Source organism: Hyperoodon ampullatus (assembly GCF_949752795.1).
Source record: "Hyperoodon ampullatus genome assembly, chromosome: 17".
Lineage (NCBI taxonomy): Eukaryota > Metazoa > Chordata > Mammalia > Artiodactyla > Ziphiidae > Hyperoodon > Hyperoodon ampullatus.
The window spans coordinates 32118057-32260221 of record NC_136930.1 but is presented as its reverse complement, the minus strand read 5'-3'; positions in this window follow the sequence as shown (position 1 = coordinate 32260221).

The following is a 142165-nucleotide window of genomic DNA, read 5'->3' as shown; positions in this document are numbered from 1 at the left end:
AGCAACGCACTGCACACCTCCTTGGGGAGAGCTAGATTTCCTCGGCACGGCAACAGCTCCAGGGAAACTGTTCTCTCACGTGCCACTTGTCAAGGAACTCTGCCTCATTGCCCTTGTCTGAGCTGCACTTAGGGAAACCAGCTGCTTCGCAGGCCTTCCAGGAACCTTTCGCCGAGGGCACCATACCTGCAGGAGAAAGTGGGCTTGCGTTCCCACTGCCACTGAAGTACAGTGCTTAGTCACTGTACTGCTTTATTTGAACGGTACTGCCCTTCTCAGGACTCCTAGGCGCTTCGGGTGTGCACCCTTTTCCCTGCGAAATCCCCCTCCCCCTGTGCTTATGCTGTGCCACACCCAGGCCCCTAGGCCCTTGAGAGAGGGGCCTACTGTGTCTGCCGAGGGAAGGACTCCAACCAGCGCTTTTAAAGGGGACGGCTACGATTCCTCGCCACTCCAACAGCATCAGGAACGCCTTTCTAGCCGGTCCACCGTGCCCTGGAAGTTTTCGCCATTGACCTTCTCTCAGCTGCACTGAGGAAAAGTCTGCTTAGAACGCCTTCTGGCACCTCGGTTGGAAAGTCGCTCTACTCTCGGAGAAAGTCAGCTTGCATTGCAGCGGCAACTAAAGCAGAGTTCTTCAGGCAACACAGCGGTCGTTTGGAAGAGGCAGACGCTTACATGCCTAAAGGGAGCCTGCCTTGCTTGAGGCCGTTTGCTCCTCTCAGAACACCCTGCGTAAACACGCTGATCCAGGGAAGGGCCCGTTGTGTACCTTGTGTGGTTTGTGCCTTGTTGAAGCCCCAGGGGACGTTTACCGCCTGTCGGGATTGAAGTGCGGGCCTGAAGGCACAGTTGGAAAGTTCCCTCCGTCGGGCCTTGAAGTACACGGAGAGACACCCTTTGTGATGGGCCTCTCGTCACGGTAGGCATTGCTCTGGGAAGAAAATGAGTGCTCTCTCGTAAAACACCGTGCGTCCAGGGCCTGGTTGGGAGCTCATGCCGCTATGCTCTAGACTTACCTGGAGACCGAACATTAGCCCCTACCTCGAGGAAAGTCGCTTTATTGCCCCGCTGAAGTGGAGGCATGCAGCACCTTCCAAGAGGCTTTCCTCGCCGTTCAGCTTTCTCTTCTTGGTAGTGCGCGCCGTTCAGGACACCCAGGTCCCTCGCGTTTGCACCCGATTCCCTGCAAGACCACTGAATACTGGCTGCCTCCCCTGGCCTGCTCGGCGGCCTCCAAGCCCGGCAGCCCTTCCCAGCCACTCTGTGTAGGCCTAGTGTGGAGCAACGCACTGCACACCTCCTTGGGGAGAGCTAGATTTCCTCGGCACGGCAACAGCTCCAGGGAAACTGTTCTCTCACGTGCCACTTGTCAAGGAACTCTGCCTCATTGCCCTTGTCTGAGCTGCACTTAGGGAAACCATCTGCTTCACTGGCCTTCCAGAAACCTTTAGCCGAGGGCACCTTACGTGCAGGAGAAAGTGGGCTTGCGTTCCCACTGCCACTGAAGTACAGTGCTTAGTCAGTGTACTGCTTTATTTGAACGGTGCTGCCCTTCTCAGGACTCCTAGGCGCTTCGGGTGTGCACCCTTTTCCCTGCGAAATCCCCCTGCCCCTGTGCGTATGCTGTGCCACACCCTGGCCCCTAGGCCCTTGAGAGAGGGGCCTACTGTGTCTGCCGAGGGAAGGACTCCAACCAGCGCTTTTAAAGGGGACGGCTACGATTCCTCGCCACTCCAACAGCATCAGGAACGCCTTTCTAGCCGGTCCACCGTGCCCTGGAAGTTTTCGCCATTGACCTTCTCTCAGCTGCACTGAGGAAAAGTCTGCTTAGAACGCCTTCTGGCACCTCGGTTGGAAAGTCGCTCTACTCTCGGAGAAAGTCAGCTTGCATTGCAGCGGCAACTAAAGCAGAGTTCTTCAGGCAACACAGCGGTCGTTTGGAAGAGGCAGACGCTTACATGCCTAAAGGGAGCCTGCCTTGCTTGAGGCAGTTTGCTCCTCTCAGAACACCCTGCGTAAACACGCTGATCCAGGGAAGGGCCCGTTGTGTACCTTGTGTGGTTTGTGCCTTGTTGAAGCCCCAGGGGACGTTTACCGCCTGTCGGGCTTGAAGTGCGGGCCTGAAGGCACAGTTGGAAAGTTCCCTCCGTCGGGCCTTGAAGTACACGGAGAGACACCCTTTGTGATGGGCCTCTCGTCACGGTAGGCATTGCTCTGGGAAGAAAATGAGTGCTCTCTCGTAAAACACCGTGCGTCCAGGGCCTGGTTGGGAGCTCATGCCGCTATGCTCTAGACTTACCTGGAGACCGAACATTAGCCCCTGCCTCGAGGAAAGTCGCTTTATTGCCCCGCTGAAGCGGAGGCATGCAGCAGCTTCCAAGAGGTCTTCGTCGCGGTTCAGCTTTCTCTTCTTGGTAGTGCGTGCCGTTCAGGACACCCAGGTCCCTCGCGATTGCACCCGATTCCCTGCAAGACCACTGAATACTGGCTGCCTCCCCTGGCCTGCTCGGCGGCCTCCAAGCCCGGCAGCCCTTCCCAGCCACTCTGTGTAGGCCTAGTGTGGAGCAACGCACTGCACACCTCCTTGGGGAGAGCTAGATTTCCTCGGCACGGCAACAGCTCCAGGGAAACTGTTCTCTCACGTGCCACTTGTCAAGGAACTCTGCCTCATTGCCCTTGTCTGAGCTGCACTTAGGGAAACCATCTGCTTCGCAGGCCTTCCAGGAACCTTTAGCCGAGGGCACCATACCTGCAGGAGAAAGTGGGCTTGCGTTCCCACTGCCACTGAAGTACAGTGCTTAGTCACTGTACTGCTTTATTTGAACGGTACTGCCCTTCTCAGGACTCCTAGGCGCTTCGGGTGTGCACCCTTTTCCCTGCGAAATCCCCCTGCCCCTGTGCGTATGCTGTGCCACACCCAGGCCCCTAGGCCCTTGAGAGAGGGGCCTACTGTGTCTGCCGAGGGAAGGACTCCAACCAGCGCTTTGAAAGGGGACGGCTACGATTCCTCGCCACTCCAACAGCATCAGGAACGCCTTTCTAGCCGGTCCACCGTGCCCTGGAAGTTTTCGCCATTGACCTTCTCTCAGCTGCACTGAGGAAATAGTCTGCTTAGAACGCCTTCTGGCACCTCGGTTGGAAAGTCGCTCTACTCTCGGAGAAAGTCAGCTTGCATTGCAGCGGCAACTAAAGCAGAGTTCTTCAGGCAACACAGCGGTCGTTTGGAAGAGGCAGACGCTTACATGCCTAAAGGGAGCCTGCCTTGCTTGAGGCCGTTTGCTCCTCTCAGAACACCCTGCGTAAACACGCTGATCCAGGGAAGGGCCCGTTGTGTACCTTGTGTGGTTTGTGCCTTGCTGAAGCCCCAGGGGACGTTTACCGCCTGTCGGGCTTGAAGTGCGGGCCTGAAGGCACAGTTGGAAAGTTCCCTCCGTCGGGCCTTGAAGTACACGGAGAGACACCCTTTGTGATGGGCCTCTCGTCACGGTAGGCATTGCTCTGGGAAGAAAATGAGTGCTCTCTCGTAAAACACCGTGCGTCCAGGGCCTGGTTGGGAGCTCATGCCGTTATGCTCTAGACTTACCTGGAGACCGAACATTAGCCGCTACCTCGAGGAAAGTCGCTTTATTGCCCCGCTGAAGCGGAGGCATGCAGCAGCTTCCAAGAGGTCTTCGTCGCGGTTCAGCTTTCTCTTCTTGGTAGTGCGTGCCGTTCGGGACACCCAGGTCCCTCGCGTTTGCACCCGATTCCCTGCAAGACCACTCAATACTGGCTGCCTCCTCTGGCCTGCTCAGCGGCCTCCAAGCCCGGCAGCCCTTCCCAGCCACTCTGTGTAGGCCTAGTGTGGAGCAACGCACTGCACACCTCCTTGGGGAGAGCTAGATTTCCTCGGCACGGCAACAGCTCCAGGGAAACTGTTCTCTCACGTGCCACTTGTCAAGGAACTCTGCCTCATTGCCCTTGTCTGAGCTGCACTTAGGGAAACCATCTGCTTCGCAGGCCTTCCAGGAACCTTTAGCCGAGGGCACCATACCTGCAGGAGAAAGTGGGCTTGCGTTCCCACTGCCACTGAAGTACAGTGCTTAGTCACTGTACTGCTTTATTTGAACGGTACTGCCCTTCTCAGGACTCCTCGGCGCTTCGGGTGTGCACCCTTTTCCCTGCGAAATCCCCCTGCCCCTGTGCGTATGCTGTGCCACACCCAGGCCCCTAGGCCCTTGAGAGAGGGGCCTACTGTGTCTGCCGAGGGAAGGACTCCAACCAGCGCTTTGAAAGGGGACGGCTACGATTCCTCGCCACTCCAACAGCATCAGGAACGCCTTTCTAGCCGGTCCACCGTGCCCTGGAAGTTTTCGCCATTGACCTTCTCTCAGCTGCACTGAGGAAAAGTCTGCTTAGAACGCCTTCTGGCACCTCGGTTGGAAAGTCGCTCTACTCTCGGAGAAAGTCAGCTTGCATTGCAGCGGCAACTAAAGCAGAGTTCTTCAGGCAACACAGCGGTCGTTTGGAAGAGGCAGACGCGTACATGCCTAAAGGGAGCCTGCCTTGCTTGAGGCCGTTTGCTCCTCTCAGAACACCCTGCGTAAACACGCTGATCCAGGGAAGGGCCCGTTGTGTACCTTGTGTGGTTTGTGCCTTGTTGAAGCCCCAGGGGATGTTTACCGCCTGTCGGGCTTGAAGTGCGGGCCTGAAGGCACAGTTGGAAAGTTCCCTCCGTCGGGCCTTGAAGTACACGGAGAGACACCCTTTGTGATGGGCCTCTCGTCACGGTAGGCATTGTTCTGGGAAGAAAATGAGTGCTCTCTCGTAAAACACCGTGCGTCCAGGGCCTGGTTGGGAGCTCATGCCGCTATGCTCTAGACTTACCTGGAGACCGAACATTAGCCCCTGCCTCGAGGAAAGTCGCTTTATTGCCCCGCTGAAGCGGAGGCATGCAGCACCTTCCAAGAGGCTTTCGTCGCCGTTCAGCTTTCTCTTCTTGGTAGTGCGTGCCGTTCAGGACACCCAGGTCCCTCGCGTTTGCACCCGATTCCCTGCAAGACCACTGAATACTGGCTGCCTCCCCTGGCCTGCTCGGCGGCCTCCAAGCCCGGCAGCCCTTCCCAGCCACTCTGTGTAGGCCTAGTGTGGAGCAACGCACTGCACACCTCCTTGGGGAGAGCTAGATTTCCTCGGCACGGCAACAGCTCCAGGGAAACTGTTCTCTCACGTGCCACTTGTCAAGGAACTCTGCCTCATTGCCCTTGTCTGAGCTGCACTTAGGGAAACCATCTGCTTCACAGGCCTTCCAGAAACCTTTAGCCGAGGGCACCTTACGTGCAGTAGAAAGTGGGCTTGCGTTCCCACTGCCACTGAAGTACAGTGCTTAGTCAGTGTACTGCTTTATTTGAACGGTGCTGCCCTTCTCAGGACTCCTAGGCGCTTCGGGTGTGCACCCTTTTCCCTGCGAAATCCCCCTGCCCCTGTGCGTATGCTGTGCCACACCCTGGCCCCTAGGCCCTTGAGAGAGGGGCCTACTGTGTCTGCCGAGGGAAGGACTCCAACCAGCGCTTTTAAAGGGGACGGCTACGATTCCTCGCCACTCCAACAGCATCAGGAACGCCTTTCTAGCCGGTCCACCGTGCCCTGGAAGTTTTCGCCATTGACCTTCTCTCAGCTGCACTGAGGAAAAGTCTGCTTAGAACGCCTTCTGGCACCTCGGTTGGAAAGTCGCTCTACTCTCGGAGAAAGTCAGCTTGCATTGCAGCGGCAACTAAAGCAGAGTTCTTCAGGCAACACAGCGGTCGTTTGGAAGAGGCAGACGCTTACATGCCTAAAGGGAGCCTGCCTTGCTTGAGGCAGTTTGCTCCTCTCAGAACACCCTGCGTAAACACGCTGATCCAGGGAAGGGCCCGTTGTGTACCTTGTGTGGTTTGTGCCTTGTTGAAGCCCCAGGGGACGTTTACCGCCTGTCGGGCTTGAAGTGCGGGCCTGAAGGCACAGTTGGAAAGTTCCCTCCGTCGGGCCTTGAAGTACACGGAGAGACACCCTTTGTGATGGGCCTCTCGTCACGGTAGGCATTGCTCTGGGAAGAAAATGAGTGCTCTCTCGTAAAACACCGTGCGTCCAGGGCCTGGTTGGGAGCTCATGCCGCTATGCTCTAGACTTACCTGGAGACCGAACATTAGCCCCTGCCTCGAGGAAAGTCGCTTTATTGCCCCGCTGAAGCGGAGGCATGCAGCAGCTTCCAAGAGGTCTTCGTCGCGGTTCAGCTTTCTCTTCTTGGTAGTGCGTGCCGTTCAGGACACCCAGGTCCCTCGCGTTTGCACCCGATTCCCTGCAAGACCACTGAATACTGGCTGCCTCCCCTGGCCTGCTCAGCGGCCTCCAAGCCCGGCAGCCCTTCCCAGCCACTCTGTGTAGGCCTAGTGTGGAGCAACGCACTGCACACCTCCTTGGGGAGAGCTAGATTTCCTCGGCACGGCAACAGCTCCAGGGAAACTGTTCTCTCACGTGCCACTTGTCAAGGAACTCTGCCTCATTGCCCTTGTCTGAGCTGCACTTAGGGAAACCATCTGCTTCGCAGGCCTTCCAGGAACCTTTAGCCGAGGGCACCATACCTGCAGGAGAAAGTGGGTTTGCGTTCCCACTGCCACTGAAGTACAGTGCTTAGTCACTGTACTGCTTTATTTGAACGGTACTGCCCTTCTCAGGACTCCTAGGCGCTTCGGGTGTGCACCCTTTTCCCTGCGAAATCCCCCTGCCCCTGTGCGTATGCTGTGCCACACCCAGGCCCCTAGGCCCTTGAGAGAGGGGCCTACTGTGTCTGCCGAGGGAAGGACTCCAACCAGCGCTTTGAAAGGGGACGGCTACGATTCCTCGCCACTCCAACAGCATCAGGAACGCCTTTCTAGCCGGTCCACCGTGCCCTGGAAGTTTTCGCCATTGACCTTCTCTCAGCTGCACTGAGGAAAAGTCTGCTTAGAACGCCTTCTGGCACCTCGGTTGGAAAGTCGCTCTACTCTCGGAGAAAGTCAGCTTGCATTGCAGCGGCAACTAAAGCAGAGTTCTTCAGGCAACACAGCGGTCGTTTGGAAGAGGCAGACGCGTACATGCCTAAAGGGAGCCTGCCTTGCTTGAGGCCGTTTGCTCCTCTCAGAACACCCTGCGTAAACACGCTGATCCAGGGAAGGGCCCGTTGTGTACCTTGTGTGGTTTGTGCCTTGTTGAAGCCCCAGGGGACGTTTACCGCCTGTCGGGCTTGAAGTGCGGGCCTGAAGGCACAGTTGGAAAGTTCCCTCCGTCGGGCCTTGAAGTACACGGAGAGACACCCTTTGTGATGGGCCTCTCGTCACGGTAGGCATTGTTCTGGGAAGAAAATGAGTGCTCTCTCGTAAAACACCGTGCGTCCAGGGCCTGGTTGGGAGCTCATGCCGCTATGCTCTAGACTTACCTGGAGACCGAACATTAGCCCCTGCCTCGAGGAAAGTCGCTTTATTGCCCCGCTGAAGCGGAGGCATGCAGCAGCTTCCAAGAGGTCTTCGTCGCGGTTCAGCTTTCTCTTCTTGGTAGTGCGTGCCGTTCAGGACACCCAGGTCCCTCGCGTTTGCACCCGATTCCCTGCAAGACCACTGAATACTGGCTGCCTCCCCTGGCCTGCTCGGCGGCCTCCAAGCCCGGCAGCCCTTCCCAGCCACTCTGTGTAGGCCTAGTGTGGAGCAACGCACTGCACACCTCCTTGGGGAGAGCTAGATTTCCTCGGCACGGCAACAGCTCCAGGGAAACTGTTCTCTCACGTGCCACTTGTCAAGGAACTCTGCCTCATTGCCCTTGTCTGAGCTGCACTTAGGGAAACCAGCTGCTTCGCAGGCCTTCCAGGAACCTTTCGCCGAGGGCACCATACCTGCAGGAGAAAGTGGGCTTGCGTTCCCACTGCCACTGAAGTACAGTGCTTAGTCACTGTACTGCTTTATTTGAACGGTACTGCCCTTCTCAGGACTCCTAGGCGCTTCGGGTGTGCACCCTTTTCCCTGCGAAATCCCCCTCCCCCTGTGCTTATGCTGTGCCACACCCTGGCCCCTAGGCCCTTGAGAGAGGGGCCTACTGTGTCTGCCGAGGGAAGGACTCCAACCAGCGCTTTTAAAGGGGACGGCTACGATTCCTCGCCACTCCAACAGCATCAGGAACGCCTTTCTAGCCGGTCCACCGTGCCCTGGAAGTTTTCGCCATTGACCTTCTCTCAGCTGCACTGAGGAAAAGTCTGCTTAGAACGCCTTCTGGCACCTCGGTTGGAAAGTCGCTCTACTCTCGGAGAAAGTCAGCTTGCATTGCAGCGGCAACTAAAGCAGAGTTCTTCAGGCAACACAGCGGTCGTTTGGAAGAGGCAGACGCTTACATGCCTAAAGGGAGCCTGCCTTGCTTGAGGCCGTTTGCTCCTCTCAGAACACCCTGCGTAAACACGCTGATCCAGGGAAGGGCCCGTTGTGTACCTTGTGTGGTTTGTGCCTTGTTGAAGCCCCAGGGGACGTTTACCGCCGGTCGGGATTGAAGTGCGGGCCTGAAGGCACAGTTGGAAAGTTCCCTCCGTCGGGCCTTGAAGTACACGGAGAGACACCCTTTGTGATGGGCCTCTCGTCACGGTAGGCATTGCTCTGGGAAGAAAATGAGTGCTCTCTCGTAAAACACCGTGCGTCCAGGGCCTGGTTGGGAGCTCATGCCGCTATGCTCTAGACTTACCTGGAGACCGAACATTAGCCCCTACCTCGAGGAAAGTCGCTTTATTGCCCCGCTGAAGCGGAGGCATGCAGCACCTTCCAAGAGGCTTTCGTCGCCGTTCAGCTTTCTCTTCTTGGTAGTGCGCGCCGTTCAGGACACCCAGGTCCCTCGCGTTTGCACCCGATTCCCTGCAAGACCACTGAATACTGGCTGCCTCCCCTGGCCTGCTCGGCGGCCTCCAAGCCCGGCAGCCCTTCCCAGCCACTCTGTGTAGGCCTAGTGTGGAGCAACGCACTGCACACCTCCTTGGGGAGAGCTAGATTTCCTCGGCACGGCAACAGCTCCAGGGAAACTGTTCTCTCACGTGCCACTTGTCAAGGAACTCTGCCTCATTGCCCTTGTCTGAGCTGCACTTAGGGAAACCATCTGCTTCACTGGCCTTCCAGAAACCTTTAGCCGAGGGCACCTTACGTGCAGGAGAAAGTGGGCTTGCGTTCCCACTGCCACTGAAGTACAGTGCTTAGTCAGTGTACTGCTTTATTTGAACGGTGCTGCCCTTCTCAGGACTCCTAGGCGCTTCGGGTGTGCACCCTTTTCCCTGCGAAATCCCCCTGCCCCTGTGCGTATGCTGTGCCACACCCTGGCCCCTAGGCCCTTGAGAGAGGGGCCTACTGTGTCTGCCGAGGGAAGGACTCCAACCAGCGCTTTTAAAGGGGACGGCTACGATTCCTCGCCACTCCAACAGCATCAGGAACGCCTTTCTAGCCGGTCCACCGTGCCCTGGAAGTTTTCGCCATTGACCTTCTCTCAGCTGCACTGAGGAAAAGTCTGCTTAGAACGCCTTCTGGCACCTCGGTTGGAAAGTCGCTCTACTCTCGGAGAAAGTCAGCTTGCATTGCAGCGGCAACTAAAGCAGAGTTCTTCAGGCAACACAGCGGTCGTTTGGAAGAGGCAGACGCTTACATGCCTAAAGGGAGCCTGCCTTGCTTGAGGCAGTTTGCTCCTCTCAGAACACCCTGCGTAAACACGCTGATCCAGGGAAGGGCCCGTTGTGTACCTTGTGTGGTTTGTGCCTTGTTGAAGCCCCAGGGGACGTTTACCGCCTGTCGGGCTTGAAGTGCGGGCCTGAAGGCACAGTTGGAAAGTTCCCTCCGTCGGGCCTTGAAGTACACGGAGAGACACCCTTTGTGATGGGCCTCTCGTCACGGTAGGCATTGCTCTGGGAAGAAAATGAGTGCTCTCTCGTAAAACACCGTGCGTCCAGGGCCTGGTTGGGAGCTCATGCCGCTATGCTCTCGACTTACCTGGAGACCGAACATTAGCCCCTGCCTCGAGGAAAGTCGCTTTATTGCCCCGCTGAAGCGGAGGCATGCAGCAGCTTCCAAGAGGTCTTCGTCGCGGTTCAGCTTTCTCTTCTTGGTAGTGCGTGCCGTTCAGGACACCCAGGTCCCTCGCGTTTGCACCCGATTCCCTGCAAGACCACTGAATACTGGCTGCCTCCCCTGGCCTGCTCGGCGGCCTCCAAGCCCGGCAGCCCTTCCCAGCCACTCTGTGTAGGCCTAGTGTGGAGCAACGCACTGCACACCTCCTTGGGGAGAGCTAGATTTCCTCGGCACGGCAACAGCTCCAGGGAAACTGTTCTCTCACGTGCCACTTGTCAAGGAACTCTGCCTCATTGCCCTTGTCTGAGCTGCACTTAGGGAAACCATCTGCTTCGCAGGCCTTCCAGGAACCTTTAGCCGAGGGCACCATACCTGCAGGAGAAAGTGGGCTTGCGTTCCCACTGCCACTGAAGTACAGTGCTTAGTCACTGTACTGCTTTATTTGAACGGTACTGCCCTTCTCAGGACTCCTAGGCGCTTCGGGTGTGCACCCTTTTCCCTGCGAAATCCCCCTGCCCCTGTGCGTATGCTGTGCCACACCCAGGCCCCTAGGCCCTTGAGAGAGGGGCCTACTGTGTCTGCCGAGGGAAGGACTCCAACCAGCGCTTTGAAAGGGGACGGCTACGATTCCTCGCCACTCCAACAGCATCAGGAACGCCTTTCTAGCCGGTCCACCGTGCCCTGGAAGTTTTCGCCATTGACCTTCTCTCAGCTGCACTGAGGAAATAGTCTGCTTAGAACGCCTTCTGGCACCTCGGTTGGAAAGTCGCTCTACTCTCGGAGAAAGTCAGCTTGCATTGCAGCGGCAACTAAAGCAGAGTTCTTCAGGCAACACAGCGGTCGTTTGGAAGAGGCAGACGCTTACATGCCTAAAGGGAGCCTGCCTTGCTTGAGGCCGTTTGCTCCTCTCAGAACACCCTGCGTAAACACGCTGATCCAGGGAAGGGCCCGTTGTGTACCTTGTGTGGTTTGTGCCTTGCTGAAGCCCCAGGGGACGTTTACCGCCTGTCGGGCTTGAAGTGCGGGCCTGAAGGCACAGTTGGAAAGTTCCCTCCGTCGGGCCTTGAAGTACACGGAGAGACACCCTTTGTGATGGGCCTCTCGTCACGGTAGGCATTGCTCTGGGAAGAAAATGAGTGCTCTCTCGTAAAACACCGTGCGTCCAGGGCCTGGTTGGGAGCTCATGCCGTTATGCTCTAGACTTACCTGGAGACCGAACATTAGCCGCTACCTCGAGGAAAGTCGCTTTATTGCCCCGCTGAAGCGGAGGCATGCAGCAGCTTCCAAGAGGTCTTCGTCGCGGTTCAGCTTTCTCTTCTTGGTAGTGCGTGCCGTTCGGGACACCCAGGTCCCTCGCGTTTGCACCCGATTCCCTGCAAGACCACTCAATACTGGCTGCCTCCTCTGGCCTGCTCAGCGGCCTCCAAGCCCGGCAGCCCTTCCCAGCCACTCTGTGTAGGCCTAGTGTGGAGCAACGCACTGCACACCTCCTTGGGGAGAGCTAGATTTCCTCGGCACGGCAACAGCTCCAGGGAAACTGTTCTCTCACGTGCCACTTGTCAAGGAACTCTGCCTCATTGCCCTTGTCTGAGCTGCACTTAGGGAAACCATCTGCTTCGCAGGCCTTCCAGGAACCTTTAGCCGAGGGCACCATACCTGCAGGAGAAAGTGGGCTTGCGTTCCCACTGCCACTGAAGTACAGTGCTTAGTCACTGTACTGCTTTATTTGAACGGTACTGCCCTTCTCAGGACTCCTCGGCGCTTCGGGTGTGCACCCTTTTCCCTGCGAAATCCCCCTGCCCCTGTGCGTATGCTGTGCCACACCCAGGCCCCTAGGCCCTTGAGAGAGGGGCCTACTGTGTCTGCCGAGGGAAGGACTCCAACCAGCGCTTTGAAAGGGGACGGCTACGATTCCTCGCCACTCCAACAGCATCAGGAACGCCTTTCTAGCCGGTCCACCGTGCCCTGGAAGTTTTCGCCATTGACCTTCTCTCAGCTGCACTGAGGAAAAGTCTGCTTAGAACGCCTTCTGGCACCTCGGTTGGAAAGTCGCTCTACTCTCGGAGAAAGTCAGCTTGCATTGCAGCGGCAACTAAAGCAGAGTTCTTCAGGCAACACAGCGGTCGTTTGGAAGAGGCAGACGCGTACATGCCTAAAGGGAGCCTGCCTTGCTTGAGGCCGTTTGCTCCTCTCAGAACACCCTGCGTAAACACGCTGATCCAGGGAAGGGCCCGTTGTGTACCTTGTGTGGTTTGTGCCTTGTTGAAGCCCCAGGGGATGTTTACCGCCTGTCGGGCTTGAAGTGCGGGCCTGAAGGCACAGTTGGAAAGTTCCCTCCGTCGGGCCTTGAAGTACACGGAGAGACACCCTTTGTGATGGGCCTCTCGTCACGGTAGGCATTGTTCTGGGAAGAAAATGAGTGCTCTCTCGTAAAACACCGTGCGTCCAGGGCCTGGTTGGGAGCTCATGCCGCTATGCTCTAGACTTACCTGGAGACCGAACATTAGCCCCTGCCTCGAGGAAAGTCGCTTTATTGCCCCGCTGAAGCGGAGGCATGCAGCACCTTCCAAGAGGCTTTCGTCGCCGTTCAGCTTTCTCTTCTTGGTAGTGCGTGCCGTTCAGGACACCCAGGTCCCTCGCGTTTGCACCCGATTCCCTGCAAGACCACTGAATACTGGCTGCCTCCCCTGGCCTGCTCGGCGGCCTCCAAGCCCGGCAGCCCTTCCCAGCCACTCTGTGTAGGCCTAGTGTGGAGCAACGCACTGCACACCTCCTTGGGGAGAGCTAGATTTCCTCGGCACGGCAACAGCTCCAGGGAAACTGTTCTCTCACGTGCCACTTGTCAAGGAACTCTGCCTCATTGCCCTTGTCTGAGCTGCACTTAGGGAAACCATCTGCTTCACAGGCCTTCCAGAAACCTTTAGCCGAGGGCACCTTACGTGCAGTAGAAAGTGGGCTTGCGTTCCCACTGCCACTGAAGTACAGTGCTTAGTCAGTGTACTGCTTTATTTGAACGGTGCTGCCCTTCTCAGGACTCCTAGGCGCTTCGGGTGTGCACCCTTTTCCCTGCGAAATCCCCCTGCCCCTGTGCGTATGCTGTGCCACACCCTGGCCCCTAGGCCCTTGAGAGAGGGGCCTACTGTGTCTGCCGAGGGAAGGACTCCAACCAGCGCTTTTAAAGGGGACGGCTACGATTCCTCGCCACTCCAACAGCATCAGGAACGCCTTTCTAGCCGGTCCACCGTGCCCTGGAAGTTTTCGCCATTGACCTTCTCTCAGCTGCACTGAGGAAAAGTCTGCTTAGAACGCCTTCTGGCACCTCGGTTGGAAAGTCGCTCTACTCTCGGAGAAAGTCAGCTTGCATTGCAGCGGCAACTAAAGCAGAGTTCTTCAGGCAACACAGCGGTCGTTTGGAAGAGGCAGACGCTTACATGCCTAAAGGGAGCCTGCCTTGCTTGAGGCAGTTTGCTCCTCTCAGAACACCCTGCGTAAACACGCTGATCCAGGGAAGGGCCCGTTGTGTACCTTGTGTGGTTTGTGCCTTGTTGAAGCCCCAGGGGACGTTTACCGCCTGTCGGGCTTGAAGTGCGGGCCTGAAGGCACAGTTGGAAAGTTCCCTCCGTCGGGCCTTGAAGTACACGGAGAGACACCCTTTGTGATGGGCCTCTCGTCACGGTAGGCATTGCTCTGGGAAGAAAATGAGTGCTCTCTCGTAAAACACCGTGCGTCCAGGGCCTGGTTGGGAGCTCATGCCGCTATGCTCTAGACTTACCTGGAGACCGAACATTAGCCCCTGCCTCGAGGAAAGTCGCTTTATTGCCCCGCTGAAGCGGAGGCATGCAGCGCTTTCCAAGACGTCTTCGTCGCGGTTCAGCTTTCTCTTCTTGGTAGTGCGCGCCGTTCAGGACACCCAGGTCCCTCGCGTTTGCACCCGATTCCCTGCAAGACCACTGAATACTGGCTGCCTCCCCTGGCCTGCTCAGCGGCCTCCAAGCCCGGCAGCCCTTCCCAGCCACTCTGTGTAGGCCTAGTGTGGAGCAACGCACTGCACACCTCCTTGGGGAGACCTAGATTTCCTCGGCACGGCAACAGCTCCAGGGAAACTGTTCTCTCACGTGCCACTTGTCAAGGAACTCTGCCTCATTGCCCTTGTCTGAGCTGCACTTAGGGAAACCATCTGCTTCGCAGGCCTTCCAGGAACCTTTAGCCGAGGGCACCATACCTGCAGGGGAAAGTGGGCTTGCGTTGCAACTGCCACTGAAGTACAGTGCTTTGTCACTGTAGTGCTTTATTTGAACGGTGCTGCCCTTCTCAGGACTCCTCGGCGCTTCGGGTGTGCACCCTTTTCCCTGCGAAATCCCCTGCCCCTGTGGGCATGCTCTGCCACACCCAGCCCCCTAGGCCCTTGAGAGAGGGGCCTACTGTGTCTGACGAGGGAAGGACTCCAACCAGCGCTCTTAAAGGGGACGGCTACGATTCCTCGCCACTCCAACAGCATCAGGAACGCCTTTCTAGCCGGTCCACTGTGCCCTGGAAGTTTTCGCCATTGACCTACTCTCAGCTGCACTGAGGAAATAGTCTGCTTAGAACGCCTTCTGGCACCTCGGTTGGAAAGTCGCTCTACTCTCGGAGAAAGTCAGCTTGCATTGCAGCGGCAACTAAAGCAGAGTTCTTCAGGCAGCACAGCGGTCGTTTGGAAGAGGCAGACGCTTACATGCCTAAAGGGAGCCTGCCTTGGTTGAAGCCGTTTGCTCCACTCAGAACACCCTGCGTAAACACGCTGATCCAGGGAAGGGCCCGTTGTGTACCTTGTGTGGTTTGTGCCTTGTTGAAGCCCCAGGGGACGTTTACCGCCTGCCGGGCTTGAAGTGCGGGCCTGAAGGCACAGTTGGAAAGTTCCCTCCGTCGGGCCTTGAAGTACACGGAGAGACACCCTTTCTGATGGGCCTCTCGTCACGGTAGGCATTGCTCTGGGAAGAAAATGAGTGCTCTCTCGTAAAACACCGTGCGTCCAGGGCCTGGTTGGGAGCTCATGCCGCTATGCTCTCGACTTACCTGGAGACCGAACATTAGCCCCTGCCTCGAGGAAAGTCGCTTTATTGCCCTGCTGAAGCGGAGGCATGCAGCACTTTCCAAGAGGTCTTCGTCGCGGTTCAGCTTTCTCTTCTTGGTAGTGCGCGCCGTTCAGGACACCCAGGTCCCTCGCGTTTGCACCCGATTCCCTGCAAGACCACTGAATACTGGCTGCCTCCCCTGGCCTGCTCAGCGGCCTCCAAGCCCGGCAGCCCTTCCCAGCCACTCTGTGTAGGCCTAGTGTGGAGCAACGCACTGCACACCTCCTTGGGGAGAGCTAGATTTCCTCGGCACGGCAACAGCTCCAGGGAACCTGTTCTCTCACGTGCCACTTGTCAAGGAACTCTGCCTCATTGCCCTTGTCTGAGCTGCACTTAGGGAAACCATCTGCTTCGCAGGTCTTCCAGGAACCTTTAGCCGAGGGCACCATCCCTGCAGGAGAAAGTGGGCTTGCGTTCCCGCTGCCACTGAAGTACAGTGCTTCCTCTTACACTGCAGGCCTTTGGTAGAGGCTAAGGCCCGATAGAGCCTACCTAGAGGGTTCCTTGGATGAGGGAGTTGGCTCCATGCAGAGCACCCTGTGACGAAAAGTGGATTCAGGGCAGGAGCGAGTGCGTAGCTAGTGTCCCAGGGCACTTGCTAGAAATCCCAAGGGAGTGGACTACGTGTTTACTGGAAGTGGGGTCCGGAGGGCAGAAGCGTTGAATTCCCATTTTGAAAGCTCCATTCATGCTGCCTTGGAGCTACCTGAATAACACCGTTTCTGACGGGCCTCTAGGCGCGGGAGGCATGGTTCGGGGAAGAGAAGGAATTTTTCTCTCAATTCTCAGATGGCTTCCGGAGCCGTGTTGGGAGCTCATCCTGTCAGGCTGTAGGACTACAGGGAACGTCCACGAGAGGGCATGCCTCGAGAAAGGCTTTGAGTCGCCCTGCAGGAACGGAGCATACAGCAAGCTCTTGGAGGTCTTAGTCACGGTAGTGCTTTATTTGAACGGTGCTGCCCTTCTCAGGACTCCTAGGCGCTTCGGGTGTGCACCCTTTTCCCTGCGAAATCCCCTGCCCCTGTGGGCATGCTGTGCCACACCCAGGCCCCTAGGCCCTTGAGAGAGGGGCCTACTGTGTCTGCCGAGGGAAGGACTCCAACCAGCGCTTTTAAAGGGGACGGCTACGATTCCTCGCCACTCCAACAGCATCAGGAACGCCTTTCTAGCCGGTCCACCGTGCCCTGGAAGTTTTCGCCATTGACCTTCTCTCAGCTGCACTGAGGAAATAGTCTGCTTAGAACGCCTTCTGGCACCTCGGTTGGAAAGTCGCTCTACTCTCGGAGAAAGTCAGCTTGCATTGCAGCGGCAACAAAAGCAGAGTTCTTCAGGCAACACAGCGGTCGTTTGGAAGAGGCAGACGCTTACATGCCTAAAGGGAGCCTGCCTTGGTTGAGGCCGTTTGCTCCACTCAGAACACCCTGCGTAAACACGCTGATCCAGGGAAGGGCCCGTTGTGTACCTTGTGTGGTTTGTGCCTTGTTGAAGCCCCAGGGGACGTTTACCGCCAGTCGGGCTTGAAGTGCGGGCCTGAAGGCACAGTTGGAAAGTTCCCTCCGTCGGGCCTTGAAGTACACGGAGAGACACCCTTTCTGATGGGCCTCTCATCACGGTAGGCATTGCTCTGGGAAGAAAATGAGTGCTCTTTCGTAAAACACCGTGCGTCCAGGGCCTGGTTGCGAGCTCATGCCGCTATGCTCTAGACTTACCTGGAGACCGAACATTAGCCCCTGCCTCGAGGAATGTCGCTTTATTGCCCTGCTGAAGCGGAGGCATGCAGCACTTTCCAAGAGGTCTTCGTCGCGGTTCAGCTTTCTCTTCTTGGTAGTGCGCGCCGTTCAGGACACCCAGGTCCCTCGCGTTTGCACCCGATTCCCTGCAAGACCACTGAATACTGGCTGCCTCCCCTGGCCTGCTCAGCGGCCTCCAAGCCCGGCAGCCCTTCCCAGCCACTCTGTGTAGGCCTAGTGTGGAGCAACGCACTGCACACCTCCTTGGGGAGAGCTAGATTTCCTCGGCACGGCAACAGCTCCAGGGAAACTGTTCTCTCACGTGCCACTTGTCAAGGAACTCTGCCTCATTGCCCTTGTCTGAGCTGCACTTAGGGAAACCATCTGCTTCGCAGGTCTTCCAGGAACCTTTAGCCGAGGGCACCATCCCTGCAGGAGAAAGTGGGCTTGCGTTCCCGCTGCCACTGAAGTACAGTGCTTCCTCTTTCACTGCAGGCCTTTGGTAGAGGCTAAGGCCCGATAGAGCCTACCTAGAGGGTTCCTTGGATGAGGGAGTTGGCTCCATGCAGAGCACCCTGTGACGAAAAGTGGATTCAGGGCAGGAGCGAGTGCGTAGCTAGTGTCCCAGGGCACTTGCTAGAAATCCCAAGGGAGTGGACTACGTGTTTACTGGAAGTGGGGTCCGGAGGGCAGAAGCGTTGAATTCCCATTTTGAAAGCTCCATTCATGCTGCCTTGGAGCTACCTGAATAACACCGTTTCTGACGGGCCTCTAGGCGCGGGAGTCATGGTTCGGGGAAGAGAAGGAATTTTTCTCTCAGTTCTCAGATGGCTTCCGGAGCCGTGTTGGGAGCTCATCCTGTCAGGCTGTAGGACTACAGGGAACGTCCACGAGAGGGCCTGCCTCGAGAAAGGCTTTGAGTCGCCCTGCAGGAACGGAGCATACAGCAAGCTCTTGGAGGTCTTAGTCACGGTAGTGCTTTATTTGAACGGTGCTGCCCTTGTCAGGACTCCTAGGCGCTTCGGGTGTGCACCCTTTTCCCTGCGAAATCCCCTGCCCCTGTGCGTATGCTGTGCCACACCCAGCCCCCTAGGCCCTTGAGAGAGGGGCCTACTGTGTCTGCCGAGGGAAGGACTCCAACCAGCGCTTTTAAAGGGGACGGCTACGATTCGTCGCCACTCCAACAGCAACAGGAACGCCTTTCTAGCCGGTCCACCGTGCCCTGGAAGTTTTCGCCATTGACCTTCTCTCAGCTGCACTGAGGAAAAGTCCGCTTAGAACGCCTTCTGGCACCTCGGTTGGAAAGTCGCTCTACTCTCGGAGAAAGTCAGCTTGCATTGCAGCGGCAACTAAAGCAGAGTTCTTCAGGCAACACAGCGTTCGTTTGGAAGAGGCAGACGCTTACATGCCTAAAGGGAGCCTGCCTTGCTTGAGGCCGTTTGCTCCTCTCAGAACACCCTGCGTAAACACGCTGATCCAGGGAAGGGCCCGTTGTGTACCTTGTGTGGTTTGTGCCTTGTTGAAGCCCCAGGGGACGTTTACCGCCTGCCGGGCTTGAAGTGCGGGCCTGAAGGCACAGTTGGAAAGTTCCCTCCGTCGGGCCTAGAAGTACACGGAGAGACAACCTTTCTGATGGGCCTCTCGTCACGGTAGGCATTGCTCTGGGAAGAAAATGAGTGCTCTCTCGTAAAACACCGTGCGTCCAGGGCCTGGTTGGGAGCTCATGCCGCTATGCTCTCGACTTACCTGGAGACCGAACATTAGCCCCTGCCTCGAGGAAAGTCGCTTTATTGCCCTGCTTAAGCGGAGGCATGCAGCACCTTCCAAGAGGCCTTCAACGCGGTTCAACTTTCTCTTCTTGGTAGTGCTGCCGTTCAGGACACCCAGGTCCCTCGCGTTTGCACCCGATTCCCTGCAAGGCCACTGAATACTGGCTGCCTCCCCTGGCCTGCTCAGCGGCCTCCAAGCCCGGCAGCCCTTCCCAGCCACTCTGTGTAGGCCTAGTGTGGAGCAACGCACTGCACACCTCCTTGGGGAGAGCTAGATTTCCTCGGCACGGCAACAGCTCCAGGGAAACTGTTCTCTCACGTGCCACTTGTCAAGGAACTCTGCCTCATTGCCCTTGTCTGAGCTGCACTTAGGGAAACCATCTGCTTCGCAGGCCTTCCAGGAACCTTTAGCCGAGTGCACCATACCTGCAGGGGAAAGTGGGCTTGCGTTGCAACTGCCACTGAAGTACAGTGCTTTGTCACTGTAGTGCTTTATTTGAACGGTGCTGCCCTTCTCAGGACTCCTCGGCGCTTCGGGTGTGCACCCTTTTCCCTGCGAAATCCCCTGCCCCTGTGGGCATGCTCTGCCACACCCAGCCCCCTAGGCCCTTGAGAGAGGGGCCAACTGTGTCTGACGAGGGAAGGACTCCAACCAGCGCTCTTAAAGGGGACGGCTACGATTCCTCGCCACTCCAACAGCATCAGGAACGCCTTTCTAGCCGGTCCACTGTGCCCTGGAAGTTTTCGCCATTGACCTACTCTCAGCTGCACTGAGGAAATAGTCTGCTTAGAACGCCTTCTGGCACCTCGGTTGGAAAGTCGCTCTACTCTCGGAGAAAGTCAGCTTGCATTGCAGCGGCAACTAAAGCAGAGTTCTTCAGGCAGCACAGCGGTCGTTTGGAAGAGGCAGACGCTTACATGCCTAAAGGGAGCCTGCCTTGGTTGAGGCCGTTTGCTCCACTCAGAACACCCTGCGTAAACACGCTGATCCAGGGAAGGGCCCGTTGTGTACCTCGTGTGGTTTGTGCCTTGTTGAAGCCCCAGGGGACGATTACCGCCTGTCGGGCTTGAAGTGCGGGCCTGAAGGCACAGTTGGAAAGTTCCCTCCGTCGGGCCTTGAAGTACACGGAGAGACACCCTTTCTGATGGGCCTCTCGTCACGGTAGGCATTGCTCTGGGAAGAAAATGAGTGCTCTCTCGTAAAACACCGTGCGTCCAGGGCCTGGTTGCGAGCTCATGCCGCTATGCTCTAGACTTACCTGGAGAACGAACATTAGCCCCTGCCTCGAGGAATGTCGCTTTATTGCCCTGCTGAAGCGGAGGCATGCAGCACTTTCCAAGAGGTCTTCGTCGCGGTTCAGCTTTCTCTTCTTGGTAGTGCGTGCCGTTCAGGACACCCAGGTCCCTCGCGTTTGCACCCGATTCCCTGCAAGACCACTGAATACTGGCTGCCTCCCCTGGCCTGCTCAGCGGCCTCCAAGCCCGGCAGCCCTTCCCAGCCACTCTGTGTAGGCCTAGTGTGGAGCAACGCACTGCACACCTCCTTGGGGAGAGCTAGATTTCCTCGGCACGGCAACAGCTCCAGGGAAACTGTTCTCTCACGTGCCACTTGTCAAGGAACTCTGCCTCATTGCCCTTGTCTGAGCTGCACTTAGGGAAACCATCTGCTTCGCAGGCCTTCCAGGAACCTTTAGCCGAGTGCACCATACCTGCAGGGGAAAGTGGGCTTGCGTTGCAACTGCCACTGAAGTACAGTGCTTTGTCACTGTAGTGCTTTATTTGAACGGTGCTGCCCTTCTCAGGACTCCTCGGCGCTTCGGGTGTGCACCCTTTTCCCTGCGAAATCCCCTGCCCCTGTGGGCATGCTCTGCCACACCCAGCCCCCTAGGCCATTGAGAGAGGGGCCTACTGTGTCTGACGAGGGAAGGACTCCAACCAGCGCTCTTAAAGGGGACGGCTACGATTCCTCGCCACTCCAACAGCATCAGGAACGCCTTTCTAGCCGGTCCACTGTGCCCTGGAAGTTTTCGCCATTGACCTACTCTCAGCTGCACTGAGGAAATAGTCTGCTTAGAACGCCTTCTGGCACCTCGGTTGGAAAGTCGCTCTACTCTCGGAGAAAGTCAGCTTGCATTGCAGCGGCAACTAAAGCAGAGTTCTTCAGGCAGCACAGCGGTCGTTTGGAAGAGGCAGACGCTTACATGCCTAAAGGGAGCCTGCCTTGGTTGAGGCCGTTTGCTCCACTCAGAACACCCTGCGTAAACACGCTGATCCAGGGAAGGGCCCGTTGTGTACCTTGTGTGGTTTGTGCCTTGTTGAAGCCCCAGGGGACGTTTACCGCCAGTCGGGCTTGAAGTGCGGGCCTGAAGGCACAGTTGGAAAGTTCCCTCCGTCGGGCCTTGAAGTACACGGAGAGACACCCTTTCTGATGGGCCTCTCATCACGGTAGGCATTGCTCTGGGAAGAAAATGAGTGCTCTCTCGTAAAACACCGTGCGTCCAGGGCCTGGTTGGGAGCTCATGCCGCTATGCTCTCGACTTACCTGGAGACCGAACATTAGCCCCTGCCTCGAGGAAAGTCGCTTTATTGCCCTGCTGAAGCGGAGGCATGCAGCGCTTTCCAAGAGGTCTTCGTCGCGGTTCAGCTTTCTCTTCTTGGTAGTGCGCGCCGTTCAGGACACCCAGGTCCCTCGCGTTTGCACCCGATTCCCTGCAAGACCACTGAATACTGGCTGCCTCCCCTGGGCTGCTCAGCGGCCTCCAAGCCCGGCAGCCCTTCCCAGCCACTCTGTGTAGGCCTAGTGTGGAGCAACGCACTGCACACCTCCTTGGGGAGAGCTAGATTTCCTCGGCACGGCAACAGCTCCAGGGAACCTGTTCTCTCACGTGCCACTTGTCAAGGAACTCTGCCTCATTGCCCTTGTCTGAGCTGCACTTAGGGAAACCATCTGCTTCGCAGGTCTTCCAGGAACCTTTAGCCGAGGGCACCATCCCTGCAGGAGAAAGTGGGCTTGCGTTCCCGCTGCCACTGAAGTACAGTGCTTCCTCTTTCACTGCAGGCCTTTGGTAGAGGCTAAGGCCCGATAGAGTCTACCTAGAGGGTTCCTTGGATGAGGGAGTTGGCTCCATGCAGAGCACCCTGTGACGAAAAGTGGATTCAGGGCAGGAGCGAGTGCGTAGCTAGTGTCCCAGGGCACTTGCTAGAAATCCCAAGGGAGTGGACTACGTGTTTACTGGAAGTGGGGTCCGGAGGGCAGAAGCGTTGAATTCCCATTTTGAAAGCTCCATTCATGCTGCCTTGGAGCTACCTGAATAACACCGTTTCTGACGGGCCTCTAGGCGCGGGAGGCATGGTTCGGGGAAGAGAAGGAATTTTTCTCTCAATTCTCAGATGGCTTCCGGAGCCGTGTTGGGAGCTCATCCTGTCAGGCTGTAGGACTACAGGGAACGTCCACGAGAGGGCCTGCCTCGAGAAAGGCTTTGAGTCGCCCTGCAGGAACGGAGCATACAGCAAGCTCTTGGAGGTCTTAGTCACGGTAGTGCTTTATTTGAACGGTGCTGCCCTTCTCAGGACTCCTAGGCGTTTCGGGTGTGCACCCTTTTCCCTGCGAAATCCCCTGCCCCTGTGGGCATGCTGTGCCACACCCAGCCCCCTAGGCCCTTGAGAGAGGGGCCTACTGTGTCTGCCGAGGGAAGGACTCCAACCAGCGCTTTTAAAGGGGACGGCTACGATTCCTCGCCACTCCAACAGCATCAGGAACGCCTTTCTAGCCGGTCCACCGTGCCCTGGAAGTTTTCGCCATTGACCTTCTCTCAGCTGCACTGAGGAAATAGTCTGCTTAGAACGCCTTCTGGCACCTCGGTTGGAAAGTCGCTCTACTCTCGGAGAAAGTCAGCTTGCATTGCAGCGGCAACAAAAGCAGAGTTCTTCAGGCAACACAGCGGTCGTTTGGAAGAGGCAGACGCTTACATGCCTAAAGGGAGCCTGCCTTGGTTGAGGCCGTTTGCTCCACTCAGAACACCCTGCGTAAACACGCTGATCCAGGGAAGGGCCCGTTGTGTACCTTGTGTGGTTTGTGCCTTGTTGAAGCCCCAGGGGACGTTTACCGCCAGTCGGGCTTGAAGTGCGGGCCTGAAGGCACAGTTGGAAAGTTCCCTCCGTCGGGCCTTGAAGTACACGGAGAGACACCCTTTCTGATGGGCCTCTCATCACGGTAGGCATTGCTCTGGGAAGAAAATGAGTGCTCTTTCGTAAAACACCGTGCGTCCAGGGCCTGGTTGGGAGCTCATTCCGCTATGCTCTCGACTTACCTGGAGACCGAACATTAGCCCCTGCCTCGAGGAAAGTCGCTTTATTGCCCTGCTGAAGCGGAGGCATGCAGCGCTTTCCAAGAGGTCTTCGTCGCGGTTCAGCTTTCTCTTCTTGGTAGTGCGCGCCGTTCAGGACACCCAGGTCCCTCGCGTTTGCACCCGATTCCCTGCAAGACCACTGAATACTGGCTGCCTCCCCTGGCCTGCTCAGCGGCCTCCAAGCCCGGCAGCCCTTCGAAGCCACTCTGTGTAGGCCTAGTGTGGAGCAACGCACTGCACACCTCCTTGGGGAGAGCTAGATTTCCTCGGCACGGCAACAGCTCCAGGGAAACTGTTCTCTCACGTGCCACTTGTCAAGGAACTCTGCCTCATTGCCCTTGTCTGAGCTGCACTTAGGGAAACCATCTGCTTCGCAGGCCTTCCAGGAACCTTTAGCCGAGTGCACCATACCTGCAGGGGAAAGTGGGCTTGCGTTGCAACTGCCACTGAAGTACAGTGCTTTGTCACTGTAGTGCTTTATTTGAACGGTGCTGCCCTTCTCAGGACTCCTCGGCGCTTCGGGTGTGCACCCTTTTCCCTGCGAAATCCCCTGCCCCTGTGGGCATGCTCTGCCACACCCAGCCCCCTAGGCCATTGAGAGAGGGGCCTACTGTGTCTGACGAGGGAAGGACTCCAACCAGCGCTCTTAAAGGGGACGGCTACGATTCCTCGCCACTCCAACAGCATCAGGAACGCCTTTCTAGCCGGTCCACTGTGCCCTGGAAGTTTTCGCCATTGACCTACTCTCAGCTGCACTGAGGAAATAGTCTGCTTAGAACGCCTTCTGGCACCTCGGTTGGAAAGTCGCTCTACTCTCGGAGAAAGTCAGCTTGCATTGCAGCGGCAACTAAAGCAGAGTTCTTCAGGCAACACAGCGGTCGTTTGGAAGAGGCAGACGCTTACATGCCTAAAGGGAGCCTGCCTTGGTTGAGGCCGTTTGCTCCACTCAGAACACCCTGCGTAAACACGCTGATCCAGGGAAGGGCCCGTTGTGTACCTTGTGTGGTTTGTGCCTTGTTGAAGCCCCAGGGGACGTTTACCGCCAGTCGGGCTTGAAGTGCGGGCCTGAAGGCACAGTTGGAAAGTTCCCTCCGTCGGGCCTTGAAGTACACGGAGAGACACCCTTTCTGATGGGCCTCTCGTCACGGTAGGCATTGCTCTGGGAAGAAAATGAGTGCTCTCTCGTAAAACACCGTGCGTCCAGGGCCTGGTTGGGAGCTCATGCCGCTATGCTCTCGACTTACCTGGAGACCGAACATTAGCCCCTGCCTCGAGGAAAGTCGCTTTATTGCCCTGCTGAAGCGGAGGCATGCAGCGCTTTCCAAGAGGTCTTCGTCGCGGTTCAGCTTTCTCTTCTTGGTAGTGCGCGCCGTTCAGGACACCCAGGTCCCTCGCGTTTGCACCCGATTCCCTGCAAGACCACTGAATACTGGCTGCCTCCCCTGGCCTGCTCAGCGGCCTCCAAGCCCGGCAGCCCTTCGAAGCCACTCTGTGTAGGCCTAGTGTGGAGCAACGCACTGCACACCTCCTTGGGGAGAGCTAGATTTCCTCGGCACGGCAACAGCTCCAGGGAAACTGTTCTCTCACGTGCCACTTGTCAAGGAACTCTGCCTCATTGCCCTTGTCTGAGCTGCACTTAGGGAAACCATCTGCTTCGCAGGCCTTCCAGGAACCTTTAGCCGAGGGCACCATCCCTGCAGGAGAAAGTGGGCTTGCGTTCCCGCTGCCACTGAAGTACAGTGCTTCCTCTTTCACTGCAGGCCTTTGGTAGAGGCTAAGGCCCGATAGAGTCTACCTAGAGGGTTCCTTGGATGAGGGAGTTGGCTCCATGCAGAGCACCCTGTGACGAAAAGTGGATTCAGGGCAGGAGCGAGTGCGTAGCTAGTGTCCCAGGGCACTTGCTAGAAATCCCAAGGGAGTGGACTACGTGTTTACTGGAAGTGGGGTCCGGAGGGCAGAAGCGTTGAATTCCCATTTTGAAAGCTCCATTCATGCTGCCTTGGAGCTACCTGAATAACACCGTTTCTGACGGGCCTCTAGGCGCGGGAGGCATGGTTCGGGGAAGAGAAGGAATTTTTCTCTCAATTCTCAGATGGCTTCCGGAGCCGTGTTGGGAGCTCATCCTGTCAGGCTGTAGGACTACAGGGAACGTCCACGAGAGGGCATGCCTCGAGAAAGGCTTTGAGTCGCCCTGCAGGAACGGAGCATACAGCAAGCTCTTGGAGGTCTTAGTCACGGTAGTGCTTTATTTGAACGGTGCTGCCCTTCTCAGGACTCCTAGGCGCTTCGGGTGTGCACCCTTTTCCCTGCGAAATCCCCTGCCCCTGTGGGCATGCTGTGCCACACCCAGGCCCCTAGGCCCTTGAGAGAGGGGCCTACTGTGTCTGCCGAGGGAAGGACTCCAACCAGCGCTTTTAAAGGGGACGGCTACGATTCCTCGCCACTCCAACAGCATCAGGAACGCCTTTCTAGCCGGTCCACCGTGCCCTGGAAGTTTTCGCCATTGACCTTCTCTCAGCTGCACTGAGGAAATAGTCTGCTTAGAAAACCTTCTGGCACCTCGGTTGGAAAGTCGCTCTACTCTCGGAGAAAGTCAGCTTGCATTGCAGCGGCAACAAAAGCAGAGTTCTTCAGGCAACACAGCGGTCGTTTGGAAGAGGCAGACGCTTACATGCCTAAAGGGAGCCTGCCTTGGTTGAGGCCGTTTGCTCCACTCAGAACACCCTGCGTAAACACGCTGATCCAGGGAAGGGCCCGTTGTGTACCTTGTGTGGTTTGTGCCTTGTTGAAGCCCCAGGGGACGTTTACCGCCAGTCGGGCTTGAAGTGCGGGCCTGAAGGCACAGTTGGAAAGTTCCCTCCGTCGGGCCTTGAAGTACACGGAGAGACACCCTTTCTGATGGGCCTCTCGTCACGGTAGGCATTGCTCTGGGAAGAAAATGAGTGCTCTTTCGTAAAACACCGTGCGTCCAGGGCCTGGTTGGGAGCTCATGCCGCTATGCTCTCGACTTACCTGGAGACCGAACATTAGCCCCTGCCTCGAGGAAAGTCGCTTTATTGCCCTGCTGAAGCGGAGGCATGCAGCGCTTTCCAAGAGGTCTTCGTCGCGGTTCAGCTTTCTCTTCTTGGTAGTGCGCGCCGTTCAGGACACCCAGGTCCCTCGCGTTTGCACCCGATTCCCTGCAAGACCACTGAATACTGGCTGCCTCCCCTGGCCTGCTCAGCGGCCTCCAAGCCCGGCAGCCCTTCCCAGCCACTCTGTGTAGGCCTAGTGTGGAGCAACGCACTGCACACCTCCTTGGGGAGAGCTAGATTTCCTCGGCACGGCAACAGCTCCAGGGAACCTGTTCTCTCACGTGCCACTTGTCAAGGAACTCTGCCTCATTGCCCTTGTCTGAGCTGCACTTAGGGAAACCATCTGCTTCGCAGGCCTTCCAGGAACCTTTAGCCGAGTGCACCATACCTGCAGGGGAAAGTGGGCTTGCGTTGCAACTGCCACTGAAGTACAGTGCTTTGTCACTGTAGTGCTTTATTTGAACGGTGCTGCCCTTCTCAGGACTCCTCGGCGCTTCGGGTGTGCACCCTTTTCCCTGCGAAATCCCCTGCCCCTGTGGGCATGCTCTGCCACACCCAGCCCCCTAGGCCCTTGAGAGAGGGGCCTACTGTGTCTGACGAGGGAAGGACTCCAACCAGCGCTCTTAAAGGGGACGGCTACGATTCCTCGCCACTCCAACAGCATCAGGAACGCCTTTCTAGCCGGTCCACTGTGCCCTGGAAGTTTTCGCCATTGACCTACTCTCAGCTGCACTGAGGAAATAGTCTGCTTAGAACGCCTTCTGGCACCTCGGTTGGAAAGTCGCTCTACTCTCGGAGAAAGTCAGCTTGCATTGCAGCGGCAACTAAAGCAGAGTTCTTCAGGCAGCACAGCGGTCGTTTGGAAGAGGCAGACGCTTACATGCCTAAAGGGAGCCTGCCTTGGTTGAGGCCGTTTGCTCCACTCAGAACACCCTGCGTAAACACGCTGATCCAGGGAAGGGCCCGTTGTGTACCTTGTGTGGTTTGTGCCTTGTTGAAGCCCCAGGGGACGTTTACCGCCAGTCGGGCTTGAAGTGTGGGCCTGAAGGCACAGTTGGAAAGTTCCCTCCGTCGGGCCTTGAAGTACACGGAGAGACACCCTTTCTGATGGGCCTCTCGTCACGGTAGGCATTGCTCTGGGAAGAAAATGAGTGCTCTTTCGTAAAACACCGTGCGTCCAGGGCCTGGTTGGGAGCTCATGCCGCTATGCTCTCGACTTACCTGGAGACCGAACATTAGCCCCTGCCTCGAGGAAAGTCGCTTTATTGCCCTGCTGAAGCGGAGGCATGCAGCGCTTTCCAAGACGTCTTCGTCGCGGTTCAGCTTTCTCTTCTTGGTAGTGCGCGCCGTTCAGGACACCCAGGTCCCTCGCGTTTGCACCCGATTCCCTGCAAGACCACTGAATACTGGCTGCCTCCCCTGGCCTGCTCAGCGGCCTCCAAGCCCGGCAGCCCTTCCCAGCCACTCTGTGTAGGCCTAGTGTGGAGCAACGCACTGCACACCTCCTTGGGGAGAGCTAGATTTCCTCGGCACGGCAACAGCTCCAGGGAAACTGTTCTCTCACGTGCCACTTGTCAAGGAACTCTGCCTCATTGCCCTTGTCTGAGCTGCACTTAGGGAAACCATCTGCTTCGCAGGCCTTCCAGGAACCTTTAGCCGAGGGCACCATACCTGCAGGGGAAAGTGGGCTTGCGTTGCAACTGCCACTGAAGTACAGTGCTTTGTCACTGTAGTGCTTTATTTGAACGGTGCTGCCCTTCTCAGGACTCCTCGGCGCTTCGGGTGTGCACCCTTTTCCCTGCGAAATCCCCTGCCCCTGTGGGCATGCTCTGCCACACCCAGCCCCCTAGGCCCTTGAGAGAGGGGCCTACTGTGTCTGACGAGGGAAGGACTCCAACCAGCGCTCTTAAAGGGGACGGCTAGGATTGCTCGCCACTCCAACAGCATCAGGAACGCCTTTCTAGCCGGTCCACTGTGCCCTGGAAGTTTTCGCCATTGACCTACTCTCAGCTGCACTGAGGAAATAGTCTGCTTAGAACGCCTTCTGGCACCTCGGTTGGAAAGTCGCTCTACTCTCGGAGAAAGTCAGCTTGCATTGCAGCGGCAACTAAAGCAGAGTTCTTCAGGCAGCACAGCGGTCGTTTGGAAGAGGCAGACGCTTACATGCCTAAAGGGAGCCTGCCTTGGTTGAGGCCGTTTGCTCCACTCAGAACACCCTGTGTAAACACGCTGATCCAGGGAAGGGCCCGTTGTGTACCTTGTGTGGTTTGTGCCTTGTTGAAGCCCCAGGGGACGTTTACCGCCTGCCGGGCTTGAAGTGCGGGCCTGAAGGCACAGTTGGAAAGTTCCCTCCGTCGGGCCTTGAAGTACACGGAGAGACACCCTTTCTGATGGGCCTCTCGTCACGGTAGGCATTGCTCTGGGAAGAAAATGAGTGCTCTCTCGTAAAACACCGTGCGTCCAGGGCCTGGTTGGGAGCTCATGCCGCTATGCTCTCGACTTACCTGGAGACCGAACATTAGCCCCTGCCTCGAGGAAAGTCGCTTTATTGCCCTGCTGAAGCGGAGGCATGCAGCGCTTTCCAAGAGGTCTTCGTCGCGGTTCAGCTTTCTCTTCTTGGTAGTGCGCGCCGTTCAGGACACCCAGGTCCCTCGCGTTTGCACCCGATTCCCTGCAAGACCACTGAATACTGGCTGCCTCCCCTGGCCTGCTCAGCGGCCTCCAAGCCCGGCAGCCCTTCCCAGCCACTCTGTGTAGGCCTAGTGTGGAGCAACGCACTGCACACCTCCTTGGGGAGAGCTAGATTTCCTCGGCACGGCAACAGCTCCAGGGAACCTGTTCTCTCACGTGCCACTTGTCAAGGAACTCTGCCTCATTGCCCTTGTCTGAGCTGCACTTAGGGAAACCATCTGCTTCGCAGGTCTTCCAGGAACCTTTAGCCGAGGGCACCATCCCTGCAGGAGAAAGTGGGCTTGCGTTCCCGCTGCCACTGAAGTACAGTGCTTCCTCTTTCACTGCAGGCCTTTGGTAGAGGCTAAGGCCCGATAGAGTCTACCTAGAGGGTTCCTTGGATGAGGGAGTTGGCTCCATGCAGAGCACCCTGTGACGAAAAGTGGATTCAGGGCAGGAGCGAGTGCGTAGCTAGTGTCCCAGGGCACTTGCTAGAAATCCCAAGGGAGTGGACTACGTGTTTACTGGAAGTGGGGTCCGGAGGGCAGAAGCGTTGAATTCCCACTTTGAAAGCTCCATTCATGCTGCCTTGGAGCTACCTGAATAACACCGTTTCTGACGGGCCTCTAGGCGCGGGAGGCATGGTTCGGGGAAGAGAAGGAATTTTTCTCTCAATTCTCAGATGGCTTCCGGAGCCGTGTTGGGAGCTCATCCTGTCAGGCTGTAGGACTACAGGGAACGTCCACGAGAGGGCATGCCTCGAGAAAGGCTTTGAGTCGCCCTGCAGGAACGGAGCATACAGCAAGCTCTTGGAGGTCTTAGTCACGGTAGTGCTTTATTTGAACGGTGCTGCCCTTCTCAGGACTCCTAGGCGCTTCGGGTGTGCACCCTTTTCCCTGCGAAATCCCCTGCCCCTGTGGGCATGCTGTGCCACACCCAGCCCCCTAGGCCCTTGAGAGAGGGGCCTACTGTGTCTGCCGAGGGAAGGACTCCAACCAGCGCTTTTAAAGGGGACGGCTACGATTCCTCGCCACTCCAACAGCATCAGGAACGCCTTTCTAGCCGGTCCACCGTGCCCTGGAAGTTTTCGCCATTGACCTTCTCTCAGCTGCACTGAGGAAATAGTCTGCTTAGAACGCCTTCTGGCACCTCGGTTGGAAAGTCGCTCTACTCTCGGAGAAAGTCAGCTTGCATTGCAGCGGCAACAAAAGCAGAGTTCTTCAGGCAGCACAGCGGTCGTTTGGAAGAGGCAGACGCTTACATGCCTAAAGGGAGCCTGCCTTGGTTGAGGCCGTTTGCTCCACTCAGAACACCCTGCGTAAACACGCTGATCCAGGGAAGGGCCCGTTGTGTACCTTGTGTGGTTTGTGCCTTGTTGAAGCCCCAGGGGACATTTACCGCCAGTCGGGCTTGAAGTGCGGGCCTGAAGGCACAGTTGGAAAGTTCCCTCCGTCGGGCCTGGAAGTACACGGAGAGACACCCTTTCTGATGGGCCTCTCATCACGGTAGGCATTGCTCTGGGAAGAAAATGAGTGCTCTTTCGTAAAACACCGTGCGTCCAGGGCCTGGTTGGGAGCTCATTCCGCTATGCTCTCGACTTACCTGGAGACCGAACATTAGCCCCTGCCTCGAGGAAAGTCGCTTTATTGCCCTGCTTAAGCGGAGGCATGCAGCACCTTCCAAGAGGCCTTCAACGCGGTTCAACTTTCTCTTCTTGGTAGTGCTGCCGTTCAGGACACCCAGGTCCCTCGCGTTTGCACCCGATTCCCTGCAAGGCCACTGAATACTGGCTGCCTCCCCTGGCCTGCTCAGCGGCCTCCAAGCCCGGCAGCCCTTCCCAGCCACTCTGTGTAGGCCTAGTGTGGAGCAACGCACTGCACACCTCCTTGGGGAGAGCTAGATTTCCTCGGCACGGCAACAGCTCCAGGGAAACTGTTCTCTCACGTGCCACTTGTCAAGGAACTCTGCCTCATTGCCCTTGTCTGAGCTGCACTTAGGGAAACCATCTGCTTCGCAGGCCTTCCAGGAACCTTTAGCCGAGTGCACCATACCTGCAGGGGAAAGTGGGCTTGCGTTGCAACTGCCACTGAAGTACAGTGCTTTGTCACTGTAGTGCTTTATTTGAACGGTGCTGCCCTTCTCAGGACTCCTCGGCGCCTCGGGTGTGCACCCTTTTCCCTGCGAAATCCCCTGCCCCTGTGGGCATGCTCTGCCACACCCAGCCCCCTAGGCCCTTGAGAGAGGGGCCAACTGTGTCTGACGAGGGAAGGACTCCAACCAGCGCTCTTAAAGGGGACGGCTACGATTCCTCGCCACTCCAACAGCATCAGGAACGCCTTTCTAGCCGGTCCACTGTGCCCTGGAAGTTTTCGCCATTGACCTACTCTCAGCTGCACTGAGGAAATAGTCTGCTTAGAACGCCTTCTGGCACCTCGGTTGGAAAGTCGCTCTACTCTCGGAGAAAGTCAGATTGCATTGCAGCGGCAACTAAAGCAGAGTTCTTCAGGCAGCACAGCGGTCGTTTGGAAGAGGCAGACGCTTACATGCCTAAAGGGAGCCTGCCTTGGTTGAGGCCGTTTGCTCCACTCAGAACACCCTGCGTAAACACGCTGATCCAGGGAAGGGCCCGTTGTGTACCTTGTGTGGTTTGTGCCTTGTTGAAGCCCCAGGGGACGATTACCGCCTGTCGGGCTTGAAGTGCGGGCCTGAAGGCACAGTTGGAAAGTTCCCTCCGTCGGGCCTTGAAGTACACGGAGAGACACCCTTTCTGATGGGCCTCTCGTCACGGTAGGCATTGCTCTGGGAAGAAAATGAGTGCTCTCTCGTAAAACACCGTGCGTCCAGGGCCTGGTTGCGAGCTCATGCCGCTATGCTCTAGACTTACCTGGAGACCGAACATTAGCCCCTGCCTCGAGGAATGTCGCTTTATTGCCCTGCTGAAGCGGAGGCATGCAGCACTTTCCAAGAGGTCTTCGTCGCGGTTCAGCTTTCTCTTCTTGGTAGTGCGCGCCGTTCAGGACACCCAGGTCCCTCGCGTTTGCACCCGATTCCCTGCAAGACCACTGAATACTGGCTGCCTCCCCTGGCCTGCTCAGCGGCCTCCAAGCCCGGCAGCCCTTCCCAGCCACTCTGTGTAGGCCTAGTGTGGAGCAACGCACTGCACACCTCCTTGGGGAGAGCTAGATTTCCTCGGCACGGCAACAGCTCCAGGGAAACTGTTCTCTCACGTGCCACTTGTCAAGGAACTCTGCCTCATTGCCCTTGTCTGAGCTGCACTTAGGGAAACCATGTGCTTCGCAGGCCTTCCAGGAACCTTTAGCCGAGTGCACCATACCTGCAGGGGAAAGTGGGCTTGCGTTGCAACTGCCACTGAAGTACAGTGCTTTGTCACTGTAGTGCTTTATTTGAACGGTGCTGCCCTTCTCAGGACTCCTCGGCGCTTCGGGTGTGCACCCTTTTCCCTGCGAAATCCCCTGCCCCTGTGGGCATGCTCTGCCACACCCAGCCCCCTAGGCCATTGAGAGAGGGGCCTACTGTGTCTGACGAGGGAAGGACTCCAACCAGCGCTCTTAAAGGGGACGGCTACGATTCCTCGCCACTCCAACAGCATCAGGAACGCCTTTCTAGCCGGTCCACTGTGCCCTGGAAGTTTTCGCCATTGACCTACTCTCAGCTGCACTGAGGAAATAGTCTGCTTAGAACGCCTTCTGGCACCTCGGTTGGAAAGTCGCTCTACTCTCGGAGAAAGTCAGCTTGCATTGCAGCGGCAACTAAAGCAGAGTTCTTCAGGCAACACAGCGGTCGTTTGGAAGAGGCAGACGCTTACATGCCTAAAGGGAGCCTGCCTTGGTTGAGGCCGTTTGCTCCACTCAGAACACCCTGCGTAAACACGCTGATCCAGGGAAGGGCCCGTTGTGTACCTTGTGTGGTTTGTGCCTTGTTGAAGCCCCAGGGGACGTTTACCGCCTGTCGGGCTTGAAGTGCGGGCCTGAAGGCACAGTTGGAAAGTTCCCTCCGTCGGGCCTTGAAGTACACGGAGAGACACCCTTTCTGATGGGCCTCTCGTCACGGTAGGCATTGCTCTGGGAAGAAAATGAGTGCTCTCTCGTAAAACACCGTGCGTCCAGGGCCTGGTTGGGAGCTCATGCCGCTATGCTCTCGACTTACCTGGAGACCGAACATTAGCCCCTGCCTCGAGGAAAGTCGCTTTATTGCCCTGCTGAAGCGTAGGCATGCAGCGCTTTCCAAGAGGTCTTCGTCGCGGTTCAGCTTTCTCTTCTTGGTAGTGCGCGCCGTTCAGGACACCCAGGTCCCTCGCGTTTGCACCCGATTCCCTGCAAGACCACTGAATACTGGCTGCCTCCCCTGGCCTGCTCAGCGGCCTCCAAGCCCGGCAGCCCTTCCCAGCCACTCTGTGTAGGCCTAGTGTGGAGCAACGCACTGCACACCTCCTTGGGGAGAGCTAGATTTCCTCGGCACGGCAACAGCTCCAGGGAACCTGTTCTCTCACGTGCCACTTGTCAAGGAACTCTGCCTCATTGCCCTTGTCTGAGCTGCACTTAGGGAAACCATCTGCTTCGCAGGTCTTCCAGGAACCTTTAGCCGAGGGCACCATCCCTGCAGGAGAAAGTGGGCTTGCGTTCCCGCTGCCACTGAAGTACAGTGCTTCCTCTTTCACTGCAGGCCTTTGGTAGAGGCTAAGGCCCGATAGAGTCTACCTAGAGGGTTCCTTGGATGAGGGAGTTGGCTCCATGCAGAGCACCCTGTGACGAAAAGTGGATTCAGGGCAGGAGCGAGTGCGTAGCTAGTGTCCCAGGGCACTTGCTAGAAATCCCAAGGGAGTGGACTACGTGTTTACTGGAAGTGGGGTCCGGAGGGCAGAAGCGTTGAATTCCCATTTTGAAAGCTCCATTCATGCTGCCTTGGAGCTACCTGAATAACACCGTTTCTGACGGGCCTCTAGGCGCGGGAGGCATGGTTCGGGGAAGAGAAGGAATTTTTCTCTCAATTCTCAGATGGCTTCCGGAGCCGTGTTGGGAGCTCATCCTGTCAGGCTGTAGGACTACAGGGAACGTCCACGAGAGGGCATGCCTCGAGAAAGGCTTTGAGTCGCCCTGCAGGAACGGAGCATACAGCAAGCTCTTGGAGGTCTTAGTCACGGTAGTGCTTTATTTGAACGGTGCTGCCCTTCTCAGGACTCCTAGGCGCTTCGGGTGTGCACCCTTTTCCCTGCGAAATCCCCTGCCCCTGTGGGCATGCTGTGCCACACCCAGGCCCCTAGGCCCTTGAGAGAGGGGCCTACTGTGTCTGCCGAGGGAAGGACTCCAACCAGCGCTTTTAAAGGGGACGGCTACGATTCCTCGCCACTCCAACAGCATCAGGAACGCCTTTCTAGCCGGTCCACCGTGCCCTGGAAGTTTTCGCCATTGACCTTCTCTCAGCTGCACTGAGGAAATAGTCTGCTTAGAACGCCTTCTGGCACCTCGGTTGGAAAGTCGCTCTACTCTCGGAGAAAGTCAGCTTGCATTGCAGCGGCAACAAAAGCAGAGTTCTTCAGGCAACACAGCGGTCGTTTGGAAGAGGCAGACGCTTACATGCCTAAAGGGAGCCTGCCTTGGTTGAGGCCGTTTGCTCCACTCAGAACACCCTGCGTAAACACGCTGATCCAGGGAAGGGCCCGTTGTGTACCTTGTGTGGTTTGTGCCTTGTTGAAGCCCCAGGGGACGTTTACCGCCAGTCGGGCTTGAAGTGCGGGCCTGAAGGCACAGTTGGAAAGTTCCCTCCGTCGGGCCTGGAAGTACACGGAGAGACACCCTTTCTGATGGGCCTCTCATCACGGTAGGCATTGCTCTGGGAAGAAAATGAGTGCTCTTTCGTAAAACACCGTGCGTCCAGGGCCTGGTTGGGAGCTCATTCCGCTATGCTCTCGACTTACCTGGAGACCGAACATTAGCCCCTGCCTCGAGGAAAGTCGCTTTATTGCCCTGCTGAAGCGGAGGCATGCAGCGCTTTCCAAGAGGTCTTCGTCGCGGTTCAGCTTTCTCTTCTTGGTAGTGTGCGCCGTTCAGGACACCCAGGTCCCTCGCGTTTGCACCCGATTCCCTGCAAGACCACTGAATACTGGCTGCCTCCCCTGGCCTGCTCAGCGGCCTCCAAGCCCGGCAGCCCTTCCCAGCCACTCTGTGTAGGCCTAGTGTGGAGCAACGCACTGCACACCTCCTTGGGGAGAGCTAGATTTCCTCGGCACGGCAACAGCTCCAGGGAAACTGTTCTCTCACGTGCCACTTGTCAAGGAACTCTGCCTCATTGCCCTTGTCTGAGCTGCACTTAGGGAAACCATCTGCTTCGCAGGCCTTCCAGGAACCTTTAGCCGAGTGCACCATACCTGCAGGGGAAAGTGGGCTTGCGTTGCAACTGCCACTGAAGTACAGTGCTTTGTCACTGTAGTGCTTTATTTGAACGGTGCTGCCCTTCTCAGGACTCCTCGGCGCTTCGGGTGTGCACCCTTTTCCCTGCGAAATCCCCTGCCCCTGTGGGCATGCTCTGCCACACCCAGCCCCCTAGGCCCTTGAGAGAGGGGCCAACTGTGTCTGACGAGGGAAGGACTCCAACCAGCGCTCTTAAAGGGGACGGCTACGATTCCTCGCCACTCCAACAGCATCAGGAACGCCTTTCTAGCCGGTCCACTGTGCCCTGGAAGTTTTCGCCATTGACCTACTCTCAGCTGCACTGAGGAAATAGTCTGCTTAGAACGCCTTCTGGCACCTCGGTTGGAAAGTCGCTCTACTCTCGGAGAAAGTCAGCTTGCATTGCAGCGGCAACTAAAGCAGAGTTCTTCAGGCAGCACAGCGGTCGTTTGGAAGAGGCAGACGCTTACATGCCTAAAGGGAGCCTGCCTTGGTTGAGGCCGTTTGCTCCACTCAGAACACCCTGCGTAAACACGCTGATCCAGGGAAGGGCCCGTTGTGTACCTCGTGTGGTTTGTGCCTTGTTGAAGCCCCAGGGGACGTTTACCGCCTGTCGGGCTTGAAGTGCGGGCCTGAAGGCACAGTTGGAAAGTTCCCTCCGTCGGGCCTTGAAGTACACGGAGAGACACCCTTTCTGATGGGCCTCTCGTCACGGTAGGCATTGCTCTGGGAAGAAAATGAGTGCTCTCTCGTAAAACACCGTGCGTCCAGGGCCTGGTTGGGAGCTCATGCCGCTATGCTCTCGACTTACCTGGAGACCGAACATTAGCCCCTGCCTCGAGGAAAGTCGCTTTATTGCCCTGCTGAAGCGGAGGCATGCAGCGCTTTCCAAGAGGTCTTCGTCGCGGTTCAGCTTTCTCTTCTTGGTAGTGCGCGCCGTTCAGGACACCCAGGTCCCTCGCGTTTGCACCCGATTCCCTGCAAGACCACTGAATACTGGCTGCCTCCCCTGGCCTGCTCAGCGGCCTCCAAGCCCGGCAGCCCTTCCCAGCCACTCTGTGTAGGCCTAGTGTGGAGCAACGCACTGCACACCTCCTTGGGGAGAGCTAGATTTCCTCGGCACGGCAACAGCTCCAGGGAAACTGTTCTCTCACGTGCCACTTGTCAAGGAACTCTGCCTCATTGCCCTTGTCTGAGCTGCACTTAGGGAAACCATCTGCTTCGCAGGCCTTCCAGGAACCTTTAGCCGAGTGCACCATACCTGCAGGGGAAAGTGGGCTTGCGTTGCAACTGCCACTGAAGTACAGTGCTTTGTCACTGTAGTGCTTTATTTGAACGGTGCTGCCCTTCTCAGGACTCCTCGGCGCTTCGGGTGTGCACCCTTTTCCCTGCGAAATCCCCTGCCCCTGTGGGCATGCTCTGCCACACCCAGCCCCCTAGGCCCTTGAGAGAGGGGCCTACTGTGTCTGACGAGGGAAGGACTCCAACCAGCGCTCTTAAAGGGGACGGCTACGATTCCTCGCCACTCCAACAGCATCAGGAACGCCTTTCTAGCCGGTCCACTGTGCCCTGGAAGTTTTCGCCATTGACCTACTCTCAGCTGCACTGAGGAAATAGTCTGCTTAGAACGCCTTCTGGCACCTCGGTTGGAAAGTCGCTCTACTCTCGGAGAAAGTCAGCTTGCATTGCAGCGGCAACTAAAGCAGAGTTCTTCAGGCAGCACAGCGGTCGTTTGGAAGAGGCAGACGCTTACATGCCTAAAGGGAGCCTGCCTTGGTTGAGGCCGTTTGCTCCACTCAGAACACCCTGCGTAAACACGCTGATCCAGGGAAGGGCCCGTTGTGTACCTTGTGTGGTTTGTGCCTTGTTGAAGCCCCAGGGGACGTTTACCGCCTGTCGGGCTTGAAGTGCGGGCCTGAAGGCACAGTTGGAAAGTTCCCTCCGTCGGGCCTTGAAGTACACGGAGAGACACCCTTTCTGATGGGCCTCTCGTCACGGTAGGCATTGCTCTGGGAAGAAAATGAGTGCTCTCTCGTAAAACACCGTGCGTCCAGGGCCTGGTTGGGAGCTCATGCCGCTATGCTCTCGACTTACCTGGAGACCGAACATTAGCCCCTGCCTCGAGGAAAGTCGCTTTATTGCCCTGCTGAAGCGGAGGCATGCAGCGCTTTCCAAGAGGTCTTCGTCGCGGTTCAGCTTTCTCTTCTTGGTAGTGCGCGCCGTTCAGGACACCCAGGTCCCTCGCGTTTGCACCCGATTCCCTGCAAGACCACTGAATACTGGCTGCCTCCCCTGGCCTGCTCAGCGGCCTCCAAGCCCGGCAGCCCTTCCCAGCCACTCTGTGTAGGCCTAGTGTGGAGCAACGCACTGCACACCTCCTTGGGGAGAGCTAGATTTCCTCGGCACGGCAACAGCTCCAGGGAACCTGTTCTCTCACGTGCCACTTGTCAAGGAACTCTGCCTCATTGCCCTTGTCTGAGCTGCACTTAGGGAAACCATCTGCTTCGCAGGTCTTCCAGGAACCTTTAGCCGAGGGCACCATCCCTGCAGGAGAAAGTGGGCTTGCGTTCCCGCTGCCACTGAAGTACAGTGCTTCCTCTTTCACTGCAGGCCTTTGGTAGAGGCTAAGGCCCGATAGAGTCTACCTAGAGGGTTCCTTGGATGAGGGAGTTGGCTCCATGCAGAGCACCCTGTGACGAAAAGTGGATTCAGGGCAGGAGCGAGTGCGTAGCTAGTGTCCCAGGGCACTTGCTAGAAATCCCAAGGGAGTGGACTACGTGTTTACTGGAAGTGGGGTCCGGAGGGCAGAAGCGTTGAATTCCCATTTTGAAAGCTCCATTCATGCTGCCTTGGAGCTACCTGAATAACACCGTTTCTGACGGGCCTCTAGGCGCGGGAGGCATGGTTCGGGGAAGAGAAGGAATTTTTCTCTCAATTCTCAGATGGCTTCCGGAGCCGTGTTGGGAGCTCATCCTGTCAGGCTGTAGGACTACAGGGAACGTCCACGAGAGGGCCTGCCTCGAGGAAGGCTTTGAGTCGCCCTGCAGGAACGGAGCATACAGCAAGCTCTTGGAGGTCTTAGTCACGGTAGTGCTTTATTTGAACGGTGCTGCCCTTCTCAGGACTCCTAGGCGCTTCGGGTGTGCACCCTTTTCCCTGCGAAATCCCCTGCCCCTGTGCGTATGCTGTGCCACACCCAGCCCCCTAGGCCCTTGAGAGAGGGGCCTACTGTGTCTGCCGAGGGAAGGACTCCAACCAGCGCTTTTAAAGGGGACGGCTACGATTCCTCGCCACTCCAACAGCAACAGGAACGCCTTTCTAGCCGGTCCACCGTGCCCTGGAAGTTTTCGCCATTGACCTTCTCTCAGCTGCACTGAGGAAAAGTCCGCTTAGAACGCCTTCTGGCACCTCGGTTGGAAAGTCGCTCTACTCTCGGAGAAAGTCAGCTTGCATTGCAGCGGCAACTAAAGCAGAGTTCTTCAGGCAACACAGCGTTCGTTTGGAAGAGGCAGACGCTTACATGCCTAAAGGGAGCCTGCCTTGCTTGAGGCCGTTTGCTCCTCTCAGAACACCCTGCATAAACACGCTGATCCAGGGAAGGGCCCGTTGTGTACCTTGTGTGGTTTGTGCCTTGTTGAAGCCCCAGGGGACGTTTACCGCCTGCCGGGCTTGAAGTGCGGGCCTGAAGGCACAGTTGGAAAGTTCCCTCCGTCGGGCCTAGAAGTACACGGAGAGACAACCTTTCTGATGGGCCTCTCGTCACGGTAGGCATTGCTCTGGGAAGAAAATGAGTGCTCTCTCGTAAAACACCGTGCGTCCAGGGCCTGGTTGGGAGCTCATGCCGCTATGCTCTCGACTTACCTGGAGACCGAACATTAGCCCCTGCCTCGAGGAAAGTCGCTTTATTGCCCTGCTTAAGCGGAGGCATGCAGCACCTTCCAAGAGGCCTTCAACGCGGTTCAACTTTCTCTTCTTGGTAGTGCTGCCGTTCAGGACACCCAGGTCCCTCGCGTTTGCACCCGATTCCCTGCAAGGCCACTGAATACTGGCTGCCTCCCCTGGCCTGCTCAGCGGCCTCCAAGCCCGGCAGCCCTTCCCAGCCACTCTGTGTAGGCCTAGTGTGGAGCAACGCACTGCACACCTCCTTGGGGAGAGCTAGATTTCCTCGGCACGGCAACAGCTCCAGGGAAACTGTTCTCTCACGTGCCACTTGTCAAGGAACTCTGCCTCATTGCCCTTGTCTGAGCTGCACTTAGGGAAACCATCTGCTTCGCAGGCCTTCCAGGAACCTTTAGCCGAGTGCACCATACCTGCAGGGGAAAGTGGGCTTGCGTTGCAACTGCCACTGAAGTACAGTGCTTTGTCACTGTAGTGCTTTATTTGAACGGTGCTGCCCTTCTCAGGACTCCTCGGCGCTTCGGGTGTGCACCCTTTTCCCTGCGAAATCCCCTGCCCCTGTGGGCATGCTCTGCCACACCCAGCCCCCTAGGCCCTTGAGAGAGGGGCCTACTGTGTCTGACGAGGGAAGGACTCCAACCAGCGCTCTTAAAGGGGACGGCTACGATTCCTCGCCACTCCAACAGCATCAGGAACGCCTTTCTAGCCGGTCCACTGTGCCCTGGAAGTTTTCGCCATTGACCTACTCTCAGCTGCACTGAGGAAATAGTCTGCTTAGAACGCCTTCTGGCACCTCGGTTGGAAAGTCGCTCTACTCTAGGAGAAAGTCAGCTTGCATTGCAGCGGCAACTAAAGCAGAGTTCTTCAGGCAGCACAGCGGTCGTTTGGAAGAGGCAGACGCTTACATGCCTAAAGGGAGCCTGCCTTGGTTGAGGCCGTTTGCTCCACTCAGAACACCCTGCGTAAACACGCTGATCCAGGGAAGGGCCCGTTGTGTACCTTGTGTGGTTTGTGCCTTGTTGAAGCCCCAGGGGACGTTTACCGCCTGTCGGGCTTGAAGTGCGGGCCTGAAGGCACAGTTGGAAAGTTCCCTCCGTCGGGCCTTGAAGTACACGGAGAGACACCCTTTCTGATGGGCCTCTCGTCACGGTAGGCATTGCTCTGGGAAGAAAATGAGTGCTCTCTCGTAAAACACCGTGCGTCCAGGGCCTGGTTGCGAGCTCACGCCGCTATGCTCTAGACTTACCTGGAGACCGAACATTAGCCCCTGCCTCGAGGAATGTCGCTTTATTGACCTGCTGAAGCGGAGGCATGCAGCACTTTCCAAGAGGTCTTCGTCGCGGTTCAGCTTTCTCTTCTTGGTAGTGCGCGCCGTTCAGGACACCCAGGTCCCTCGCGTTTGCACCCGATTCCCTGCAAGACCACTGAATACTGGCTGCCTCCCCTGGCCTGCTCAGCGGCCTCCAAGCCCGGCAGCCCTTCCCAGCCACTCTGTGTAGGCCTAGTGTGGAGCAACGCACTGCACACCTCCTTGGGGAGAGCTAGATTTCCTCGGCACGGCAACAGCTCCAGGGAAACTGTTCTCTCACGTGCCACTTGTCAAGGAACTCTGCCTCATTGCCCTTGTCTGAGCTGCACTTAGGGAAACCATCTGCTTCGCAGGCCTTCCAGGAACCTTTAGAAGAGGGCACCATCCCTGCAGGAGAAAGTGGGCTTGCGTTCCCGCTGCCACTGAAGTACAGTGCTTCCTCTTTCACTGCAGGCCTTTGGTAGAGGCTAAGGCCCGATAGAGCCTACCTAGAGGGTTCCTTGGATGAGGGAGTTGGCTCCATGCAGAGCACCCTGTGACGAAAAGTGGATTCAGGGCAGGAGCGAGTGAGTAGCTAGTGTCCCAGGGCACTTGCTAGAAATCCCAAGGGAGTGGACTACGTGTTTACTGGAAGTGGGGTCCGGAGGGCAGAAGCGTTGAATTCCCATTTTGAAAGCTCCATTCATGCTGCCTTGGAGCTACCTGAATAACACCGTTTCTGACGGGCCTCTAGGCGCGGGAGGCATGGCTCGGGGAAGAGAAGGAATTTTTCTCTCAGTTCTCAGATGGCTTCCGGAGCCGTGTTGGGAGCTCATCCTGTCAGGCTGTAGGACTACAGGGAACGTCCACGAGAGGGCCTGCCTCGAGAAAGGCTTTGAGTCGCCCTGCAGGAAAGGAGCATACAGCAAGCTCTTGGAGGTCTTAGTCACGGTAGTGCTTTATTTGAACGGTGCTGCCCTTCTCAGGACTCCTAGGCGCTTCGGGTGTGCACCCTTTTCCCTGCGAAATCCCCCTCCCCCTGTGCGTATGCTGTGCCACACGCAGGCCCCTAGGCACTTGAGAGAGGGGACTACTGTGTCTGCCGAGGGAAGGACTCCAACCAGCGCTTTTAAAGGGGACGGCTACGATTCCTCGCCACTCCAACAGCATCAGGAACGCCTTTCTAGCCGGTCCACCGTGCCCTGGAAGTTTTCGCCATTGACCTTCTCTCAGCTGCACTGAGGAAATAGTCTGCTTAGAACGCCTTCTGGCACCTCGGTTGGAAAGTCGCTCTACTCTCGGAGAAAGTCAGCTTGCATTGCAGCGGCAACTAAAGCAGAGTTCTTCAGGCAACACAGAGGTCGTTTGGAAGAGGCAGACGCTTACATGCCTAAAGGGAGCCTGCCTTGCTTGAGGCCGTTTGCTCCTCTCAGAACACCCTGCGTAAACACGCTGATCCAGGGAAGGGCCCGTTGTGTACCTTGTGTGGTTTGTGCCTTGTTGAAGCCCCAGGGGACGTTTACCGCCTGTCGGGCTTGAAGTGCGGGCCTGAAGGCACAGTTGGAAAGTTCCCTCCGTCGGGTCTTGAAGTACACGGAGAGACACCCTTTCTGATGGGCCTCTCGTCACGGTAGGCATTGCTCTGGGAAGAAAATGAGTGCTCTCTCGTAAAACACCGTGCGTCCAGGGCCTGGTTGGGAGCTCATGCCGCTATGCTCTAGACTTACCTGGAGACCGAACATTAGCCCCTGCCTCGAGGAAAGTCGCTTTATTGCCCCGCTGAAGCGGAGGCATGCAGCAGCTTCCAAGAGGTCTTCGTCGCGGTTCAGCTTTCTCTTCTTGGTAGTGCTGCCGTTCAGGACACCCAGGTCCCTCGCGTTTGCACCCGATTCCCTGCAAGACCACTGAATACTGGCTGCCTCCCCTGGCCTGCTCAGCGGCCTCCAAGCCCGGCAGCCCTTCCCAGCCACTCTGTGTAGGCCTAGTGTGGAGCAACGCACTGCACACCTCCTTGGGGAGAGCTAGATTTCCTCGGCACGGCAACAGCTCCAGGGAAACTGTTCTCTCACGTGCCACTTGTCAAGGAACTCTGCCTCATTGCCCTTGTCTGAGCTGCACTTAGGGAAACCATCTGCTTCGCAGGTCTTCCAGGAACCTTTAGCCGAGGGCACCATCCCTGCAGGAGAAAGTGGGCTTGCGTTCCCGCTGCCACTGAAGTACAGTGCTTCCTCTTTCACTGCAGGCCTTTGGTAGAGGCTAAGGCCCGATAGAGTCTACCTAGAGGGTTCCTTGGATGAGGGAGTTGGCTCCATGCAGAGCACCCTGTGACGAAAAGTGGATTCAGGGCAGGAGCGAGTGCGTAGCTAGTGTCCCAGGGCACTTGCTAGAAATCCCAAGGGAGTGGACTACGTGTTTACTGGAAGTGGGGTCCGGAGGGCAGAAGCGTTGAATTCCCATTTTGAAAGCTCCATTCATGCTGCCTTGGAGCTACCGGAATAACACCGTTTCTGACGGGCCTCTAGGCGCGGGAGGCATGGTTCGGGGAAGAGAAGGAATTTTTCTCTCAATTCTCAGATGGCTTCCGGAGCCGTGTTGGGAGCTCATCCTGTCAGGCTGTAGGACTACAGGGAACGTCCACGAGAGGGCCTGCCTCGAGGAAGGCTTTGAGTCGCCCTGCAGGAACGGAGCATACAGCAAGCTCTTGGAGGTCTTAGTCACGGTAGTGCTTTATTTGAACGGTGCTGCCCTTCTCAGGACTCCTAGGCGCTTCGGGTGTGCACCCTTTTCCCTGCGAAATCCCCTGCCCCTGTGCGTATGCTGTGCCACACCCAGCCCCCTAGGCCCTTGAGAGAGGGGCCTACTGTGTCTGCCGAGGGAAGGACTCCAACCAGCGCTTTTAAAGGGGACGGCTACGATTCCTCGCCACTCCAACAGCAACAGGAACGCCTTTCTAGCCGGTCCACCGTGCCCTGGAAGTTTTCGCCATTGACCTTCTCTCAGCTGCACTGAGGAAAAGTCCGCTTAGAACGCCTTCTGGCACCTCGGTTGGAAAGTCGCTCTACTCTCGGAGAAAGTCAGCTTGCATTGCAGCGGCAACTAAAGCAGAGTTCTTCAGGCAACACAGCGTTCGTTTGGAAGAGGCAGACGCTTACATGCCTAAAGGGAGCCTGCCTTGCTTGAGGCCGTTTGCTCCTCTCAGAACACACTGCATAAACACGCTGATCCAGGGAAGGGCCCGTTGTGTACCTTGTGTGGTTTGTGCCTTGTTGAAGCCCCAGGGGACGTTTACCGCCTGCCGGGCTTGAAGTGCGGGCCTGAAGGCACAGTTGGAAAGTTCCCTCCGTCGGGCCTAGAAGTACACGGAGAGACAACCTTTCTGATGGGCCTCTCGTCACGGTAGGCATTGCTCTGGGAAGAAAATGAGTGCTCTCTCGTAAAACACCGTGCGTCCAGGGCCTGGTTGGGAGCTCATGCCGCTATGCTCTCGACTTACCTGGAGACCGAACATTAGCCCCTGCCTCGAGGAAAGTCGCTTTATTGCCCTGCTTAAGCGGAGGCATGCAGCACCTTCCAAGAGGCCTTCAACGCGGTTCAACTTTCTCTTCTTGGTAGTGCTGCCGTTCAGGACACCCAGGTCCCTCGCGTTTGCACCCGATTCCCTGCAAGGCCACTGAATACTGGCTGCCTCCCCTGGCCTGCTCAGCGGCCTCCAAGCCCGGCAGCCCTTCCCAGCCACTCTGTGTAGGCCTAGTGTGGAGCAACGCACTGCACACCTCCTTGGGGAGAGCTAGATTTCCTCGGCACGGCAACAGCTCCAGGGAAACTGTTCTCTCACGTGCCACTTGTCAAGGAACTCTGCCTCATTGCCCTTGTCTGAGCTGCACTTAGGGAAACCATCTGCTTCGCAGGCCTTCCAGGAACCTTTAGCCGAGTGCACCATACCTGCAGGGGAAAGTGGGCTTGCGTTGCAACTGCCACTGAAGTACAGTGCTTTGTCACTGTAGTGCTTTATTTGAACGGTGCTGCCCTTCTCAGGACTCCTCGGCGCTTCGGGTGTGCACCCTTTTCCCTGCGAAATCCCCTGCCCCTGTGGGCATGCTCTGCCACACCCAGCCCCCTAGGCCCTTGAGAGAGGGGCCTACTGTGTCTGACGAGGGAAGGACTCCAACCAGCGCTCTTAAAGGGGACGGCTACGATTCCTCGCCACTCCAACAGCATCAGGAACGCCTTTCTAGCCGGTCCACTGTGCCCTGGAAGTTTTCGCCATTGACCTACTCTCAGCTGCACTGAGGAAATAGTCTGCTTAGAACGCCTTCTGGCACCTCGGTTGGAAAGTCGCTCTACTCTAGGAGAAAGTCAGCTTGCATTGCAGCGGCAACTAAAGCAGAGTTCTTCAGGCAGCACAGCGGTCGTTTGGAAGAGGCAGACGCTTACATGCCTAAAGGGAGCCTGCCTTGGTTGAGGCCGTTTGCTCCACTCAGAACACCCTGCGTAAACACGCTGATCCAGGGAAGGGCCCGTTGTGTACCTTGTGTGGTTTGTGCCTTGTTGAAGCCCCAGGGGACGTTTACCGCCTGTCGGGCTTGAAGTGCGGGCCTGAAGGCACAGTTGGAAAGTTCCCTCCGTCGGGCCTTGAAGTACACGGAGAGACACCCTTTCTGATGGGCCTCTCGTCACGGTAGGCATTGCTCTGGGAAGAAAATGAGTGCTCTCTCGTAAAACACCGTGCGTCCAGGGCCTGGTTGCGAGCTCACGCCGCTATGCTCTAGACTTACCTGGAGACCGAACATTAGCCCCTGCCTCGAGGAATGTCGCTTTATTGACCTGCTGAAGCGGAGGCATGCAGCACTTTCCAAGAGGTCTTCGTCGCGGTTCAGCTTTCTCTTCTTGGTAGTGCGCGCCGTTCAGGACACCCAGGTCCCTCGCGTTTGCACCCGATTCCCTGCAAGACCACTGAATACTGGCTGCCTCCCCTGGCCTGCTCAGCGGCCTCCAAGCCCGGCAGCCCTTCCCAGCCACTCTGTGTAGGCCTAGTGTGGAGCAACGCACTGCACACCTCCTTGGGGAGAGCTAGATTTCCTCGGCACGGCAACAGCTCCAGGGAAACTGTTCTCTCACGTGCCACTTGTCAAGGAACTCTGCCTCATTGCCCTTGTCTGAGCTGCACTTAGGGAAACCATCTGCTTCGCAGGCCTTCCAGGAACCTTTAGAAGAGGGCACCATCCCTGCAGGAGAAAGTGGGCTTGCGTTCCCGCTGCCACTGAAGTACAGTGCTTCCTCTTTCACTGCAGGCCTTTGGTAGAGGCTAAGGCCCGATAGAGCCTACCTAGAGGGTTCCTTGGATGAGGGAGTTGGCTCCATGCAGAGCACCCTGTGACGAAAAGTGGATTCAGGGCAGGAGCGAGTGAGTAGCTAGTGTCCCAGGGCACTTGCTAGAAATCCCAAGGGAGTGGACTACGTGTTTACTGGAAGTGGGGTCCGGAGGGCAGAAGCGTTGAATTCCCATTTTGAAAGCTCCATTCATGCTGCCTTGGAGCTACCTGAATAACACCGTTTCTGACGGGCCTCTAGGCGCGGGAGGCATGGCTCGGGGAAGAGAAGGAATTTTTCTCTCAGTTCTCAGATGGCTTCCGGAGCCGTGTTGGGAGCTCATCCTGTCAGGCTGTAGGACTACAGGGAACGTCCACGAGAGGGCCTGCCTCGAGAAAGGCTTTGAGTCGCCCTGCAGGAAAGGAGCATACAGCAAGCTCTTGGAGGTCTTAGTCACGGTAGTGCTTTATTTGAACGGTGCTGCCCTTCTCAGGACTCCTAGGCGCTTCGGGTGTGCACCCTTTTCCCTGCGAAATCCCCCTCCCCCTGTGCGTATGCTGTGCCACACGCAGGCCCCTAGGCACTTGAGAGAGGGGACTACTGTGTCTGCCGAGGGAAGGACTCCAACCAGCGCTTTTAAAGGGGACGGCTACGATTCCTCGCCACTCCAACAGCATCAGGAACGCCTTTCTAGCCGGTCCACCGTGCCCTGGAAGTTTTCGCCATTGACCTTCTCTCAGCTGCACTGAGGAAATAGTCTGCTTAGAACGCCTTCTGGCACCTCGGTTGGAAAGTCGCTCTACTCTCGGAGAAAGTCAGCTTGCATTGCAGCGGCAACTAAAGCAGAGTTCTTCAGGCAACACAGAGGTCGTTTGGAAGAGGCAGACGCTTACATGCCTAAAGGGAGCCTGCCTTGCTTGAGGCCGTTTGCTCCTCTCAGAACACCCTGCGTAAACACGCTGATCCAGGGAAGGGCCCGTTGTGTACCTTGTGTGGTTTGTGCCTTGTTGAAGCCCCAGGGGACGTTTACCGCCTGTCGGGCTTGAAGTGCGGGCCTGAAGGCACAGTTGGAAAGTTCCCTCCGTCGGGTCTTGAAGTACACGGAGAGACACCCTTTCTGATGGGCCTCTCGTCACGGTAGGCATTGCTCTGGGAAGAAAATGAGTGCTCTCTCGTAAAACACCGTGCGTCCAGGGCCTGGTTGGGAGCTCATGCCGCTATGCTCTAGACTTACCTGGAGACCGAACATTAGCCCCTGCCTCGAGGAAAGTCGCTTTATTGCCCCGCTGAAGCGGAGGCATGCAGCAGCTTCCAAGAGGTCTTCGTCGCGGTTCAGCTTTCTCTTCTTGGTAGTGCTGCCGTTCAGGACACCCAGGTCCCTCGCGTTTGCACCCGATTCCCTGCAAGACCACTGAATACTGGCTGCCTCCCCTGGCCTGCTCAGCGGCCTCCAAGCCCGGCAGCCCTTCCCAGCCACCTGTGTAGGCCTAGTGTGGAGCAACGCACTGCACACCTCCTTGGGGAGAGCTAGATTTCCTCGGCACGGCAACAGCTCCAGGGAAACTGTTCTCTCACGTGCCACTTGTCAAGGAACTCTGCCTCATTGCCCTTGTCTGAGCTGCACTTAGGGAAACCATCTGCTTCGCAGGCCTTCCAGGAACCTTTAGCCGAGGGCACCATCCCTGCAGGAGAAAGTGGGCTTGCGTTCCCGCTGCCACTGAAGTACAGTGCTTCCTCTTACACTGCAGGCCTTTGGTAGAGGCTAAGGCCCGATAGAGCCTACCTAGAGGGTTCCTTGGATGAGGGAGTTGGCGCCATGCAGAGCACCCTGTGACGAAAAGTGGATTCAGGGCAGGAGCGAGTGCGTAGCTAGTGTCCCAGGGCACTTGCTAGAAATCCCAAGGGAGTGGACTACGTGTTTACTGGAAGTGGGGTCCGGAGGGCAGAAGCGTTGAATTCCCATTTTGAAAGCTCCATTCATGCTGCCTTGGAGCTACCTGAATAACACCGTTTCTGACGGGCCTCTAGGCGCGGGAGGCAGGGCTCGGGGAAGAGAAGGACTTTTTCTCTCAGTTCTCAGATGGCTTCCGGAGCCGTGTTGGGAGCTCATCCTGTCAGGCTGTAGGACTACAGGGAACGTCCACGAGAGGGCCTGCTTCGAGAAAGGCTTTGAGTCGCCCTGCAGGAACGGAGCATACAGCAAGCTCTTGGAGGTCTTAGTCACGGTAGTGCTTTATTTGAACGGTGCTGCCCTTCTCAGGACTCCTAGGCGCTTCTGGTGTGCACCCTTTTCCCTGCGAAATCCCCCTGCCCCTGTGGGCATGCTGTGCCACACCCAGGCCCCTAGGCCCTTGAGAGAGGGGCCTACTGTGTCTGCCGAGGGAAGGACTCCAACCAGCGCTCTTAAAGGGGACGACTACGATTCCTCACCACACCAACAGCATCAGGAACGCCTTTCTAGCCGGTCCACCGTGCCCTGGAAGTTTTCGCCATTGACCTTCTCAGCTGCACTGAGGAAAAATCTGCTTAGAACGCCTTCTGGCATCTCGGTTGGAAAGTCGCTCTACTCTCGGAGAAAGTCAGCTTGCATTGCAGCGGCAACTAAAGCAGAGTTCTTCAGGCAACACAGCGGTCGTTTGGAAGAGGCAGACGCTTACATTCCTAAAGGGAGCCTGCCTTGCTTGAGGCCTTTGCTCCTCTCCGAACACCCTGCGTAAACACGCTGATCCAGGGAAGGGCCCGTTGTGTGCCTTGTGTGGTTTGTGCCTTGTTGAAGCCCCAGGGGACGTTTACCGCCTGTCGGGCTTGAAGTGCGGGCCTGAAGGCACAGTTGGAAAGTTCCCTCCGTCGGGCCTTGAAGTACACGGAGAGACACCCTTTCTGATGGGCCTCTCGTCACGGTAGGCATTGCTCTGGGAAGAAAATGAGTGCTCTCTCGTAAAACACCGTGCGTCCAGGGCCTGGTTGGGAGCTCATGCCGCTATGCTCTCGAATTACCTGGAGACCGAACATTAGCCCCTGCCTCGAGGAAAGTCGCTTTATTGCCCTGCTGAAGCGGAGGCATGCAGCACCTTCCAAGAGGCCTTCGTCGCGGTTCAGCTTTCTCTTCTTGGTAGTGGGCGCCGTTCAGGACACCCAGGTCCCTCGCGTTTGCACCCGATTCCCTGCAAGACCACTGAATACTGGCTGCCTCCCCTGGCCTGCTCAGCGGCCTCCAAGCCCGGCAGCCCTTCCCAGCCACTCTGTGTAGGCCTAGTGTGGAGCAACGCACTGCACACCTCCTTGGGGAGAGCTAGATTTCCTCGGCACGGCAACAGCTCCAGGGAAACTGTTCTCTCACGTGCCACTTGTCAAGGAACTCTGCCTCATTGCCCTTGTCTGAGCTGCACTTAGGGAAACCATCTGCTTCGCAGGCCTTCCAGAAACCTTTAGCCGAGGGCACCATACCTGCAGTAGAAAAGGGCTTGCGTTCCCACTGCCACTGAAGTACAGTGCTTAGTCACTGTACTGCTTTATTTGATCGGTACTGCCCTTCTCAGGACTCCTAGGCGCTTCGGGTGTGCACCCTTTTCCCTGCGAAATCCCCCTGCCCCTGTGCGTATGCTGTGCCACACCCAGGCCCCTAGGCCCTTGAGAGAGGGGCCTACTGTGTCTGCCGAGGGAAGGACTCCAACCAGCGCTTTTAAAGGGGACGGCTACGATTCCTCGCCACTCCAACAGCATCAGGAACGCCTTTCTAGCCGGTCCACCGTGCCCTGGAAGTTTTCGCCATTGACCTTCTCAGCTGCACTGAGGAAAAATCTGCTTAGAACGCCTTCTGGCATCTCGGTTGGAAAGTCGCTCTACTCTCGGAGAAAGTCAGCTTGCATTGCAGCGGCAACTAAAGCAGAGTTCTTCAGGCAACACAGCGGTCGTTTGGAAGAGGCAGACGCTTACATTCCTAAAGGGAGCCTGCCTTGCTTGAGGCCTTTGCTCCTCTCCGAACACCCTGCGTAAACACGCTGATCCAGGGAAGGGCCCGTTGTGTGCCTTGTGTGGTTTGTGCCTTGTTGAAGCCCCAGGGGACGTTTACCGCCTGTCGGGCTTGAAGTGCGGGCCTGAAGGCACAGTTGGAAAGTTCCCTCCGTCGGGCCTTGAAGTACACGGAGAGACACCCTTTCTGATGGGCCTCTCGTCACGGTAGGCATTGCTCTGGGAAGAAAATGAGTGCTCTCTCGTAAAACACCGTGCGTCCAGGGCCTGGTTGGGAGCTCATGCCGCTATGCTCTCGACTTACCTGGAGACCGAACATTAGCCCCTGCCTCGAGGAAAGTCGCTTTATTGCCCTGCTGAAGCGGAGGCATGCAGCAGCTTCCAAGAGGTCTTCGTCGCGGTTCAGCTTTCTCTTCTTGGTAGTGCGTGCCGTTCAGGACACCCAGGTCCCTTGCGTTTGCACCCGATTCCCTGCAACACCACTGAATACTGGCTGCCTCCCCTGGCCTGCTCAACGGCCTCCAAGCCTGGCAGCCCTTCCCAGCCACTCTGTGTAGGCCTAGTGTGGAGCAACGCACTGCACACCTCCTTGGGGAGAGCTAGATTTCCTCGGCACGGCAACAGCTCCAGGGAAACTGTTCTCTCACGTGCCACTTGTCAAGGAACTCTGCCTCATTGCCCTTGTCTGAGCTGCACTTAGGGAAACCATCTGCTTCGCAGGCCTTCCAGGAACCTTTAGCCGATGGCACCATCCCTGCAGGAGAAAGTGGGCTTGCGTTCCCGCTGCCACTGAAGTACAGTGCTTCCTCTTACACTGCAGGCCTTTGGTAGAGGCTAAGGCCCGATAGAGCCTACCTAGAGGGTTCCTTGGATGAGGGAGTTGGCTCCATGCAGAGCACCCTGTGACGAAAAGTGGATTCAGGGCAGGAGCGAGTGAGTAGCTAGTGTCCCAGGGCACTTGCTAGAAATCCCAAGGGAGTGGACTACGTGTTTACTGGAAGTGGGGTCCGGAGGGCAGAAGCGTTGAATTCCCATTTTGAAAGCTCCATTCATGCTGCCTTGGAGCTACCTGAATAACACCGTTTCTGACGGGCCTCTAGGCGCGGGAGGCATGGCTCGGGGAAGAGAAGGAATTTTTCTCTCAATTCTCAGATGGCTTCCGGAGCCGTGTTGGGAGCTCATCCTGTCAGGCTGTAGGACTACAGGGAACGTCCACGAGAGGGCATGCCTCGAGAAAGGCTTTGAGTCGCCCTGCAGGAACGGAGCATACAGCAAGCTCTTGGAGGTCTTAGTCACTGTAGTGCTTTATTTGAACGGTGCTGCCCTTCTCAGGACTCCTAGGCGCTTCGGGTGTGCACCCGTTTCCCTGCGAAATCCGCCTGCCCCTGTGGGCATGCTGTGCCACACCCAGGCCCCTAGGCCCTTGAGAGAGGGGCCTACTGTGTCTGCCGAGGGAAGGACTCCAACCAGCGCTTTTAAAGGGGACGGCTACGATTCCTCGCCACTCCAACAGCATCAGGAACGCCTTTCTAGCCGGTCCACCGTGCCCTGGAAGTTTTCGCCATTGACCTTCTCTCAGCTGCACTGAGGAAATAGTCTGCTTAGAACGCCTTCTGGCACCTCGGTTGGAAAGTCGCTCTACTCTCGGAGAAAGTCAGCTTGCATTGCAGCGGCAACAAAAGCAGAGTTCTTCAGGCAACACAGCGGTCGTCTGGAAGAGGCAGACGCTTACATGCCTAAAGGGAGCCTGCCTTGGTTGAGGCCGTTTGCTCCACTCAGAACACCCTGCGTAAACACGCTGATCCAGGGAAGGGCCCGTTGTGTACCTTGTGTGGTTTGTGCCTTGTTGAAGCCCCAGGGGACGTTTACCGCCTGTCGGGATTGAAGTGCGGGCCTGAAGGCACAGTTGGAAAGTTCCCTCCGTCGGGCCTTGAAGTACACGGAGAGACACCCTTTGTGATGGGCCTCTCGTCACGGTAGGCATTGCTCTGGGAAGAAAATGAGTGCTCTCTCGTAAAACACCGTGCGTCCAGGGCCTGGTTGGGAGCTCATTCCGCTATGCTCTCGACTTACCTGGAGACCGAACATTAGCCCCTGCCTCGAGGAAAGTCGCTTTATTGCCCTGCTGAAGCGGAGGCATGCAGCACTTTCCAAGAGGTCTTCGTCGCGGTTCAGCTTTCTCTTCTTGGTAGTGCACGCCGTTCAGGACACCCAGGTCCCTCGCGTTTGCACCCGATTCCCTGCAAGACCACTGAATACTGGCTGCCTCCCCTGGCCTGCTCAGCGGCCTCCAAGCCCGGCAGCCCTTCCCAGCCACTCTGTGTAGGCCTAGTGTGGAGCAACGCACTGCACACCTCCTTGGGGAGAGCTAGATTTCCTCGGCACGGCAACAGCTCCAGGGAACCTGTTCTCTCACGTGCCACTTGTCAAGGAACTCTGCCTCATTGCCCTTGTCTGAGCTGCACTTAGGGAAACCATCTGCTTCGCAGGTCTTCCAGGAACCTTTAGCCGAGGGCACCATCCCTGCAGGAGAAAGTGGGCTTGCGTTCCCGCTGCCACTGAAGTACAGTGCTTCCTCTTTCACTGCAGGCCTTTGGTAGAGGCTAAGGCCCGATAGAGCCTACCTAGAGGGTTCCTTGGATGAGGGAGTTGGCTCCATGCAGAGCACCCTGTGACGAAAAGTGGATTCAGGGCAGGAGCGAGTGCGTAGCTAGTGTCCCAGGGCACTTGCTAGAAATCCCAAGGGAGTGGACTACGTGTTTACTGGAAGTGGGGTCCGGAGGGCAGAAGCGTTGAATTCCCATTTTGAAAGCTCCATTCATGCTGCCTTGGAGCTACCTGAATAACACCGTTTCTGACGGGCCTCTAGGCGCGGGAGGCATGGCTCGGGGAAGAGAAGGAATTTTTCTCTCAGTTCTCAGATGGCTTCCGGAGCCGTGTTGGGAGCTCATCCTGTCAGGCTGTAGGACTACAGGGAACGTCCACGAGAGGGCCTGCCTCGAGAAAGGCTTTGAGTCGCCCTGCAGGAAAGGAGCATACAGCAAGCTCTTGGAGGTCTTAGTCACGGTAGTGCTTTATTTGAACGGTGCTGCCCTTCTCAGGACTCCTAGGCGCTTAGGGTGTGCACCCTTTTCCCTGCGAAATCCCCTGCCCCTGTGCGTATGCTGTGCCACACCCAGCCCCCTAGGCCCTTGAGAGAGGGGCCTACTGTGTCTGCCGAGGGAAGGACTCCAACCAGCGCTCTTAAAGGGGACGGCTACGATTCCTCGCCACTCCAACAGCATCAGGAACGCCTTTCTAGCCGGTCCACCGTGCCCTGGAAGTTTTCGCCATTGACCTTCTCTCAGCTGCACTGAGGAAATAGTCTGCTTAGAACGCCTTCTGGCATCTCGGTTGGAAAGTCGCTCTACTCTCGGAGAAAGTCAGCTTGCATTGCAGCGGCAACAAAAGCAGAGTTCTTCAGCAACACAGCGGTCGTTTGGAAGAGGCAGACGCTTACATGCCTAAAGGGAGCCTGCCTTGGTTGAGGCCGTTTGCTCCTCTCAGAACACACTGCGTAAACACGCTGATCCAGGGAAGGGCCCGTTGTGTACCTTGAGTGGTTTGTGCCTTGTTGAAGCCCCAGGGGACGTTTACCGCCAGTCGGGCTTGAAGTGCGGGCCTGAAGGCACAGTTGGAAAGTTCCCTCCGTCGGGCCTTGAAGTACACGGAGAGACACCCTTTCTGATGGGCCTCTCGTCACGGTAGGCATTGCTCTGGGAAGAAAATGAGTGCTCTCTCGGAAAACACCGTGCGTCCAGGGCCTGGTTGGGAGCTCATGCCGCTATGCTCTCGACTTACCTGGAGACCGAACATTAGCCCCTGCCTCGAGGAAAGTCTCTTTATTGCCCTGCTGAAGCGGAGGCATGCAGCACTTTCCAAGAGGTCTTCGTCGCGGTTCAGCTTTCTCTTCTTGGTAGTGCGCGCCGTTCAGGACACCCAGGTCCCTCGCGTTTGCACCCGATTCCCTGCAAGACCACTGAATACTGGCTGCCTCCCCTGGCCTGCTCAGCGGCCTCCAAGCCCGGCAGCCCTTCCCAGCCACTCTGTGTAGGCCTAGTGTGGAGCAACGCACTGCACACCTCCTTGGGGAGAGCTAGATTTCCTCGGCACGGCAACAGCTCCAGGGAAACTGTTCTCTCACGTGCCACTTGTCAAGGAACTCTGCCTCATTGCCCTTGTCTGAGCTGCACTTAGGGAAACCATCTGCTTCGCAGGCCTTCCAGGAACCTTTAGCCGAGGGCACCATACCTGCAGGAGAAAGTGGGCTTGCGTTCCCACTGCCACTGAAGTACAGTGCTTAGTCACTGTACTGCTTTATTTGAACGGTACTGCCCTTCTCAGGACTCCTAGGCGCTTCGGGTGTTCACCCTTTTCCCTGCGAAATCCCCCTGCCCCTGTGCGTATGCTGTGCCACACCCAGGCCCCTAGGCCCTTGAGAGAGGGGCCTACTGTGTCTGCCGAGGGAAGGACTCCAACCAGCGCTTTGAAAGGGGACGGCTACGATTCCTCGCCACTCCAACAGCATCAGGAACGCCTTTCTAGCCGGTCCACCGTGCCCTGGAAGTTTTCGCCATTGACCTTCTCTCAGCTGCACTGAGGAAATAGTCTGCTTAGAACGCCTTCTGGCACCTCGGTTGGAAAGTCGCTCTACTCTCGGAGAAAGTCAGCTTGCATTGCAGCGGCAACTAAAGCAGAGTTCTTCAGGCAACACAGCGGTCGTTTGGAAGAGGCAGACGCTTACATGCCTAAAGGGAGCCTGCCTTGCTTGAGGCCGTTTGCTCCTCTCAGAACACCCTGCGTAAACACGCTGATCCAGGGAAGGGCCCGTTGTGTACCTTGTGTGGTTTGTGCCTTGCTGAAGCCCCAGGGGACGTTTACCGCCTGTCGGGCTTGAAGTGCGGGCCTGAAGGCACAGTTGGAAAGTTCCCTCCGTCGGGCCTTGAAGTACACGGAGAGACACCCTTTGTGATGGGCCTCTCGTCACGGTAGGCATTGCTCTGGGAAGAAAATGAGTGCTCTCTCGTAAAACACCGTGCGTCCAGGGCCTGGTTGGGAGCTCATGCCGTTATGCTCTAGACTTACCTGGAGACCGAACATTAGCCGCTACCTCGAGGAAAGTCGCTTTATTGCCCAGCTGAAGCGGAGGCATGCAGCACCTTCCAAGAGGCTTTCGTCGCCGTTCAGCTTTCTCTTCTTGGTAGTGCGCGCCGTTCAGGACACCCAGGTCCCTCGCGTTTGCACCCGATTCCCTGCAAGACCACTGAATACTGGCTGCCTCCCCTGGCCTGCTCGGCGGCCTCGAAGCCCGGCAGCCCTTCCCAGCCACTCTGTGTAGGCCTAGTGTGGAGCAACGCACTGCACACCTCCTTGGGGAGAGCTAGATTTCCTCGGCACGGCAACAGCTCCAGGGAAACTGTTCTCTCACGTGCCACTTGTCAAGGAACTCTGCCTCATTGCCCTTGTCTGAGCTGCACTTAGGGAAACCATCTGCTTCGCAGGCCTTCCAGAAACCTTTAGCCGAGGGCACCATACCTGCAGGAGAAAGTGGGCTTGCGTTCCCACTGCCACTGAAGTACAGTGCTTAGTCACTGTACTGCTTTATTTGAACGGTACTGCCCTTCTCAGGACTCCTAGGCGCTTCGGGTGTGCACCCTTTTCCCTGCGAAATCCCCCTGCCCCTGTGCGTATGCTGTGCCACACCCAGGCCCCTAGGCCCTTGAGAGAGGGGCCTACTGTGTCTGCCGAGGGAAGGACTCCAACCAGCGCTTTGAAAGGGGACGGCTACGATTCCTCGCCACTCCAACAGCATCAGGAACGCCTTTCTAGCCGGTCCACCGTGCCCTGGAAGTTTTCGCCATTGACCTTCTCTCAGCTGCACTGAGGAAAAGTCTGCTTAGAACGCCTTCTGGCACCTCGGTTGGAAAGTCGCTCTACTCTCGGAGAAAGTCAGCTTGCATTGCAGCGGCAACTAAAGCAGAGTTCTTCAGGCAACACAGCGGTCGTTTGGAAGAGGCAGACGCTTACATGCCTAAAGGGAGCCTGCCTTGCTTGAGGCCGTTTGCTCCTCTCAGAACACCCTGTGTAAACACGCTGATCCAGGGAAGGGCCCGTTGTGTACCTTGTGTGGTTTGTGCCTTGTTGAAGCCCCAGGGGACGTTTACCGCCTGTCGGGCTTGAAGTGCGGGCCTGAAGGCACAGTTGGAAAGTTCCCTCCGTCGGGCCTTGAAGTACACGGAGAGACACCCTTTCTGATGGGCCTCTCGTCACGGTAGGCATTGCTCTGGGAAGAAAATGAGTGCTCTCTCGTAAAACACCGTGCGTCCAGGGCCTGGTTGGGAGCTCATGCCGCTATGCTCTAGACTTACCTGGAGACCGAACATTAGCCCCTGCCTCGAGGAAAGTCGCTTTATTGCCCCGCTGAAGCGGAGGCATGCAGCAGCTTCCAAGAGGTCTTCGTCGCGGTTCAGCTTTCTCTTCTTGGTAGTGCGTGCCGTTCGGGACACCCAGGTCCCTCGCGTTTGCACCCGATTCCCTGCAAGACCACTCAATACTGGCTGCCTCCTCTGGCCTGCTCAGCGGCCTACAAGCCCGGCAGCCCTTCCCAGCCACTCTGTGTAGGCCTAGTGTGGAGCAACGCACTGCACACCTCCTTGGGGAGAGCTAGATTTCCTCGGCACGGCAACAGCTCCAGGGAAACTGTTCTCTCACGTGCCACTTGTCAAGGAACTCTGCCTCATTGCCCTTGTCTGAGCTGCACTTAGGGAAACCATCTGCTTCGCAGGCCTTCCAGGAACCTTTAGCCGAGGGCACCATACCTGCAGGAGAAAGTGGGCTTGCGTTCCCACTGCCACTGAAGTACAGTGCTTAGTCACTGTACTGCTTTATTTGAACGGTACTGCCCTTCTCAGGACTCCTAGGCGCTTCGGGTGTGCACCCTTTTCCCTGCGAAATCCCCCTGCCCCTGTGCGTATGCTGTGCCACACCCAGGCCCCTAGGCCCTTGAGAGAGGGGCCTACTGTGTCTGCCGAGGGAAGGACTCCAACCAGCGCTTTGAAAGGGGACGGCTACGATTCCTCGCCACTCCAACAGCATCAGGAACGCCTTTCTAGCCGGTCCACCGTGCCCTGGAAGTTTTCGCCATTGACCTTCTCTCAGCTGCACTGAGGAAAAGTCTGCTTAGAACGCCTTCTGGCACCTCGGTTGGAAAGTCGCTCTACTCTCGGAGAAAGTCAGCTTGCATTGCAGCGGCAACTAAAGCAGAGTTCTTCAGGCAACACAGCGGTCGTTTGGAAGAGGCAGACGCGTACATGCCTAAAGGGAGCCTGCCTTGCTTGAGGCCGTTTGCTCCTCTCAGAACACCCTGCGTAAACACGCTGATCCAGGGAAGGGCCCGTTGTGTACCTTGTGTGGTTTGTGCCTTGTTGAAGCCCCAGGGGACGTTTACCGCCTGTCGGGCTTGAAGTGCGGGCCTGAAGGCACAGTTGGAAAGTTCCCTCCGTCGGGCCTTGAAGTACACGGAGAGACACCCTTTGTGATGGGCCTCTCGTCACGGTAGGCATTGTTCTGGGAAGAAAATGAGTGCTCTCTCGTAAAACACCGTGCGTCCAGGGCCTGGTTGGGAGCTCATGCCGCTATGCTCTAGACTTACCTGGAGACCGAACATTAGCCCCTGCCTCGAGGAAAGTCGCTTTATTGCCCCGCTGAAGCGGAGGCATGCAGCAGCTTCCAAGAGGTCTTCGTCGCGGTTCAGCTTTCTCTTCTTGGTAGTGCGTGCCGTTCAGGACACCCAGGTCCCTCGCGTTTGCACCCGATTCCCTGCAAGACCACTGAATACTGGCTGCCTCCCCTGGCCTGCTCAGCGGCCTCCAAGCCCGGCAGCCCTTCCCAGCCACTCTGTGTAGGCCTAGTGTGGAGCAACGCACTGCACACCTCCTTGGGGAGAGCTAGATTTCCTCGGCACGGCAACAGCTCCAGGGAAACTGTTCTCTCACGTGCCACTTGTCAAGGAACTCTGCCTCATTGCCCTTGTCTGAGCTGCACTTAGGGAAACCATCTGCTTCGCAGGCCTTCCAGGAACCTTTAGCCGAGGGCACCATACCTGCAGGGGAAAGTGGGCTTGCGTTGCAACTGCCACTGAAGTACAGTGCTTTGTCACTGTAGTGCTTTATTTGAACGGTGCTGCCCTTCTCAGGACTCCTCGGCGCTTCGGGTGTGCACCCTTTTCCCTGCGAAATCCCCTGCCCCTGTGGGCATGCTCTGCCACACCCAGCCCCCTAGGCCCTTGAGAGAGGGGCCTACTGTGTCTGACGAGGGAAGGACTCCAACCAGTGCTCTTAAAGGGGACGGCTACGATTCCTCGCCACTCCAACAGCATCAGGAACGCCTTTCTAGCCGGTCCACTGTGCCCTGGAAGTTTTCGCCATTGACCTACTCTCAGCTGCACTGAGGAAATAGTCTGCTTAGAACGCCTTCTGGCACCTCGGTTGGAAAGTCGCTCTACTCTCGGAGAAAGTCAGCTTGCATTGCAGCGGCAACTAAAGCAGAGTTCTTCAGGCAGCACAGCGGTCGTTTGGAAGAGGCAGACGCTTACATGCCTAAAGGGAGCCTGCCTTGGTTGAGGCCGTTTGCTCCACTCAGAACACCCTGCGTAAACACGCTGATCCAGGGAAGGGCCCGTTGTGTACCTTGTGTGGTTTGTGCCTTGTTGAAGCCCCAGGGGACGTTTACCGCCTGTCGGGCTTGAAGTGCGGGCCTGAAGGCACAGTTGGAAAGTTCCCTCCGTCGGGCCTTGAAGTACACGGAGAGACACCCTTTCTGATGGGCCTCTCGTCACGGTAGGCATTGCTCTGGGAAGAAAATGAGTGCTCTCTCGTAAAACACCGTGCGTCCAGGGCCTGGTTGGGAGCTCATGCCGCTATGCTCTCGACTTACCTGGAGACCGAACATTAGCCCCTGCCTCGAGGAAAGTCGCTTTATTGCCCTGCTAAAGCGGAGGCATGCAGCACTTTCCAAGAGGTCTTCGTCGCGGTTCAGCTTTCTCGTCTTGGTAGTGCGCGCCGTTCAGGACACCCAGGTCCCTCGCGTTTGCACCCGATTCCCTGCAAGACCACTGAATACTGGCTGCCTCCCCTGGCCTGCTAGGCGGCCTCCAAGCCCGGCAGCCCTTCCCAGCCACTCTGTGTAGGCCTAGTGTGGAGCAACGCACTGCACACCTCCTTGGGGAGAGCTAGATTTCCTCGGCACGGCAACAGCTCCAGGGAACCTGTTCTCTCACGTGCCACTTGTCAAGGAACTCTGCCTCATTGCCCTTGTCTGAGCTGCACTTAGGGAAACCATCTGCTTCGCAGGTCTTCCAGGAACCTTTAGCCGAGGGCACCATCCCTGCAGGAGAAAGTGGGCTTGCGTTCCCGCTGCCACTGAAGTACAGTGCTTCCTCTTTCACTGCAGGCCTTTGGTAGAGGCTAAGGCCCGATAGAGCCTACCTAGAGGGTTCCTTGGATGAGGGAGTTGGCTCCATGCAGAGCACCCTGTGACGAAAAGTGGATTCAGGGCAGGAGCGAGTGCGTAGCTAGTGTCCCAGGGCACTTGCTAGAAATCCCAAGGGAGTGGACTACGTGTTTACTGGAAGTGGGGTCCGGAGGGCAGAAGCGTTGAATTCCCATTTTGAAAGCTCCATTCATGCTGCCTTGGAGCTACCTGAATAACACCGTTTCTGACGGGCCTCTAGGCGCGGGAGGCATGGTTCGGGGAAGAGAAGGAATTTTTCTCTCAGTTCTCAGATGGCTTCCGGAGCCGTGTTGGGAGCTCATCCTGTCAGGCTGTAGGACTACAGGGAACGTCCACGAGAGGGCCTGCCTCGAGAAAGGCTTTGAGTCGCCCTGCAGGAACGGAGCATACAGCAAGCTCTTGGAGGTCTTAGTCACGGTAGTGCTTTATTTGAACGGTGCTGCCCTTCTCAGGACTCCTAGGCGCTTCGGGTGTGCACCCTTTTCCCTGCGAAATCCCCTGCCCCTGTGCGTATGCTGTGCCACACCCAGCCCCCTAGGCCCTTGAGAGAGGGGCCTACTGTGTCTGCCGAGGGAAGGACTCCAACCAGCGCTTTTAAAGGGGACGGCTACGATTCGTCGCCACTCCAACAGCAACAGGAACGCCTTTCTAGCCGGTCCACCGTGCCCTGGAAGTTTTCGCCATTGACCTTCTCTCAGCTGCACTGAGGAAAAGTCCGCTTAGAACGCCTTCTGGCACCTCGGTTGGAAAGTCGCTCTACTCTCGGAGAAAGTCAGCTTGCATTGCAGCGGCAACTAAAGCAGAGTTCTTCAGGCAACACAGCGTTCGTTTGGAAGAGGCAGACGCTTACATGCCTAAAGGGAGCCTGCCTTGGTTGAGGCCGTTTGCTCCACTCAGAACACCCTGCGTAAACACGCTGATCCAGGGAAGGGCCCGTTGTGTACCTTGTGTGGTTTGTGCCTTGTTGAAGCCCCAGGGGACGTTTACCGCCAGTCGGGCTTGAAGTGCGGGCCTGAAGGCACAGTTGGAAAGTTCCCTCCGTCGGGCCTTGAAGTACACGGAGAGACACCCTTTCTGATGGGCCTCTCGTCACGGTAGGCATTGCTCTGGGAAGAAAATGAGTGCTCTTTCGTAAAACACCGTGCGTCCAGGGTCTGGTTGGGAGCTCATGCCGCTATGCTCTCGACTTACCTGGAGACCGAACATTAGCCCCTGCCTCGAGGAAAGTCGCTTTATTGCCCTGCTGAAGCGGAGGCATGCAGCGCTTTCCAAGACGTCTTCGTCGCGGTTCAGCTTTCTCTTCTTGGTAGTGCGCGCCGTTCAGGACACCCAGGTCCCTCGCGTTTGCACCCGATTCCCTGCAAGACCACTGAATACTGGCTGCCTCCCCTGGCCTGCTCAGCGGCCTCCAAGCCCGGCAGCCCTTCCCAGCCACTCTGTGTAGGCCTAGTGTGGAGCAACGCACTGCACACCTCCTTGGGGAGAGCTAGATTTCCTCGGCACGGCAACAGCTCCAGGGAAACTGTTCTCTCACGTGCCACTTGTCAAGGAACTCTGCCTCATTGCCCTTGTCTGAGCTGCACTTAGGGAAACCATCTGCTTCGCAGGCCTTCCAGGAACCTTTAGCCGAGGGCACCATACCTGCAGGGGAAAGTGGGCTTGCGTTGCAACTGCCACTGAAGTACAGTGCTTTGTCACTGTAGTGCTTTATTTGAACGGTGCTGCCCTTCTCAGGACTCCTCGGCGCTTCGGGTGTGCACCCTTTTCCCTGCGAAATCCCCTGCCCCTGTGGGCATGCTCTGCCACACCCAGCCCCCTAGGCCCTTGAGAGAGGGGCCTACTGTGTCTGACGAGGGAAGGACTCCAACCAGCGCTCTTAAAGGGGACGGCTAGGATTGCTCGCCACTCCAACAGCATCAGGAACGCCTTTCTAGCCGGTCCACTGTGCCCTGGAAGTTTTCGCCATTGACCTACTCTCAGCTGCACTGAGGAAATAGTCTGCTTAGAACGCCTTCTGGCACCTCGGTTGGAAAGTCGCTCTACTCTCGGAGAAAGTCAGCTTGCATTGCAGCGGCAACTAAAGCAGAGTTCTTCAGGCAGCACAGCGGTCGTTTGGAAGAGGCAGACGCTTACATGCCTAAAGGGAGCCTGCCTTGGTTGAGGCCGTTTGCTCCACTCAGAACACCCTGCGTAAACACGCTGATCCAGGGAAGGGCCCGTTGTGTACCTTGTGTGGTTTGTGCCTTGTTGAAGCCCCAGGGGACGTTTACCGCCTGTCGGGCTTGAAGTGCGGGCCTGAAGGCACAGTTGGAAAGTTCCCTCCGTCGGGCCTTGAAGTACACGGAGAGACACCCTTTCTGATGGGCCTCTCGTCACGGTAGGCATTGCTCTGGGAAGAAAATGAGTGCTCTCTCGTAAAACACCGTGCGTCCAGGGCCTGGTTGGGAGCTCATGCCGCTATGCTCTCGACTTACCTGGAGACCGAACATTAGCCCCTGCCTCGAGGAAAGTCGCTTTATTGCCCTGCTGAAGCGGAGGCATGCAGCGCTTTCCAAGAGGTCTTCGTCGCGGTTCAGCTTTCTCTTCTTGGTAGTGCGCGCCGTTCAGGACACCCAGGTCCCTCGCGTTTGCACCCGATTCCCTGCAAGACCACTGAATACTGGCTGCCTCCCCTGGCCTGCTCGGCGGCCTCGAAGCCCGGCAGCCCTTCCCAGCCACTCTGTGTAGGCCTAGTGTGGAGCAACGCACTGCACACCTCCTTGGGGAGAGCTAGATTTCCTCGGCACGGCAACAGCTCCAGGGAAACTGTTCTCTCACGTGCCACTTGTCAAGGAACTCTGCCTCATTGCCCTTGTCTGAGCTGCACTTAGGGAAACCATCTGCTTCGCAGGCCTTCCAGAAACCTTTAGCCGAGGGCACCATACCTGCAGGAGAAAGTGGGCTTGCGTTCCCACTGCCACTGAAGTACAGTGCTTAGTCACTGTACTGCTTTATTTGAACGGTACTGCCCTTCTCAGGACTCCTAGGCGCTTCGGGTGTGCACCCTTTTCCCTGCGAAATCCCCCTGCCCCTGTGCGTATGCTGTGCCACACCCAGGCCCCTAGGCCCTTGAGAGAGGGGCCTACTGTGTCTGCCGAGGGAAGGACTCCAACCAGCGCTTTGAAAGGGGACGGCTACGATTCCTCGCCACTCCAACAGCATCAGGAACGCCTTTCTAGCCGGTCCACCGTGCCCTGGAAGTTTTCGCCATTGACCTTCTCTCAGCTGCACTGAGGAAAAGTCTGCTTAGAACGCCTTCTGGCACCTCGGTTGGAAAGTCGCTCTACTCTCGGAGAAAGTCAGCTTGCATTGCAGCGGCAACTAAAGCAGAGTTCTTCAGGCAACACAGCGGTCGTTTGGAAGAGGCAGACGCTTACATGCCTAAAGGGAGCCTGCCTTGCTTGAGGCCGTTTGCTCCTCTCAGAACACCCTGTGTAAACACGCTGATCCAGGGAAAGGCCCGTTGTGTACCTTGTGTGGTTTGTGCCTTGTTGAAGCCCCAGGGGACGTTTACCGCCTGTCGGGCTTGAAGTGCGGGCCTGAAGGCACAGTTGGAAAGTTCCCTCCGTCGGGCCTTGAAGTACACGGAGAGACACCCTTTCTGATGGGCCTCTCGTCACGGTAGGCATTGCTCTGGGAAGAAAATGAGTGCTCTCTCGTAAAACACCGTGCGTCCAGGGCCTGGTTGGGAGCTCATGCCGCTATGCTCTAGACTTACCTGGAGACCAAACATTAGCCCCTGCCTCGAGGAAAGTCGCTTTATTGCCCCGCTGAAGCGGAGGCATGCAGCAGCTTCCAAGAGGTCTTCGTCGCGGTTCAGCTTTCTCTTCTTGGTAGTGCGTGCCGTTCGGGACACCCAGGTCCCTCGCGTTTGCACCCGATTCCCTGCAAGACCACTCAATACTGGCTGCCTCCTCTGGCCTGCTCAGCGGCCTCCAAGCCCGGCAGCCCTTCCCAGCCACTCTGTGTAGGCCTAGTGTGGAGCAACGCACTGCACACCTCCTTGGGGAGAGCTAGATTTCCTCGGCACGGCAACAGCTCCAGGGAAACTGTTCTCTCACGTGCCACTTGTCAAGGAACTCTGCCTCATTGCACTTGTCTGAGCTGCACTTAGGGAAACCATCTGCTTCGCAGGCCTTCCAGGAACCTTTAGCCGAGGGCACCATCCCTGCAGGAGAAAGTGGGCTTGCGTTCCCGCTGCCACTGAAGTACAGTGCTTCCTCTTTCACTGCAGGCCTTTGGTAGAGGCTAAGGCCCGATAGAGTCTACCTAGAGGGTTCCTTGGATGAGGGAGTTGGCTCCATGCAGAGCACCCTGTGACGAAAAGTGGATTCAGGGCAGGAGCGAGTGCGTAGCTAGTGTCCCAGGGCACTTGCTAGAAATCCCAAGGGAGTGGACTACGTGTTTACTGGAAGTGGGGTCCGGAGGGCAGAAGCGTTGAATTCCCATTTTGAAAGCTCCATTCATGCTGCCTTGGAGCTACCTGAATAACACCGTTTCTGACGGGCCTCTAGGCGCGGGAGGCATGGTTCGGGGAAGAGAAGGAATTTTTCTCTCAGTTCTCAGATGGCTTCCGGAGCCGTGTTGGGAGCTCATCCTGTCAGGCTGTAGGACTACAGGGAACGTCCACGAGAGGGCCTGCCTCGAGAAAGGCTTTGAGTCGCCCTGCAGGAACGGAGCATACAGCAAGCTCTTGGAGGTCTTAGTCACGGTAGTGCTTTATTTGAACGGTGCTGCCCTTCTCAGGACTCCTAGGCGCTTCGGGTGTGCACCCTTTTCCCTGCGAAATCCCCTGCCCCTGTGCGTATGCTGTGCCACACCCAGCCCCCTAGGCCCTTGAGAGAGGGGCCTACTGTGTCTGCCGAGGGAAGGACTCCAACCAGCGCTTTTAAAGGGGACGGCTACGATTCGTCGCCACTCCAACAGCAACAGGAACGCCTTTCTAGCCGGTCCACCGTGCCCTGGAAGTTTTCGCCATTGACCTTCTCTCAGCTGCACTGAGGAAAAGTCCGCTTAGAACGCCTTCTGGCACCTCGGTTGGAAAGTCGCTCTACTCTCGGAGAAAGTCAGCTTGCATTGCAGCGGCAACTAAAGCAGAGTTCTTCAGGCAACACAGCGTTCGTTTGGAAGAGGCAGACGCTTACATGCCTAAAGGGAGCCTGCCTTGGTTGAGGCCGTTTGCTCCACTCAGAACACCCTGCGTAAACACGCTGATCCAGGGAAGGGCCCGTTGTGTACCTTGTGTGGTTTGTGCCTTGTTGAAGCCCCAGGGGACGTTTACCGCCAGTCGGGCTTGAAGTGCGGGCCTGAAGGCACAGTTGGAAAGTTCCCTCCGTCGGGCCTTGAAGTACACGGAGAGACACCCTTTCTGATGGGCCTCTCGTCACGGTAGGCATTGCTCTGGGAAGAAAATGAGTGCTCTTTCGTAAAACACCGTGCGTCCAGGGTCTGGTTGGGAGCTCATGCCGCTATGCTCTCGACTTACCTGGAGACCGAACATTAGCCCCTGCCTCGAGGAAAGTCGCTTTATTGCCCTGCTGAAGCGGAGGCATGCAGCGCTTTCCAAGACGTCTTCGTCGCGGTTCAGCTTTCTCTTCTTGGTAGTGCGCGCCGTTCAGGACACCCAGGTCCCTCGCGTTTGCACCCGATTCCCTGCAAGACCACTGAATACTGGCTGCCTCCCCTGGCCTGCTCAGCGGCCTCCAAGCCCGGCAGCCCTTCCCAGCCACTCTGTGTAGGCCTAGTGTGGAGCAACGCACTGCACACCTCCTTGGGGAGAGCTAGATTTCCTCGGCACGGCAACAGCTCCAGGGAAACTGTTCTCTCACGTGCCACTTGTCAAGGAACTCTGCCTCATTGCCCTTGTCTGAGCTGCACTTAGGGAAACCATCTGCTTCGCAGGCCTTCCAGGAACCTTTAGCCGAGGGCACCATACCTGCAGGGGAAAGTGGGCTTGCGTTGCAACTGCCACTGAAGTACAGTGCTTTGTCACTGTAGTGCTTTATTTGAACGGTGCTGCCCTTCTCAGGACTCCTCGGCGCTTCGGGTGTGCACCCTTTTCCCTGCGAAATCCCCTGCCCCTGTGGGCATGCTCTGCCACACCCAGCCCCCTAGGCCCTTGAGAGAGGGGCCTACTGTGTCTGACGAGGGAAGGACTCCAACCAGCGCTCTTAAAGGGGACGGCTAGGATTGCTCGCCACTCCAACAGCATCAGGAACGCCTTTCTAGCCGGTCCACTGTGCCCTGGAAGTTTTCGCCATTGACCTACTCTCAGCTGCACTGAGGAAATAGTCTGCTTAGAACGCCTTCTGGCACCTCGGTTGGAAAGTCGCTCTACTCTCGGAGAAAGTCAGCTTGCATTGCAGCGGCAACTAAAGCAGAGTTCTTCAGGCAGCACAGCGGTCGTTTGGAAGAGGCAGACGCTTACATGCCTAAAGGGAGCCTGCCTTGGTTGAGGCCGTTTGCTCCACTCAGAACACCCTGCGTAAACACGCTGATCCAGGGAAGGGCCCGTTGTGTACCTTGTGTGGTTTGTGCCTTGTTGAAGCCCCAGGGGACGTTTACCGCCTGTCGGGCTTGAAGTGCGGGCCTGAAGGCACAGTTGGAAAGTTCCCTCCGTCGGGCCTTGAAGTACACGGAGAGACACCCTTTCTGATGGGCCTCTCGTCACGGTAGGCATTGCTCTGGGAAGAAAATGAGTGCTCTCTCGTAAAACACCGTGCGTCCAGGGCCTGGTTGGGAGCTCATGCCGCTATGCTCTCGACTTACCTGGAGACCGAACATTAGCCCCTGCCTCGAGGAAAGTCGCTTTATTGCCCTGCTGAAGCGGAGGCATGCAGCGCTTTCCAAGAGGTCTTCGTCGCGGTTCAGCTTTCTCTTCTTGGTAGTGCGCGCCGTTCAGGACACCCAGGTCCCTCGCGTTTGCACCCGATTCCCTGCAAGACCACTGAATACTGGCTGCCTCCCCTGGCCTGCTCGGCGGCCTCGAAGCCCGGCAGCCCTTCCCAGCCACTCTGTGTAGGCCTAGTGTGGAGCAACGCACTGCACACCTCCTTGGGGAGAGCTAGATTTCCTCGGCACGGCAACAGCTCCAGGGAAACTGTTCTCTCACGTGCCACTTGTCAAGGAACTCTGCCTCATTGCCCTTGTCTGAGCTGCACTTAGGGAAACCATCTGCTTCGCAGGCCTTCCAGAAACCTTTAGCCGAGGGCACCATACCTGCAGGAGAAAGTGGGCTTGCGTTCCCACTGCCACTGAAGTACAGTGCTTAGTCACTGTACTGCTTTATTTGAACGGTACTGCCCTTCTCAGGACTCCTAGGCGCTTCGGGTGTGCACCCTTTTCCCTGCGAAATCCCCCTGCCCCTGTGCGTATGCTGTGCCACACCCAGGCCCCTAGGCCCTTGAGAGAGGGGCCTACTGTGTCTGCCGAGGGAAGGACTCCAACCAGCGCTTTGAAAGGGGACGGCTACGATTCCTCGCCACTCCAACAGCATCAGGAACGCCTTTCTAGCCGGTCCACCGTGCCCTGGAAGTTTTCGCCATTGACCTTCTCTCAGCTGCACTGAGGAAAAGTCTGCTTAGAACGCCTTCTGGCACCTCGGTTGGAAAGTCGCTCTACTCTCGGAGAAAGTCAGCTTGCATTGCAGCGGCAACTAAAGCAGAGTTCTTCAGGCAACACAGCGGTCGTTTGGAAGAGGCAGACGCTTACATGCCTAAAGGGAGCCTGCCTTGCTTGAGGCCGTTTGCTCCTCTCAGAACACCCTGTGTAAACACGCTGATCCAGGGAAAGGCCCGTTGTGTACCTTGTGTGGTTTGTGCCTTGTTGAAGCCCCAGGGGACGTTTACCGCCTGTCGGGCTTGAAGTGCGGGCCTGAAGGCACAGTTGGAAAGTTCCCTCCGTCGGGCCTTGAAGTACACGGAGAGACACCCTTTCTGATGGGCCTCTCGTCACGGTAGGCATTGCTCTGGGAAGAAAATGAGTGCTCTCTCGTAAAACACCGTGCGTCCAGGGCCTGGTTGGGAGCTCATGCCGCTATGCTCTAGACTTACCTGGAGACCAAACATTAGCCCCTGCCTCGAGGAAAGTCGCTTTATTGCCCCGCTGAAGCGGAGGCATGCAGCAGCTTCCAAGAGGTCTTCGTCGCGGTTCAGCTTTCTCTTCTTGGTAGTGCGTGCCGTTCGGGACACCCAGGTCCCTCGCGTTTGCACCCGATTCCCTGCAAGACCACTCAATACTGGCTGCCTCCTCTGGCCTGCTCAGCGGCCTCCAAGCCCGGCAGCCCTTCCCAGCCACTCTGTGTAGGCCTAGTGTGGAGCAACGCACTGCACACCTCCTTGGGGAGAGCTAGATTTCCTCGGCACGGCAACAGCTCCAGGGAAACTGTTCTCTCACGTGCCACTTGTCAAGGAACTCTGCCTCATTGCACTTGTCTGAGCTGCACTTAGGGAAACCATCTGCTTCGCAGGCCTTCCAGGAACCTTTAGCCGAGGGCACCATACCTGCAGGAGAAAGTGGGCTTGCGTTCCCACTGCCACTGAAGTACAGTGCTTAGTCACTGTACTGCTTTATTTGAACGGTACTGCCCTTCTCAGGACTCCTAGGCGCTTCGGGTGTGCACCCTTTTCCCTGCGAAATCCCCCTGCCCCTGTGCGTATGCTGTGCCACACCCAGGCCCCTAGGCCCTTGAGAGAGGGGCCTACTGTGTCTGCCGAGGGAAGGACTCCAACCAGCGCTTTGAAAGGGGACGGCTACGATTCCTCGCCACTCCAACAGCATCAGGAACGCCTTTCTAGCCGGTCCACCGTGCCCTGGAAGTTTTCGCCATTGACCTTCTCTCAGCTGCACTGAGGAAAAGTCTGCTTAGAACGCCTTCTGGCACCTCGGTTGGAAAGTCGCTCTACTCTCGGAGAAAGTCAGCTTGCATTGCAGCGGCAACTAAAGCAGAGTTCTTCAGGCAACACAGCGGTCGTTTGGAAGAGGCAGACGCGTACATGCCTAAAGGGAGCCTGCCTTGCTTGAGGCCGTTTGCTCCTCTCAGAACACCCTGCGTAAACACGCTGATCCAGGGAAGGGCCCGTTGTGTACCTTGTGTGGTTTGTGCCTTGTTGAAGCCCCAGGGGACGTTTACCGCCTGTCGGGCTTGAAGTGCGGGCCTGAAGGCACAGTTGGAAAGTTCCCTCCGTCGGGCCTTGAAGTACACGGAGAGACACCCTTTGTGATGGGCCTCTCGTCACGGTAGGCATTGTTCTGGGAAGAAAATGAGTGCTCTCTCGTAAAACACCGTGCGTCCAGGGCCTGGTTGGGAGCTCATGCCGCTATGCTCTAGACTTACCTGGAGACCGAACATTAGCCCCTGCCTCGAGGAAAGTCGCTTTATTGCCCCGCTGAAGCGGAGGCATGCAGCAGCTTCCAAGAGGTCTTCGTCGCGGTTCAGCTTTCTCTTCTTGGTAGTGCGTGCCGTTCAGGACACCCAGGTCCCTCGCGTTTGCACCCGATTCCCTGCAAGACCACTGAATACTGGCTGCCTCCCCTGGCCTGCTCGGCGGCCTCCAAGCCCGGCAGCCCTTCCCAGCCACTCTGTGTAGGCCTAGTGTGGAGCAACGCACTGCACACCTCCTTGGGGAGAGCTAGATTTCCTCGGCACGGCAACAGCTCCAGGGAAACTGTTCTCTCACGTGCCACTTGTCAAGGAACTCTGCCTCATTGCCCTTGTCTGAGCTGCACTTAGGGAAACCATCTGCTTCACAGGCCTTCCAGAAACCTTTAGCCGAGGGCACCTTACCTGCAGGAGAAAGTGGGCTTGCGTTTCCACTGCCACTGAAGTACAGTGCTTAGTCACTGTACTGCTTTATTTGAACGGTGCTGCCCTTCTCAGGACTCCTAGGCGCTTCGGGTGTGCACCCTTTTCCCTGCGAAATCCCCCTGCCCCTGTGCGTATGCTGTGCCACACCCTGGCCCCTAGGCCCTTGAGAGAGGGGCCTACTGTGTCTGCCGAGGGAAGGACTCCAACCAGCGCTTTTAAAGGGGACGGCTACGATTCCTCGCCACTCCAACAGCATCAGGAACGCCTTTCTAGCCGGTCCACCGTGCCCTGGAAGTTTTCGCCATTGACCTTCTCTCAGCTGCACTGAGGAAAAGTCTGCTTAGAACGCCTTCTGGCACCTCGGTTGGAAAGTCGCTCTACTCTCGGAGAAAGTCAGCTTGCATTGCAGCGGCAACTAAAGCAGAGTTCTTCAGGCAACACAGCGGTCGTTTGGAAGAGGCAGACGCTTACATGCCTAAAGGGAGCCTGCCTTGCTTGAGGCAGTTTGCTCCTCTCAGAACACCCTGCGTAAACACGCTGATCCAGGGAAGGGCCCGTTGTGTACCTTGTGTGGTTTGTGCCTTGTTGAAGCCCCAGGGGACGTTTACCGCCTGTCGGGCTTGAAGTGCGGGCCTGAAGGCACAGTTGGAAAGTTCCCTCCGTCGGGCCTTGAAGTACACGGAGAGACACCCTTTGTGATGGGCCTCTCGTCACGGTAGGCATTGCTCTGGGAAGAAAATGAGTGCTCTCTCGTAAAACACCGTGCGTCCAGGGCCTGGTTGGGAGCTCATGCCGCTATGCTCTAGACTTACCTGGAGACCGAACATTAGCCCCTGCCTCGAGGAAAGTCGCTTTATTGCCCCGCTGAAGCGGAGGCATGCAGCAGCTTCCAAGAGGTCTTCGTCGCGGTTCAGCTTTCTCTTCTTGGTAGTGCGTGCCGTTCAGGACACCCAGGTCCCTCGCGTTTGCACCCGATTCCCTGCAAGACCACTGAATACTGGCTGCCTCCCCTGGCCTGCTCAGCGGCCTCCAAGCCCGGCAGCCCTTCCCAGCCACTCTGTGTAGGCCTAGTGTGGAGCAACGCACTGCACACCTCCTTGGGGAGAGCTAGATTTCCTCGGCACGGCAACAGCTCCAGGGAAACTGTTCTCTCACGTGCCACTTGTCAAGGAACTCTGCCTCATTGCCCTTGTCTGAGCTGCACTTAGGGAAACCATCTGCTTCGCAGGCCTTCCAGGAACCTTTAGCCGAGGGCACCATACCTGCAGGAGAAAGTGGGCTTGCGTTCCCACTGCCACTGAAGTACAGTGCTTAGTCACTGTACTGCTTTATTTGAACGGTACTGCCCTTCTCAGGACTCCTAGGCGCTTCGGGTGTGCACCCTTTTCCCTGCGAAATCCCCCTGCCCCTGTGCGTATGCTGTGCCACACCCAGGCTCCTAGGCCCTTGAGAGAGGGGCCTACTGTGTCTGCCGAGGGAAGGACTCCAACCAGCGCTTTTAAAGGGGACGGCTACGATTCCTCGCCACTCCAACAGCATCAGGAACGCCTTTCTAGCCGGTCCACCGTGCCCTGGAAGTTTTCGCCATTGACCTTCTCTCAGCTGCACTGAGGAAAAGTCCGCTTAGAACGCCTTCTGGCACCTCGGTTGGAAAGTCGCTCTACTCTCGGAGAAAGTCAGCTTGCATTGCAGCGGCAACTAAAGCAGAGTTCTTCAGGCAACACAGCGGTCGTTTGGAAGAGGCAGACGCGTACATGCCTAAAGGGAGCCTGCCTTGCTTGAGGCCGTTTGCTCCTCTCAGAACACCCTGCGTAAACACGCTGATCCAGGGAAGGGCCCGTTGTGTACCTTGTGTGGTTTGTGCCTTGTTGAAGCCCCAGGGGATGTTTACCGCCTGTCGGGCTTGAAGTGCGGGCGTGAAGGCACAGTTGGAAAGTTCCCTCCGTCGGGCCTTGAAGTACACGGAGAGACACCCTTTGTGATGGGCCTCTCGTCACGGTAGGCATTGTTCTGGGAAGAAAATGAGTGCTCTCTCGTAAAACACCGTGCGTCCAGGGCCTGGTTGGGAGCTCAAGACGCTAGGCTCTCGACTTACCTGGAGACCGAACATTAGCCCCTGCCTCGAGGAAAGTCGCTTTATTGCCCCGCTGAAGCGGAGGCATGCAGCAGCTTCCAAGAGGTCTTCGTCGCGGTTCAGCTTTCTCTTCTTGGTAGTGCGTGCCGTTCAGGACACCCAGGTCCCTCGCGTTTGCACCCGATTCCCTGCAAGACCACTGAATACTGGCTGCCTCCCCTGGCCTGCTCAGCGGCCTCCAAGCCCGGCAGCCCTTCCCAGCCACTCTGTGTAGGCCTAGTGTGGAGCAACGCACTGCACACCTCCTTGGGGAGAGCTAGATTTCCTCGGCACGGCAACAGCTCCAGGGAACCTGTTCTCTCACGTGCCACTTGTCAAGGAACTCTGCCTCATTGCCCTTGTCTGAGCTGCACTTAGGGAAACCATCTGCTTCGCAGGCCTTCCAGGAACCTTTAGCTGAGGGCACCATCCCTGCAGGAGAAAGTGGGCTTGCGTTCCCGCTGCCACTGAAGTACAGTGCTTCCTCTTACACTGCAGGCCTTTGGTAGAGGCTAAGGCCCGATGGAGCCTACCTAGAGGGTTCCTTGGATGAGGGAGTTGGCTCCATGCAGAGCACCCTGTGACGAAAAGTGGATTCAGGGCAGGAGCGAGTGCGTAGCTAGTGTCCCAGGGCACTTGCTAGAAATACCAAGGGAGTGGACTACGTGTTTACTGGAAGTGGGGTCCGGAGGGCAGAAGCGTTGAATTCCCATTTTGAAAGCTCCATTCATGCTGCCTTGGAGCTACCTGAATAACACCGTTTCTGACGGGCCTCTAGGCGCGGGAGGCAGGGCTCGGGGAAGAGAAGGACTTTTTCTCTCAGTTCTCAGATGGCTTCCGGAGCCGTGTTGGGAGCTCATCCTGTCAGGCTGTAGGACTACAGGGAACGTCCACGAGAGGGCATGCCTCGAGAAAGGCTTTGAGTCGCCCTGCAGGAACGGAGCATACAGCAAGCTCTTGGAGGTCTTAGTCACTGTAGTGCTTTATTTGAACGGTGCTGCCCTTGTCAGGACTCCTAGGCGCTTCGGGTGTGCACCCGTTTCCCTGCGAAATCCCCCTGCCCCTGTGGGCATGCTGTGCCACACCCAGGCCCCTAGGCCCTTGAGAGAGGGGCCTACTGTGTCTGCCGAGGGAAGGACTCCAACCAGCGCTTTTAAAGGGGACGGCTACGATTCCTCGCCACTCCAACAGCATCAGGAACGCCTTTCTAGCCGGTCCACCGTGCCCTGGAAGTTTTCGCCATTGACCTTCTCTCAGCTGCACTGAGGAAATAGTCTGCTTAGAACGCCTTCTGGCACCTCGGTTGGAAAGTCGCTCTACTCTCGGAGAAAGTCAGCTTGCATTGCAGCGGCAACTAAAGCAGAGTTCTTCAGGCAACACAGAGGTCGTTTGGAAGAGGCAGACGCTTACATGCCTAAAGGGAGCCTGCCTTGCTTGAGGCCGTTTGCTCCTCTCAGAACACCCTGCGTAAACACGCTGATCCAGGGAAGGGCCCGTTGTGTACCTTGAGTGGTTTGTGCCTTGTTGAAGCCCCAGGGGACGTTTACCGCCTGTCGGGCTTGAAGTGCGGGCCTGAAGGCACAGTTGGAAAGTTCCCTCCGTCGGGCCTTGAAGTACACGGAGAGACACCCTTTGTGATGGGCCTCTCGTCACGGTAGGCATTGCTCTGGGAAGAAAATGAGTGCTCTCTCGTAAAACACCGTGCGTCCAGGGCCTGGTTGGGAGCTCATGCCGCTATGCTCTCGACTTACCTGGAGACCGAAAATTAGCCCCTGCCTCGAGGAAAGTCGCTTTATTGCCCTGCTGAAGCGGAGGCATGCAGCACCTACCAAGAGGCCTTCGTCGCGGTTCAGCTTTCTCTTCTTGGTAGTGCGCGCCGTTCAGGACACCCAGGTCCCTCGCGTTTGCACCCGATTCCCTGCAAGACCACTGAATACTGGCTGCCTCCCCTGGCCTGCTCGGCGGCCTCCAAGCCCGGCAGCCCTTCCCAGCCACTCTGTGTAGGCCTAGTGTGGAGCAACGCACTGCACACCTCCTTGCGGAGAACTAGATTTCCTCGGCACGGCAACAGCTCCAGGGAAACTGTTCTCTCACGTGCCACTTGTCAAGGAACTCTGCCTCATTGCACTTGTCTGAGCTGCACTTAGGGAAACCATCTGCTTCGCAGGCCTTCCAGAAACTTTAGCCCAGGGCACCACACCTGCAGGAGAAAGTGGGCTTGCGTTTCCACTGCCACTGAAGTACAGTGCTTAGTCACTGTACTGCTTTATTTGAACGGTGCTGCCCTTCTCAGGACTCCTAGGCGCTTCGGGTGTGCACCCTTTTCCCTGCGAAATCCCCCTGCCCCTGTGCGTATGCTGTGCCACACCCAGGCCCCTAGGCCCTTGAGAGAGGGGCCTACTGTGTCTGCCGAGGGAAGGACTCCAACCAGCGCTTTGAAAGGGGACGGCTACGATTCCTCGCCACTCCAACAGCATCAGGAACGCCTTTCTAGCCGGTCCACCGTGCCCTGGAAGTTTTCGCCATTGACCTTCTCTCAGCTGCACTGAGGAAAAGTCTGCTTAGAACGCCTTCTGGCACCTCGGTTGGAAAGTCGCTCTACTCTCGGAGAAAGTCAGCTTGCATTGCAGCGGCAACTAAAGCAGAGTTCTTCAGGCAACACAGCGGTCGTTTGGAAGAGGCAGACGCTTACATGCCTAAAGGGAGCCTGCCTTGCTTGAGGCCGTTTGCTCCTCTCAGAACACCCTGCGTAAACACGCTGATCCAGGGAAGGGCCCGTTGTGTAACTTGTGTGGTTTGTGCCTTGTTGAAGCCCCAGGGGACGTTTACCGCCTGTCGGGCTTGAAGTGCGGGCCTGAAGGCACAGTTGGAAAGTTCCCTCCGTCGGGCCTTGAAGTACACGGAGAGACACCCTTTCTGATGGGCCTCTCGTCACGGTAGGCATTGCTCTGGGAAGAAAATGAGTGCTCTCTCGTAAAACACCGTGCGTCCAGGGCCTGGTTGGGAGCTCATGCCGCTATGCTCTAGACTTACCTGGAGACCGAACATTAGCCCCTGCCTCGAGGAAAGTCGCTTTATTGCCCAGCTGAAGCGGAGGCATGCAGCAGCTTCCAAGAGGTCTTCGTCGCGGTTCAGCTTTCTCTTCTTGGTAGTGCGTGCCGTTCAGGACACCCAGGTCCCTCGCGTTTGCACCCGATTCCCTGCAAGACCACTGAATACTGGCTGCCTCCCCTGGCCTGCTCAGCGGCCTCCAAGCCCGGCAGCCCTTCCCAGCCACTCTGTGTAGGCCTAGTGTGGAGCAACGCACTGCACACCTCCTTGGGGAGAGCTAGATTTCCTCGGCACGGCAACAGCTCCAGGGAAACTGTTCTCTCACGTGCCACTTGTCAAGGAACTCTGCCTCATTGCCCTTGTCTGAGCTGCACTTAGGGAAACCATCTGCTTCGCAGGCCTTCCAGGAACCTTTAGCCGAGGGCACCATCCCTGCAGGAGAAAGTGGGCTTGCGTTCCCGCTGCCACTGAAGTACAGTGCTTCCTCTTTCACTGCAGGCCTTTGGTAGAGGCTAAGGCCCGATAGAGTCTACCTAGAGGGTTCCTTGGATGAGGGAGTTGGCTCCATGCAGAGCACCCTGTGACGAAAAGTGGATTCAGGGCAGGAGCGAGTGCGTAGCTAGTGTCCCAGGGCACTTGCTAGAAATCCCAAGGGAGTGGACTACGTGTTTACTGGAAGTGGGGTCCGGAGGGCAGAAGCGTTGAATTCCCATTTTGAAAGCTCCATTCATGCTGCCTTGGAGCTACCTGAATAACACCGTTTCTGACGGGCCTCTAGGCGCGGGAGGCATGGTTCGGGGAAGAGAAGGAATTTTTCTCTCAGTTCTCAGATGGCTTCCGGAGCCGTGTTGGGAGCTCATCCTGTCAGGCTGTAGGACTACAGGGAACGTCCACGAGAGGGCATGCCTCGAGAAAGGCTTTGAGTCGCCCTGCAGGAACGGAGCATACAGCAAGCTCTTGGAGGTCTTAGTCACGGTAGTGCTTTATTTGAACGGTGCTGTCCTTCTCAGGACTCCTAGGCGCTTCGGGTGTGCACCCTTTTCCCTGCGAAATCCCCTGCCCCTGTGCGTATGCTGTGCCACACCCAGCCCCCTAGGCCCTTGAGAGAGGGGCCTACTGTGTCTGCCGAGGGAAGGACTCCAACCAGCGCTTTTAAAGGGGACGGCTACGATTCCTCGCCACTCCAACAGCATCAGGAACGCCTTTCTAGCCGGTCCACCGTGCCCTGGAAGTTTTCGCCATTGACCTTCTCTCAGCTGCACTGAGGAAAAGTCCGCTTAGAACGCCTTCTGGCACCTCGGTTGGAAAGTCGCTCTACTCTCGGAGAAAGTCAGCTTGCATTGCAGCGGCAACTAAAGCAGAGTTCTTTAGGCAACACAGCGTTCGTTTGGAAGAGGCAGACGCTTACATGCCTAAAGGGAGCCTGCCTTGGTTGAGGCCGTTTGCTCCACTCAGAACACCCTGCGTAAACACGCTGATCCAGGGAAGGGCCCGTTGTGTACCTTGTGTGGTTTGTGCCTTGTTGAAGCCCCAGGGGACGTTTACCGCCTGTCGGGCTTGAAGTGCGGGCCTGAAGGCACAGTTGGAAAGTTCCCTCCGTCGGGCCTAGAAGTACACGGAGAGACAACCTTTCTGATGGGCCTCTCGTCACGGTAGGCATTGCTCTGGGAAGAAAATGAGTGCTCTCTCGTAAAACACCGTGCGTCCAGGGCCTGGTTGGGAGCTCATGCCGCTATGCTCTCGACTTACCTGGAGACCGAACATTAGCCCCTGCCTCGAGGAAAGTCGCTTTATTGCCCTGCTGAAGCGGAGGCATGCAGCACCTTCCAAGAGGCCTTCAACGCGGTTCAACTTTCTCTTCTTGGTAGTGCCCGCCTTTCAGGACACCCAGGTCCCTCGCGTTTGCACCCGATTCCCTGCAAGGCCACTGAATACTGGCTGCCTCCCCTGGCCTGCTCAGCTGCCTCCAAGCCCGGCAGCCCTTCCCAGCCACTCTGTGTAGGCCTAGTGTGGAGCAACGCACTGCACACCTCCTTGGGGAGACCTAGATTTCCTCGGCACGGCAACAGCTCCAGGGAAACTGTTCTCTCACGTGCCACTTGTCAAGGAACTCTGCCTCATTGCCCTTGTCTGAGCTGCACTTAGGGAAACCATCTGCTTCGCAGGCCTTCCAGGAACCTTTAGCCGAGGGCACCATACCTGCAGGGGAAAGTGGGCTTGCGTTGCAACTGCCACTGAAGTACAGTGCTTTGTCACTGTAGTGCTTTATTTGAACGGTGCTGCCCTTCTCAGGACTCCTCGGCGCTTCGGGTGTGCACCCTTTTCCCTGCGAAATCCCCTGCCCCTGTGGGCATGCTCTGCCACACCCAGCCCCCTAGGCCCTTGAGAGAGGGGCCTACTGTGTCTGACGAGGGAAGGACTCCAACCAGCGCTCTTAAAGGGGACGGCTACGATTCCTCGCCACTCCAACAGCATCAGGAACGCCTTTCTAGCCGGTCCACTGTGCCCTGGAAGTTTTCGCCATTGACCTACTCTCAGCTGCACTGAGGAAATAGTCTGCTTAGAACGCCTTCTGGCACCTCGGTTGGAAAGTCGCTCTACTCTCGGAGAAAGTCAGCTTGCATTGCAGCGGCAACTAAAGCAGAGTTCTTCAGGCAGCACAGCGGTCGTTTGGAAGAGGCAGACGCTTACATGCCTAAAGGGAGCCTGCCTTGGTTGAGGCCGTTTGCTCCACTCAGAACACCCTGCGTAAACACGCTGATCCAGGGAAGGGCCCGTTGTGTACCTTGTGTGGTTTGTGCCTTGTTGAAGCCCCAGGGGACGATTACCGCCTGTCGGGCTTGAAGTGCGGGCCTGAAGGCACAGTTGGAAAGTTCCCTCCGTCGGGCCTTGAAGTACACGGAGAGACACCCTTTCTGATGGGCCTCTCGTCACGGTAGGCATTGCTCTGGGAAGAAAATGAGTGCTCTCTCGTAAAACACCGTGCGTCCAGGGCCTGGTTGCGAGCTCATGCCGCTATGCTCTAGACTTACTTGGAGAACGAACATTAGCCCCTGCCTCGAGGAATGTCGCTTTATTGCCCTGCTGAAGCGGAGGCATGCAGCACTTTCCAAGAGGTCTTCGTCGCGGTTCAGCTTTCTCTTCTTGGTAGTGCGTGCCGTTCAGGACACCCAGGTCCCTCGCGTTTGCACCCGATTCCCTGCAAGACCACTGAATACTGGCTGCCTCCCCTGGCCTGCTCAGCGGCCTCCAAGCCCGGCAGCCCTTCCCAGCCACTCTGTGTAGACCTAGTGTGGAGCAACGCACTGCACACCTCCTTGGGGAGAGCTAGATTTCCTCGGCACGGCAACAGCTCCAGGGAAACTGTTCTCTCACGTGCCACTTGTCAAGGAACTCTGCCTCATTGCCCTTGTCTGAGCTGCACTTAGGGAAACCATCTGCTTCGCAGGCCTTCCAGGAACCTTTAGCCGAGTGCACCATACCTGCAGGGGAAAGTGGGCTTGCGTTGCAACTGCAACTGAAGTACAGTGCTTTGTCACTGTAGTGCTTTATTTGAACGGTGCTGCCCTTCTCAGGACTCCTCGGCCCTTCGGGTGTGCACCCTTTTCCCTGCGAAATCCCCTGCCCCTGTGGGCATGCTCTGCCACACCCTGGCCCCTAGGCCCTTGAGAGAGGGGCCTACTGTGTCTGACGAGGGAAGGACTCCAACCAGCGCTCTTAAAGGGGACGGCTACGATTCCTCGCCACTCCAACAGCATCAGGAACGCCTTTCTAGCCGGTCCACTGTGCCCTGGAAGTTTTCGCCATTGACCTACTCTCAGCTGCACTGAGGAAATAGTCTGCTTAGAACGCCTTCTGGCACCTCGGTTGGAAAGTCGCTCTACTCTCGGAGAAAGTCAGCTTGCATTGCAGCGGCAACTAAAGCAGAGTTCTTCAGGCAGCACAGCGGTCGTTTGGAAGAGGCAGACGCTTACATGCCTAAAGGGAGCCTGCCTTGGTTGAGGCCGTTTGCTCCACTCAGAACACCCTGCGTAAACACGCTGATCCAGGGAAGGGCCCGTTGTGTACCTTGTGTGGTTTGTGCCTTGTTGAAGCCCCAGGGGACGTTTACCGCCTGTCGGGCTTGAAGTGCGGGCCTGAAGGCACAGTTGGAAAGTTCCCTCCGTCGGGCCTTGAAGTACACGGAGAGACACCCTTTCTGATGGGCCTCTCGTCACGGTAGGCATTGCTCTGGGAAGAAAATGAGTGCTCTCTCGTAAAACACCGTGCGTCCAGGGCCTGGTTGGGAGCTCATGCCGCTATGCTCTCGACTTACCTGGAGACCGAACATTAGCCCCTGCCTCGAGGAAAGTCGCTTTATTGCCCTGCTGAAGCGGAGGCATGCAGCACTTTCCAAGAGGTCTTCGTCGCGGTTCAGCTTTCTCTTCTTGGTAGTGCGCGCCGTTCAGGACACCCAGGTCCCTCGCGTTTGCACCCGATTCCCTGCAAGACCACTGAATACTGGCTGCCTCCCCTGGCCTGCTCAGCGGCCTCCAAGCCCGGCAGCCCTTCCCAGCCACTCTGTGTAGGCCTAGTGTGGAGCAACGCACTGCACACCTCCTTGGGGAGAGCTAGATTTCCTCGGCACGGCAACAGCTCCAGGGAAACTGTTCTCTCACGTGCCACTTGTCAAGGAACTCTGCCTCATTGCCCTTGTCTGAGCTGCACTTAGGGAAACCATCTGCTTCGCAGGTCTTCCAGGAACCTTTAGCCGAGGGCACCATCCCTGCAGGAGAAAGTGGGCTTGCGTTCCCGCTGCCACTGAAGTACAGTGCTTCCTCTTTCACTGCAGGCCTTTGGTAGAGGCTAAGGCCCGATAGAGCCTACCTAGAGGGTTCCTTGGATGAGGGAGTTGGCTCCATGCAGAGCACCCTGTGACGAAAAGTGGATTCAGGGCAGGAGCGAGTGCGTAGCTAGTGTCCCAGGGCACTTGCTAGAAATCCCAAGGGAGTGGACTACGTGTTTACTGGAAGTGGGGTCCGGAGGGCAGAAGCGTTGAATTCCCATTTTGAAAGCTCCATTCATGCTGCCTTGGAGCTACCTGAATAACACCGTTTCTGACGGGCCTCTAGGCGCGGGAGGCATGGTTCGGGGAAGAGAAGGACTTTTTCTCTCAGTTCTCAGATGGCTTCCGGAGCCGTGTTGGGAGCTCATCCTGTCAGGCTGTAGGACTACAGGGAACGTCCACGAGAGGGCCTGCCTCGAGAAAGGCTTTGAGTCGCCCTGCAGGAACGGAGCATACAGCAAGCTCTTGGAGGTCTTAGTCACGGTAGTGCTTTATTTGAACGGTGCTGCCCTTGTCAGGACTCCTAGGCGCTTCGGGTGTGCACCCTTTTCCCTGCGAAATCCCCTGCCCCTGTGCGTATGCTGTGCCACACCCAGCCCCCTAGGCCCTTGAGAGAGGGGCCTACTGTGTCTGCCAAGGGAAGGACTCCAACCAGCGCTTTTAAAGGGGACGGCTACGATTCCTCGCCACTCCAACAGCAACAGGAACGCCTTTCTAGCCGGTCCACCGTGCCCTGGAAGTTTTCGCCATTGACCTTCTCTCAGCTGCACTGAGGAAAAGTCCGCTTAGAACGCCTTCTGGCACCTCGGTTGGAAAGTCGCTCTACTCTCGGAGAAAGTCAGCTTGCATTGCAGCGGCAACTAAAGCAGAGTTCTTCAGGCAACACAGCGTTCGTTTGGAAGAGGCAGACGCTTACATGCCTAAAGGGAGCCTGCCTTGGTTGAGGCCGTTTGCTCCACTCAGAACACCCTGCGTAAACACGCTGATCCAGGGAAGGGCCCGTTGTGTACCTTGTGTGGTTTGTGCCTTGTTGAAGCCCCAGGGGACGTTTATCGCCTGTCGGGCTTGAAGTGCGGGCCTGAAGGCACAGTTGGAAAGTTCCCTCCGTCGGGCCTAGAAGTACACGGAGAGACACCCTTTCTGATGGGCCTCTCGTCACGGTAGGCATTGCTCTGGGAAGAAAATGAGTGCTCTCTCGTAAAACACCGTGCGTCCAGGGCCTGGTTGGGAGCTCATGCCGCTATGCTCTCGACTTACCTGGAGACCGAACATTAGCCCCTGCCTCGAGGAAAGTCGCTTTATTGCCCTGCTGAAGCGGAGGCATGCAGCACCTTCCAAGAGGCCTTCAACGCGGTTCAACTTTCTCTTCTTGGTAGTGCCCGCCTTTCAGGACACCCAGGTCCCTCGCGTTTGCACCCGATTCCCTGCAAGGCCACTGAATACTGGCTGCCTCCCCTGGCCTGCTCAGCGTCCTCCAAGCCCGGCAGCCCTTCCCAGCCACTCTGTGTAGGCCTAGTGTGGAGCAACGCACTGCACACCTCCTTGGGGAGAGCTAGATTTCCTCGGCACGGCAACAGCTCCAGGGAAACTGTTCTCTCACGTGCCACTTGTCAAGGAACTCTGCCTCATTGCCCTTGTCTGAGCTGCACTTAGGGAAACCATCTGCTTCGCAGGCCTTCCAGGAACCTTTAGCCGAGTGCACCATACCTGCAGGGGAAAGTGGGCTTGCGTTGCAACTGCCACTGAAGTACAGTGCTTTGTCACTGTAGTGCTTTATTTGAACGGTGCTGCCCTTCTCAGGACTCCTCGGCGCTTCGGGTGTGCACCCTTTTCCCTGCGAAATCCCCTGCCCCTGTGGGCATGCTCTGCCACACCCAGCCCCCTAGGCCCTTGAGAGAGGGGCCTACTGTGTCTGACGAGGGAAGGACTCCAACCAGCGCTCTTAAAGGGGACGGCTACGATTCCTCGCCACTCCAACAGCATCAGGAACGCCTTTCTAGCCGGTCCACTGTGCCCTGGAAGTTTTCGCCATTGACCTACTCTCAGCTGCACTGAGGAAATAGTCTGCTTAGAACGCCTTCTGGCACCTCGGTTGGAAAGTCGCTCTACTCTCGGAGAAAGTCAGCTTGCATTGCAGCGGCAACTAAAGCAGAGTTCTTCAGGCAGCACAGCGGTCGTTTGGAAGAGGCAGACGCTTACATGCCTAAAGGGAGCCTGCCTTGGTTGAGGCCGTTTGCTCCACTCAGAACACCCTGCGTAAACACGCTGATCCAGGGAAGGGCCCGTTGTGTACCTTGTGTGGTTTGTGCCTTGTTGAAGCCCCAGGGGACGTTTACCGCCTGTCGGGCTTGAAGTGCGGGCCTGAAGGCACAGTTGGAAAGTTCCCTCCGTCGGGCCTTGAAGTACACGGAGAGACACCCTTTCTGATGGGCCTCTCGTCACGGTAGGCATTGCTCTGGGAAGAAAATGAGTGCTCTCTCGTAAAACACCGTGCGTCCAGGGCCTGGTTGGGAGCTCATGCCGCTATGCTCTCGACTTACCTGGAGACCGAACATTAGCCCCTGCCTCGAGGAAAGTCGCTTTATTGCCCTGCTGAAGCGGAGGCATGCAGCACTTTCCAAGAGGTCTTCGTCGCGGTTCAGCTTTCTCTTCTTGGTAGTGCGCGCCGTTCAGGACACCCAGGTCCCTCGCGTTTGCACCCGATTCCCTGCAAGACCAATGAATACTGGCTGCCTCCCCTGGGCTGCTCAGCGGCCTCCAAGCCCGGCAGCCCTTCCCAGCCACTCTGTGTAGGCCTAGTGTGGAGCAACGCACTGCACACCTCCTTGGGGAGAGCTAGATTTCCTCGGCACGGCAACAGCTCCAGGGAAACTGTTCTCTCACGTGCCACTTGTCAAGGAACTCTGCCTCATTGCCCTTGTCTGAGCTGCACTTAGGGAAACCATCTGCTTCGCAGGCCTTCCAGAAACCTTTAGCCGAGGGCACCATCCCTGCAGGAGAAAGTGGGCTTGCGTTCCCGCTGCCACTGAAGTACAGTGCTTCCTCTTTCACTGCAGGCCTTTGGTAGAGGCTAAGGCCCGATAGAGCCTACCTAGAGGGTTCCTTGGATGAGGGAGTTGGCTCCATGCAGAGCACCCTGTGACGAAAAGTGGATTCAGGGCAGGAGCGAGTGCGTAGCTAGTGTCCCAGGGCACTTGCTAGAAATCCCAAGGGAGTGGACTACGTGTTTACTGGAAGTGGGGTCCGGAGGGCAGAAGCGTTGAATTCCCATTTTGAAAGCTCCATTCATGCTGCCTTGGAGCTACCTGAATAACACCGTTTCTGACGGGCCTCTAGGCGCGGGAGGCATGGTTCGGGGAAGAGAAGGACTTTTTCTCTCAGTTCTCAGATGGCTTCCGGAGCCGTGTTGGGAGCTCATCCTGTCAGGCTGTAGGACTACAGGGAACGTCCACGAGAGGGCCTGCCTCGAGAAAGGCTTTGAGTCGCCCTGCAGGAAAGGAGCATACAGCAAGCTCTTGGAGGTCTTAGTCACGGTAGTGCTTTATTTGAACGGTGCTGCCCTTCTCAGGACTCCTAGGCGCTTCGGGTGTGCACCCTTTTCCCTGCGAAATCCCCTGCCCCTGTGCGTATGCTGTGCCAAACCCAGCCCCCTAGGCCCTTGAGAGAGGGGCCTACTGTGTCTGCCAAGGGAAGGACTCCAACCAGCGCTTTTAAAGGGGACGGCTACGATTCCTCGCCACTCCAACAGCAACAGGAACGCCTTTCTAGCCGGTCCACCGTGCCCTGGAAGTTTTCGCCATTGACCTTCTCTCAGCTGCACTGAGGAAATAGTCTGCTTAGAACGCCTTCTGGCACCTCGGTTGGAAAGTCGCTCTACTCTCGGAGAAAGTCAGCTTGCATTGCAGCGGCAACTAAAGCAGAGTTCTTCAGGCAACACAGCGTTCGTTTGGAAGAGGCAGACGCTTACATGCCTAAAGGGAGCCTGCCTTGGTTGAGGCCGTTTGCTCCACTCAGAACACCCTGCGTAAACACGCTGATCCAGGGAAGGGCCCGTTGTGTACCTTGTGTGGTTTGTGCCTTGTTGAAGCCCCAGGGGACGTTTACCGCCTGTCGGGCTTGAAGTGCGGGCCTGAAGGCACAGTTGGAAAGTTCCCTCCGTCGGGCCTAGAAGTTCACGGAGAGACAACCTTTCTGATGGGCCTCTCGTCACGGTAGGCATTGCTCTGGGAAGAAAATGAGTGCTCTCTCGTAAAACCCCGTGCGTCCAGGGCCTGGTTGGGAGCTCATGCCGCTATGCTCTCGACTTACCTGGAGACCGAACATTAGCCCCTGCCTCGAGGAAAGTCGCTTTATTGCCCTGCTGAAGCGGAGGCATGCAGCACCTTCCAAGAGGCCTTCAACGCGGTTCAACTTTCTCTTCTTGGTAGTGCCCGCCTTTCAGGACACCCAGGTCCCTCGCGTTTGCACCCGATTCCCTGCAAGGCCACTGAATACTGGCTGCCTCCCCTGGCCTGCTCAGCGTCCTCCAAGCCCGGCAGCCCTTCCCAGCCACTCTGTGTAGGCCTAGTGTGGAGCAACGCACTGCACACCTCCTTGGGGAGAGCTAGATTTCCTCGGCACGGCAACAGCTCCAGGGAAACTGTTCTCTCACGTGCCACTTGTCAAGGAACTCTGCCTCATTGCCCTTGTCTGAGCTGCACTTAGGGAAACCATCTGCTTCGCAGGCCTTCCAGGAACCTTTAGCCGAGGGCACCATACCTGCAGGGGAAAGTGGGCTTGCGTTGCAACCGCCACTGAAGTACAGTGCTTTGTCACTGTAGTGCTTTATTTGAACGGTGCTGCCCTTCTCAGGACTCCTCGGCGCTTCGGGTGTGCACCCTTTTCCCTGCGAAATCCCCTGCCCCTGTGGGCATGCTCTGCCACACCCAGCCCCCTAGGCCCTTGAGAGAGGGGCCTACTGTGTCTGACGAGGGAAGGACTCCAACCAGCGCTCTTAAAGGGGACGGCTACGATTCCTCGCCACTCCAACAGCATCAGGAACGCCTTTCTAGCCGGTCCACTGTGCCCTGGAAGTTTTCGCCATTGACCTACTCTCAGCTGCACTGAGGAAATAGTCTGCTTAGAACGCCTTCTGGCACCTCGGTTGGAAAGTCGCTCTACTCTCGGAGAAAGTCAGCTTGCATTGCAGCGGCAACTAAAGCAGAGTTCTTCAGGCAGCACAGCTGTCGTTTGGAAGAGGCAGACGCTTACATGCCTAAAGGGAGCCTGCCTTGGTTGAGGCCGTTTGCTCCACTCAGAACACCCTGCGTAAACACGCTGATCCAGGGAAGGGCCCGTTGTGTACCTTGTGTGGTTTGTGCCTTGTTGAAGCCCCAGGGGACGATTACCGCCTGTCGGGCTTGAAGTGCGGGCCTGAAGGCACAGTTGGAAAGTTCCCTCCGTCGGGCCTTGAAGTACACGGAGAGACACCCTTTCTGATGGGCCTCTCGTCACGGTAGGCATTGCTCTGGGAAGAAAATGAGTGCTCTCTCGTAAAACACCGTGCGTCCAGGGCCTGGTTGGGAGCTCATGCCGCTATGCTCTCGACTTACCTGGAGACCGAACATTAGCCCCTGCCTCGAGGAAAGTCGCTTTATTGCCCTGCTGAAGCGGAGGCATGCAGCGCTTTCCAAGAGGTCTTCGTCGCGGTTCAGCTTTCTCTTCTTGGTAGTGCGCGCCGTTCAGGACACCCAGGTCCCTCGCGTTTGCACCCGATTCCCTGCAAGACCACTGAATACTGGCTGCCTCCCCTGGGCTGCTCAGCGGCCTCCAAGCCCGGCAGCCCTTCCCAGCCACTCTGTGTAGGCCTAGTGTGGAGCAACGCACTGCACACCTCCTTGGGGAGAGCTAGATTTCCTCGGCACGGCAACAGCTCCAGGGAAACTGTTCTCTCACGTGCCACTTGTCAAGGAACTCTGCCTCATTGCCCTTGTCTGAGCTGCACTTAGGGAAACCATCTGCTTCGCAGGCCTTCCAGGAACCTTTAGCCGAGTGCACCATACCTGCAGGGGAAAGTGGGCTTGCGTTGCAACTGCCACTGAAGTACAGTGCTTTATCACTGTAGTGCTTTATTTGAATGGTGCTGCCCTTCTCAGGACTCCTCGGCGCTTCGGGTGTGCACCCTTTTCCCTGCGAAATCCCCTGCCCCTGTGGGCATGCTCTGCCACACCCAGCCCCCTAGGCCATTGAGAGAGGGGCCTACTGTGTCTGACGAGGGAAGGACTCCAACCAGCGCTCTTAAAGGGGACGGCTACGATTCCACGCCACTCCAACAGCATCAGGAACGCCTTTCTAGCCGGTCCACTGTGCCCTGGAAGTTTTCGCCATTGACCTACTCTCAGCTGCACTGAGGAAATAGTCTGCTTAGAACGCCTTCTGGCACCTCGGTTGGAAAGTCGCTCTACTCTCGGAGAAAGTCAGCTTGCATTGCAGCGGCAACTAAAGCAGAGTTCTTCAGGCAGCACAGCGGTCGTTTGGAAGAGGCAGACGCTTACATGCCTAAAGGGAGCCTGCCTTGGTTGAGGCCGTTTGCTCCACTCAGAAAACCCTGCGTAAACACGCTGATCCAGGGAAGGGCCCGTTGTGTACCTTGTGTGGTTTGTGCCTTGTTGAAGCCCCAGGGGACGTTTACCGCCAGTCGGGCTTGAAGTGTGGGCCTGAAGGCACAGTTGGAAAGTTCCCTCCGTCGGGCCTTGAAGTACACGGAGAGACACCCTTTCTGATGGGCCTCTCGTCACGGTAGGCATTGCTCTGGGAAGAAAATGAGTGCTCTCTCGTAAAACACCGTGCGTCCAGGGCCTGGTTGGGAGCTCATGCCGCTATGCTCTCGACTTACCTGGAGACCGAACATTAGCCCCTGCCTCGAGGAAAGTCGCTTTATTGCCCTGCTGAAGCGGAGGCATGCAGCGCTTTCCAAGAGGTCTTCGTCGCGGTTCAGCTTTCTCTTCTTGGTAGTGCGCGCCGTTCAGGACACCCAGGTCCCTCGCGTTTGCACCCGATTCCCTGCAAGACCACTGAATACTGGCTGCCTCCCCTGGCCTGCTCAGCGGCCTCCAAGCCCGGCAGCCCTTCCCAGCCACTCTGTGTAGGCCTAGTGTGGAGCAACGCACTGCACACCTCCTTGGGGAGAGCTAGATTTCCTCGGCACGGCAACAGCTCCAGGGAAACTGTTCTCTCACGTGCCACTTGTCAAGGAACTCTGCCTCATTGCCCTTGTCTGAGCTGCACTTAGGGAAACCATCTGCTTCGCAGGCCTTCCAGGAACCTTTAGCCGAGGGCACCATACCTGCAGGGGAAAGTGGGCTTGCGTTGCAACTGCCACTGTAGTACAGTGCTTTGTCACTGTAGTGCTTTATTTGAACGGTGCTGCCCTTCTCAGGACTCCTCGGCGCTTCGGGTGTGCACCCTTTTCCCTGCGAAATCCCCTGCCCCTGTGGGCATGCTCTGCCACACCCAGCCCCCTAGGCCCTTGAGAGAGGGGCCTACTGTGTCTGACGAGGGAAGGACTCCAACCAGCGCTCTTAAAGGGGACGGCTACGATTCCTCGCCACTCCAACAGCATCAGGAACGCCTTTCTAGCCGGTCCACTGTGCCCTGGAAGTTTTCGCCATTGACCTACTCTCAGCTGCACTGAGGAAATAGTCTGCTTAGAACGCCTTCTGGCACCTCGGTTGGAAAGTCGCTCTACTCTCGGAGAAAGTCAGCTTGCATTGCAGCGGCAACTAAAGCAGAGTTCTTCAGGCAGCACAGCGGTCGTTTGGAAGAGGCAGACGCTTACATGCCTAAAGGGAGCCTGCCTTGGTTGAGGCCGTTTGCTCCACTCAGAACACCCTGCGTAAACACGCTGATCCAGGGAAGGGCCCGTTGTGTACCTTGTGTGGTTTGTGCCTTGTTGAAGCCCCAGGGGACGTTTACCGCCAGTCGGGCTTGAAGTGCGGGCCTGAAGGCACAGTTGGAAAGTTCCCTCCGTCGGGCCTTGAAGTACACGGAGAGACACCCTTTCTGATGGGCCTCTCGTCACGGTAGGCATTGCTCTGGGAAGAAAATGAGTGCTCTCTCGTAAAACACCGTGCGTCCAGGGCCTGGTTGGGAGCTCATGCCGCTATGCTCTCGACTTACCTGGAGACCGAACATTAGCCCCTGCCTCGAGGAAAGTCGCTTTATTGCCCTGCTGAAGCGGAGGCATGCAGCGCTTTCCAAGAGGTCTTCGTCGCGGTTCAGCTTTCTCTTCTTGGTAGTGCGCGCCGTTCAGGACACCCAGGTCCCTCGCGTTTGCACCCGATTCCCTGCAAGACCACTGAACACTGGCTGCCTCCCCTGGCCTGCTCAGCGGCCTCCAAGCCCGGCAGCCCTTCCCAGTCACTCTGTGTAGGCCTAGTGTGGAGCAACGCACTGCACACCTCCTTGGGGAGAGCTAGATTTCCTCGGCACGGCAACAGCTCCAGGGAACCTGTTTTCTCACGTGCCACTTGTCAAGGAACTCTGCCTCATTGCCGTTGTCTGAGCTGCACTTAGGGAAACCATCTGCTTCGCAGGCCTTCCAGGAACCTTTAGCCGAGGGCACCATCCCTGCAGGAGAAAGTGGGCTTGCGTTCCCGCTGCCACTGAAGTACAGTGCTTCCTCTTTCACTGCAGGCCTTTGGTAGAGGCTAAGGCCCGATAGAGTCTACCTAGAGGGTTCCTTGGATGAGGGAGTTGGCTCCATGCAGAGCACCCTGTGACGAAAAGTGGATTCAGGGCAGGAGCGAGTGCGTAGCTAGTGTCCCAGGGCACTTGCTAGAAATCCCAAGGGAGTGGACTACGTGTTTACTGGAAGTGGGGTCCGGAGGGCAGAAGCGTTGAATTCCCATTTTGAAAGCTCCATTCATGCTGCCTTGGAGCTACCTGAATAACACCGTTTCTGACGGGCCTCTAGGCGCGGGAGGCATGGTTCGGGGAAGAGAAGGAATTTTTCTCTCAGTTCTCAGATGGCTTCCGGAGCCGTGTTGGGAGCTCATCCTGTCAGGCTGTAGGACTACAGGGAACGTCCACGAGAGGGCATGCCTCGAGAAAGGCTTTGAGTCGCCCTGCAGGAACGGAGCATACAGCAAGCTCTTGGAGGTCTTAGTCACGGTAGTGCTTTATTTGAACGGTGCTGCCCTTCTCAGGACTCCTAGGCGCTTCGGGTGTGCACCTTTTTCCCTGCGAAATCCCCTGCCCCTGTGGGCATGCTGTGCCACACCCAGGCCCCTAGGCCCTTGAGAGAGGGGCCTACTGTGTCTGCCGAGGGAAGGACTCCAACCAGCGCTTTTAAAGGGGACGGCTACGATTCCTCGCCACTCCAACAGCATCAGGAACGCCTTTCTAGCCGGTCCACCGTGCCCTGGAAGTTTTCGCCATTGACCTTCTCTCAGCTGCACTGAGGAAATAGTCTGCTTAGAACGCCTTCTGGCACCTCGGTTGGAAAGTCGCTCTACTCTCGGAGAAAGTCAGCTTGCATTGCAGCGGCAACAAAAGCAGAGTTCTTCAGGCAACACAGCGGTCGTTTGGAAGAGGCAGACGCTTACATGCCTAAAGGGAGCCTGCCTTGGTTGAGGCCGTTTGCTCCACTCAGAACACCCTGCGTAAACACGCTGATCCAGGGAAGGGCCCGTTGTGTACCTTGTGTGGTTTGTGCCTTGTTGAAGCCCCAGGGGACGTTTACCGCCAGTCGGGCTTGAAGTGCGGGCCTGAAGGCACAGTTGGAAAGTTCCCTCCGTCGGGCCTTGAAGTACACGGAGAGACACCCTTTCTGATGGGCCTCTCGTCACGGTAGGCATTGCTCTGGGAAGAAAATGAGTGCTCTTTCGTAAAACACCGTGCGTCCAGGGCCTGGTTGGGAGCTCATTCCGCTATGCTCTCGACTTACCTGGAGACCGAACATTAGCCCCTGCCTCGAGGAAAGTCGCTTTATTGCCCTGCTGAAGCGGAGGCATGCAGCGCTTTCCAAGACGTCTTCGTCGCGGTTCAGCTTTCTCTTCTTGGTAGTGCGCGCCGTTCAGGACACCCAGGTCCCTCGCGTTTGCACCCGATTCCCTGCAAGACCACTGAATACTGGCTGCCTCCCCTGGCCTGCTCAGCGGCCTCCAAGCCCGGCAGCCCTTCCCAGCCACTCTGTGTAGGCCTAGTGTGGAGCAACGCACTGCACACCTCCTTGGGGAGAGCTAGATTTCCTCGGCACGGCAACAGCTCCAGGGAAACTGTTCTCTCACGTGCCACTTGTCAAGGAACTCTGCCTCATTGCCCTTGTCTGAGCTGCACTTAGGGAAACCATCTGCTTCGCAGGCCTTCCAGGAACCTTTAGCCGAGTGCACCATACCTGCAGGGGAAAGTGGGCTTGCATTGCAACTGCCACTGAAGTACAGTGCTTTGTCACTGTAGTGCTTTATTTGAACGGTGCTGCCCTTCTCAGGACTCCTCGGCGCTTCGGGTGTGCACCCTTTTCCCTGCGAAATCCCCTGCCCCTGTGGGCATGCTCTGCCACACCCAGCCCCCTAGGCCCTTGAGAGAGGGGCCTACTGTGTCTGACGAGGGAAGGACTCCAACCAGCGCTCTTAAAGGGGACGGCTACGATTCCTCGCCACTCCAACAGCATCAGGAACGCCTTTCTAGCCGGTCCACTGTGCCCTGGAAGTTTTCGCCATTGACCTACTCTCAGCTGCACTGAGGAAATAGTCTGCTTAGAACGCCTTCTGGCACCTCGGTTGGAAAGTCGCTCTACTCTCGGAGAAAGTCAGCTTGCATTGCAGCGGCAACTAAAGCAGAGTTCTTCAGGCAGCACAGCGGTCGTTTGGAAGAGGCAGACGCTTACATGCCTAAAGGGAGCCTGCCTTGGTTGAGGCCGTTTGCTCCACTCAGAACACCCTGCGTAAACACGCTGATCCAGGGAAGGGCCCGTTGTGTACCTTGTGTGGTTTGTGCCTTGTTGAAGCCCCAGGGGACGTTTACCGCCTGTCGGGCTTGAAGTGCGGGCCTGAAGGCACAGTTGGAAAGTTCCCTCCGTCGGGCCTTGAAGTACACGGAGAGACACCCTTTCTGATGGGCCTCTCGTCACGGTAGGCATTGCTCTGGGAAGAAAATGAGTGCTCTCTCGTAAAACACCGTGCGTCCAGGGCCTGGTTGGGAGCTCATGCCGCTATGCTCTCGACTTACCTGGAGACCGAACATTAGCCCCTGCCTCGAGGAAAGTCGCTTTATTGCCCTGCTGAAGCGGAGGCATGCAGCACCTTCCAAGAGGCCTTCAACGCGGTTCAACTTTCTCTTCTTGGTAGTGCCCGCCTTTCAGGACACCCAGGTCCCTCGCGTTTGCACCCGATTCCCTGCAAGGCCACTGAATACTGGCTGCCTCCCCTGGCCTGCTCAGCGTCCTCCAAGCCCGGCAGCCCTTCCCAGCCACTCTGTGTAGGCCTAGTGTGGAGCAACGCACTGCACACCTCCTTGGGGAGAGCTAGATTTCCTCGGCACGGCAACAGCTCCAGGGAAACTGTTCTCTCACGTGCCACTTGTCAAGGAACTCTGCCTCATTGCCCTTGTCTGAGTTGCACTTAGGGAAACCATCTGCTTCGCAGGCCTTCCAGGAACCTTTAGCCGAGGGCACCATCCCTGCAGGAGAAAGTGGGCTTGCGTTCCCACTGCCACTGAAGTACAGTGCTTCCTCTTTCACTGCAGGCCTTTGGTAGAGGCTAAGGCCCGATAGAGCCTACCTAGAGGGTTCCTTGGATGAGGGAGTTGGCTCCATGCAGAGCACCCTGTGACGAAAAGTGGATTCAGGGCAGGAGCGAGTGCGTAGCTAGTGTCCCAGGGCACTTGCTAGAAATCCCAAGGGAGTGGACTACGTGTTTACTGGAAGTGGGGTCCGGAGGGCAGAAGCGTTGAATTCCCATTTTGAAAGCTCCATTCATGCTGCCTTGGAGCTACCTGAATAACACCGTTTCTGACGGGCCTCTAGGCGCGGGAGGCATGGTTCGGGGAAGAGAAGGACTTTTTCTCTCAGTTCTCAGATGGCTTCCGGAGCCGTGTTGGGAGCTCATCCTGTCAGGCTGTAGGACTACAGGGAACGTCCACGAGAGGGCCTGCCTCGAGAAAGGCTTTGAGTCGCCCTGCAGGAAAGGAGCATACAGCAAGCTCTTGGAGGTCTTAGTCACGGTAGTGCTTTATTTGAACGGTGCTGCCCTTCTCAGGACTCCTAGGCGCTTCGGGTGTGCACCCTTTTCCCTGCGAAATCCCCTGCCCCTGTGCGTATGCTGTGCCACACCCAGCCCCCTAGGCCCTTGAGAGAGGGGCCTACTGTGTCTGCCGAGGGAAGGACTCCAACCAGCGCTTTTAAAGGGGACGGCTACGATTCCTCGCCACTCCAACAGCAACAGGAACGCCTTTCTAGCCGGTCCACCGTGCCCTGGAAGTTTTCGCCATTGACCTTCTCTCAGCTGCACTGAGGAAAAGTCCGCTTAGAACGCCTTCTGGCACCTCGGTTGGAAAGTCGCTCTACTCTCGGAGAAAGTCAGCTTGCATTGCAGCGGCAACTAAAGCAGAGTTCTTCAGGCAACACAGCGGTCGTTTGGAAGAGGCAGACGCTTACATGCCTAAAGGGAGCCTGCCTTGATTGAGGCCGTTTGCTCCACTCAGAACACCCTGCGTAAACACGCTGATCCAGGGAAGGGCCCGTTGTGTACCTTGTGTGGTTTGTGCCTTGTTGAAGCCCCAGGGGACGTTTACCGCCAGTCGGGCTTGAAGTGCGGGCCTGAAGGCACAGTTGGAAAGTTCCCTCTGTCGGGCCTTGAAGTACACGGAGAGACACCCTTTCTGATGGGCCTCTCGTCACGGTAGGCATTGCTCTGGGAAGAAAATGAGTGCTCTTTCGTAAAACACCGTGCGTCCAGGGCCTGGTTGGGAGCTCATGCCGCTATGCTCTCGACTTACCTGGAGACCGAACATTAGCCCCTGCCTCGAGGAAAGTCGCTTTATTGCCCTGCTGAAGCGGAGGCATGCAGCGCTTTCCAAGACGTCTTCGTCGCGGTTCAGCTTTCTCTTCTTGGTAGTGCGCGCCGTTCAGGACACCCAGGTCCCTCGCGTTTGCACCCGATTCCCTGCAAGACCACTGAATACTGGCTGCCTCCCCTGGCCTGCTCAGCGGCCTCCAAGCCCGGCAGCCCTTCCCAGCCACTCTGTGTAGGCCTAGTGTGGAGCAACGCACTGCACACCTCCTTGGGGAGAGCTAGATTTCCTCGGCACGGCAACAGCTCCAGGGAAACTGTTCTCTCACGTGCCACTTGTCAAGGAACTCTGCCTCATTGCCGTTGTCTGAGCTGCACTTAGGGAAACCATCTGCTTCGCAGGCCTTCCAGGAACCTTTAGCCGAGGGCACCATCCCTGCAGGAGAAAGTGGGCTTGCGTTCCCGCTGCCACTGAAGTACAGTGCTTCCTCTTTCACTGCAGGCCTTTGGTAGAGGCTAAGGCCCGATAGAGTCTACCTAGAGGGTTCCTTGGATGAGGGAGTTGGCTCCATGCAGAGCACCCTGTGACGAAAAGTGGATTCAGGGCAGGAGCGAGTGCGTAGCTAGTGTCCCAGGGCACTTGCTAGAAATCCCAAGGGAGTGGACTACGTGTTTACTGGAAGTGGGGTCCGGAGGGCAGAAGCGTTGAATTCCCATTTTGAAAGCTCCATTCATGCTGCCTTGGAGCTACCTGAATAACACCGTTTCTGACGGGCCTCTAGGCGCGGGAGGCATGGTTCGGGGAAGAGAAGGAATTTTTCTCTCAGTTCTCAGATGGCTTCCGGAGCCGTGTTGGGAGCTCATCCTGTCAGGCTGTAGGACTACAGGGAACGTCCACGAGAGGGCATGCCTCGAGAAAGGCTTTGAGTCGCCCTGCAGGAACGGAGCATACAGCAAGCTCTTGGAGGTCTTAGTCACGGTAGTGCTTTATTTGAACGGTGCTGCCCTTCTCAGGACTCCTAGGCGCTTCGGGTGTGCACCCTTTTCCCTGCGAAATCCCCTGCCCCTGTGCGTATGCTGTGCCACACCCAGCCCCCTAGGCCCTTGAGAGAGGGGCCTACTGTGTCTGCCGAGGGAAGGACTCCAACCAGCGCTCTTAAAGGGGACGGCTACGATTCCTCGCCACTCCAACAGCATCAGGAACGCCTTTCTAGCCGGTCCACTGTGCCCTGGAAGTTTTCGCCATTGACCTACTCTCAGCTGCACTGAGGAAATAGTCTGCTTAGAACGCCTTCTGGCACCTCGGTTGGAAAGTCGCTCTACTCTCGGAGAAAGTCAGCTTGCATTGCAGCGGCAACTAAAGCAGAGTTCTTCAGGCAGCACAGCGGTCGTTTGGAAGAGGCAGACGCTTACATGCCTAAAGGGAGCCTGCCTTGGTTGAGGCCGTTTGCTCCACTCAGAACACCCTGCGTAAACACGCTGATCCAGGGAAGGGCCCGTTGTGTACCTTGTGTGGTTTGTGCCTTGTTGAAGCCCCAGGGGACGATTACCGCCTGTCGGGCTTGAAGTGCGGGCCTGAAGGCACAGTTGGAAAGTTCCCTCCGTCGGGCCTTGAAGTACACGGAGAGACACCCTTTCTGATGGGCCTCTCGTCACGGTAGGCATTGCTCTGGGAAGAAAATGAGTGCTCTCTCGTAAAACACCGTGCGTCCAGGGCCTGGTTGGGAGCTCATGCCGCTATGCTCTCGACTTACCTGGAGACCGAACATTAGCCCCTGCCTCGAGGAAAGTCGCTTTATTGCCCTGCTGAAGCGGAGGCATGCAGCGCTTTCCAAGACGTCTTCGTCGCGGTTCAGCTTTCTCTTCTTGGTAGTGCGCGCCGTTCAGGACACCCAGGTCCCTCGCGTTTGCACCCGATTCCCTGCAAGACCACTGAATACTGGCTGCCTCCCCTGGCCTGCTCAGCGGCCTCCAAGCCCGGCAGCCCTTCCCAGCCACTCTGTGTAGGGCTAGTGTGGAGCAACGCACTGCACACCTCCTTGGGGAGAGCTAGATTTCCTCGGCACGGCAACAGCTCCAGGGAAACTGTTCTCTCACGTGCCACTTGTCAAGGAACTCTGCCTCATTGCCCTTGTCTGAGCTGCACTTAGGGAAACCATCTGCTTCGCAGGCCTTCCAGGAACCTTTAGCCGAGGGCACCATACCTGCAGGGGAAAGTGGGCTTGCGTTGCAACTGCCACTGAAGTACAGTGCTTTGTCACTGTAGTGCTTTATTTGAACGGTGCTGCCCTTCTCAGGACTCCTCGGCGCTTCGGGTGTGCACCCTTTTCCCTGCGAAATCCCCTGCCCCTGTGGGCATGCTCTGCCACACCCAGCCCCCTAGGCCCTTGAGAGAGGGGCCTACTGTGTCTGACGAGGGAAGGACTCCAACCAGCGCTCTTAAAGGGGACGGCTAGGATTCCTCGCCACTCCAACAGCATCAGGAACGACTTTCTAGCCGGTCCACTGTGCCCTGGAAGTTTTCGCCATTGACCTACTCTCAGCTGCACTGAGGAAATAGTCTGCTTAGAACGCCTTCTGGCACCTCGGTTGGAAAGTCGCTCTACTCTCGGAGAAAGTCAGCTTGCATTGCAGCGGCAACTAAAGCAGAGTTCTTCAGGCAGCACAGCGGTCGTTTGGAAGAGGCAGACGCTTACATGCCTAAAGGGAGCCTGCCTTGGTTGAGGCCGTTTGCTCCACTCAGAACACCCTGCGTAAACACGCTGATCCAGGGAAGGGCCCGTTGTGTACCTTGTGTGGTTTGTGCCTTGTTGAAGCCCCAGGGGACGTTTACCGCCTGTCGGGCTTGAAGTGCGGGCCTGAAGGCACAGTTGGAAAGTTCCCTCCGTCGGGCCTTGAAGTACACGGAGAGACACCCTTTCTGATGGGCCTCTCGTCACGGTAGGCATTGCTCTGGGAAGAAAATGAGTGCTCTCTCGTAAAACACCGTGCGTCCAGGGCCTGGTTGGGAGCTCATGCCGCTATGCTCTCGACTTACCTGGAGACCGAACATTAGCCCCTGCCTCGAGGAAAGTCGCTTTATTGCCCTGCTGAAGCGGAGGCATGCAGCGCTTTCCAAGAGGTCTTCGTCGCGGTTCAGCTTTCTCTTCTTGGTAGTGCGCGCCGTTCAGGACACCCAGGTCCCTCGCGTTTGCACCCAATTCCCTGCAAGACCACTGAATACTGGCTGCCTCCCCTGGGCTGCTCAGCGGCCTCCAAGCCCGGCAGCCCTTCCCAGCCACTCTGTGTAGGCCTAGTGTGGAGCAACGCACTGCACACCTCCTTGGGGAGAGCTAGATTTCCTCGGCACGGCAACAGCTCCAGGGAACCTGTTCTCTCACGTGCCACTTGTCAAGGAACTCTGCCTCATTGCCCTTGTCTGAGCTGCACTTAGGGAAACCATCTGCTTCGCAGGCCTTCCAGGAACCTTTAGCCGAGGGCACCATCCCTGCAGGAGAAAGTGGGCTTGCATTCCCACTGCCACTGAAGTACAGTGCTTCCTCTTTCACTGCAGGCCTTTGGTAGAGGCTAAGGCCCGATAGAGTCTACCTAGAGGGTTCCTTGGATGAGGGAGTTGGCTCCATGCAGAGCACCCTGTGACGAAAAGTGGATTCAGGGCAGGAGCGAGTGCGTAGCTAGTGTCCCAGGGCACTTGCTAGAAATCCCAAGGGAGTGGACTACGTGTTTACTGGAAGTGGGGTCCGGAGGGCAGAAGCGTTGAATTCCCATTTTGAAAGCTCCATTCATGCTGCCTTGGAGCTACCTGAATAACACCGTTTCTGACGGGCCTCTAGGCGCGGGAGGCATGGTTCGGGGAAGAGAAGGAATTTTTCTCTCAGTTCTCAGATGGCTTCCGGAGCCGTGTTGGGAGCTCATCCTGTCAGGCTGTAGGACTACAGGGAACGTCCACGAGAGGGCCTGCCTCGAGAAAGGCTTTGAGTCGCCCTGCAGGAAAGGAGCATACAGCAAGCTCTTGGAGGTCTTAGTCACGGTAGTGCTTTATTTGAACGGTGCTGCCCTTCTCAGGACTCCTAGGCGCTTCGGGTGTGCACCCTTTTCCCTGCGAAATCCCCTGCCCCTGTGCGTATGCTGTGCCACACCCAGCCCCCTAGGCCCTTGAGAGAGGGGCCTACTGTGTCTGCCGAGGGAAGGACTCCAACCAGCGCTTTTAAAGGGGACGGCTACGATTCGTCGCCACTCCAACAGCAACAGGAACGCCTTTCTAGCCGGTCCACCGTGCCCTGGAAGTTTTCGCCATTGACCTTCTCTCGGCTGCACTGAGGAAAAGTCCGCTTAGAACGCCTTCTGGCACCTCGGTTGGAAAGTCGCTCTACTCTCGGAGAAAGTCAGCTTGCATTGCAGCGGCAACTAAAGCAGAGTTCTTCAGGCAACACAGCGTTCGTTTGGAAGAGGCAGACGCTTACATGCCTAAAGGGAGCCTGCCTTGGTTGAGGCCGTTTGCTCCACTCAGAACACCCTGCGTAAACACGCTGATCCAGGGAAGGGCCCGTTGTGTACCTTGTGTGGTTTGTGCCTTGTTGAAGCCCCAGGGGACGTTTACCGCCTGTCGGGCTTGAAGTGCGGGCCTGAAGGCACAGTTGGAAAGTTCCCTCCGTCGGGCCTGGAAGTACACGGAGAGGCACCCTTTCTGATGGGCCTCTCGTCACGGTAGGCATTGCTCTGGGAAGAAAATGAGTGCTCTCTCGTAAAACACCGTGCGTCCAGGGCCTGGTTGGGAGCTCATGCCGCTATGCTCTAGACTTACCTGGAGACCGAACATTAGCCCCTGCCTCGAGGAAAGTCGCTTTATTGCCCTGCTGAAGCGGAGGCATGCAGCACCTTCCAAGAGGCCTTCGTCGCGGTTCAGCTTTCTCTTCTTGGTAGTGCGCGCCGTTCAGGACACCCAGGTCCCTTGCGTTTGCACCCGATTCCCTGCAAGACCACTGAATACTGGCTGCCTCCCCTGGCCTGCTCAGCGGCCTCCAAGCCCGGCAGCCCTTCCCAGCCACTCTGTGTAGGCCTAGTGTGGAGCAACGCACTGCACACCTCCTTGGGGAGAGCTAGATTTCCTCGGCACGGCAACAGCTCCAGGGAAACTGTTCTCTCACGTGCCACTTGTCAAGGAACTCTGCCTCATTGCCCTTGTCTGAGCTGCACATATGGAAAGCATCAGCCTCGCAGGCCTTCCAGGAACCCTTAACCGTGGGCCCCATACCTGCAGGAGAAAGTGGGCTTGCGTTCCCGCTGCCACTGAAGTACAGTGCTTCCTCTTACATTGCAGTCCTGGGATTGGCACAGCATGTCCACAGGGGCAGGGGGTTTTCGCAGGGAAAACGGTGCACACCCGAAGCACCTAGCATTCCTGAGAAGGGCAGCACCGTTCAAATAAAGCACTAAAGTGATTAAGACCTCTAATAGCTTGCTGTATGCTCCGTCCCTGCAGGGCGACTCAAAGCCTTTCTCGAGGCATGCCCTCTCGTGGACGTTCCCTGTAGTCCTACAGCCTGACAGGATGAGCTCCCAACACGGCTCCGGAAGCCCCCTGAGAATTGAGAGAAAGAACCTTCTCTTCCCCGGGCCCTGCCTCCCGAACCTAGAGGCCCGTCAGAAACGGTTTTAGTCATGTAGCTCCAAGGCAGCATGAATGGAGCTTTCAAAATGGGAATTAAACGCTTCTGCCCACCGGCCCCCACGTCCAGTGAACACGTAGTCCACCCCCTTGGGATTTCTAGTAAATGCACAGGGACACCAGCTACGCACTCGCTCCTTCCCTGAATCAACTTTTCTTCACACGGTGTTCTGCATGTAGCCAACACCCTCATCCAAGGAACCGTCTAGGTAGGCTCTATCGGGCCTTAACCTCTACGAGAGGGAACTCCTTTCCTTCCCAGAGTTGCCTACTGTGACGAGAGGCTCGTCAGAAAGGGTGTCTCTCCGTGTAATTCAAGGCCCGACGAAGGGAACTTTTAAGCTGGGAAAGACGACATGTGCCTTCAGGCCCATATTTCAAGCCAGACAGGCAGTAAACATATCCTTGGGCTTCAACAAGCCACAAACTACACAAGGTACACAATGGGCCCTTCCTCAAATCAACTTGTTTACGCAGGTTGTTCTGCGTGGAGCGAACGACCTCAACCAAGGCATGCTCTCGTTAGGCCTATAAGCGTCTGCCTCTTCCAAAAGACCGAAGTGTTGCCTGAAGAACTCTGCTTTAGTTTCCGCTGCAGTGCAAGCTGACTTTCTCCCTGAGTAGAGTGACTTTCCAACCGAGGTGCCAGAAGGCGTTCTATGCAGACTATTTCCTCAGTGCAGCTGAGAGAAGGTGTATGTCAGTATATGTTTTTAGTAGGTTATTCCTCAGACTTTAAATAGAATGAAATACTGCCGTTTGCAACAACATGGATGGACCTAGAGAATATATTACTAAGTAACGTAAGTCAGACAGAGAACGATAAATACTATAAATATCACTTATATGTGGAATCTTATAAATTAATACAAATCAATGTATATACAAAATTTAAACAGACTCACAGATATTAAAAATAAACTTATATTTACCATAGAGGAAGTGATAATTTGGAGTGATAATTTAGGAGTATAGAGTTAACAAACTACATAAAATAGATAAGCAATAAGGATGTACTCTATAGCACAGAAAACTAAATTCAATATCTTGTAATATTGTAATACAATGTAATAAAATGGATAGTATCCATTGAAATTTGAGAAAGGTAAGTTTTTCATTTTTCCTTAATGAACCAGGAACATAAACCTGGTGTCCAGGAACCTTATTTGTGTCATTGTTCAAGTGGTGACCTCAGTTTACTTATCTGCAAATGGAGTTCGATAGGGATATTTTCCACAATCTCTTGCAGCTCTGACATTTAGTATCATCAAATATTGCTTAATCTATCAAATAAGTGATGCAAATGGTTTTATAAATTATTTTATTAAGACATTTAACCTTGTAGAACTCAGAAAAAGAAGGGTACTGATCTAATATGAATTATTTACGTGAAATTCTCTTACATATAAAATGTCATCAAAGTTACCTTTTACTTGAAGGCTGAGACCGGCACTGTTCCTTCCACGTTACTATATTTTACTGCTGACATTGGGCTTTTTAATTATCTTTAATGTATATTAATGATCATCCTGATAAGACCCTATTTATGACACCTACAGAGAACATTCTAATCTTTAATATCAATAATACCCATTAATTCAGTCTTACCTCAATTTCTTGCTCTGAGTTAATTGTAGTGAATATATCACCATATCCACTATACAATGATTCCCACTGATCCCCAGCACTGGTATACACATAATACTGTAACCATTAAGTGGTTAGTAAGTGGCTTCTGACCAAAAGAATACAGGCAAAATAATGGGATGCCACATCTCTGTTTTAATGAGAAAAAGAATATCACTTCCCTCTTATTCTCTTGTTCCCTCCCTGCATCTCTCTCCCTCTTTTTCTCTGTCTTTCAATCTCCCTATCTCTCTCTCTGTCTCTCTCTCTGCGTCAAATTCCTGGATCTGTGGGCAAAAGCACAGATGTCAGATGCTGTCCAATGGAGAGGCCCACAGAGGAGAGAACGGAGGGAGTGAAAGGAACTCAGGCCCTGACTCCAGACTGAAGCTTGACAATTTTCAGGGGAGTAAGAATAAAAGAAAATCCTCCCACCATTCAGCTTTAGTTGAAACCATAACCCCAACTGCACAGTGACCTTGGAGCAAAAGCTTCTAGATAAGCTCTTGCTGGTCCACAGAAATTGTGAGCCATTAAATATTTACACTTTGTAAGTGTAAAGTTTTGAAGTAATATTGTAACAGAGGAGCAGACATCTAGCTTCCCATTCTGCTCCCAGGAAATATACCTCAATGAGGCCTTTCAGACCTTCCCAGCTGGTAACTCCAAAACCCTCATCACAATGCCCTGTTATTTTTGGTATAGCACTTGCTCTTTTGTCCTTCTCTCCTCCAGGCTCCTGGAAGGCAGGGGCCACTTGGTCATTTTCAACATCGCATGTGGTCCCACCTGGCACAGTGTGAGTGCTCAAAGCATAGTTACTGAAGAAATAACTGGGAAGATCTTGGAGCTCCCCTTCTTGCATCTGTTCATTTTAATCTACAGAGATGATCACCATGACAGGAGGTGCATGTTGTTTCTGAGGTAGGGACATGGTGAGAATGACCTCTGAAGTAATCTGTCTGCTCCACTTGCTCCAGGAAATTTGTGGGAACCACTGACCCAAGAGGCTGCCTGCTGTCTTGTGGCCAGCACTAGCCTGGGAGCATCAGGTGTGAATCTTTATATAGGGGTTCTCAAGGCAGAGGCTCTCCAGAGTCCCAGGGGTAATAGAATACAACCTGCGGGCTTCTTGCCTGTGGAATGGATGTCAGAAACCACTCTTTTCTGTCTTTGCCTGTCCCCTCTAGTGTGTTTAGTTTAGGCGTACTCACCTCAGACAGGACAATAATGCCTCCTACTTTTGTGCACAACCAACACCACCACCACCATCACCACAAAACCAAAGAGCATTGCTCAACAACTTATACAAGGGCTAAGTCACAATCTACTGTAAGTGCTCACTAACAATGAATGCTGAAAGGAATTAAAGATGGAGAAAAACAGGATGAGACACTTTGTGCTTCGGATAAATGAGCCCCTAGATAGTTAGATGCATATCTCAGGAAGAATTTCAATGACCCATGAGATTCTGTTCCTTGTGACTAGCAGTAATCTTTTACCAAGATGTGTGCTTGACTAGATGTATTTCCTTAGCCAAAGAAAAATTTATATATATACTGGCTCCTTCCATATCTCTTTGAAGCAGTTTACACTCAGAGCTACTGAGTGGCTGTCTCCTGGTCTATAGTCCTAAGACCTTGAATAAAACTTATACTCATGACTCTCATGTTGTGTAGTTTTCTTTAAGTTAACACTTCCAAGTGAGTGTCCCAGAGATTCAACTAGGCCTGGTCTTGTTCCTGGACTCCTGACTCTTGATCTATGGTTTTGCCCCCTTCTGCTCTACCACAAGTTCTCATTCCCCAAACCCCAAGCTTCTCTCTCCTCTGAAGGACCTCCATGAGTTGAAACCATTTTCCTGAGCTCTCAGAGCACAGTGGATTATTGGTGGAGAATCAAGGTCAGAACTTCCAAGTATGCAGAAGCCTTGGGGTCAGCCAAGGCAAGCACTCAGTGTGTAGAGAAAGAAACAATCCCTCTTGCCTGTAGTCTTTGACTATACTGGAAGATGGGATGTGTGCTGAGCTCAGTCCTTGGAGCTGAGAATGGTGGGCTGTAAGACCTTCAGGCACTGTCCCCTAGAGAACACTATGTAGATGGACCAAGCCCAGCAGGACTATAAAAACTTTGAGAAGCCCCCTTATGCTATGGACCTCTGGACATATTGTCAGGGGAATGGGTGGCCCTGATCCATGGAGGAGCTGTCTCCAACCTTCCTCTCCCCTCTCCCTTTTCACTTTCACTGTGTCTGTTCTTCCTTTACCACCCTCCCATTGTCCCCAACTGCAAAGTCTGTTTCTGTTTGTGCACACCTATGTTCCTGTAGAGATACAGAGAGAAAAATGGCCTGAAATGGGAGGGGTTGGCAGAGGTTCATCAAGATCTTAGGGGCTTGCATTTCTAAACTAAACATGATAAGTGGGATTGAGTACTGGCCTAAGAAGCTGGACTTTGCCCACATACTGTGATCTAAACCAGTCCCTATCTCTTGTTGGGCCTCAGTTTCCCAAATATACAAAGAGAGTTTGGATGCAGAATTGCATAAGCATGTGCATGGATGGACATATTCTCAAACTCCATCAACACTGAATGTGTTCTTGGTATGTGTGGGCTCAGGCTGGCACAGGGGCACAGGTCTCCTAATGTGGGCAGATGCAGGTAGGCATGTGGCAGGAGTGGCTTGGACTCCCTGCACAAGAATTCACATTGGACTAAGGGCTCTGTTCAGGAGGTGAACTCTTTGTGATTCCCTACCTGCAGACTTTAAGTGCCCTACAATCCCTGGAGCCCTGAGGCCAAAGATAGTTACATTGAAGTAGTTCTCAGCAAGTAAAAGAGAGTGGAAGTGATATTTGCCATGTACTGGCTTAGATGGTGACAATGTACCCTGTGATGTTTCATACATTTCCCCTTTACAACTGAGTGAAGTAAACCCAAGGAACATACCAAGAGTTGAAGCTCCATGTTGATGGTGGAAAGTCTATGCATTGAAGGTTGCTGGGTCACTGAACATTTTTTAAAAAATTAATTAATTAATTTATTTATTTTTGGCTGTGTTGGGTCTTCGCTTCTGTGCAAGGGCTTTCTCTAGTTGCGGCGAGCGGTGTGCGGGCCTCTCACTGTCGCGGCCTCTCATTGCGGAGCACAGACTCCAGACGCGCAGGCTCAGTAGTTGTGGCTCACAGGCCCAGTTGCTCCGCAGCATGCGGGATCTTCCCAGACCAGGGCTCGAACCCGCGTCCCCTGCATTGGCAGGCAGATTCTCAACCACTGTGCCACCAGGGAAGCCCCGGTCCCTGAACTTCTGACTGGAGGAAAATAACAAGCAGAGTCCTTTGCTATTTGAAAGCCTGTCTTGAGGTGTTATATGAAGTAAACAGAAGTTTATAAAAAGCTCAAATGACTGATATGTTCACTTATATCTTTACAGCAACTAATTTCAATTTAGAGTTGTTAACAAAAGAATATTGTGAAAAAGTTTTTCAAGAAAAACTTGATTCCAAATTCTGAAAACAGCCACTAACACTTGAAGTTCTAAAAGGAAAAATTAAAAATATAATTTATAAGTTTATTTAAGAAACATAAATCATGTTCTCCCTAAATAATGCCTCAGATATTCAAGATGTATAATTTTAAATCTATGATCATTTTTTTGTTTTCAGATGTTTTATAGTTCGTGTGAGTGCAGTTACATTCTTGTGCATAAAAATAAAATTGCATCGAGAGTGTCATGAGCATAATGTTCTTCCTTATTTCTTTATATTTTGAGAGGAATTGTTAAATAAGAGAAAAGCACAGTTTTATTCCTTCCCTGGCAAGCTCCAAGGCATGACATATGTATTTTACTTCTTCAGATGGCTACTGCTTTCTTGGAATCACTTCTGGATCTCAGTTCCCAAATGGGGACAAGTCCAAATGTTTTCCACTTTTCATCTTATTTTGCAGTTATCTGTGATTATGATCAAGATTGCACAGCAGTTTATCAAGGAGGATTTTATTCCATGCAATGCTACAGTCCTCTGTGTCTAGCAGGTTGAAGATCCTGTGGAGAATCTGATGGTGGAAATGAGCAGCTCTTTCTTAGGAATGGGATAAAAGGGATTTTTTTTCAGGTGACCTAAAAGTCTGATGATTTTCTTATTATCCGGGCTATGGCTCCAAGGAGTGAGGCATATCTCAGGCAAGAGAGCAGGCATGGTGGGAGCAGAGCATTACCCTTGCCATCAGCAAAGAGGCTGGGACATTGACATATTGAGTTATTTAGCATCCAGGCCAAGAGGAGTCTCATGTCCTCTAAATACTGAGTTCTGAGTGTCCTGCTCTGCCTTCAGTGGCCGACAGGTGGCACATGAACCTGCCTTTTCTTACATGTGCCAGGCCATAGGCAACTTGGTGGCCCTTCTTCCTGAGGTCGAGATTTTTTTTCTTCCTCAGCACCCACTGAGAAGGCACCACAGTGGCTTCAAGACAAGTGCTTGTCTGACTATGGCCATGTCTGCATGAAAAAAAAGTGCTCCCTGTCTGTGCAAGGAGATCTGAGGAGGGACTGTGCCCCAGCACCAAAATCCTGCCTATGGGAGCAAAGATTAAATTTCCTTCCTGTTCAATGATTTTTGGAACTGCCCTGTTTAATCTTAGTCTTGGATTTGTCTAGCTCCAGTTCAGTGTAGGGACACCGTTAGGTCATGAAGGAAACTCTCAGAGTCACTGCCCATCTGCAGATTTTTGGGTGCATGTGTTCTAATTGCTCTGACTTAGGTCAGAGAAGTCCAAAGCCAGGCTTCTATTCCCATTTGCATCTCAAGATACAGGAGTTTCCCATGTGGGAAAAAGAATAATAAATGAAATGATTCCTGACCACTTTTCAGCCTGTCCATCCTCCTGCCAAACTGTTTATCCTTCAAACATTCCAACAAAGCCTATTTGAACTTTACTTTTTTGCTTGTATAATACCCTCCTTAGCTTTTGTAATCAGGCTCCCACTTTTTGCTACCTACATGCCATATTTGCTGGCTTATTATGGAAATCTAGTCCTGGATGAAATAAACTGTATGGTTTGTGGCAATTTGGGGTGGGTTTGAACTAGTTTCATATTAGAACTTTAGCTACCTGGTAAACCTGGTAGCCTGAAAAGTCATGACATTTGCATTTCCAGAAGAAATTCTGATGACTGTCAAGCCTTCATGTCACTTCCTTTTGAGGACTCATGACAGTCAAGGCTAATTACTTTAACATGATTCATTTCCAAACTACCAAGAGCTCTTCAAATGACAAAAAATTATCATAAATCCTCTAGCAGACATCTTGATACTCTCCCCTAGAAGCTTTATCTGACTTTCCTAAGAAGGATTTCCTTTCTTAAGCAATTCTTCACTCTATAATTCTGAAGCCACTCAATACAGGCTGTACCAAACCAGCTTGCTCCACATCCTCGGTTAATATTAGCTGGACACCCTGTTATTCCTGAGAGGAGGTTCCATTACTGTCATCCTGTCAAGGAAGTACCAGGTGCATGTGTTACACTTAGGCAATGACGCAGTCCTCTCATCACCCACACAACACCCTAATGTAGACTAAGTTCCTATAAGATACCTCTGTCAGTCTGCTTTATCTTCCTACTTATAGTTCTGTTTCCTCATTTCTGCCTCACATCAGTTTGTATGTCTCATGACTTTTCAAATGAAAGTTTTGAACTTTAATGATATGCAAAGTTCTGTGCTTGCAGATAATGATCCTTACTCTTAGGGGACTTATATCTAGAAGGAGAGAAGAGATATATGCCAAAATTACTGTGATACCAATCAGTTGATTGTGTGCTGTATTAGGAGTCCAAGCAAACCACAATAGAATTTCAGAGGAAGAGATCTCTGACTGGAGTGGTAGAAGAAGGCTTCACGGAGGAGATGGCATCTGAGCTAAGGTTTGAAGGCTGGCTAGGGTTTTGAACCACAATTACATTCTAAGGTGGAAGAAATAGTCAAGCAAATGGAAGAAGATCTGTTCAGAAAACAAGCAGCCCAGTTTCAGCTGAAAAATACAGTACACGAAAAATAGCAAATATATGTTAAGGCTGAAAAGACATTTTTGGGATCTAATTGTGGTATGCTTTGATTTTCCAAATTATGGAATTGAATTAGTATGTAAAAGAAAGGAAATGTCAGTATTGGAGCTATTTTTTAGAGATTAATTTGATAGTGAGATGCAGAATTGATTGGTCAGGAAGAATGAAAAAACAGTTAAAAGATTATTGAAATGGCAGTCAATTTTTCTTAAAAACAGGAATGTAAAATAGGTGAATGTAATAATAAGGAACTGTAAAATAAGTTATGTGAGGAATACTATGGAAAAATAGTATCAATGTGTGGCAACCAGTTAGGTATTTTAGACCTTAATGGATGACTCATATTCCTTCTTTTTATCCTATGTAGTATCTATTATTTGCTTTTCACACAGTAGGTGTGAAATAAATATGAAATAAATATATATGAAATTTTCCTATTTCATATTTCATAAAATATAAAATAAATATAAATATGGATTCAGATGCTCTAAATAATAGGCCAAGAGCTGCACACTGTAGAAAGTGCATAGCTTTTAGAACCTGCATTTTTTAATATCTGATTTTACTGTTCAGTATATTTCTGGGTAAACTGGTCTCAACTTTGTTGCAGCTAATTAAAAACGCTGGATTTAAAACTAATAGAAATTGAAGTGTACTACAATATTACTGATATGTTATCAATGTGATTCTTTTGTAATTTATTCTAAATATTAGAGAGTATGCCATTATTAATATTAATGCTTACTTTTAACTTACAAAAGTAGTATGTACTTGTAACAAATTCACAGAATATAAGATCATATGAAATAAAGAAAGCTAATTCCAATGCCACTGGAGACCTGGCAGGTAACACCATGAGTCAAGTTTGACACAGAGAGGGCACATACATTTTAAAAGGGGCAGCATTTATCCAGATCGAGTCAATTGTTGCCAGGCAGGAATACAGCTCCTGGGTTTCCAAATCTTATTTTAAGAGAGACAGAAATCCAGGTTTTCTCATGATTTTTTTTAATTTTTAAAATATTATCTCTCCCTTCTCTCTCTCTCTCTCTCTCTCTTTCTCTCTCTCTCTCTCTGTGTGTGTGTGTGTGTAAAATATATGCTGGTTGAATCCAGCTGACAGGTCACCAGTTTGTAGTCTCTAACATGAAGGGAAAAGGTGAAAGTCTTTATGCGCTAGATTCATTTCATAAAGATGTGCGTGGTTAACAATTTGATGTATGTCTCCAAAATGTTATGTCTATTAAATGGTTTTTGAAATTAACAATAGATTGAGGACATTTTACATGCCAGCTTATGTAGATGCTCTTCTACTTCATCTCTTCCTTTCCTTCTTCTTTCTCTTCTTTGGCTCAGAGTTTTTCAGTTGTTGGAATTACATAATTAAATTACCAATTTGTCCCATTTAAGGGAAATTTATATTATTTCCCTTTTTAAAAGTTACCATTGGTAACAGGTGTATTCTTACAGAGGTATCATTCTTCTCTTGTGCTAACGTGGATTCTATGATGTTGTGTTGCTAGGTGAGTGAAAAGGCATGTGCGTGAGATTTTAATAGGTATTTCCAAATAGCACTCCAAAAAGATACCTGGAGCATTAGAGAGTGCTAGATTTCTCATCTCTTGTTAATACCAGATAGAATCTTAAACGTTTTTCTCAGCCTGATTAGAAATGTCGTGTTTGATTATTTTTTACTGGTAAGGTTGAGCATCTTTCCCTATGTTAATTGGTCACAGGTATTCTTCAATAAATTGTTTGCTTATAGTTTTTGCTCATTTGTCTACTCAGGTTGTTTGTCTTGGTTATTGATTTGTAGGAGCTTAGTTTTTCTCCCATCATGTTTATTATTGGCTATAGTTCTTGTAGTTTACCTTTGGACTATCTTTCACGGTATGGAAACTTTAATGTTTTATATAATGAAATCAGCAAGTCAACAAATATTTCCTATGTGGCTTCTGAGTTCTAGGTCATACTTGGAAGGGTCATTTTTCCTTCAAGATTATAAAAGTATTCACCCATACTTTCTGGTACAGTTAAAAAAAAAAAAAAATATATATATATATATAATATTGAGTGTATATATGTTTATATGTACTATACATTATATACTACTATATTGAATTTAGATGTTTAATCTTATTTTTATTTAGAAATTTATTTTTATTTAAAAATATTTTTTTATTTAAAAATATTTTTAATCCTATATTTAATTTAGAAATTTATTTTTCTAAATGGTTGGAGTAAGGATCTACCTGGTTTCCCTCAAATGGTCCAGTTGTCCAAATACCATTTACTTGGACAACTATACCACTGTTTTGAAGTGTTACCTTTGTTATGTATGATCTCCCATATATATCTGAGTTTATTTTTGGCTTCTCTATTCTATGCTATTGATGTATTTATCTATTCCAGTACCAGTGTCCAATTTTTTTAATGTCTATGTCATTATACTACATTCTTATATCAAATAGGAAGCTCCTTTTTATAAAAAAAATTATTTAAAACATTTCTTGACTATGCTGAAACATTTACTCTCTAGATGATAAACTTTTAAATCAATAACATCATTTGACACAGTGAGTTTTCTGATTCGGTAATATATTATGCATTACTATAAATCCAATATTTCTACAATATTATTTGAAAAAGTTTAAAAGTTTATTCCTAGATATTTTATAATTGGTGTTGTTGGTGAGTGTTTTTAATAACTCATTTTATTACTTGGATAGAGTTGTCATATAGGATATCTATTTTTATTTATAGTATTTTGGGGGGACTATCTTATCTAATATAACTATTTCTAAGCAGATTGTTTTAGTCCCCTGTCCTGTAGGATGTTGAAGAGAAAATGATCAGTGAGTTGAGCTGTCACAGAAGGATGCTGAGGTTTTGGCAGCCTAGTATGTGTTTCTGAAATTTTGCTCAGAGTAGGCTATGGTAGTATGTGACCTATTAATGCTCCACAAAAGGGAAATGAGGTGGGTTCCCAGTACTCTGGAAACTCTCAGGACTAGAAGTATTGATAACATACATTCTAAAGCAAATTAACTACTAATTGAAAATTAGTTAAGATGTTAGCATTGCATTCTCAAAGGGCCAGTGGCACTCAATCTAATGTTCTAAAGAAAACATAAATAATTGCTAAGAGACATTGATTTGAAATGTTTTCACAATGATTCAGCACTTTATTGAGGTGAATTTTTAAAGAAATTGATCACAAATTTGAATCAATAAGCATATGTTCTATACAAGGATTACACTGAAAAATAAAAATCATCAAGCTCTTTTATAAGTGAATCTAACAAATACTTCTTGTAGCAGTAGTAACCATTAAACTTTTACAGAGCTTTGTAGTTTACATTGCTCTTTTATATCTCTGAGGTCATTTAATCCTCATAAAAATCCTGTTATGTGGAAAACGAGGCTGTAGTGTTGTCCTTACTTTCCCATTGAAGAAACAGGTTTAATGGGGTTAAATGAGTTGCCCAAATTTATATAACTCTTAAGTGGTAAAGGCAGGGTTTAGATACATATCCTCTGAGGCTTATGCCACTATGCATTGTAAACCACACTGCTGCCTCCATAAAGGTCCAGCATATTGTAAAATGTGATACAAAATATCTTGATTGTCTTGCCTTTGATTCTTGATTACATGGTTGTGCAATCATACATGCAATCTGTGTGACCCCTATCTCACATTAAAATTGCATGGATACACCAAATTCTCCACCATGCAAGTCTGAATACTGCCTTTCTGCCATGGCCAATGAAAGATTTCATTAAAGCCCTCCAATGTTTTGGTTTATTTTTTATATCCATTTATATCCATATATCCACAATTGCTTTAGGCTAAGCAATTGTGTTCTATATAATAATAAATTGCAACATAATTCCAAAAGAAATTTTTTTTATAATCCTAAATTCAATGAGCTCTCTACCCTGCCATTAGTGTGGCTATTTGATGTTCATAAGGATTTGACGTTTTTGTGTTTTAGAATCTGGAATATTTTAAAAAGCGTTTCTGAGCTTTTTATAAGTTTTTTTTTTTTTTTAATTGTGAGGTTGTAGAACTACTTTGTTATTTTTCCTATGTTAAAAACACTCTTCCCTGGTGGAGAGGGGCTGGGGTGAAAGAGGATAGAATATTAATGGATTAAACTCCAATGAATGTACTACTGATGGCTGGGAAACATACTTTAAATACATTGGGTCAAAGGAATCAATCTTTTCTCTCAAATTCTTAAAATTAAAATTCTCTGAAGTACAACAATACAGTCATTTTCTATATGCATTTATTTATTTAGTTAATTATATACTGAAACTTTCAAAAATTTTGAGATTGTGTTATGATTCTTCTAAAACCCTCATTTCTCCCCTTCTTTTCCACTCTTATCCTGCCCTACCCTTGTCATATTAGCTTTTCCTCAAATTCGTCAAATCCATGAGGCTAACCCATTTATTCTAAGCCATCTTTAAACAACAAATGCTGAATAACAGGTATGGAAAAAGAACATTTCAAATATTTCAAAGTGAGGAATAATATAGATAAAAGAGTACTTTGTTAAGGATTAACTTTTGGGTTCTATTTTGTACTGGCTCCTGTTAAGCTTCAATAAAGAGAATATATGACCTAAAAATTAGTAATCAAAATGAAGTAAAAAAGTACCCTTTATGTGAAACTCTCATAAAATTCCACTTAAATAAAGAAAAGCCAGTATATCATATATACGTGCCACGATTTAACACAGCAAACTGTCAATCCTAATTATGTCTGGATGAAAAGCCTCTGTCTAAACAAGTGAGAGCCATAAAGATAGGGAATATCACATTGAAATATTTTCTTTTAAATAAAAAGTAAAACATACATACAGTGTCCTAACCAAAGCCATATTTGTTTTATGCTTACATCTGAATTTCTTATAAAATGGAGATATAATGTCTTGGCATTACATCTCTAGCATGTGCCTTAGGGAAAATATTGTCTTAATGTAATAAACTTCGTATGTAAAAATGCATGAAACATTCACAAGTCTTTCCATATAATATTCTAGCATCTGTGTAATTTTCTCACTTATTTATATGCGTTGTTTAGTGTTTACTTGATTAAAGAGTAAGATGTTACTCTTTAATCCAGTAAAATGAGTCAGAATGGCATATTCCCTTGTTACCAATAGAGAATTCTCTAAAGGTTTGGTTTCTTAGCATCATTTTTTTCCTGGTAATAAATGTTTAACAAGAATGCTTAATTTGCTTGACTATGAGTGATATTAGTAATATACCATAAAGGGCTTTAATTAAACATAATTTTGATAAGGACACATACTTGCTATATTCTCTACAAATAAAATATGGCAAGCAGCCTGTATAGCAATTACAGAGTTTTTCTTTATTTTAGAAAAGAGGAAGCTTGCTCAAAACAATAACTCCTGAAATATATTGACATTTGCTATGTGTAGGAACTATGCTAAAAATCTAGCTGGATAAAAAATGAGTATTTATTCCCATTTTTCAGCTAAGAAACCTGAAGTTGTGCAAGGTCACAAAACTAGTAAATGGTGGGGACAGGATTCAGTACAGGTCTATTTAAATTTAAAGCCTGAAGGTTTAACTAGAAATATAACTATAGAGGAGCAGAAGAAATATTTTGCTTCCCTGAATGTATTCTTCAAAATATGTATCTTTTTAACAAGAAAGTTAGAACATTATGTTGATATGATGGCTGTTATGATTATGATAGTGGCAACAGTGTGAAAATAATAGAATCAGAATCTGGCAACAATGCTGCCTTAAAACATTACACTATAGTGCTTTCCAGGACACTTAGTATTTCATGAGGGTGTTTTTTTTTTCTTTTTTCTGTTTTATCTATTTATCCATCACTTGGTTATTTATTTATTATCTGGTTACCTGTTTTCTAGTTTTAGAAATGACCCAGAAGTCAGACATCACTTAAAAAAAACCCAAAACTTCTCACTTTTGGAGAAGAAATATGTGGTCTTCCTAGAATTCCTGGAGGGACTGATATCTTTCTTCTTCCATGATAATAATCCTGTCTTCTTATGACGATAATATCAAGAGGTCACGAAATGGAGTTCCTCTTCCTGTTAGTGGTGGTAACTGCATCTAGATGTAGTTCTACTCTTTCACTTGTCATAATGACATATATTTTTAGAACATCTGGTAATTTTCAGTAGGTTACAGAAGTTTGCAAACAATCTTGGTGTACGGAGTTAGAGCTTCAATAAAAAGAACATAGATGTATTCAACTAAATATCACTATTGGAAAAAAGTCTTCAGAGTGTTTCACATACTTAGAATTTCATTTACTACGTTTTCAACAGCAAAGACTTTCTGCACAGAAGTAGATGATAGGAAGCTTGGTCAGGAGTTAAATGTAATCCTGACTTGACAAAAGCTTGCTTAAGACATTCCTCTATTCAATGAAATGCCCCAGGTCTTAATCTGTGTTGGAACAGCTCATTTGCAACTAAAACATTTATCTCACATCCTCTCGGTCTATTATGGGTTGAACTATTTTGAAGATCTTACCTCTAGTAGCCTCAGATATGACCTTATTTGGAAATAGTCATTAATTAATGTAATTAATTAGTTAATTACTAATTAAGTTGCAATTAATTAAGCTAAGATGAGGTTATATTGCAGTAAGGTGGGCTTCTAATCCAACATGAACTGGTGTCCATATAAAAAGGGAAATTTGGATACAGAGATATGCACAAAAGTACAACACCATGTGAACATGAAGATGGAGATGGAAATGATGCATTGAAAAGCCAAGAAATGCTAGCTTTACAGCAAACCACCAGAAGCTAGGAGAGACACATGGAGCAGATTATCCCTCATCACCTTAGAAGGAACCAATCCTACCAGCACCTTGATATTAGACTTCTGACAATAAATTTCTGTTTGTTTGGAAGCCTAGTTTGTGGTCCTTTGTTATGACAGCCCTAGCAAAAGATCCTTCACAGACAGATCCTCATTGATTTAGGATTGAATATATGTCTCTATGCCTTCAGAGAGTTCATGTGAAAAATGTTGTGTTTAAGTAATCCTTTAAATTTTATAAAGCTGGTGTTAAGATACCAACATGTTATGATAAAGACTATTATTTCTGTGTGAATTTAACTGCAAGAAAACTTTTGCCTTAGTATGCTAATATATATCTTTTCCTTTTTAAAAGTCTGTCTCGGGCTTCCCTGGTGGCGCAGTGGTTGAGAGTCCACCTGCCGATGCAGGGGACACGGATTTGTGCCCCGGTCTGGGAAGATCCCACATGCCGTGAAGCGGCTGGGCCCGTGAGCCATGGCCGCTGAGCCTGCGCATCCGGAGCCTGTGCTCTGCAATGGGAGAGGCCACAACAGTGAGAGGCCCACGTACCGCAAAAAAAAAAAAGAGTCTGTCTTAATGTGCTTCTCTTTTTACTCCAGCATCCAGAAACCTTAGAACCAAGTATACGGCCCCAAAACTGAACACATACCTGAAAACACCTATTCTATTTGCCTCCTTTAGATGTTTTCTCTTGTTGTATCTTATCTTATCTGGATATAATTCATAAGTAGTTTCAGATCCTTTCAGAAATGAAAGCCAAATCAATTTCAATTTTTAAACAAATAAAAGATAGTATATACTTTCTAGAAGTTAGTAATAATTTGTGATAGTCTCAGATAAATTAGAATTATTAGCTGGAAAACAGTGTTTGGGTAGTCTTGAGCACTGAACAGTTATTAATTTGGAAAGAAAGACTGGGAGAGGTGAAGGGACTCATACTTGTGGGATCTGGGAAAACTCTTGTATAAACAATAAAAAGCATCAAATACCCCCCAATTTTTCCCATATGGTATTTGGTCAGTTCATCAATAGTATTACTTTCTGTGATTGGTTTGTGATATCTGTAAAAGGCTCACTTTTTTGTGTGAACTCTGAAACAAGTAGAGATAGTTTAAGATTAATGCCCTAGGAAGAAACAAGAAACAAGAGAAGGAATGATGGTGGCAAAAGCCTAAGCGGGGAAGCTCAATGATAATTATGGAAGCCGAGCTGCAAGTAAGCAGGTGTCTTGAGGTCAAAATGAAGCAAGTCAATGAATCAATACTGAATTTCAATGAGGTCTTGAGTCAGGTGACACAAACTGCAGCTTGCATTCCTGCACCAAAGGCCATTTAGCCAGAGACATAAGAGGTACAGAAATACAGAGCATCAACAGTGATGCCACAGAACATGCCACAGAACATGTGTGCAAGGAGGATAACATGAAATTCAAGAATGCACCAGAACCTTAGTAACTCTCCAGATGATGCACAACAGTGTGCCAGGAGATGGACATTTGTAGTCACTGCCTATAGCTCACTGTTCATAAGTTGTGTCATAGCTGCATTTCATACCTCCTCTCCCTCAGCAACCACTGCATCTGCACTTAGGGCTATGTGAGCAGCCATGATATTCAAGCACTCAGATAATTTATAGAATCAGATAATTTATGATCTCATGTGATATTCACAATAACCCTATGAAATAAAATTTTTTTAAATCTTGCTTTAAGGTAAGGAAGCTGAGGATTAAAAATTTCAGTTATTTTTTTCACAGTAACCCAGCTGATGAGTGGCACAGCCGGAATTCAAACTTACATCTGTTGGAATTTCAAGTGTTCCTACCCAGCCTTTTCAGAGAAGAGTCATTGCTATTGTTAACTCAATCATTGTCACTGCCCAATTTGGAAATCTCCAGATTCAGTATTGTCATTTTTCTTTCTTAGGAGAGTATTCTGGTTTTCCACAAAATGTCTTGTCCCCTTTACAGCCATCCTTGTCATTTTATTAATGTCACCTATTCTTTCTCTCCATAGTGTTGTTGATGGCAGCCTAGCTCTGAGGCTTTTAGGAGAAGGCAGATAAACGTGTCTACTGGAATCAGCTATAAGTATGCTTTCTGAGTTCTACTCAGCATCTCAGGATGATTGGTTTTGCTCTGAGTGTCCCAGTTGTCTTGCCCCTTTACAAAGTTGGGGATCTGGAGTCACAGCTATTTAAATTCTGAATTTGCTTTATACAGGAACCTCAACAGCTCTAGGCTCACACAATGGACAGTGACAAGAGGGTCTTAACATCCATGGGGCATATGGATCCGGCCACTACATTGTGCCTTCTTTTTAGCTTACATTTCAGTATAAGTCAAGCAAACCATATTGACTATTGTAGTATTCTGAATAATGACCAATTATGTCCATTTTCTAATTCCTGAGACTGTGAATGTTATCTTATATGGCAAAAGGGACTTGCAGTTGTGATTAAGTTAAGGATTTTGACATAGAGACATTATCCTGGATTGTCTGGATGGACCTTAAAGGTAATTATAACACCCTTTAAAGAGGAAGCAGAAGGAGGTTTGACTGCAAATGAAAAGGTGATGTGATGAAGCAGAGAGAGATTTGAAGATGCTATGCAGCTCTTAGAACTGGAAAAGACAAGGAAAGGGATTCTCCTCCACAGCCTCCAGGAGGGATTACAGCCCTGTTAATATGTTGACTTTAGCCCAGTGAAACCAATTTCAGACTTCTGACTTCCAGAATTGTAAAGAAATAAATGTGTTATTTTTTAAGTGTGTGCTAATTTTTTATAGCAGCTGTAGAAAACCAATGAACACATATTTTAACTTTAAATTGAATGAGTCCCAAATATTTGAAATGTTACTATCTTTTTTTGTCAAAAATCTTTCAGAAAACAATAACTCCTTTAGAGAACTCTACTCAGTTTTACTAATAAGGGGCTGGAAGCCCAGGACTGCAACTTAAAAAAAAATGCAACACTTCTTTTCAGGAAACATGTTAGTGTTAGTTAATGTAGGCCACAAAATTTGCCTTTTTGTCTTTGTTCAGTTGGCATAAATAGCTAGGGGTCCCATGTTTCCAGGAAATAGTAGGAAGAGTTCTTGAGTGTCTTTGACTATCCATCCCCCCACTTACCTTTTAGTGATGAAGGTCAGGCTACAGTATGCAAATTTATTTTGTAGATTACATCTTGTGTCTTGTACACCAGGTCTGTACTAGCTGCTTATTTCTAGTATCTGGGTGAAATTGTAATTCTGAAAAATGAAAATAGCTCTATACAAAGGATAGATGAAACAGATGAAAGATTATCAAGGAATGCCAAATAAATATGCATACTTATTAGTCATTTTTGTGTTTACCATGTAAAACAGAGTATTACTACTATTTTCCCTGTTCCTTTCTGTAGCTTATAGGGATTTATATTCAAAATCTCTATTCTAATTAAACATCATGAAAGACCTTTGGATTCATCTACTTTCTTTTCAAATTTTACTCTCAAGAAAGTGTAGCTACTGGATTGTGGACAGGGTATTTTAGAGAGGTTCTTAGACTCATGACCCAGTTTTGCTACTGCTCAGATTTCTGACTTCTGCTTGGAACTCAGCCAAAAACAGCTGAAAGCCACTTTCTTTTTAGTCATGGTGATTTCAGGGTCCCATGGACCTGGTTCAACTCAGTAAAGCTAGTAAGTCACTGAACAACATACTCAGAAAAAAGAAATGTAAAGATGATTTCTGGCTTTAGAGGCAGGGCATATGGGAATATTTGTATGCATATGGCTGATTCACTTTCTTGTAAAACAGAAACTAGCACAACACTGTGAAGCAATTATACTCCAATAAAGATGTATTTAAAAAAAAAAGAAGTAGATATTTAGGTATCCTGAAGGGTTCATCGGATTCCATCAATTTCCTTTCAAAAACTTCAACCTGAATAAAGTTTCAAATTCTTGCCCTGAAAAAAAATGAATTAGAGCAAGATGCTACTTTGTTCTTTGTGGCAAGTGTTCTCGGTTTAAGCACCCAGTACTCCAGGCAGTCTTCTATTTTGACCAGGAGTTACTTTGTATAACTCAGAGATTAAAGATGGAAAATCCTTTAAATCTTTTTCCTTAATAATTCAAATCGGTGAAGATTTGTTGTTATCTAAAACTTTCTAAATAGGAATATTTGTATCAAATGGAATTTTGGTCATATCTGCTTTCCAATTCTTATACAATTGGGTGTTTTTTTTTTTTTTTTTTGTGGTATGTGGGCCTCTCACTGTTGTGGCCTCTCCCGTTGCGGAGCACAGGCTCTGGACGCACAGGCCCAGCGGCCGTGGCTCACGGGTCCAGCCGCTCTGTGGCATGTGGGATCCCCCCAGACCGGGGCACGAACCCGTCTCCCCCGCATCGGCAGGAGGACTCTCAACCACTGCGCCACCAGGGAAGCCCTTGGGTGCTGTTTTTATTGTGAAAATTGCAAAATGATTGCTTACTTTAGAGAAGAAATTGCATGCCCTGGGTGGATGGTGAGAGTCCTTTTCATAATTCATTGTAGGCACTCCTAATCTCAGTGGAAATCTAGAAATGCTATGAAGTAAAAGGAAGACAACAGTCTTGGATGGTGGGAAGAGAATTTGTGCAAACACATATTATATAGTTTTATATTTTAATATGGATAAAATGAAAATCAAGGTAAATTTTTTATGGTAAAAGAGAAACTTCAAATAAATTAAATGCTTGTGGTAAAGCTGCTCTTGATTACAACCCCTAACACTCTCAGCCCTGCTACCAGTATCTGTTCATATTCTTCTATATTTAGAGGAATGTCTATGGAAAAGTTTGAGATGCTAGGGGGCTGTAGACAAGTCAAGAAAGATCAGAGAGAACAAGAGGGTTGGTTGGTTTCTCCCTGGAAGGACAGAAACTACAATAAGACTGAGATTCCCTTCTGTTGTACAATGATCACAAATTATATAGACCCTAAGAAACTGGAGTAAACTACATTGGATTAATTCTAAGTAGCTCAGTTTTTGTCCACACCATGTATTTGGTGAAAAGCACAAACTAGCAAATTTTATCTACCTGCTTCTCCTTAATAACATACATACAGTATGCCAAAGATTTGGGACCCGTGAGAGCCTCTGTTCCTCCCAGTTATACATCACTGCATCGTCTGTGGTCTATGCTCAGGCTCCTTCATTACTTTAAAAAACTTTTTCCGTGTTAACCTTAAGGACAACCTTTTCAATCTCTTGGGTATTTTAAATTATTATTTTTGTTACTGTTCACTTAATATGTATTTCTTGAGTGCAGCCTGCATTTTCAACATTGTGTTATCTTGGGGGTTGGGGTGGGTCAGAGGAGGCACCAAGAAACTTATTTACAACCCAGAGATCATCTTTAACTGCTACTCAGTTTACCTATGAATCAGCCTTGAACCTGTTTTCTAATAGATGGAAACTTTAAATTAGTAAGGTCAAATAAAGAAGGAGCTTGCAGTAAATTTGGTTGGTCCATTTTGGCACCTAGTGTTTCCAGAGAAGCAGGATTCAGGAGAGTTAAGAGTCAGGCAGAGGACTTGGGCCACTAGGTGTGAGGTAGTATCATTGTGTGCAGCAGAGATGGAAGGTCACAACAAAATTCCCACAAATTAGGGTAGTTAAAGATGCACTTGGTGTGCTGTAAAATGCATTCATGAGCTGTGTGCCAGACACATGAGAATCAACCAGGGCAGCTCCATCCTTACCCATGATTCTCTTCCTCAGCTCAACTCATCAGCAGTAGTAGCAGCTACAGATTAAAAACAGCCACAGTATGTCTATGTTGGCTAATCCTACTCCAGAGAGGTCACTATGTCTATACATTAAATAGTTTTATCAAAAATGTCCCCCTGAAATGATGTAAAACTGGCAAAGGAAGTTGTGAATGCTATTTAGAAGACCTGGTCTTTCATGAGCTAAGTAGATTTCTTTAATAAGAACAAGGATCAATCTTAGCGCTTTGTCTGGGCAGGTAAAAATCCACAAATGGCAGGTAAAAATCCGAAAATTTAGTCATTCAAAATCAGTAATGCAGAAATGTCATGACGAACATAAATGTTAAATTCACAAAATACAATCTGACAGACACTTCAGGGGAATGGTAGCCATGTGAGTTCAATACCAACAGCAACAACAAACCAATAAAATCTGGGGCGGGCCCTCCTGTCCTTTCCATTGGACAGCTACATGGTAAGTCTGCAGATGTCTTAACAAGGAATTTGGAGATTTTATCAGAATGACTTTCTCCATGGATTCTAAGGAATGAGACACGTGCATGCCATTGGTGCAGATATTGAGATTAATCTCCATAGGATTGTGCAACATTCATTAGACATTGGGTTTTTTTTTTTTTTTTTTTTTTTTTTTGCGGTACGTGGGCCTCTCACTGTTGTGGCCTCTCCCGTTGTGGAGCACAGGCTCCGGACGTGCAGGCTCAGCGGCCATGGTTCACGGGCCCAGCCACTCCGCGGCATGTGGGATCTTCCCGGACCGGGGCACGAACACTTGTCCCCTGCGTCGGCAGGCGGACTCTCAACCACTGCACCACCAGGGAAGCCCCATTAGACATTTTTATATGTAAACTATGTTCCGAGTATTGGGATAACTCTTGAAAAATCTACTTATGATATTTTTTAAACCTTCAAATGGAAAAAGGAGGTGTGGGGAGAGAGGCAGTGTGAAAATGTCACTAAGAGGGATATGCAGGGCACATACTGGAAAATCAAGAGTTTCCTAAGACCTAGGCAAATTTAACCGTGCTTAAGAGAAGCAATTTAGAAATAACGACCATAGCATGACCTGGAAACTAGAAGTCAGAATTTGCTTTTAAGTTTATTAACACAGATGTAAGTGAAACATAATATTTGAACTAGAGTTCATATTTCTTATAAAGCCAAGGACATGTTTTCAACAATGGTTTAAGGAAGAAAAGAGAGAGAGAATTGTCTTCACTAGCTGAGGTAGTGTTGTGAGCAATTACTGTTTTTTTTTTTCCTGTATTCTGAAACTGTTCACTTTACCTTGGGTGAGTAGCAAATGCTCTTTTGAACAGTGAATTCACATGGCCCTCAATTTTTTCTTTCCTTTTGCAAGGGTCCAAGTTGTGGACTGTTTCAGGGAAAGCAACAATTGATTGAAAAGTAAAGGGTAATTTATTTCTTTGATTGTATGACATCTTACTTCCCCTGGTTTGTTCCTCTCTCTTTCCATTTCTCAGACAAACTAAACTGTGTACTAATGCATTCATTTACTATATTAAATAAAAGTGAATTTATTTTGAGAAAAAAGAAATGCAATGGGTGATTTAAAGTCAGGGATAAGGGACATATCACTCAGCTCTTACAGATCCACCCTCACTTGTGTCCTGAAGCCTGATGTCACCAATAAGCACCAAGAATTGTGGGTGCAGGAGACCTCTTAGAATTCAATCCCTCTTCAGCTCATGCCCTACTTTAAAGCAAAAAGCTGTATAACCATTGTCCTTACTGAGATATTCACCCTTAATGTAAGAATTTGCTCTAAATTTAGACTTTGCCGACTTTACACTGGATACCAGAGGTTGGGTTATAATAGCAACTTTTTAAAATTTGCTAATTTCTGGCTATTCAAAAAGAGAGCAATTTGTCACTTCCTTTGAGCAATTTTGCTATCTTAAAAAAAGGAAAATTTAGGACTTCCCTGGTGGCGCAGTGGTTGAGAGTCCGCCTGCTGATGCAGGGGACACGGGTTCGTGCCCCGGTTCAGAAAGATCCCACATGCCGCGGAGCGGCTGGGCCCATGAGCCATGGCTGCTAAGCCTGTGCGTCCGGAGCCTGTGCTCCACAACGGGAGAGGCCACAGCAGTGAGAGGCCCGCGTACCGCAAAAAAAAAAAAAGAAAATTACATTTTTTCTCCGTCCCTTAAAATTATAATAAATCTTACCAAGTCCTTGAAATGTAAACACAGCCCACTCAATCCCATAAAATTAATTTTTGTTCTGCTTAAGCCTAGTTTTCCATTAGTTGTCAACCTTGCCAGATGATTGGGTATTATAGTGATAGTGATAATCCCAAGAAGTTTGCAAGGTTTTTGTTACAGTTTATATGATTTGCCCAGTGAAGTGGGTGCCTTGATCAATGGAGATTGTGGAAGTTGTACCCCAGGTGGAAAACACATTTTTTAACAATTTCTTTGTCACACTGAGGGCATCAGCCTTGCAGCAAGAGAAGGCTTTAACACATAAAATGAAAAATGAGGTTTGCTAGGGAGCTGGGGAGAACCAGGCATCTGCCTTTAGTTTCCCATAGACCGATTTAATTTACAGAAAAATTATGATGTAAGTTTTACATCAATAAAACAAACAGGGCTATGGGAAACCAAAGACGGAATTAATTACATAGGATTGATTGAACAGATAAATATGATTGTGATTTTTATGATTTGGGCTAAATATTACTGGTTTTAAATCTTTTGTTTTTCAGATACAATGAATTTTTTTTCAAGACTTAAGTTTGAAAAATTATCACTGGGGTGATAAGTGGTTCTTTGTGCCCAAGAGCTCCTTCTAGAGTTTTCCAGATTCTTACTAGCCTTTTCATTTCAAGTATCAAACTCACCTTTTTAGTTAGGTTGGTGCAATGCTTAGAATATTAAAACCAGAATTTTTTCCATTTGGTCTGACAAGATGTTTCTGCTCATTAAAACAGAATACATTTAGGAAGTTAAGCTGTCATCTTGTTCCTAGAATCTATTGACTGCAGAAGTACCTGTCAAAAAAATTTTAAACACTGTGTACCATGACAGCATTGTGTTTTCAGGGCCTTAACTCAATAAGAAGTTTTTATTTTAGGATGAATTAAATTTGTAGATCCTTTAGGAGGCTTCGCTATGTTCTGAGTTCTTTTTAAAATTTACTTCATTCCTTTAAAAAAAGGACAAAAGTTGTTAGCTATGATGACAATTTTAATTATTTTTAATAGCATAGTAATTGGATTTTGATTAATTTGTAAATGATATTATATAGTTTAGCACATTAATATAGGATTTGTTTTGCTATAAATGAGAAATTGCATGTTTAATATATGTGTTTAAATATAATAATGAACTAGTGGCTCCCTGAATGCAAGGGCAAAAAGATATATTGATTAATAAAAGAAATTGTTAATTTTGCAGTTAACAAAGAGGAAGGGTTTTGAATCTATATATCCCTGGGAAACAGAAAATTTAAATTTATAACATCAGACACTTCAGCCTAATTTTATTTCCTTATTTTTATAACTATATTCTATATAAATTTATTAGTTACATATAAGTATATTTATTTCTATATATCCTGCCTATTTTCATTTTTGTGATTAGTTGCAAAATAGATTGAATAGGGCTTCCCTGGTGGCGCAGTGGTTGAGAGTCCTCCTGCTGATGCAGGGGACACAGGTTCGTGCCCCAGTCCGGGAAGATCCCACATGCTGCGGAGCAGCTGGGCCCGTGAGGCGTGGCTGCTGAGCCTGCGCGTCTGGGGCCTGTGCTCCGCAGTGGGAGGGCCACAACAGTGAAAGGGCCACGTACCTCAAAAAAAAAATTGAATAAGTAAACTTTACACATTTTTTATGTTGATTTTGGTTTTGTTTTTTATTCTTTCTGCCCCAGAGGGAATTAAATAATCCAGCAGTGAAAATAAGCCGTATCACTCTGGCTATACACTTGGCTTTCTTATGCCACTGTTAAGGCCACCTATAAAAACTTACAAAATAAGTAATTGATTCATATAAACAGTCAAGTGAGAAATTTTTCTGAACATTGATATTATCAATTAGTAATTTACAATTGTTCTTCAAATAAGAGATTTTTAAAGGTCACCCTGTTCTTCCTTTTCAAAATATTGACTGATCCATATTTGCACTGGTTGGCTTAGAAGTGCTTGGCCTATGCTTTTTTTTAATTGAAGTATAGTTGATATACAATATTATATTATCTAAAGGTGTACATCATAGTGATTTAGTATTTTTATAAATTATATTCCTTTAAAAGTTATTGCAGAGGGACCTTCAAGATGCTGGAGGAGTAAGACATGGAAATCACCTTCCTTCCCACAAATACATCAGAAATACATCTACATGTGGAACAACTCCTACAGAACACCTACTGAATGCAGACAAGACCTCAGACTTCCCAAAAGGCAAAAACTCCCCACGTACTTGGGTAGGGCAAAAGAAAAAAAAGAGACAAAAGAATAGGGACGGGACCTGCATCTCTGGGAGGGAGCTGGGAAGGAGGAAAAGTTTCCACACACTAGGAAGCCCCTTCACTGACGGAGATTGGAGGTGGTGGTGGGGAAGCTTCGTAGTCACAGAGGAGAGCACAGCAACAGGGGTGCAGAGGGCAAAGCAGAGAGATTCCCGCACAGAGGATCGGTGCCGACCAGTACTCACCAGCCTGAGAGAATTGTCTGCTCACCCGCTGGGGTGGGTGGGGGCTGTGAGCTGAGGCTCTGGCTTCAGTGGTCAGAACCCAGGGAGAGGACTGGGGCTGGCAGCGTGAACACAGCCTGAAGGGGGTTAGTGCACGACCGCTAGCCAGGAGGGAGTCTGGGAAAATGTCTGGACTTGCCTAAGAAGCAAGAGGCCATTGTATCAGGGTGCACCAGGAAAGGGGATTCAGAGCACCACCTAAATGAACTCCAGAGATGCATGTGAGCTGCAGCTATCAGTGCAGACACGAGAGACCAGCATGAAACACTAAGGCTGCTGCTGCAGCCACCAAGAAGTCTGTGTGCAATCACAGGTCACTATCCACACCTCCCCTCCCGGTAGCCTGTGCAGCCTGCCACTGCCAGGGTCCTGTGATCCAGGGACATCTTCCCCAGGAGAACAACAGCACACCTCAGGCTGTTACAACGTCACCCCTGCCTCTGCCACTGCAAGCTTGCCCCGCATTCGGTACCCCTCCCTCCCCCTGGCCTGAGTGAGCCAGAGTCTCCTAATCAGCTGCTCCTTTAATCCCATCCTGTCTGAGCAATGAAGAGACGCCCTCAGGCGACTACATGCAGAGGCAGAGCTAAATCCAAAGCTGAACCACAGGAGCTATGCAAACAAAGAAGAGAAGGGGAAATTTATCCCAGCAGCCTCAAGAGAAGCAGATTAAATCTGCACAATCAACTTGATGTACCCTGGATCTCTGGAATACCTGAATAGACAACAAATCATACCAAAATTGAGGCAGTGGACTTTGGGAGCAATTGTAGACTTGGGGTTTGCTTTCTGAACCTACTTTGTTTCTGGATTTATGTTTATCTATCTTAGTTTAGTATTTAGAGTTTATTATCACTGGTAGATTTGTTTATTGATTTGGATGCTCCCTTCCCTTTTTAAAAAATATATAGATATACATATATTTTTCCTTTTTCTCTTTTTGTGAGTGTGTATGTGTATGTTTCTTTGTGTGATTTTGTCTGTATAGCTTTGCTTTTACCATTTGTCCTAGGGTTCTGTCAGTCTCCTCTTTTTTTTTTTTTTTTTTTTTAGTATAGCTTTTAGCACTTGTTATCATTGGAGGATTTGTTTTTTGGTTTGGTTACTCCCTTCTTTCTTTCTTTCTTACTTTTTTATTACTTTTTAATTTTTTAATTTAATAATTTTTTATTTTAATATCTTTTAATTTTATTTTATTTCATTTCTTTTTTTCTCCCTTTTCTCTGAGCCGCGTGGCTGACAGGGTCTTGGTACTGCTGCCAGGTGTCAGACCTGTGCCTCTGATGGGGGAGAGCTGAGTTCAGGATATTGGTCCATCAGAGACCTCCCAGCTCCACATAATATCAAATGGTAAAAGCTCTCCCAGAGATCTCCATCTCAAGGCTAAGACCTAGGTCCACTCAATGGTCAGCAAGGTACAGTGCTGGATACCCTATGGCAAACAATTAGCAAAACAGGAACACAAACTCACCCATTAGCAGAGAGGCTGCCTAAAATCATAATAAGGTCACAGACACCCCAAAACACACCACCGGACGTGGTCCTGCCAACCAAAGACAATATCCAGCCTAATCTACCAGAACACAGGCATCAGCCCCCTCCACAAGGAAGCCTACACAACTCATGGAACCAACTTTAGCCACTGGGTGCAGACACCAAAAACAATGGGAACTATGAACCTGCAGCCTGCGAAAAGGAGACACCAAATGCAGTAACTTAAGCAAAATGAGAAGACAGAGAAACACACAGCAGATGAAGGAGCAAGGTAAAAACCCACCAGAACAAAAAATGTACAGGAATTGGGCAGTCTACCTGAAAAAGAATTCAGAGTAATGATAGTCAAGATCCAAAATCTTGGAAATAGAATGGAGAAAATACAAGAAAACGTTTAACAAAGAGATAGAAGAACTAAAGAGCAAACAAACAATGATGAACAACAAAATAAATGAAATTTAAAATTCTCTAGAAGGAAACAATAGCAGAATAACTGAGGCAGAAGAACAGATAAGTGACCTGGAAGGTAAAATAGTGGAAATAACTACTGCAGAGCAGAATAAAGAAAAGAGAATGAAAAGAATTGAGGACAGTCTCAGAGACCTCTGGTACAACATTAAATGCACGAACATTCGAAATATATGGGTCTCAGAAGAAGAGGAGAAAAAGAAAGTACTGAGAAAATATTGGAAGATATTATAGTTGAAAACTTCCCTAATGTGGGAAAGAAATTAGTTAATCAAGACCAGGAAGTGCAGAGAGTCCCATACAGGATAAATCCAAGAAGAAACATGCCAAGAAAATATTACTCTAACTATCAAAAATTAAAAACAAAGAAAAACTATTTAAAACAGCAAAGAGAAAACAACAAAAACATACAAGGGAATCCCCATAAGGTTAACAGCTGATTGTGCAGCAGAAACTTTGCAAGCCAAAGGGAATGGCAGGACATATTTAAAGTAATGAAAGGGAAAAACCTACAAGCAAGATTACTCTATCCAGCAAGGATCTCATTCAGATTTGACAGATAAATTAAAATTTTTACACACAAGTAAAAGCTAAAAGAATTCAGTACCACCAAACGACCTTTACAACAAGTGCCAAAGGGCTTCTCTAAGCAGGAAACACAAGAGAAGGAAAGGACCTACAATAACAAACCCAAAACAATTAAGAAAATGGTAAGAGGAATAAACATATCGATAGTTACCTTAAATCTAAATAGATTAAAAGCCCAACCAAAGCACATAGACTGGCTGAATGGATACAAAAACAAGACCTGTATATATGTTCTCTACAAGAGATGCACTTCAGACCTAGGGACACATAGAGACCGAAAGTGCGGGGATGCAAAAATATATTCCATGCAAATGGAAATCAAAAGAAAGAGTATACCAATTCTCATAACAGACGAAATAGACTTTAAAATAAAGACTATTACAAAAGGCAAAGAAGGACACTACATAATGATCAAGGAATCAATCCAAGAAGATAAAACAATTGTAAATATTTATGCACCCAACATAGGAGCACCTCAATACATAAGGCGAATGTTAACAGTCATAAAATGGGAAATCGACAGTAACACAATTATAGTAGGGGACTTTAACACCGCATTTTCACCAATGGACAGATCATCCAAAATGAACATAAAAAAGGAAACACAAGCTATAAATGACACATTAAACAAGATGGACTTAATTGCTATTTTTAGGACATTCCATCCAAAAACAACAGAATAAACTATCTTCTCAAGTGGTCATTGAACATTCTCCAGGATAGATTATATCTTGGGTCACAAATCAAGCCTTGGTAAATTTAAGAAAATTGAAATCATATCAGGTATCTTTTCTGACAACAATGCTGTGAGATTAGATATCAAATACAGGAAAAGGTCCATAAAAATACAAACACATAGAGGCTAAAAAATACACTACTAAATAACCAAGAGATCACTGAAGATATCAAAGAGGAAATCAATAAATACCTAGAAACAAATGACAATGAAAACATGCTGAACCAAAACCTATGGGATGAAACAAAAGCAGTTCTAAGAGGGAAGTTTATAGCAATACAATCCTACCTTAAGAAACATCTAAAATAAACAACCTAACTTTACACCTAAAGCCATTTAACAAAGAAGAACCAAAAAACCCCAAAGTCAGCAGAAGAAAAGAAATTATAAAGATCAGAACAGAAATAAATGAAAAAGAAATGAAGGAAACAATAGCAAATATCAATAAAACTAAAAGCTGGTTCTTTAAGAAGAAAAACAAAATTGATAAACCATTAGCCAAACTCATCAAGAAAAAAGGGAGAAGACTCAAATCAATAGAATTAGAAAGGAAAAAGGAGAATAACTACTGAAACCACAGAAATATAAAGGATCATGAGATATTACTACAAGCAACTCTAGGCCAGTAAAATGGGCAAACTGGAAGAAATGGACAAATTCTTAGAAAAGCACAACCTTCCAAGACTGAAACAGGAAGAAATAGAAATATGAAAAGACTAATCAAAAGCACTGAAATTAACTGTGATTAAAAATCTTCTAACAAACAAAAGACCAGGACCAGATGGCTTAACAGGCGAATTCTATCAAATGTTGAGAGAAGAGCTAACACCTATCCTTGTCAAACTCTTCCAAAATATAGCAGAGGGAGGAACACTCTGAAACTTATTCTACAACTTAACCTCACCCTGATACCAAAACCAGACAAAGACGTCACAAAGAAAGAAAACTACAGGCCAATATCCCTGATGAATATAGATGCAAAAATCCATATCAAAATACTAGCAAACAGAATCCTCCTCCACATTAAAAGAATCATACACCATGATCAAGTGGGGTTTATCACAGGAAGGCAAGGATTCTTCAATACACACAAATCAATTGATGTGATAAACCATATTAACAAATTGAAGGATAAAAACCATATAATCATCTCAATAGAACAAGCTTTTGACAAAATTCAACACCCATTTATGATAAAAACCCTCCAGAAAGTAGGCATAGAGGGAACATACCAAAACACAATAAAGGCCATATATCACAAACCCACAGTCAACATCGTTCTCAACAGTGAAAAACTTAAATCATTTTCTCTAAGATCAGGAATAAGACAATGTTGTCCACTCTCCCCACTCTTATTCCACATAGTTTTGGAAGTTTTAGCCACAGCAATCAGAGAAGAAAAAGAAATAAAAGGAATCCAAATTGGAAAAGAAGTAAAGTGTCATTATTTGCAGATGATATGATACTATATATAGAGAATCCTAAAGGTGCTACCAGAAAAATACTAGAACTAAGCAATGAATTACGATACATGAAGCACGATACAAAATTAATGCACAGAAATCTCTTGCTTTCCTATACACTAATGCTGAAAAATCTGAAAGTGAAATTAAGATAACACTCCAATTTACCATGGCAAAAAAAGAATAAAATAGCTGGAATAAACCTACCTAAGGAGACAAAAGACCTGTATGCAGAAAACTATAAGACACTGATGAAAAAAATTAAAGATGATACAAGCAGATGGAGAGATATATCATGTTCATGGATTGGAAGAATCAACATTGTGAAAATGACAATTACTACCCAAAGCAATCTACAGATTCAATGTAATCCTTATCAAACTACAAATGGCATTTTTCACAGAACTAGAACAAAAAATTTTGCAATTTGTATGGAAACACAAAAGACCCCAAAAGCCAAAGCAATCTTGAGAAAGAAAAACGGAGCTGGAGGAATCAGACTCCCTGACTTCAGACTATACCACAAAGCTACAGTAATCAAGACAGTATGGTACTGGCACAAAAACAGAAATATAGATCAATGGAACAGGATTGAAAACTCAGCAATAAACCCACGCACATATGGTCACCTTATTTTTGATACAGGAGGCAAGAATATACAATGGAGAAAAGACAGCCTCTTCAATAAGTGGTGCTGGGAAAACTGGACAGCTACATATAGAAGAATGAAATTAAAACACTCCCTAACACCATATACAAAAATAAACTGAAAATGGATTGAAGACCTAAATGTAAGGTCAGACACTATAACACTCTTAGAGGAAAACACAGGCAGAACAATCTGTGACATAAATCAGAGCAAGATACTTTTTTGTTGTTAGTTTCTGCTTTATAACAAAATGAATCAGTTATACATATACATATGTTCCCATATCCCCTCCCTCTGAGCAAGATACTTTTGGACCCACCTCATAGAGAAATGGAAATAAAACCAAAAATAAACAAATGGGACCTAATGAAACTTAAAAGCTTTTGCACAGCAAAGGAAACCATAAACAAGACAAAAAGACAACCCTGAGAATGGGAGAAAATATTTGGAAATGAGGCAACTGATGGAGGATTAATATACAAAATTTACAAGGAGCTCATGCAGTTCAATATCAAAAAAACAAAGCACTCAATCCAAAAATGGGCAGAAGACCCAAATAGATATTTGTCCAAAGAAGATATACAGATTGCCAACAAACACATGAAAGGATGCTCAACATCCCTAATCATTAGAGAAATGCAAATCAAAACTACAATGTGGTATCACCTCACACCTGTCAGAATGGCCATCATCAAAAAATCTACAAACAATAAATGCTGGAGAGGGTTTGGAGAAAAGGGAACACTCTTGCACTGTTGGTGGGAATGTAAATTGATACAGCCACTATGGAAATAGTATAGAGGTTCCTTAAAAAACTAAAAATAGAAGTACCATACAACCCAGTATGTTACTGGGCATATACCGTGAGAAAACCATAATTCAAAAAGTGTCACATACCACGATGTTCATTGCAGCTCTACTTAGAATAGCCATGACATGGAAGCAACCTAAGTGTCCATTGACAGATGAATCGATAAAGAAGATGTGGCACATATATACAATGGAATATTGCTTAGCCATATAAAGAAACAAAACTGAGTTATTTGTAGTGAGGTGCATGGACCTAGAGTCTGTCATACAGAGTGAAGTTAAGTCAGAAAGAGAAAAACAAATACCATATGCTAACACATATATATGTAATCTAAAAAAAAAGTAAAATAAAAAAAAATAAAAAGGTTCTGAAGAACCTAGGGGCAGGAGAGGAATAAAGATGCAGACGTAGAGAATGGACTTGAGGACATGGGAGGGGAAAGGGTAAGGCCGGATGAAGTGAGATAGTTGCATGGACACATATGCACTACCTAATGTAAAATAGATAGCTAGTGGGAAGCAGCCACATAACACAGGGATATCAACTCAGTGTTTTGTGACCACCTAGAGGAGTAGGATAGGGAGCGTGGGAGGGAGACTCAAGAGGGAGGTGATATGGGGATAGATGTATATGTACATCTGATTCACTTTGTTATAAAGCAGAAATTAACACACCATTGTAAAGCCATTATACTCCAATAAAGATGTTAAAAATATTATTACAAAATATTGGCTATAATTTCCTGTGCTGTACAATATATTCTTGCTGCTTATTTCTTTTACACATAGGAGTTTGTATCTCTTAATCCCATTCCTCTATCTTGCCCCTCCCCCTTCCCTTGTCTCTTCCAAATGGTAACCACTAGTTTGTTTTCTATTTGTGTGAGTCTATTTCTGCTTTGCCTTATGAATTTGTCTGTTCTATTTTTTGTATTCCACATATAAGTTGTATCATATAGTAATTGTCATTCTCTGTGTGACATATTTCACTAAGCATAATACTCTCTAGGTCCATGCATTTGCCTCAAATGGCAGAATTTCATCCTTTTTTATGACTAATATTCCATTGTATATATATGTACCACATCTTCTTTATCCATTTGTCTGCTGATGGACACTTGGGTGGGTTCCACATCTTTACTATTGTAAACAGTGCTGCTGTGAACATTGATGTGCATGTATCTTTTCAAATTAGTGTTTTCAGTTTTTCCCAATATATACCAAGGAATGGAATTGAAGGATCATATAGTAGTTCTATTTTTAGTTTTTAGAGGCACTTCCATACTGTTTTCCATAGTAGCTGAACCAATTTACATTCCCAGCAACAGTGTATGAGGGTTCCCTTTTCTCCACATTCTCTCCAACATTTGTTATTTGTACATTTTTTGATGATAGCCATTCTGACATGTGTGAAAATGTGTGAGGTAGTATCTCACTGTTGTTTTGATTTGCTTTTCTCAAATAATTAGCAATAATGAGCATCTTTTCATGTGCCTGTTAGCTGTTTCTATGTCTTCTTTGGAAAATAGTTATTCAGGTCATCTGCCCAGTTTTTGATTGAGTTTTCTTTATATTGAGTTTATGAGCTGTTTATATATTTTTGATATTACCCCCTTGTTGGTTATATCATTTGCAAATATTTTCTACCATTCAGTAGGTTGTCTTTCTGTTTTGTTAGTGGTTTCCTTTGTGGTGTAAAAGCTTTTAAGTTTAATTAGATCTTTTTGTTTATTTTTGATTTTATTTCTTTTGCATTAGGAGACTGATTCAAAAAAATGTTGCTATGTTATATATCAAAGAGTGTTCTGCCTATGTTTTCTTCTGGAGTTTTATGGTTTTAGGTTTTACTTTTGGGTCTTCAATCCACTTTTAGTTTATTTCTGTATACAATGTGAGGAAATGTTTTAGTCTCATTCTTTTAAATGTAGGTGTCCAGTTTTAACAGCACCACTTATTGAAAAGACTGTCTTTACTCTGTTGTATATTTTTGCCTCCTTTGTTGTAGATTAACTGTCCATAAGTGTATAGGTTTATTTCTGGTCTCTCTATTTTATTCCAGTGATCTACGTGTCTGTTTTTGTGTCAGAACCATGCTGTTTTGACTACCATAGGTTTGTAATGAAGTCTGAAGTCAGGAGGGTGATACCTCCCCTTTTTTTCTTTTTTTCTCAAGATTGCTTTGGCAATTCAAAGTCTTTTCTGGCTCCATGCAAATTTTAGGATTTGTTTTAGTTCTGTGAAAAATATCATAGTATTGCTTTAAATCTGGAGATTGCTTTGCATAGTATAACCATTTTAGCAATATTAATGCTTCCAGTCTAAGAGCATGAGATCTTTCCATTTATTTTTATCACCTTTAATTTCCTTCATCAATATTTTATAGTGTGCAAAGTATAGGTTTTCACCCCCCTGGTTAAGTTTATTCCTAGGTATTTTATTATTTTTGATGCAATTTTAAACAGGATTGTTTTTTACTTTCACTTTCTGAGAGTTCATTATTAGTGTATAGAAAAAGTAAATTTCTGTATATCAATCTTGTGTCCTCAACTTTACTCAATTCATTTATTAATTCTCATAGATTTTTGGTGGAGGCTGTAGGTTTTTCTATAAAAAGTATCATGTCATCTACAAATGCTGAGAGTTTTATTTTTTCTCTTACAAATTGGATGTCTATTATTTCTTTTCCTTACTTGATTGCTTTGGCTAGGATTTCCAATACTATGTTATACAGAAGTGGTGAGTCTGAGCATCCTTGTCTTGTTCCCGAATTTAGAGAAAAGGCTTTTCATTTTTCGACATTGAGTGTGATGTTAATCTATTATGTCATTTAAGACCACTGTTGCCTTATTGATCTTCTGTCTGGATGATCTGCTCATTGATGTCAGTGGGGTGTTAAGTCCCTTACTATTATTTTATTATTGTCAATTTCTCCCTTTATGTCTGTTTCTATTTGCTTTATATACTGGTGCTCCTGTATTGTTTGCATATATGTTAACAAGTGTAATCCTCTTCTTGTACTGATCCCTTATCATTACCTAATGTCCTTCTTTGTCTCTCATTATGGCATTAGTGTTAAAGTTTATTTTGTCTGATATGAATATTCTTAATCCTGCTTTTCTGCTGTTTCCCTTTGTGTGTCTTTAGCTCTAAAGTTCTCTTGTAGGAGCAGTATAGATGAGACTTGTTTTTTATCCAATCTACCACCTTATGTCTTTTGATTGGAGCTTCTATTCCATTGACATTTAAAGAGACTTTGTTAGTTATGTACTTATTGCCATTTTGTTATTTGTTTCCTGGGTTTTCTTTGTACTTCTCTGCTTATTTCTTTTTATAGTCTCTTCCATTTGTGGTTTAATAATTTTCTTTAGTGATCTTTTTCCCTTTCTCTCTAGTTTTATATCTATTGTAGGTTTTTGATTCGTTATTACCATAGGGTTCATATATGTTGTTATATAACTATATCTACTTGTTTTAAACTGAAAGTCATTTAAGTTCAAACACATTCTAAGAGAGCTACATTTTTACTCCCCTTTGACACATTTTGTGTATTTGGTGTCACATTTTACATCTTCATGTTTATCTCTTAACTGTTTATTGTATTTATAGCTGTTTTTACAATTTTTTGCTTTTAATCTTTGTACTGTCTAATTTAGTGGTTGATTCTCTGTCCTTACATATATTTGTCTTTCCTAGTGGGATTTCCCTTTCCTATAGATTCTTACTTTTTTCCCACTTAGAGAAGACCCTTTAACATGTCTTTTAGGGTGAGTTTAGTATTGATTAATTCTTTTATTTTTTGTTTCTCTAAGAAGCTCTTTATTTCTTCTTTGATTCTAAATGATAATCTTGCTGGGTAGAGTATCCTAGACTGCAGGTCCCTTTCAGCACTTTGCATATATCCTGCCACTCCCTTCTGTCCTGCAAAATTTCTGCAGGAACGTCAGCTGATAGCTTAATGGGGATTACCTTGTTATTGACTATGTTTTTTCTCTTGCTGCCTTTGGAATTCTCTCTATGTTTTATCTTTAATTTTGCATTTTAATTATGATATGTCTTCATGTGTGTCTGTTTGGGTTCATCTTGTTTGGGACCCTCTGTGCTTCTTGTGACTGGGTATCTGTTTCCTTCTTCAGGTTTGGGAAGTTTTAGCCATAATTTCCTCACATACATTTTTCAATCTTCCTTTCTCTCTTTTCTCATTCTGGGACCCCTTACCTAATGTTATTTCAGAGATCTCTTAAACTGTTTTCATTTTTTAAAATTTGGGTTTCTTCTAGCTGTTCTGATTGAGTGATTTCCAATATTCTATCTTTCAGGTCACTTATGCATTCTTCTGTATCACTTATTCTGTTGTTCATTCCTTCTAGTATTGTTTAATTTCAGTTATTGAAATTTTCATTTCTGTTTGGGTCTTTTTTATATTTTCTGGTTCTTTGTTAAAATTTTAATTCTATTCATCTATTCTTTTGCTTAATTCAGTTAACTTTCTTATTACCAATGATTTGAATTCTTTATCTGGTAAATTGTTTATTTCTGTTTCATTATTTACTTTTTCAAGAATTTTCTCTTGCTCTTTCAATTGAGATAAGTTTTTCTGCCTTTTCATTTTGCTTAACTTTCTGTATCTCTATGAATTTAGGTGAAACAGTTACCTATTGTGGTCTTGAAGTGGTGCTCTTATGTGGGAGAGTGCCTGTACAGTCTGAATGTGACCAATGCTTCTGGTGGTGAGCTGGGTTAGACATGAACATAAGTCACACCTTTCCTCAGGGTGTGCTAACAGCTTTCACCTTGGTGGAGGATGTAGCTAGAGCTGGAGTAGCTTGAGCTGGAGCCAGGTGTGAGATGGGACTTCTCCTCTGCTCAGTAGCTTTCACCGACTTTATCTGGGCAAGGTCTGATCAGTTGTTGGAGCAAAAGCCCTAAGGTTTGGGCCCAGGCTGTCTCTATCCCTTTAAGTGTGTGCTTTCTCCACTCCCAGCACTGAACCCTTGCCCTATAGTGAGGTAGTTTTGAAGTAAGAGGGGCTCATGCAGGCACTCAGCTCCTATTGGCTGCAGATGGAGTGCCAGTTGTCTCCAATGTGGTCTCTGTGCAATAGCTCACAATTGTATCTCTCTGCTCAGATGCAGCTTCGGGTGCAAGTCCCCTCTGCCACCCCTACCAGGTGTGGAGCCACACTGCAGGACAGGCGGGTCCTGCATGGATTCTTGGCATATATCAGGACATGAGCTGCGGTGGAGCAGCTGCTGTCAGAGTTCTGTGCTGCTTCTGAGGTGCTGACTGAGTAATCACCAACAATGGCCACCATTGCCTCATCCAGAATCTGCCCTGGGACAAATTCATCTCTGCGTTGCATAGCTGAGTATTCTCCTCGGTCGTGACAACCCTAGATCCCACACAGTAAAGTGGAGTAAGCATGGCTGGAGCATTGGCTCAGGTCAGGCTGTGGTGCATGCTGAGGGAATTCTGGGAAAGTAGAGTAGTCCTCTAACTGTCCTCTCTACCCTTTCTAGGGGACAATCCTGCTGTGCTAACTCCTCCTGTGTGGAGTCCAGGCTTCCTTCAGTCCTTCTGTTAGTCCCAGTGGTCCTCCAACAAGCAAAGGGTGTTTATCTCCCTTGTGTAGAGTCCCAGGACTGGGGTGCTCAGTCTGTGGCTCTGGCCACTCACTCTCAAGGGAAGATTTCGGCCTATGTAATCTCCCTTTTCCTCTGAGTCCTCTCCAAGGGGCACAGGTTCTGACCTGATCACTTTTATTCCCTTCCTACCAATTATGTGTGGAAATTTCTTCAGGGTTGTACATGAGCATTTCTACCAGTTTCCAGTTAGCTTTCAATGAGAATTGTTCCACATATAGATGAGTTTTTGATGTGTTTGTGGGGAGGTGGGTTCCATATCCTCCTACTCTGCCATTTTTATTGATCTCCTGAAGTTACTTTATTCTTGTTACTAACTGCATTTCTTTTTTTTTTTCTTTCACTTAGCAATATTTATTAAAATTTCCTCCATGTCTTTTCCTGGCCTGATAACTCATTTCTTATTTTTTTAAACATCTTTATTGGAGTATAATTGCTTTACAATAGTGTGTTACTTTCTGCTTTATAACAAAGTGAATCACTTACACATATACATATGTTCCCATATCTCTTCCCTCTTGCATCTCCCTCCCTCCCACCCTCCCTATCCCACCCCTCTAGGTGATCACAAACCACCGAGCTGATCTCCCTGTGCTATACAACTGCTTCCCACTAGTTACCTATTTTACGTTTGGTAGTGTATATATGTCCATGCCACTCTCTCACTTTGTCACAGCTTACCCTTTCCTCTCCCCATATCCTCAAGTCCATTCTCTAGTAGGTCTGTGTCTTTATTCCCGTCTTACTCCTAGGTACTTCATCACCTTTTTTTTTCTTAGATTCCATATATATGTGTTACCATACTGTATTTGGTTTTCTCTTTCTGACTTACTTCATTCTGTATGACAGACTCTAGGTCCAACCACCTCACTACAAATAACTCAGTTCTGTTTCCTTTTATGGCAGAGTAATATTCCATTGTATATATGTGCCACATCTTCTTTATCCATTCATCCGATGATGGACACTTAGGTTGCTTCCATGTCCTGGCTATTGTAAAGAGAGTTGTAATGAATATTTTGGTACATGACCCTTTTTGAATTATGGTTTTCTCAGGGTATATGTCCAGTAGTGGGATTGCTGGGTCATATCATAGTTCTATTTTTAGCTTTTTAAGGAACGTCCATACTGTTCCCCATAGTGGCTGTATCAATTTACATTCCCACCAACAGTGCAAGAGTGTTCCATTTACTCCAGACCCTCTCCAGCATTTATTGTTTCTAGATTTTTTGATGATGGCCATTCTGACTGGTGTGAGATATCTCATTGTACTTTTGATTTGCATTTCTCTAATGATTAAAGATGTTGAGCATTCTTTCATGTGTTTGTTGGCAATCTGTATATCTTCTTTGGAGAAATGTCTATTTAGGTCTTCTGCCCACTTTTGGATTTGGTTGTTTGTTTTTTTGTTATTGAGCTGCATGAGCTGCTTGTAAATTTTGGAGATGAATACTTTGTCAGTTGCTTCATTTGCAAATATTTTCTCCCATTCTGAGGGTTGTCTTTTGGTCTTGTTTATAGTTTCCTTTGCTGTGCAAAAGCTTTGAAGTTTCATTAGGTTCCATTTGTTTATTTTTGTTTTTATTTCCATTTCTCTAGGACGTGGGTCCAAAAGGATCTTGCTGTGATTTATGTCATAGAGTGTTCTGCCTATGTTTTCCTCTAAGAGTTTGATAGTTTCTGGCCTTACACTTAGGTCTTTAATCCATTTTGAACTTATTTTTGTGTATGGTGTTAGGGAGTGTTCTAATTTCATACTTTTACATGTACCTGTCCAGTTTTCCCAGCACCAATTATTGAAGAGGCTGTCTTTTCTCCACAGTATATTCTTGCCTCCTTTATCAAAGACAAGGTGACAATAGGTGTGTGGGTTTATCCCTGGGCTTTCTATCCTGTTCTATTGATCTATATTTCTGTGTTTGTGCCAGTACCATACTGTCTTGATTAGTAGCTTTGTAGTAGGGTCTGAAGTCAGGGAGCCTGATTCCTCTAGCTCCATTTTTCATTCTCAAGATTGCTTTGGCTATTCAGGGTCTTTTGTGTGTCCAAACAAATTGTGAAACTTTTTGTTCTAGTTCTGTGAAAAATGCCAGTGGTAGTTTGATAGGGATTGCACTGAATCTGTAGATTGCTTTGGGTAGTAGAGTCATTTTCACAATGTTGATTCTTCCAATCCAAGAACATGGTATATCTCTGCATCTATTTGTATCATCTTTAATTTTTTCATCAGTGTCTTATAGTTTTCTGCATACAGGTCTTTTGTTTCCTTAGGTAGGTTTATGTCCTAGATATTTTATTCTTTTTGTTGCAGTGGTAAATGGACGTGTTTTCTTAATTTCACTATCAGATTTTTCATCATTAGTGTATAGGAATGAAAGAGATTTCTGTGCATTAATTTTGTATCTTGCTACTTTACCAAATTCATTGATTAGCTCTAGTAGTTTTCTGGTAGCATCTTTAGGATTCTCTATTAATAGTATCATATCATCAGCAAACAGTGACAGCTTTACTTCTTCTTTACTGATTTGGATTCCTTTTATTTCCTTTTCTTCTCTGATTGCTGTGGCAAAAAATTCCAAAACTATGTTGAATAGTAGTGGTGAGAATGGGTAACCTTGTCTTGTTCCTGATCTTAGTGGAAACGGCTTCAGTTTTTCACCATTGAGGATGATGTTAGCTGTGGCTTTGTCATACACGGCCTTTATTATGCTGAGGAAATTTCCCTCTATGCTTACTTTCTGCAGGGTTTTTATCATAAATGCGTGTTGAATTTTTTCAAAAGCTTTCTCTGCATCTATTGAGATGATCATATGGTTTTCTCCTTCAATTTGTTAATATGGTGTATCACATTGACTTATTTGCATATATTGAAGAATCATTGCATTCCTGGAATAAACTCACTTGATCATGGTGTATGATCCTTTTAATGTGCTGTTGGATTCTGTTTGCTAGTATTTTGTTGAGGATTTTTGCATCTATGTTCATCCGTGATATTGGCCTGTAGTTTTCTTTCTTTGTGACATCTTTGCCTGGTTTTGGTTTCACGGTGATGGTGGCCGCGTAGAATGAGTTGGGGAGTGTTCCTCCCTGTGATATATTTTGGAAGAGTTTGAGAAGGATAGGGTGTTAACTCTTCTATAAATGTTTGATAGAATTCACCTGTGAAGCCATCTGGTCCTGGGCTTTTGTTTGTTGGAAGATTTTTAATGACAGTTTCAATTTCAGTGCTTATGATTGGCCTGTTCATATTCTCTATTTCTTCCTGTTTCAGTTTCATCATGTTGTGCATTTCTAAGAATTTGTCCATTTCTTCCAGGTTGTCCATTTTATTGGCATAGAGTTGCTTGTAGTAATCTCTCATGATCGTTTGTATTTCTGCAGTGTCAGTTGTTACTTCTCCTTTTTCATTTCTAATTCTATTCCTTTGAGTCATCTCCCTTTTTACCTTGATGAGTCTGGCTAATGGTTTATCAATTTTGTTTATCTTCTCAAAGAACTAGCTTTTAGTTTTATTGATCTTTGCTATCATTTCCTTCATTTCTTTTTCATTTATTTCTGATTTGATCTTTATGATTTGTTTCCTTCTGCTAACTTTGGTGATTTTTTGTTCTTCTTTCTCTAATTGCTTTAGGTGCAAGGTTAGGTTGTTTATTTGAGATATTTCCTGTTTCTTAAGGTAGGATTGTATTTCTATAAACGTCCCTCTTAGAACTGCTTTTGCTGCATTCCATAGGTTTTGGGTTGTCGTGTCTCCATTGTCATTTGTTTCTAGGTATTTTATTTATTTATTTTTTTGTGGTACACGGGCCTCTCACTGCCGTGGCCTCTCCCGTTGCAGAGCACAGGCTCCGGACGCGCAGGCTCAGCGGCCATGGCTCACGGGCCCAGCGGCTCCGCGGCACGTGGGATCCTCCCAGACCGCGGCACGAACCCGTGTCCCCTGCATCGGCAGGCGGACTCCCAACCACTGTGCCACCAGGGAAGCCCTGTTTCTAGGTATTTTTTTATTTCCTCTTTGATTTCTTCAGTGATCACTTCGTTATTAAGTAGTGTATTGTTTAGCCTCCATGGGTTTGGATTTTTTACAGATCTTTTCCTGTAATTGATATCTAGTCTCTTAGCATTGTGGTCAGAAAAGATACTTGATACAATTTCAATTTTCTAAAACTTACCAAGGCTTGATTTGTGACCCAAGATATGATCTATCCTGGAGAATGTTCCATGAGCACTTGAGAAAAATGTGTATTCTTTTGTTTTTGGTTGGAATATCCTATAAATGTCAATTAAGTCCATCTTGTTTAATGTATCATTTAAAGCTTGTGTTTCCTTATTTATTTTCATTTTGGATGATCTGTCCATTGGTGAAAGTGGGGTGTTAAAGTCCTCTACTATGATTGTGTTACTGTCGATTTCCCCTTTTATGGCTGTTAGTATTTGCCTGATGTATTGAGGTGCTCCTATGTTGGGTGCATAAATATTTACAATTGTTATATCTTATTCTTGGATTGATCCCTTGATCATTATGTAGTGTCCTTCTTTGTCTCCTGTAATAGTCTTTATTTTAAAGTCTATTTTGTCTGATATGGGAATTGCTACTCCAGCTTTCTTTTGATTTCCGTTTGCATGGAATATCTTTTTCCAACCCCTCACTTTCAGTCTGTATATATCCCTAGGTCTGAAGTTATTCTATTGTAGACTGCATATATACGGGTCTTGTTTTTATATCCATTCAGCAAGTCTGCGTCTTTTGGTGGGAGCATTTATTCCATTTACATTTAAGGTAATTATCCATTAATTTAAATGTAATCCATTTACATTTATGTAATGTATGTAATGTAAAATTAAATGTATCCATTTACATTTAAAGTAATTACCATTTTCTTAAATGTTTTGGGATTTCTAATGTAGGTGTTTTCTTTCTCTCGTGTTTCTTGCCTAGAGAAGTTCCTTTAGCATTTGTTGTAAAGCTGCTTTGGTGTTGCTGAACTCTCTCAGCATTTTTTTTTTTTTTTGTGGTATGTGGACCTCACACTACTGCGGCCTCTACCACTGTGGAGCACAGGCTATGGACACACAGGCCCAGCAGCCATGGTCTAGCCACTCCGCAGCACATGGAATCCTCCCAGACCGGGGCACACCCCCGTTATCCCCTGCATCGGCAGGCAGACTCGCAACACCTGCACCACCACGGAAGCCCTCTTTCCACTTTTGCTTGTCTGTAAAGGTTTTAATTTCTCCATCAAATCTGAGTGAGATTGTTGCTGGGTAGAGTAATCTTAGTTTTAGGTTTTTCTCCTTCATCACTTTAAATATGTCCTGCCACTCCCTTCTGGCTTGTGGAGTTTGTGCTGAAAGATCAGCTGTTAACCTTATGGGGATTCCCTTGTGTGTTATTTGTTGTTTTTCCCTTGCTGTTTTTAATATGTTTTCTTTATATTTAATTTTTGATAGTTTGATTAATATGTGTCTTGGCATATTTCTCCTTGGATTTATCCTGTATGGGACTCACTGTGCTTCCTGGACTTGATTAACTATTTCCTTTCCCGTATTAGGGAAGTTTTCAACTATAATTTCTTCAAATATTTTCTCAGTCCCTTTCTTTTTCTCTTCTTCTTCTGGAACCCCTAAAATTTGAGTGTTGGTACGTTTAATGTTGTCCCAGAGGTCTCTGAGACTCTCCTCAGTTCTTTTCATTCTTTTTTCTTTATTCTACTCTGCAGTAGTTATTTCCACTATTTTATCTTCCAGGTCACTTAGCCGTTCTTCTGCCTCAGTTATTCTGCTATTGATCCCATCTAGAGTATTTTTAATTTCATTTATTGTGTTGTTAATCATTGCTTGTTTCATCTTTAGTTCTTCTAGATCCTTGTTAACTGTTTCTTGCATTTTGTCTATTCTATTTCCAAGATATTGGATCATCTTTACTATCATTATTCTGAATTCTTTTTCAGGTAGACTGCCTATTTCCTCTTCATTTGTTAGCTCTGGTGTGTTTTTACCTTGTTCCTTCATCTGCTGTGTGTTTCTCTGTCTTCTCATTTTGCTTAACTTACTGTGTTTGGGTTCTCCTTTTCACAGGCTGCAGTTTCGTAGTTCCCATTGTTTTTGGTATCTGTCCCCAGTGGCTATGGTTACTTCAGTGGGCTGTGTAGGTTTCCTGTTGAAGGGGACTAGTGCCTGTGTTCTGGTGGATGAGTCTGGATCTTGTCTTTCTGGTGGGCAGGTCCATGTTTGGTTGTGTATTTTGGGGTGTCTGTGGCCTTATTATGATTTTAGGCCACCTCTCTGCTAATGGATGGGGCTGTGATCCTGTTTTGCTAGTGGTTTGGCCTAGGGTGTCTAGCACTGTAGCTTGCTGGTTGTTGAGTGAAGCTTGGTCTTGGTGTTGAGATGGAGGTCTCTGGGAGATTTTTGCAATTTGTTATTATATGGAGCTGAGAGGTCTCTTGTGGACCAGTGTCCTGAATTTGGCTCTCCCACCTCAGAGGCAGAGCCATGGTGCCTGGCTGGAGCACCAAGAGCCTTTCATCCGCACGGCTCAGAAAAAAGGGAGAAAAAATGAAGAAAGAGTGAAAGAAAGAGGATAAAATAAAATGAAATAAAATAAGATAAAATAAAGTTATTAAAATAAAAACTAAAAAAATAATTATTAAGAAGAAAATTTTTTAAATGTAAAAAACAAACAAACAAAAAAAAACAGAACCCTAGGACAAATGGTGAAAGCAAAGCTATACAGAGAAAATCTCAAACAGAAGCATACACATACACACTCACAAAAAGGGGAGAAGGGGAAAAAATAATATATCTTACTCCCAAAGTCCACCTCCTCAATTTGGGATGATTCGTTGTCTATTCAGGTATTCCACAGGTGCAGGGTACATCAAGTTGATTGTGGAGCTTTAATCCACCCCTTCTGAGGCTGCTGGGAGAAATTCCCCTTTCTTTTCTTTGTTTGCACAGTTCCCGGGGTTCAGCTTTGGATTTGTCCTGCCTCTGCATGTAGGTCACCTGAGGCCGTCTGTTCTTCACTGAGACAGGATGGGGTTAAAGGAACAGCTGATTTGACGGCTCTGGCTCACTCAGGCGGGGGGAGGTATGGGTACGGATGTGGGGCAAGCCTGTGGCAGCAGAGGCCAGCATGATGTAGCAGCAACCTGATGTGCCCCTTGCGTTCTCCCAGGGAAATTTTCCCTGGATCACGGGACCCTGGCAGTGGCGGGCTGCACAGGCTCCCGGGAGGGGAGGTGTGGATAGTGACCTGTGCTCGCACACAGGCTTTTTGGTAGTTGCAGCAGCAGCTTTAGCTTCTCATGCCCCTCTCTGCGGTCCACGCTGTTATCTGCAGCTTGCCCCCGTCTCTGGATCTCCTTTAAGCAGAGCTCTTAATCCCCTCTCCTTGGGCACCAGGAAACAAAGAGGGAAGAAAAAGTCTCTTGCCTCTTCGGCAGGTCCAGAGTTTTTCCCAGACTCCCTCCCGGCTAGCCGTGGTGCACTAGTCCCCTTCAGGCTGCGTTCACACCGCCAACCCCAGTCCTCTCTCTGTGATCTGACTGAAGCCCGAGCCTCAGCTCCCAGCCCACACTCGCCCTGGCGGGTGAGCAGACAAGCCTCTCGGG